This window comes from Haliotis rubra, unplaced genomic scaffold (genome assembly GCF_003918875.1).
Source record: "Haliotis rubra isolate DU_JTF1 unplaced genomic scaffold, ASM391887v1 Scf301, whole genome shotgun sequence".
Lineage (NCBI taxonomy): Eukaryota > Metazoa > Mollusca > Gastropoda > Lepetellida > Haliotidae > Haliotis > Haliotis rubra.
The window spans coordinates 827,081-954,904 of record NW_025766971.1 but is presented as its reverse complement, the minus strand read 5'-3'; the positions used below and the strand labels follow the sequence as shown (position 1 = coordinate 954,904).

The window sequence follows — 127,824 nt, the reverse complement described above, 5'->3', positions numbered from 1 at the left end:
ATGGCTGACTTCGTGTGCTGATGATTAGTGGGCTGGCTGACAGTTTGAGTTCAAATCCAGGATGGGGCTCAGCCTAACAAAAGTACAAGAATCTATACTTTACTGAAAAAGTGTAATCCCAAATATAACATATACTGCACAAAATATGTAAGGGATATTGGTATTTTTATGATTGATATTTTATCAGTGTGTCAGTGTATGAATAGATCAGTATTCATAATTTCAAAATTTACATATATCCCTAACTATTTTTTGTCCAGAATATGTTACATATAGGTTGGTTTAAAGAAACTTTATGATTCTGTACTCAGCTGTGACACGTTTACACACAACGTCAACATGGATGTAGGCATGCTCGCTTGTTATCATACTAAATCCATACGGGTTCGAATCCTTCATTGGCGCGCCAAGCATTGACATCGTTGTATTACTACTATAGCGCTCATTTACGTACTCGCTAAAAATGGGTGAGATTTTCAGTTTTGGGTTGACATGATTATCAGAGTGCATGTTTTGTGTCAACTTCTTTTATTTTGTCAAGACGTTTGAACCTACAGTGCTCTATGTGATTGGGTAGCCTAGTGGTTAAAGCGTTTGCTCGTCACGCCGAAGACCCGCGATCGATTCCCCAAATGGATACAATGAAGCTCATTTCTTGTGTCCCCCGCCCTGATATTGCTGGAATATTGCTAAAATCGGCATAAAACTACACACACTTACTACGCAGGACTCATCAAATGATGGAGCAAAAAATTGCTTGAAGCGTCGCGACAAGAAATAGAATAAAAAGTGGCATGTATGCGTGTTCTTTCAATTACGTTTATAAAGCGTAAATCTGATTTGACAGAGGGACACTGCATGCCTTAAGACACAGCCATAGAAATCAGTAGTCTATATTCTATTATTTGATAACCTCTATAATGCACACACCTGACTCAAAATAAATTGTATCCCTACTTCCGTTTCGTACCCATATCAAAATATTACCCAAACGCATTACGCCCCACACAGCACCACCCCAACACGTGAAACCCCCAGACAAATACAGTTCTATCCGTTGAGTAATTTTTAGAATACAAATTTAGTCAATATAAACTGATATACATGCATCATGTAAAATGACAGTGAATGGGTACTCACATTTAAAATGGTTCGTTCAGTGACAAGTCACATTAAAACCATCAATCAATCAGTTTATTGCATGAAGGACGTAGGCCCATATACAAAATACATATGCACAACATATATATATGTACAACATATACACCATACGACACACAAGGTACACAATCTCTTCTCAATACAAGCGCATGATAGATAAATAGAGCTACCTTATATTGTAATAGGGATGTTTTACAGGAAAGTATTGAATACAGTTTTGTAGCATTAATATTTGATTGCAGCCATTGTGGAAAATACATTTGCCTTAAATCATTATATACAGGACAAAGAAATAAAAACAATGTATTTCATTCTCTACAGTATTAGAAATGACCACCATTCAAGACACGAAAATCTTCAGATCACGAAAGAAGTCATTCGTCTGATGACGTCACGTCTGATAAATCGTCTTTCATTTTGGAGCACCTGGATCCAGTTCTTGTCGGTTGGCTGAACTACGCGGTCGATGTCGAACACGACAACCCTTGACATTCCATAGGTGTTATATGGGGTGCATGTCTGGAAAGCCTGCACTTCACTGCAACGCGCTGCGAGGAACTTGTGTACAATTCTGGCAGTATGGAGTCTGGCGTTGTCATGCTGGGATAGTGGCGATGTGGGAGCTTACTGATTAAAGCATTCACCCGTCACGCCCAAAAAAACCCGGGTTCGTGACATTGCTGGAATATTGCGAAAAGCTGAAACTTAATTCGCTCACTCACAGATGCTGATACAGAACACCAAGTAGGAGCTTATAGAGACATGGTATGACAATAGCAGGAGGAGTGTAACCCATGTCATGTGAGTTATCAAATTTCCTTAACGTTGCCATGTCATATTTCCGTTAACGATGTCCAGTGTTGACATCGCCTGTCCACACATTTCCGTCCCCTACACTTTAACACACCTCCATCATACGACAGGACCTCCTGAACGAAACATCCAGCCGTTTGTACTCTCCTCCCATCAGCTCTGAACAGAAAAAACCGGCTTTCATCAGTGAAGACGGCCTTCTGCCAGACACGTCGCTGCCAACGACATACAGTTCGGGCCCATCTTTATCTCTGACAACAACGTTGTGCTGTCAGTAACTTTCCTGTTAGGTCTGGAATTCCTACATCCATGAGCCCTGACCTCCCTGGCCATTGTCAGTCTGCTAATGTTATGCACGAAGGCATTCTCCAAACTCAATTCCGGAGATGCAAAGTATGCAATTACCGATCTTCATTGGGCGTAGGTACCCTGGGTCTACCTGTTATTGTCTGTCTGTTGTCTGTCCGTTCTGTCTGCAACGTTGCATCAGGTTAGCTACAGCAACAATAGACTCCCATCTGTATCATACCCAAGCCCGTTTGAGTTGTTCGCACGTTGTCAGGCAAGCCAGAAACCTATGACTGTGGGTTCGGATCCCGGTTCGACACAACAAAGTGTCTGGGTCTGCCAGTGCTATACGCGTGCTCATGGTACAAAGTGGTGCACGTCTTTCACCTGCATATTCCCACCTGGAATGCTAGGATACAACTAGAATATTGTCTAGAACGGAGACACACCCGACTCACTCACTCACTCACTCAAAGACATTTTAGTGGGATAAGGAGGGTATATTCTTTTAATATGAGATATTTGTTGATGTCGGACTGACTGAATGTCATGTGGTGTATGCTGATGTCGGACTGACTGGATGTCATGTGGTGTATGCTGATGTCGGACTGACTGGATGTCATGTGGTGTATGCTGATGTCAGACTGACTGAATGTCATGAGATATTTGTTCATGTCGGACTGACTGAATGTCATGAGATATTTGTTCATGTCGGACTGACTGAATGTCATGAGATATTTCTTGATGTCGGACTGACTGAATGTCATGTGGTTTATGCTGATGTCGGACTGACTGAATGTCATGAGATATTTGTTGATGACGGACTGACTGAATGTCATGAGATGTTTGCTGATGTCGGACTGACTGAATGTTATGAGATATTTGTTCATGTCGGACTGACTGAATGTCATGAGATGTTTGCTGATGTCGGACTGACTGAATGTCATGAGATATTTGTTCATGTCGGACTGACTGAATGTCATGTGGTGTTTGCTGATGTCGGACTGACTGAATGTCATGAGATGTTTGCTGATGTCGGACTGACTGAATGTCATGGGATATTTGTTCATGTCGGACTGACTGAATGTCATGTTGTGTATGCTGATGTCGGACTGACTGCATACCACGGGATATGTGTTCGGGTCTCACCTACAAAATCAAGACATGATGTCAATAAGGCTCGACACAGACATTTCCAAGTGTCAAGAAAATAACACGTGGCAGACGTCAATATCCGCGCACACAGACACTGCAAGTCTGACGTCATTACTATGATAACGGTTAGATAGGTTTTTATAATTTATTGCTCAGTTTCCATTCATATTTTAAACCATTTATTACGTTTAGACACACCTTAACCTTAAAAGCAGATAAAGATAAAGATAAAAAAGACTTTTTTTACTTGATTTCTCAGAGTTTACAACAATCAAGAGGTTAACTAAAACTGCGTCACATTGAGCTTACTCCAACATTAGTTTTTACGCCGCTTTTAGCAATATTCCAGCAATATCACGGGGCACACCATACATGGGCTACACATACATATTGTGCCTACGTAGGGATTCGAACCCGTGTCTTCGGCTTTACGAGCGAACGCTAGCACCATTAGGCTACCCCACCACCCCTACTCCAACATTAAGTTGAATTGTCGATGCACCGTTACGTTCAGAGATATGCAATAGTGGAGTTAGTTTGTCTAGGAAATGTATGGTTTCAAGAGAAACATATACTTGACGGGTACCAACGATGGGGAAGGATGCGTCCACAGTTTAGTAAACACCAGGTATCATCGCTAGTTGAGTGATTAATAAACACCATAAACTGTTTATTAAGTCAGAATAGCACATTTGATTCTGCTTTTAGCTATGATTTAGCAAAGCGTCGACATTTTATCCTGGTTAACACAAACTGCCTGTGAGGCGCTCGAACCTTAACAGTCATATGACCATCTTATCCCACCGGGTACCCATTCACTGCTGGGTGAACAGAATTTTGCCTATGATGAGACCACATCTGTCACATGTGCTTCGTTTAGAAACTTTAGTTTTAGAAAATCTCAGAAGTCAAGCTGCCAAACACTGTCACTTAACCAAGGACTCTCCATGATTTCAACTGATTTGTGACCTGGGCTCTATGCATAAGACCGATATGGAAAAAGTGATGTTGCCTTTATTTATGATAATATTCATGTGGCCACATGTACCAGCTTATCAAAGTATACTCACGACAAACGTCCTTGACTCACGAACACAGGTATGGAGCTTTCAAACCAAGGTCGAATTCTTATATTCGCTTCAATTTGATTCAATAAAAAAAGAAGAAGACGAACAAAAAAAAGGGTTCGAATCCTGGGTTCGAACCTACGCTCCACATTATAGATACACGACACGGAACAGAGACGTAGGAACTGATATAAAACAGAAATAAATACACCGTAAAGGTTGGTTAAGAGGTCACACGTCAGATTCGGCACGCTGGTAAAAGAGTTGATGAGATTAACGTCGCATTTAAAAAATCACGTCTTGTCAGTTTGAAGTAGTAGCCTAAGCCCGGTCTTAAACATTTATTGTTTTTGTCAAACCACGAACACGGGTATAGTGGTCACAAAACTAGAAAAACTGTAAATGTTGTTTCGGATCCAAATCACGGGTAAGGGACGCAACTCTGCAAATCGAACACTTAGACGACTGACACAAGAAACACTCATTATTAACTACCCTATCTCAGAACACACGCGCACGAAATGACTCATTAAAGCACACAGTGATGCACGCAGTTACGTGCGCGGATGTTCTGAGACACTTTTAACAGAAACATGAATAAAATTAGACTTCAAATAAACAATACACGCATGAAAGAAATACGAAAAAAGAGTGAAAACAGAGTATGTTATCTATATAGTGAGTGAGTGAGTTTAGTTTTACGTCGCTTTTAGCAAAATTCCAGCAATGTCGCGACGGGGGACACCAGAAATGAGCTTCACCCATTGTACCCTTGGAGGGACAATGGGTGACGAGCGAACGCTTTAACCACTAGGCCACCCCACTGTCCCCATAACGGTTACAGGCGACAATACTTAGACAACAGCATACGGGTTTGTTTAGACAAAAGGAAGTAGAACACCTCTTTACCATGCCAAAGAAACAAAGTGTTTGGTGTAAAAGGGAGATGGGTGACATTATGGATAAAAGAGAGAGAGTTAGTTTTACTGCAATACTCTGATCGGTGTGCCGAGGGATCCATAATCCTTCCACTCTATGATCGACCAGAGGAGGCCCAATGGAATGGACAGAGATGGCTTGTGTCAGGTGGTCTATTTCCAATATTGCGCGTCAGGAGCTGGCAGGCGCTTCCCAGTCGGTATCATTGATCTAGATGAATTGAGAATTGGCGTTTTTTCCCTATACCTCATCTCTGGTGAAGTATTGTCCCACGAAGTCATTAAAATCCCAGACTAGTTTTTTTAAAATGTTGCGACTGACAAAATTGAGATTCCCATCACAGACGAACGACATCTCCTGGTGAATGTTGTTTGAACTTTATGGAATTTGGAATTTACGAGTTTGTTATGTAAAGAAATAGCAAGTATTCCTTTCAGAACTGGTATTCATAAACGTTAACTATTAAGGCACTGAGATTCCAATGCGTTCCACGATAGAATCACGTTTCGGTATTATGACAAATATATTAATGAATGGATATATTCGAAATGGATAAAATTACACAAACAACATATAAGTTGTTTATACGATATCATAACACACAAAAAGCACAAGTAAATCAGACACATCCACTAACGCGCGCACTCACTCACTCACACCCTCACACACTCTATATATTTGGAGTCATTTCCATGGCATTTAGATGTGACCGACATGCAGTGGGCATAATATATATATCGATGTCAACTTCTTAAATATGATGAACATGATGTTTCACATCCGAGGAGTAAGAATACACTCCGAAACATATTAGAGAAGTCGACATCGATCTATCCCCCATTTATGTGTGGCACTTCTAATTGCCATTGAAATGGCTCCAAATATGGATTCCGTTTGACACATAAACACATTGCTAAACACGTTTAGACATAAACATGCCGTTGTGTGAGTGTACGCGTGCGGGTTCATGTGTGTTTGCATTTTAACAAACACAGTTCATTCCCTGACCAGTGATCCATTTACAAGAATAACTCCATATGAAAACGCTGAAATCGTAGAGATCTGTAAGTAAATTAAGAAACCTTATATACTACCTGACATTCCTTGAGGAAAGCATGATATTATTCAGTAGTATATTCTGTTCAGACACAACAAATTAAAACTCATCTTCAAGTTAATGTAAATCACATACATATGAAAACTCGTACCTACTATAGTCATATTTATTAATTTCCATTTAATTTTATTTGAAATTGTTATGGGTCAACAGATAAAACATACATAAAAAACGATTTATCACTTCGCATTAAGCTAGTAGTGTTCGTGATTGATGTATTATGTCCATAACACAATTGACGTGCCTATCAGATTCCTAGCGTTACCTCGAAAATGTTATTTCGGAGAGGTCCTTGGGTCCTTTCATGTGTCTATGATGTATTACTGAGGTATATGGTAACGTATTGCAGGTTAGCGTTTCAAGAAATACAGGAAGATGCATAACTATGACTCACTCATATTCTGGCGAAGGCCTCGGCACAGTATTTGGCTCAGAAATGTCAAGTTATGATTGCGAGCAAACAAATGGCCCTAAGATTATAAACATTATAAACATGGCCCTAAGAATCACTATCAAATGGTTATATTGCCAAGCCTTTATGAAAACAAAGCGCGCATACTACTGCGCTTGTTGCAGCCCTCACGAACACATGTAAAGGTAAATAAGGGCAATAGTTGTGTCGCTTATATGTGATAATATACAATCTCTATGGCCATATATTACTTTCATTTTCACATCCACAAGACATTTCTGTCAAAGAGCAGGGCAACTGTACAGCTTATGTTTGGACTTATTGTTCGATCGGATTTCTAGAGTGAGTGAGTGAGTTTGGTTTTACGCCGCTTTTAGCAATATTCCAGCAATATCACGGCTGGGACACCAGAAATGGGCTTCACACATTGCATCCATATGTGGAATCGAACCCGGGTCTTCGGCGTGACGAGCGGATGCTTTAACTATTAGGCTACCCCACCGCCCCGGCATATTAGAACTTGGCGAGTCAATAATACAGCATACAATGTATAACATCGTTTCCTGCTCCACGGAGGTTCCCGTCATAAACACATGCACAGGCTGAATGAAAGTACTACATGAAGGTAGAAATTCGCCACGACTTCTGATTGTCTTCTCGATGGCACTGAATCACAGGAGGCTCTAGGCCTTGTCGTATGTCATGCTATCCAAGATAATTCATTTGAATTTCATTTTTGGGCATGTTCGCTGTATTCTGAATAATATAATGGCACTCGTCTTTAACACATGTCCACATGGGCAAAATGTGTGAAGCCCATTTCTGGTGTCCCCCGCAGTGATATTGCTGGAATATTGGCAAAAGCGGCGTAAAAGCAAACTCACTCACTCACTCACTCACTTTAATACATGTAAAGGCTAGTCAAACATAAGCCTGAGATGAAAGCAGATTCAGTAGTTTGCCACGACAGCACGATTTCTTCTCGATGGCACTCACAATGTGACAGTACGGCATTAGGCCTATCCTAGATAATGCACCTGGCGGTTTTCATTGTTGGGCATGCTCGTTGTATTTTCAATAGGATGTCATTTTGCTTTAGATGCCCAGTGTGTTATCGACGATGACACCGAGCTTGTCCACGCGTTACATTGAGTTGCTTCTTATGACCAGGATGGTGTAGTATGTAGCATTTCAAACGATCTGGAGTAGAACCCGTCTTCGGCAACCAGGCCTGTCCTTAGTAAGACTGCTTGTCGTAAGAGGTGACTAACGGGATCGGGAAGTCGAGCAAGCGGACATTGCTGACACATGACCCTGTATCGCAATTGCACAGGCTGATTTAAACATATCTGTTTCCAATGAAAGGAACCGGATTGGTAAACACCGCACAAGCTTTTGTGAATACCGATACTGGATACAGTAGAAGAGTAAACCTGTCGTGATGAATGTTCAATGTGAATGATATATAAAAGTTACAATGACGCCAATCATTGTTAAACATTTTATTTCATATAAACAAATTCATTTTCAATTAAATCTGCCTGTTAAATTTACAAACGTATGAACTGAAATTAAAAGTTCTTTGTTTACAAATGAAGAACAGTTTCGATTTCCAAACAAAAATGTTTTTAGGTCAAACCCTTCTGTACGAAAATAAATAATTTGACGTATATCGCAGTGAAGAGTACACGAAAAGAAATAATAGACAGAGTCTTCATAGTTATGGCCACAAGAGCAAGATGATGTTGGAGATATAAATCATATTTGTGTGCATTAAGGTCACTATATTCAAGTCGGAGACGAGAATGTATGACTTGACAAACTCTGCTACCGACATTTAAGTCAAAATGGCTGTAGATATTAGAAACGTTTTAAATTACATTTTTGAATCTCGATAGGGATGGCAATTCTTTATGTTCGGCTGGTATTAATTCCATAATTTAACAGTATCTGGAAGAAAGGACCTCGAATTATTTACAGTTTTACGGTGTATAGTCTGAAAATGTTAATCATAGCACAGATTATAGCCAATGACATCTAATAATCTAGTCGGTGCAAGGTTACAAAGATAAATTGGCGTATTGTTATTGGCCATTTCGTAAAACATAGTCATTTTATGAACATATCTTCTACGACACAACGGGTGACAATTAGTTTCTGTGTATATTTCATGATTGCTGGTACCACGAACAGCACCACACGCGGTTCTTAGAGTATCAAGTATATCTGCTTGCTGTTTAGTACAATTGTCCGATATAATCAAAAACTGGTAACAAGAACTGTTTGTACGTGGTTTCTTATGTTGTTTGGTTTGAACGATATTTGAGAATTCTTAGGCAATTCACCATTGGTGTAACGTTTTTACCAAAGCGGTTAATGTGTGAGAAATCATGCTGAAGTATAAGACCTTAATGTTTATGGCTTTGAACGGAATTAATGACATTACCATTCAAGATTAGATTCGGCACTGGAGCTGGTTGCATTTTACGAGTAAAGCGTATTGGCTCTGTCTTGTTGAGTTTACAAGTTACTTGCCAGTTTTCTGCCCATTCAGCAATTCGAAGTAAATCATCGTTCATATCAATAGCACTTACCCCAGGATCATCAATGATCGCATATAAAGAAGTATCATCCGTTAAAAGACGTATATTACTATAAAGACCTTCAACTATATCATTTATTTATACTATAAACGGGGCGTTGGGGTAGCCTTGTGGTTAAAGCGTTGGCTCGTCACGCCGAAGACCCGGGTTCGAATCCCCACATGGGCACAATGTGTGAAGCCCATTTCTGGTGTCCCCGCCGTGATGTTGATCGAATATTACTAAAAGCAGCGTAAAACCAAACTCAGTCAGTCAGTCAGTCAGTCATGATGTTCTTTTAGATTCTCTTCGTAAGGTTGGGTTAGATGGGAGGTTTTTAAGTAATATTATGATCTCTTGTATGTATAATTCACTGTGTGTCTGTGTTAGAACCCCTGAGGGACTTTCTTGTAATGTGGCTACCCGTCAAGGATGCATTTTAAGCCCTCACCTATTTATAATATTTATAAATCATGTATGTACAATTGTGCAACATGAAGGTGGTAAGATAATATTTATTTCTGCAGTTTTTAAAAATGTGTATGCCCTTGTGTTTACATATGTTGTTTCGGCTCTTTCAGACACATGTATTCAACTACAGAAAAAGATAAATGCCCTCGAACTATTTTGTAAAGAAACAGGAATGAAAGTAACTGAAGGGCCTCTTAGATCTTATGTAAAGTGGTGATTTAATGGGGAACAAATAGAAACTGTATCTTATTATAAATATTTTAACATTATGTTGTAAACAAATTTTGTTTGTTCCAGAGCACAATTATGTTTAGCAATTCAAGCCAGAAAGGTAATTTTATTAGTCAATCATTTTCAAAAGAAATTTGGAAATATTAATTGTATTGATACAAAACAATTTATTCACTGAACACGCCGATTTTACGTTATGATTTACAAATTTGGGGAACTTCTTATTGTAAAAGTATTAAATCGGTACAGTTTGATATTTGTGAAAAGTATCTTAAAAATAAAAAGGTCACCTTGTAATTATATGGCTGTGGGTGAATGTGACAGATTTCCCGGCAGCTAAATCATATGACCTGTGTAATCACATATTGGTGTAAAGTAATACAACTTCCTCACGACAGATTACCCTTTCAAAGTTACCTTATGCTTAAGTCATTAGATGATAGTGGAAGAACAACATGGGCATCAAAAGCTAAAAGTATTCTTTTGAATTTGAGGTTTGGATATGTTTGGTTGAGCCAAGATGTTGGTGATGTAAAAATGTTTAAAAGCTAATTTAAACAAAGATTGTCAATTTTGGTACTCTTCCTTGAGTAATTCATCCAAATGCAGCTATTATCAGTATTTTAAGTCAGTATTAAGTGTTGGATGTTTTTTATCGGGTAACCTTTCTACCCATTTGAGAGCTGCTTTAACACAATTTAGGTATAGTAATTTTAAGATAGTTCTAGAAACAGGGCGTTATATCAACACTGACTGTAATCAAAGCTTCTGTACATCATGTCAAGCCTATATTGAAGATGAATTCCATGTATTGTTCATTCGTGAATCCTATTCATAACGAGAGGTATATTACGAAATTTGTTAAAAAGCCTAACACTTTATATTTTTTAGTTAATCTTTTCCAGAGTACTTACTTAGATACTGTAAAATATGTTGCTTTATGTCTATTTAATGTTAAAAGGATTATTATAAACACGCTTGAAAGATCATTGTGCCCCCGAAGACACTGAAATTTTGATGTATTATGGAGCTATGGCCTTTACTGGAAAGACACTGTGACTCTGACTCTGGTCAGCGTCTCATCTTACCTAAACAATGCAGTAGCAGCAATGTACACTCAATATCAACTTCACTGACCTAAACTCAACCACTCTATCTTCACACTATCATCCAGTCTTGGGGGCGGTGGGGTAGCCTAGTGGTTGAAGGGTTCGCTCGGGTTCGATTCCCCAAATAGGTACATTGTGTGAAGCCCATTTCTGGTGTCCCTCGCCGTGATATTACTGGAATATTGCTAAAAGCGGCGTAAAACTAAAGTCACTCACCCAGTCATCCAGTCTTGGCAAAAGTCAAAAATCTAAATTTCAACCAAAACTAAAAATGTAACTATCACGCCCCTCCAAGGCTTCTCTCTTGATCACCAACTCATGTTATTCCGGGACAAGCCGAATAGCGACTCGTGCCCCTATTGAAGGTTTTCATATTGACGCATTGACATCAAAACTGCTTTAAACAAGAACGATAACTCTAGTCCTGTTTGATTCTACTGGCACATAATATCACCGAAGCACTCGTACATTGTATTGCTGTTTGGGTTTTTACTTATTCATTTTAAACAATTAAACCTCTTTGATACAACTAAAGAAGGAGAAAAGACATATTTGTAAAAGACATATTGTAATGTAATTATTACCAGCTGTTCACTTTATATTTCCAATTATATTTCTAAATAGGGTTAAATAGTCACAAATGGGATTTGTTTTATTGAATATGCAAATGAGAGTTTTTTAAATTTTGTTAAATTAAATCCCAAAGCAGATACTCCGAAATGACTTTTAAATATTTCTCACACTGAACATTCGTGTAATCTTGCTGTCATACCCCAAATGACATTGTACATGGATTCGCTGAAAATATATAAATGACCTAAAAAGAAGTCAGACTAAAATATTCCAAGAGATGTGAAATATATGCCCAATGTTAAAGATTAAAGTTGATTAATAACATACAGACTAAAAACTCGTAGCGATTTATATATATATATATAGTGTTAATCCTAAATGTTTATGACTTTTGACTTCTTTTATGATTGTTCCGGTCATGAATAGGTTCGGTTTTAGAGACGGTTTCGTTTTACGTGAGAACTGAGTAGTTTCGGTTTTATTTGGATGAAATGTAACCTGCCACTTACGGGCCCATTGTGAAATTCTATCTTGATCTTTGTTAAGACAGGTAGCAGCAACTGATGGATCGTCTATGATAACATATAATGAGGTGTCATCCGCAAACAGACGAATGTTACTGTCAACATCACATACAATATCATTGATGTATATCAGAAAAAGAAGTGGTCCAAGGACAGAGCCCTGAGGTACTCCAGCTAGTACAGCTTTCTTGTCAGATTTATAGCCGTTAATTGCGACCCGTTGTACTCTATTTTCTAAATAACTTTCAAACCATTGTAATAGTTCGCCTTGGATACCATAGGTTTTCAGTTTATAAATAATTCCTCTATGCCAGACCTTATGAAAGGTTTTACTTATGTCGCAGAAGACTGCTCTAACCTCTTTACCTTCGTCAAGAGCTTTGGCTATAAAGTTGTACAAAAAGGTTAATTGATTTGTTGTGGAGTCTCCTGGCATGAATCCTGATTGTAAATTTGTCATTAAGTCGTTATCTCTTAAGAAATTGAATACATATTTAAATACACATTTCTCAAAGACTTTCGATAAACAAGATGTGAGTGCGACAGGGCGGTAGTTTGAACAGTCATGTACGCTATCTTTCTTGTGAATAGGTATTACCGATGCTTCTTTCCATGGACTGGGAAAAATTGACAGGCTAAGGGACAAATTGAATAACTTCGTAAGTATGGATGTTAGACTATTTGCGGTATATCTAAGTACTTTATTTCCTATCCCATCCGGACAGGTCGCTTTTGATGTGTCCAGTGACATTAAAATATCTCTGACGTCATCGCGGGTTAGAGTGATGTTAGTTAATTTTGGGCTGCAAGGAAACTAGGTATCGGGCAAATCTCGATGTGGATCAGCAATAGTCGACTGAGCGATAAAGTAATTGTTGAAGACATTTGCGATTTCTTCAGGGTCATTATAGATTGTATCGTTAAAGATAATTGTCCCAAATTGATTGTCATTGTTACGTGATTTTATGAACCCTTTCGTCAGACGCCACCACGTTTTCGTACCGATCAAGGTATTAACAGAGTCTTCAATTTTTTAAACGAAAATTTGTTTAGCAGTTCTAATAGCGGAAGTAACTCAATTTCTTGCTGATCTGAAGTTAGCCCACTTCGTTGGATGGTTACGTTTCTTTGCAATTTTATGTAGGCGATTACGTTTCCGAATCAAAGAACGTATCTGACTCGTCATCCAGAGCGGATCTGCAGGTCTAATAGTGACAGTCTTATTTGGTATATGTTGATCGCAGATTTTCATTATTGTGGATGTTAAATCGGTTGCAATCTTAACTAAATTATTGGAAGAAAATAAAATATACCCATCAGTATCATCGACACTCTTGTTCATGCTTACAGTATCAACTAACGAATAGTAATAAACTTTCCTCTTATAATTTATAAGGAGGGGAATTGGTTGTTTGATGGTCACTGCAGATAGGGTCAAGGACACCCGAGTTATTTACAGCTTTAATACTCGAAACAAAAATCAGATCTATCAGGGTACATGCATGTGGTGTAATTCTAGTTGGTTCCGATATAATCTGTTTAAGGTCATACATCGATTGAAGGTTATCTATTTTAGTTCGATTTTCCCGAAGGACGTCTATATAAAGTCACCGACAACGATAGTATACATGTTCAGGTCGACGGCGTTACCGACAGATTCCTCAATCAGATCCCAGTACCCCGCGCTCTTATCTGCTCGATAGACGGATCCGATTAGGTAACAACGGTGTTTACACTTTCTCTGTACCCACACCGCCTCAAGCCCGGGGGTGTCAAGGTTGTCCATATGCTTGGCGTGTAAGTTGATTTTGACATAGATCGCGACACCGCCTCCACGCGTTTTCCTATCTTTCCTGAATGGTAGGTGATATCCAGGTATTACTATATCAACACTGCGAATGTCTGCATGCAACCAGGTTTCAGTAAGACATATAACGTCATAAGATCGAAATTCTGCGCCAAATAAGTCAGTTTTGTCTTTAAACTGCGTACGTTCAAATGTATTATTCTAAGGTCTCTGAAATATTTCGGCCCAGGATTCGGATGGATATCGCCACAGCAGAGAAGGATGAGAGAGGCAATTACAGATACTTGGGTGCTGTAGAGACACAAGAACTTAAAACTGTGTATGGATTTCATAAATCGGACAGCAGATTTTGACTGTAGTTTTGCAGCAAAGGAACCCACTGCCTGTCTGTACTGCTCAATATCAGCCATAATCAAATATCATACATATAGTCGTATCAGGTAGGACAGTGGGTTCCAGTGGGTGATTACATGGAGGGAGACACACACAAACTGAACTAAAGTAACTAATACATGTACATACGTTTGTTGTAATTTGATGTAGGTATAGGTCAACTGACACTGTGTAACATGATTTTGAGTGAAACAATGAAAAGAAAATAGAAAGGAAAATAAGGTAAGCCAAAACCATGATATGGCTTAATAAAAGAAACAAGAAGGCAAGATGCGCCTTTATGGGAGGAACAATCCAAAACTAGGGACAACGGAGAATCTGCAGGTAAGCAATTACAAGCTGGTTAACTAAATATCTACACGATCTATACATTCACTTCCAAACGTATAGGTTCGCAGTTGTATACATAAATGCTTTCATCAAACCATACACAATTGTCCATTTACATGCATACACACACAGATACATGTATTTACAAGTTCGCATTTGCATAGGCTTATTTATAAGGTAATATGAATTATTCATACACATGCAACTTACATGTATCTTCTGCACACATAATACACACATTACAAGAATGTATGCTACACACATACTACACCTATTACAAGAATATGCTGCACATGAACTACACACATTACAGTGAATCTGTGCTATGCTACACACACCACATAATGCTTATGTGCTGTGTTACAAACACATCACACATGTACCACATACTACACACGTACAATACTTATATGCTATGCTGCACAGATCGTATACAATTTATTACTTATTGTGTTGGTATGGGTGGAGTACTGTCGTGATGTTTTGTAGGAAAATATCAAGGTGGGTCAACTGTAACCTACAATAGAAAGTGGCTTGTTTGCACATATACTATCCATCAAAGTTTAGACTCACTAGTGAAAATTAAGTAAATTAATAAAGGCATGCTAACTTCACGAGATAAGTATTGAAATTCCCGTTATTTCCTGATTAGATTTAGAAATGATCATAGGTACTTAAAACAAGACATAAAGGTCGAAAATTCACTGTCATAAGTTTACACAACGAATAAACAAAATGCCTTTTTGTTTACTTTAACCAAAAAAGTTCACTTCAAATGGTAGTGTAGCATTGTTGCAGAATTACGGAAACGACCTTGTTTTCTGAAAGCTTGACCCATATCGAATTCATGTAAGTTGGCTGTGTAATGATATCTTGCAGGGGTTTGTAAATAATTAATCTTTGCCCCAGGTACCATTAACCTATACGTTTACATAATTTTCACTAGTGAGTTTTAGCTTTTGATGGGTAGTATATCATAGATTGAAAAATTGCGATCCGCTGGAGTGTAGCGCCAATACACAACTTTGAGCGAGATGACCAACTTTCGACCCCACGTTAACGTGGACGGTTGCGTTTGGGTGAATATTTTTAATTTCAGTAACTGACATTCCAATCTGCGTGACTCACCAGGCTAAACCTTCCATTCATATTCACATATATTTGTACTTCTTTTCAAACCAATTGATTTAAACAATATGTTATTTCCAAAGAAGCTATATGTACAAGGTTTGAACATTGATATTACATATAAAAGGAAATAAAATCAGCAAACAGGCTAAATACAGACTGCTACATTTCTACCTTGGAATTCTGATGGAATATAACGTAAGAAGTGATACATGCTTAAAAGTTAGACTAACAACTAGTCTCTGAAATGAACATATTTTACTGAAAAAAGTTCATAGTAAAAAAAAATATTATTAATAATATAATGAAAAGGAGCCCTGAGACTTTCTTCATTTTGAGAAGCTAGACTTGCCACATTTTCTAGACTTGCGTAGGCTTTCTTGAATATATTTGCTTCAGGGTCTGTACGACGGACTAGCTTACAAGTGTTAACAAATAATATGTACTAGTTAATGAACATATTATTTATGGTACTAAACACCTTTTGAAAGTGGTTAGAATCAGCTATGAATTTATAGACATGAGCAACATTCCACCCATTTCAAATTTAATAGCAATATCCTATTCAAATTTGCTTGCTTGGTTCCTATTCATAACATTTCAATACACATTCCAGTCAGCATGATTAAACTCGTCAGTAAAGATATCATGGAATAGGTTCAAAGGACAGCTTCTGAAAGCTCCTTGGGTATGTAGGAGCGCTCGCTGAAAAATGCATTGTTCTCGCCTGGAATGCTATTATAATTGTTCTCCTATTGTCTGCCCGGAACTGATTACTTATATGCTACTGTTGTCCTGCTGGAAAATCAAACAATTTCCATAGAACACCTGAGTAGATGTAAGTAAATGTCCCTCGAGAATATCTGTGTACCGCTCACTGTTCATATTCCCTTCAAATACACAGAGGGGCGTTGATACACAGATATGCGCGCCACCCCACACGTTAAATTTCGGACTGTACTTTGGGCGCAGATAGAAAGGTTTTTCAGTTTGTTTGGTCCAGAATTTCAGCGTATTAGGAAACAGCCACACAGAACCTTCACCTGAGAAAATCACATTGTCCCAGTTAAAAAGTCTATGCTGTAAGCACCAGTTCAACCTTCGCTTCTTTTGTTCAGGTTTCATGATCGGTGATGGAATTCCTCAACTTTTCTGCCAACCCATTGCATGCAGCTCAGTTCTAATTGTCTCCTTACAGACAGCCACAGTTCCTCTATCAATCATATCCAGCCTTAAGTTTTCTAAACTCCTTCGTTTGTTTTTAGAAACAAGAATACCAAGCCGCCTCCTGTCACCGACAGTCAATTTTCTGGGCCTACCTGCGCCGCCCTGATGCTCAACGCCATATCCATTTGCAATATTTTTCAAAACATGATAAACAGTGGACAAATGGATGCCTGTTCTACTTGGAATCACTTTAGCTGATCTGATGTCCTTGTAATAAACCTCTAAAATCAACTTCCTCTTCTCTAGCAATATTCTTGTTACATGGCGGCGGCCTGTAAATAATCGAGTCTGGACCAGACAATCCAGTGATTGACATCATGGCTGAGCAACTGGGATACGATGACATGTGTCAGCCAATCAGCGAACCCTCCTGCTATTAGCCACGTTGTTTCATCAAAATCATATTATTCTATTTCATTGAAGCGCATCTATTGTGAACTGAATGGGCGTCCGTGAATATTTGGGGATCATTTCGAAGAGTCAAACGACTTGTTTCATGAGGGGTACAACATATGACAGACATGTGGAGGACATTATTTGTTATCTACTACCTGTTGTTGCTAATTCGCGGCCCATTAGTGAGTGAGTGAGTAATTGAGTACACCGGGGGACACCAGAAATGGGCTTCACACATTTTACCCATGTGAGGAATCGAACCCGGGACTTCGGCGTGACGAACAAACGCTTTAACCACTAGGCTACCCCACCGCCCCCGTCCAGGTTATAGACCCAGTTCAAGTCCAATTTTATAATTAGCGTACTCTGTGAAATTTAGACAAAGTTGCCTTGTTAAAGGTTATTATAAAAAAAGTAAATCGAGACACTTAATGCTTAATGAGAATGCGGTAAAATTGGACTTAAATTAACTCTGCTAGATAAATTACCGCTTCATCGTCAAAACTTGAAGACTTTGAACGATAAATAGAATCTCACTCTTGATATCAAATATCTGAGCATCAATTGGTAAACTTTCAACCCCCATCAGCTCCAAACTCTGAATTATGGAATTAGACAAGAAGGTCTACTATCAAACTGTTTGAAAGCTGTACTGAGGTATTCATCACCACTTGCCCCTTTCCGTAACTCGCTTTTCGGCTTGTCTCGGAATAACAAGAGTTGGTCACTAATGGTACTGAGGCTTTATTGTTGTTACCTCGAGGGAACAACTTACCATGTTCATTATTCTGTTATACAGACCCTGAAACAGATATACCCAATGCAGCCCCTTCAAGTCTAGAATGTCTGGCAAGTCTAGATTAAGAGTTTCTGAAAATGAAGAAAGTCTCTGGGAGCCATTTTATTATATTTTATTAAAGGTCACATGCAACGTAAAACACAACTTTGCAGATTCTGATACCTTTCGGTATGGACATACCGAAACAAAGCGTCAAAAATGCTAATTCAACTTATAAAGTTGAAAAATAACGCGATGAAAAAAAACGCGCGAAATCGGAGTTCAAACGATTCACTAATTTTCCCCAGACTTTTCTGGGGAAAACGGGTTTCAACAGCTGGGCTGCGCTCATAGCACGTGCGCAAGTAAATAGGTTCGCGCAGCTTGGAAGCGGGTTGTCGGGTGAATACTCGGTGAAGACTTTGCTGTGAACTATTTTCCTAATGTTTTGTTGATATCTCACAGGCGCGAGCTTTTTATATGTTATGACAGTAAATTAACTGTTTATATAATTTCATTTGTCTATTTCACCACACGTTCTTCTTACCGAGACACTTTCTCAGTTCGATACTTAAAAGCAATGTCATTATTTAGCGTTGACAGAATTTCTAACTGTGATATAGATATGTCGTTGTCACAGACAAAACTCAATGTCTTGTTTTATTGACACCTGTGTGTCTGCCTGCCTGTTTGCTAATGACAATATTCAATACACAACTGCTATCACTGACCACATGCAATTTGAACTTAACACCAATCAGGCTATACACCATAAACAAAACGCATTGATTTATGGCCCGAGTTCGGTCTCTGTCACATTATGTAATTACACAGACAGGCAGGTGTGATACTTGAACACATGACATGTTAAGATGTCTGTTGATTGCAAAATGTTATACACATAAAATGAGCATGTATTTACAAAACCCAACATCTATATATATACACACACAATGAGCCGGGATAGGCGGCATCTGCTAATGAACCAGCCGTTACACTTGAGTGCACACCCACCCGCTCTGACTGGGCTCGGTATCCCGGCTGCTTCGTTTCGAGGGAGGTAAACCCAAGTACAAAATATTGCACTTTTGATTTGCGATTATACGCTTATAATTTTGTTTATTTGATTTTTCATAATCAGCAATGCATATTATATGTCATGAAGAAGTGATAATTGTGTTTTAATTATGTTTGATTTTTTGGTTGCATGTGACCTTTTTAACGTAATTTAGGAACCGTTTTTTAATACATGATCATTTGAGAGACTAGATGTTGGTCTAAAAGTACTGTAAAATCTGCTAAAAAAGCATACGCATTTGTAATTCAAAAGATGTTCAAATTAGAAAATTGCTGCAATATTGTTCGACAAATGGAAAGTAAACTATTGTAAAGTTGAAGAAAAACCATGTTGTATGGATAGTCAACTTCTTTATTGCAATGAGTGCGACGTTTCAGTGTTGGTACCGAAGTTGATATCATTCACCTTGCCATACAGTCTGATTGATTGAAACATATGTTATTCAATTAAAAAACAGATTGGGCACAAGTTATCCAACTTAAATAAGCCCTCTCCACATAGTTAGAAGTGTATATTACAAAAAAAGTTCAACAAGAGGCAGACAAAAGGGTACAGAAATGTACGGACAGAGATATTTGATATTTACGATCACTGAATGTTTATGCACAGATGTAAATATGAAAAAGATGTAGAGTTTCCATTGGTCTCTGTTATTTTTTGTTCAGGTGGGTAAATCAGTGGAAAGAAACTTACCATTGGCCCATTATACAATCAGAACATCGATGTGCCCAAACCTTTTTTACCTTCATGTGTTTTTGCATGTCCAAGCAGTAAACTGTTGAGAGGGATGTTAGTTGCAGCGTCCCACCAGGTATGAGTGTTGAGAGCTTCCTACATTCATGTGAGCTCTGCGGCATGTTCTACGGCAGCACCTACAACTACGACTGTCGTAACGACCTCACGTTCAGAACATTCCATGGATGTCAACTTGCTGTAAACTCCTAACTCCATAGTCAGTACGGGGACACCACGAACATCAAGTCTAATGAGGACTGACAGAAATGTGTTCGTTTTCTGAGTATGTCTTTGATAATACACCTGTACCAGTGGCGAGGACACGCTGTAGAACGGTGACATGGCGGTGATGTGATAAGATTGTATGATACTGATTGTACTGATGTAAATACTTGAATTCTAAAACAGCTTGTAAAGGAAGTAATTGGAGAATTATATCTAATGATAATGTAATCATTTGAAAAAGATACTTCAAGATTTACACACGATGTTTGTCGACGAAGAACTCCTGCCGCCATGTATTACTACTCACTTGGAACAAAATAGCATGCTTAACCTTGACCTTTTCATTGGCGGACGCTGATCCGAAATGTGTATATAGACTAGTGAGAAAAGTTCATGGCTTGACAGTGAGTGAGTGAGTGAGTGTGTTGGGTTTTACGCCGCTTCTAGCAATATTCTAGCAATATCACGGCGGTGGACACCAGAAATGGGCTTCACACATTGTACACATGTGGAGAATAGAACCCGGGTCTTCGGCGTGACGAGCGAACGCTTTAACCACTAGGCTTCCCCAGGGTGAATGTTAGCATGTTAGAAGAATCGGATGTTCCTTAATTCTTTTGAGTAGTATATATGTTTGCAGACATGTAAAAATGCACAGGTGTGCAGTAGTGTTCTTGATATGTGTCACTATGCAGCAATACACGTGTAAGTGTGTAGTATGACGGGTGTTTTATCAAGTTATCGTCTTTGATAATTTTCTTCAAGCTGAACATGTTTGAAGAAATGTTTCCTTCTGTCATCGTTGTTAAGATCAATCTAGTTCGCGTTTTCGTATGTTTCATTCATTTTGATACTGGAGGCATTATGTTTCGTAATATTTAAGATTTTATGCAAATGAAGGTGTCACGTTTGAACGTTTGACACGTAATCATGACATTACGAGAGAGCGATGAGGTTATTTCAGTTTTATCACGTGTCAGTCTGATGGGGGGTTATGTAGTGGAGAAGGTTGTTGACTTCTAGCGCCTCTGTGAAATCCACAAACGTGGATATGGTGCTATCAAACCCACATACCCGTGAAGATCCAGGTTAGAATTGGTCTTCAGTAACCCATGTTAAGAGATACTGATCTTGGATTATGTCCGATGCTCGTTATATGTGTGACCCGTGAAGATCCAGGTAAGAATTGGTCTTCAGTAACCCATGTTTGTCGTAAGAGGCGACTAACGGGATCAGGCTCGCTGACTTGGTTGACACATCACATCGTATCCCAATTGCGAAGATCGATACTCATGCTGTTGATCACAGGATTGTCTGGTCCAAACTGGATTATTTACAGACCGCCGCCATGTAGCTGGGATATTGCTGAGTGAGGCGTTAAACAACAAACCTACGATCACGAACGGCCGCTTTGAGCATAATATTTCACCAACATGAGGCAGGGGACACCAGACATGGGATTTACACATTGTACCAATATCGGGAAAGGAACCTGACGGGCGAACGTGGTATCCATTGAGCTACCCTACTGCCCATTAAATTGTAATGATACCAGCTGGTTGGCCAAAGAGTGACAAACATGTTCGTTATTAGCGTGAGTGAGTGGGTTTGGTTTTACGCCGCTGTTAGCAATATTTCAGCAATATCACGGAGGAGGGGAGGGGGGCACCAGAAATGGGCTTCACACATTATACCCATATGGAGAATCGAACCCGGGTCTTCGGCGTGACGAGCGAACGCCGTAACCACTAGACTACTCAATCGCCCCTCCCATATGAAATACGTGTTTTGTAAGGCTATGTGCAAGGGGGAGTGATTGAGCTGGGTTGTAACAAAACATTAATAAAATAGTCCAGTTATATCAAGGCGTCTCACCTGATCGAATAAAAAATCAATGATCAAAATCAGAGAGAATATGTGGTTCATTACCAATGACCATCCGAGTGTAGCGAACTAAGGGAGGCAACTCTGTACAGCAAATCGCGGCATTCTTGGTTAGCCAGAAATTAGATTACATTGCAGTAGGTTTTACAACACATGCTTGTCAAGTCTGTCTCACACTCGGGGAAAAACTTTATTTTCCCTACTGCTCAGCCTTCCCTGCAGTGTTAAAGCCCTAAATGAAGCAAGTCCAGATTTTCCCAAGTTCCAAACTATTCGTCACCACTCGCCCCTTTCCGTAACCCGCTAAGCTCGTCCAGAATAACAGAGTTGGTCACGATTTTCCCAGGTTCCAAACTCCACTGGAGCTCCTTTTCAATTTAAATGAGTTTGTTGGCTACTATCAAAACTATATACAGTGTATATTCAAGGATTAGAGTTAGTCTAATGCTTTCCTTAAGAAGCGACTGACGGGATCGGGTGGTCAGGCTCGCTGACTTGGTTGACACATGTCATCGTATCCCTGTTTCATAGATTGATCCTCATGCTATTGATCACTGGTTTGTCTGGTCCAGACTCGATTATTTACAGACTGCTGGAATAATGCTGAGACTGGCGTTAAAAACAAACAATATATCACAGATTTTGATTGGTTGAAATAACCAGCAAGGCATCTAAATCTACTCTGAAACAGAATTACAATGCTATTGTCACAAAGGAAATATTGCAATTGCAGTGTGGATACAGGCTCCAACGGCGCTGAGCCGAGGTTGTAACCTTTGAAATACGTTTTACGTGGCAGAATTCGTGACCAACTCGTGGTATTCCGGGACAAGCCGTCTTCTTGGAGGTTACGGAAAGGGGCGAGTGGTGACGAATGACATGGCAGAGAACGGGTAAATGTATAGTGTTTCTTCGTGTAGAATTTGCAATGATGGAACTTTATTTCAGTTTGTGACTTGGATCAGATTCATGTGTCAACAGAGAGAGTGGGTGAGTTTAGTTTTACGCCGCACCCAGCAATATTCCAGCTATATGACGGCGGTCTATAAATAATCGAGTCTGGACCAGACATTCCAGTGATCAACAGCATGAGCATCGATTTGCGCAATTGAGAACCGATGACATGACAGTGTCAACCAAGTCAGCGAACCTGACCACCCGATCCCGTTAGTCGCCTCTTACGACAAGCATGGGTTACTGAAGGCAGATTCTAACCCGGACCTTGTAGCGCCCTGTATACTGTGACTTGGGCATGTCAAGTTAAGGGACCGTTCATAATTTATGATTTTAAGGGGGGGTCACCCATTTTGTTCTGGGGAGCAGGGGGGTCAGCAATTTTGTACACATGTACTGGGGGGTCAGCAATTTTGTACACACGTACTAGTGGGGGTTGTACATACAAATATGTTTAAAATTATGCTTAGAAATTATGGGAAGGGAGGGGGGTCATTGATTTTGTACATGACATACAGTGGGGGTCACTTATTTTGTACATACATTTTAGGGGGGGGGTCATCACATTGTACATGCTTCTCTATAAAAATCATCATCACTCCCCTAGCCATAAATTATGAACGGTCCCTAAGTGTAAAGTGTTTCTGAAATCTCTGGTAACGCCAGTGATTTTCTCAGGGCAAAGAATCCGGTCCCTCTTGCTCACTAAGTCGCAATGCAGAGCCGAGGCACGCAAGCGTGGCATAAGCCAAGGATTTTATGACCGCTTCAAATGTGAAGCCGTTGGCGTGAATAGCTGTTCTTTCCCCCAAAAAAGACAATAACAAGGAAGCCACAAAACAATCCACCAAAAGAAATGAAAACCCCTTAAAAACAAACAAAATAAAAAATAAAAAGACAAAAGAAACAAAAAATAGAGGAATATAACTCCAACAAAACACACACACACACACACACACACACACATACATACATGAATAGATGAGAGTGAGAGTTTTTAGATCAGCATCCACTTCTTTGCAATGATAATGACTGCCTTTCATTAACTCATTTCCAGACGCACAGGTAGACCAGGCTGAAAGCACAGCAAGCGGTAAAATTCTGACTATGTACGAGGGGCTATCAAAGGTTTTGAGCCTAAAATACGTTTGATGTGTGCATGATAAAAATAACAGTTACTACATGACAACTAAATCTCGAGGACCAAAACCTTTATGACTGCTCTGTACTCAAGCTTATCCATTTCTGCCGTTTCAATAGGGGTACATGTGATTAGATGTCACGTGACCGGAAAACAAGCGACATGTGCATGTCAGTATTACGTTTATGTGAATGATATAACATTCACATATCAGAAGTATTTTAGGCTCAAAACCTTTTGATAGCCCATCGAACCATTGAGTTTTTGCATCACTGTCAAACAGCGATATTGGGTGTTTGTGGAAAGTCATAGATTACAGACGTCACAACTAACATTGGATTTCATTAATTTATTACAAACATAATGTATAACAGTTTATATGCACATGACGAGTGTTAAATATCATCTGAATGGCATTTTGGTATTAATAAGCATGAAATTCAATACATTTACAATTAACTGAGAAATGCTAAAACCTTTATCTGCACCGTTTCTACATTCTGACTATCGAGCACCCACTGGTTGGATTAGCGCCATATAAACTTTAAGTGCTACTATTCTACAGTGTATGTGTATCAGAGCTATATAGGACTATTCTTTCGTTGATAAACTTGGTGTGAATGAAAATGGCTTTACCCCGCTTCAAGCGGTATTTCAGCAATATCGTCCTTGGGAATCAGACATAGGCTTTACACATTCTGTGTGGAACTGAACACGTCTTCAGTCTGACAAGCGACCGCGTTACCACTAGACTACCCCAATGCCTCGACTTAGTCGGAGACGTCAGTCTCAGGTACAACACTACATGGTTAACGACTTTTATTACAGCGTAGCTATGACGGTGACCTTTCCCCCAAATCTGTACGTTGTTAAAGACAGCCAGGAGAGTACTAATGGTCAGGTGTTATTCACAACAAATGGCTGAAATTGTCCATGTTCAAAGACAGGCATTATTATATAAACGAAACGTTTAAACAAAAAGAAACCGCATCACTGCATAAAAAAACTGATACTTGACTGGTCATTCATCCATACATCCCCTTCTCTGTTGCCATGGATAATGTCATCATTAAAGAACATCATACCGATAACAGTAATGGGACCCTAACGTACCTAAATTCGTTATAGCAGAATCTACAACGATTTCGCATCAGATTCATTAGTTTTTAGTTTGTCTGTACTGGCCTCAGACACTGTACTGGCTACAGCTATATGCCTGTTAGTGGAGCAGTACAGTACTGTACCAAGACAGAGACTCGCCATACAATACAACGATTTACAACTCTTGGATCACAATACATACATACATGCTTGTTGATGTAAAATCGTGAATAATCACAAATTGTTCAAGAATACATGTTCGCCAGTACTTGATTGGCTCTAAATAGTGCCGCCCAGCTCACATGTTTCTTCTCGTCTTATCATATTTTCGCTGCTTGAAATTTAGATACAAATGAATCAAGGTTGTGATTCAACTGCAAAATGGGACAGAATATGAATTTATCAAATGAAAGTGCAATGAAATGAAATCGTATCGCGCCCATATTACCGAGATACGTTTCGAATCGCCGCCTGATCGTATCGTTAATCACCTAAAGACTATTTGCATGCATCAAACTACTGCACTAAACTCTTTCACCGAGTCATTACATCGTCTAAGTTTTGTATACTCTCCATTCCTCATCACCCGTAAATACCTATATCCACAACGATAGCTGCTATTTTTAACCAACCAATCAAGAAACAGCCTGCTTTCCACGAGAGGGAAAATGGCGAATTCTCAGACCAAGGAGCGCTCAGATTACATGCGCCTGAATAACCATAAGTAAATTAAGTTGTTCAAAACAAAATCTTGAGCGTTGGTAATGTGAGGAATGTCAAGAACATTTTGTATTCTATGTATACAAATCCTTGAAAGTACTGATTGTGACTCTGTTGAAGAACACTGTTTTGAAAGTGATGCTGATTCATCGATGAACTATCTTCATGGCACGTTCGGACAATGTTGGTTGAGCTGTTGTTACTATAAGTGACCTCTACATCGTCATCGTGACTGACCTTCAGTACTGGTTTTATGTCATGTCAGCTATACTATATATTTCAGTTATCTATACATATACGTGTTATATATTCAAACAAAATCTAATCGATTCACTTTTTTAAAGACTCGAGATTAACATTATATGAATCAAGTGGAACCCTGGTAGAACACACACCGTCAATTCCGACCGTTAATCTTGACCCCCTAACCTGGACCATTTTCCACGGTTGCTCATAATGACGTCCACACACTACTCGGTGTGCTGGAAAAGGATAACTCATTGCGTGTTCATATGGAATTGTCCTGTTCGAATTATCGGGGTTATACTGTATGAAGTATGTGTAACAACGCCCCACCCCCCCACCCCCACCCCCACCCCACCTATGGGCAGTAGAAGCTCGATTCCACATTAACCATATGTATTGGAGTATTTCCACACGGAGCACAAATGGCTGAGCAGAAATCGCAAAATGTTACATACATCCAACATAGTTCAGCTGTTACAGAAAGGGGTTACGTAGCTCCGACATAGTTCTCCCGTAACGTACGCGTCATATGGCTCCATCAAACCTCACCTGTAACGTACGTGTTACATAGCTCCATCAAACCTCACCTGTAACGTACGTGTTACATGGCTCCACCATAGTTCACCCGTAACGTACGTTACATGGCTCCAACCTAGTTCTTCCGTAAGGTACGCGTCATATGGCTCCACCATAGTTCACTAATAAAGTACATGTCACACGGCTCCACCATAGTTCACTAATGACGTACATATCACATGGCTCCAACATAATTCATCCGTTACCTACGTGTTACATGGCTCCATTAAAGCCCACCCGTAGCGTACATGTCACTATAGGCTCCACCATAGTTCACCCACAACGTACGCGTCACATGGCTCCACCAAAGCTCACCCGTAACATACATGTCACGTGGCTTCACCATAGTTCCCCCATAACCACAATGTAACTTTACTCCACTAAAGCTCCCTGTAACCTACATGTAAAGTGGCTCCGCCGTACGATCCACCCGTAACCTATAGATACGGCTTCGCTAAAGCTTCCTGTAACACAACATTCTACACGACTCCATCAATGCCCCACCGTATCCTGAGTATTACGTCCAGGGTGCCGTTCCACTAACCGATCTTAGCCCTACACCAGTCGTAAACCCCTAAAATCCCAATCTTAGCGTGACGTTAAGATCGGCATACCGTTCCACTAACCAATCTTACCCAAGTCAATCGTAAAGTTAAGATCCAAAGTCTAAGTTGCTCATGACCAACTTAGGATAGCTAAAATCAATCGGAGAGAAACCAAAATGGTGGCTTTCCTATTCTATGTGAAAAATAAGAGCGAGCATTTCTCCATGAGCGTCCCCTAAAATCCCCCATGAAATGAATTTGTATATTTCTGTGATCAAGTCAAAACATTGATTACACAACAGTCTCGTTTCCTGCTGACTGGGTTCCGTCCTGTTGCGCACCTTAGTACAATAACCAGTCCAGAATTTTTAGACCAATTCATTCAGCTGATACATCTTAGCACTTGTATATTGCAACACTACGCTCCTTCTAATCCTTGCAAACACGTCGTGCAGCGTGCTCTGTCGTACAGCGTGCACTGACAAACGGAAATCTGGAAATCGTGGACATCTCAAAACGAGGCTCTGACGCTAGAAAAATTGTGCGTTACAAAACTACATTGAATAAGCGCAAAGAATACATAACCGGTGTAACCAGTAAGCCAGGTGAATTGTGAATCATTTTACGACTTCATCAAACAGGGGCAGTCTGTGACGCCTTAGTTAAGGTCATGCTGCCTCAACCTCACCATGAAATATAGAAATACGATGTTATTAAAGTTTAAAGTAAAATTAACTTGTAAATACCATTTTCTTACGAAACAAGGAATTCGAATTCAGTGTAACCACAGTTGTTTGTGGTGTCTCTTTTGACTTTCACTTGAGAAAATTCGGATCGACTGAAAAGTAGGTCATTGTCTGAATAGGTGAATGAGACTCATGTTTCTGTTTGGTAAACAAACACTGCACAGAAGCCTTACAAATGTCAGGCCAGTCTGACCACTGTCGTCATTGGAACACAACCGAGCGAGTCGGTGTAACACATTTGTACAACAATATTGCAATGTCATAGTTAAGAATAGGGACAGCAGTGAAGTGAACAATCTTCTGAAACAAAAAGATACAAATATGTTTGATTTCACGTGCGCTTATTTGGTGGGGGATTCTAAAGGCAGGACGCGTGTTATTCAAGACCACTGACAGATTCTAGATACATTATAGAGGATGCCTCGTCACGCCTTGTTTATTCTGATTGACAAGGTTCAGGCACATAATAAAAGCTCTGACACAATTGACATTTTTTAAGTCTAGACTTAAAACCTGTTAATTATCTGTACATAGCGCTTTGAGCATGCCCCAGGATGTGGAATAGGCGCACTATAAATATGTATATATTATTATTATATTATGCCTGATACCCAGCGTTCACACACACTTGCAGTTGAAACCAAGGTGCTCACTACCCTAATATTTTGCTCTAGTTTTTTTCTCCACGTTTACACTTGGTTGGAAAATTCCCACGAAGGCCCGGATTAGAATATTGAACTTCAATAACCCATGCTTGTCGTAAGAGGCCACTAACGGGATTGGGTGGTCAGGCTCGCTGACTTGGTTGACACATGTCATCGGTTCCCAACTGTTGATCCTCATGCTGTTGATCACTGGATTGTCTGGTCCAGACTCGATTATTTATAGCTAAGATACACAGCGTTCACTAACATGAACGCTCATGTTAGGGAACGCTATGCATCTTAATTAGCTAGATTATTTACAGACCGCCGCGATATAGCTCTACTATTGTTGAGTGGGGCGTAAATCTAAACTCACTCACTCACTCACTCAGTTGGTTCGTAAACTACTTCCATCATTTGCTAGACTATGCAAAGGGAAATAACTCGTGCCTCGCATTCCTCTATCTCTCTAACGAAAGAGTCTCCATCTAAGCTTGGATCGGATCGTAAGATCGGGACCGGCTACGATCGGCCTAAGATCGGTTAGTGGAACGGGTGTAGCTTTTAGCTAAGACGATTGTAAAATTGGCATAACTTTCTAAGATTTATCTTAGTTAAGATCAGTTAGTGGAACGGCACCCAGCACGTGATTATTCCACCAATACATGAAAAGTAAATATACAAAAGCATTTTTAATGCACATATAAGGTAGCTTATATACATGAGAGAACCTACAATAAAGTACAGTCGAGCACCGTTGTGTCGAACTCTGATAACTCGATATCTCGGCTGTTTCGATATAACGTCTCGGTCTCGGCAAAATCCTTCATTATTTATCATTATTCAACCTCTTTAACTCGATACCTTCCATGGGCAAGTATCCCTCTGAACTGAGGTTGTTTCCTCACGTTTACACACGGTGCGTCACGAATCAAAGAGATGCGGTAGTGTAAACTATTTAGGGCTAATTGAGTTGAAGGTGCATTGTCACTTGTTTGTTATTTAATAAGGATTAGTTAAGAAGGATTTAATTAGGAAGTACTCACTGTTACGGCTAAACACTACTGATAACGGATTATAGTTTCGAATCAAGACATACTGAGAAGCGTTTTGTTTTCTTTCATTGTGATGTGATGATATGCCCAGATCGGATGTCTCGAAGTTCGGATAACTCGACATTTGTTCTTGGGCCCATGAATATCGAGACAACGGTGCACGACTGTATATACATGATAAACATTAGCTCGTTAAAGAATAAGATTTACCGTGATTTATTTGAGAATAACCAATATTTCTAGAAGTTGGTAGTATAGAGATAACAAAACTTTTGGTTTGGTATAGATTCTTATACAGTTGGATGCTTGACAATGGTATTAGAATGTTATCCATTCCCCTGATGGGGGACATCGGAAATGGGCTTCACACATTGTACCCATGTGGAGAATCTCAGGTTTCAACATTCAAGGCCTCGGTAAAACATTCCAAAAGTTGTATGGCAGACATAAGGCGGACATTTCAAAATGTTATGTGCAATGCAATTCCTTAGTTTGACTTGTACCACACGTTCTCAAATGTTTTCAGATGAACAATTGAATGATCGTACTTACAGACCGTACTCATGATATTGTCAGAACTGTACAATCTACTCAGCTTTTAGATTTTTTACGGATATGGAAAGGGTTTTATTGTCTATCCCCATAACATCTGTCGCTTTTTGTTGTTGTTGTTGTTGTTGTTGTTGTTGGCAGGGAATACTAAAGTTAAGCATAACGGTTGACACCAACTTGGATTCGAACCACTAATTTGCAGATCCAAGGTGACCTACAGCACAAACTTTGCGGTCACTCCGACGACTGGGCCATGTGTCTGTTCCCTAAATGATTGATGAGGCGTTATAATGCATTTAATGTGCTTTATTCATTCATCATTGCGAATCCATGATTCTACAGCAATCGAGTGCCAACTTGCCAATTTGCCAACTTACAATAGGTGCCAACTTGTTCCTGTACACATCGTTGTACACAAGGACATAGATAGATGGTGACAGCGAATTCGTTAGCGAACGATATTACTAGACTAAGTGTGTATTTAGTAGCTGTGATATAATATGTAGGTTCTCCGCTCATCATTACAGTTCAAAATGAAATGTCATTTTTCTTGTCTACAGTTCATTTTACAAATAACACAAACTCTCACTTCACTTTTCCTGAATCAGTTCTCTTACGATGGAAACTGCATCTAAACACAACTCAAAACGCATGATTCTTTGTATATACTGACGCTTTTACGTATAAGTACTCATAAAATCAATTTAACACACACCAGTTATTGTGCCAATGTGTTAAAATGTGACAGCGGTTTCAGTTTTGGTTCACCAATATAGTTTTGATTTCAATTCCAACAAATAGTTCAGAAGCATCTGTACTTTCATGGAATTTACACCAATTCCAAAATGAGTCCCGTCCATGCTCATCACACCGGAAGTTAGATTATATGTGTCGAATATGGGTATATGATATTTCCCTAACGCCGCAGACATGCGTTTGTTAAAGGCTGCTACATGGCTGTTTTCTTGTTTTGGCATCTTTGGAGATTTCATGATACCAAATTTGTGTGTGGCAAACCAGATCAGCTTGGGCCATGAAGCCTTCCTCTTTCTGATCATATCTATAACGGGATATATATATTCATTAAATACTAAGTCAAAGTTAAAATGATCGTGGATTCCAATGCCAACTAGAATCACTGTGTTTTTTCGATGAAGAAATAAACGAAACTTCTCATGGAACTGTTTCGCCTCTGAGGCACGAGGTATTGCAGATAATTCCACATTCAACGTACCATTACAGAGGGTTGCTGTTCTCAAGATAAGCCTTGATTGACATGCTTTGCCCGAGAATGCGTATATTCCGTCGCAAGAGATATCTGAAACTGAATCAGAGCAATATTGTTTCACGTGACTCACTTGGCATATATAAGACCCCCTCTGTGGTGAAGTGGTCAGAGGGTCCGCCCGGAGAGCGGAAGGTCGCGGGTTCGATATGGTACTTGTTGGTCCCTGCCTGGCGCTTGGCATTAATGGGTACATCAAGGTTTGGTCGGCTCGGAGTCAGTATAAAGTGTCTGAGTGGTGTATTCATGCTTCACTGCGGCATGGTATCTCAGTGGGCTAGCACTATAAAACCAGCTTAAGTCTGGGCTAGTACAAGCAGCCGCACATACACATACACACGCATGCACGTCAATACTACATGCTACTATAACACTCACGATCTCTCTCGTCATCTCACGTCTCGATAACTGTAAATGCCTCTTGATTAATGCTTTCACATTTCTGATCAACAGATTTCAGTATGTTCAAAACACAGCCGCACGAATTGCATCTCCAGCTCCCAGGCAGGCACGTGGCACACATCACTCCACTACTTAAATCTCATTCATCTCTTCAAACCAATGACCATGGCAGAGTTCAGATGGACAAACATCTTAAACAAGGGAATTGGCCAGCTTCTCCAGGCTAGGTTAGGTTAAATGGGGTTTCGCGCCGTACTTAGGAATATTTCGCTCATATGACGACGTGCATGCGTGTGTATGTGTGGCTGCTTGTACTAGCCCAGACTTAAGCTGGTTTTATAGTGTTAGCCAAGTGAGATACCATGCTGCAGTGAGGCATGTTTATCCCACTCAGACACATTGTACTGACACCGAGCCGACCAGTCCTTGTTGTACCCATTATGGCCGAGCGCCAGGCAGGGACCAACGTATACCATATTTTAACGTCTTTTGGTATGACACGGCCGGAGATCGAACCCGCGACCTTCCGCTCTCCGGGCAGACACTCTAACCACTACACCACGGAGACGGCTTCTCCAGACGAAGGGTCGAAATTATTCACAACATGTTGTAAATGTCTTAAAAGTTGGCATTTAGTGAAACATTTACAATCAGTATGGTACACATATACATACCTCCTGGTTTACCAGCTCTGAAGACCCTTTTACTGTCATAGTTGTTCAGCAGTAGCAGGAGAGCTGTGTACAGGTGGCGCATGAATGAATTCCCAGTAGCAGATATTGTCAGACCCTGTAGAAGATCACATGCCTGCTGAGCCGTGAAGTTCTTCACCTGACATCGGGAATCTTGAGGCTCCCATGTTGAATACTCTGCATGAATCTCGTTCCGAAGGTCGTAACAGTTCGGACATTTACAGCCATTCGGGCTCTTGTTTCTACACCTATTGACATAGCAACATGGCGTCGCACCTTCTGGGTTACACAGTGCACGAATGTAGTAAACATTTTCATAGGCCACGTTTCCACATTTTCCGTCGCGTCTCTGCATTGGCTTTGGCACGCGATATCTGACTGACTTCAGAAATGTGTCAATGTTTACTCTTTCTTGTGCAGTCAGAGTTCGCTTCCTCCATCTTCCTCTCATCATACCTGTATTTACATCCGGGCATCCAGGGCTCTCAGCTGACTCGCTAAAAGTCTACTTGTTTTTGCTGGTACAATGAAATCATTCGTGTCCAATTGAGAATAATAGTTTGAAGCCACGTATTCCACTACAGTCCAGACCATGAGTGTTGAGACTATAGCAATGCTATACCCTTTGTTTTTTTCCATGATTCTGCTGAAATAACAAACAAATATACATGTAGTACACTTCAGAAGTTTTCAGTGCAAAGTGTGTAAGTTGCTTTTGGTTCTACCTGTCAGTTAGTATTTGCCCTTTTCTGTAAGCACCTGGTGTCATCATTTGGGTGTATTTGCCACCATATAACTGTCACCAATGTTTGGCCTTTACTGTAGCGATATGTGTCCTTTAACTTTTTTCAACATTTGTGCTCTTCATCAATATCTCTATCTCTTGACTTTCTCAAGGCCAAAGTCACACTGAAACAAGTCCCTCATGACATGATTTGTAGATAGATTCATTCTAGAAGTACAGCTACCTAAGAAAGTTGTAAATTTATAAATGAGTAAAAACAAATTTAGATACCATATTTACCTGTTTGCAAAGGACAGTAAAATAACTAGAATTTCAGAGTTATATATGTAAAACTAGTATGAAAATCTAAAATCTTAACTATGAAAGACAAGACCATATATATATATATGGGTCAGTTGCCGAAGTCCAATGAGTAGATCGCCAATAACTGAAGGTAGATCACCATACTAGGGATCATGGGGACTTTACAGTACATTTGCTTCCTGCATAGACCCTAGCTGGATTTACACCATCCCTTCAACTGTTAGCAGTTAGGCAAATCTAGCCATACATGCAAAGAACACATATTCTACGATTAAAAATGTGGTAAGTTTAAATTTCTATTTACAAACTATTTATCAGATTTTTTATCGAATAATTCTAATTTCTTTTACAAATTCAATAATTAAAATATTAATTAACATTATAAAGATCCTTCGCTGTTTTGACATTGAAATATTTTTCCTTGTGATGGAAAAATCAATACAGTCAGGCAGGACATGCTTGGTCGTGATTCTTTCATCACAAAGGGATACACAAAGGAGGATCCTCACCTTTTAATAGGGATTCATGACTATATATACAAGCTGCGGTATGGCCAATACGACATCGTCGCATGATGACCTCTTCAAATTTGTTGAGTGCTGCTTCAGTAGCAAGATCGGCCATTGTGTTACCAGAGATTCCAACAGGGCTAGGTAACCAACAGAGGACGAGGTCACATTGGCCAGTAGCAAGATCATTATATAACTTAATAATTTCTATTAAAAGTGGGAGTTTACAACATAATATTATGTTTTTAATCGCCTGAAGGCAATAAAAAGAGTCAGAAAAGATTGTATATTGTTTATCTATAGGGTGTCTTTGAATATATTTAAGAGCCGTTAATATGGTGTTTGCTTCTGCTGTACAAATAGAACTGTTATCCAGTATCCTAGAAGATATTCTTCTGGATCCAGTGACAGTGGCACAAGCAGCTGCGACACCATCCTTGAACACGTATGTAATTAAGGATTTGTATGTATTATATTTACTTTTTTAATTGATTATATTCTTGTTTATATTGTAATTCAATAGTTTCTGATTTTTTAGACTTAGTCAGTGTTAGTTTATCTTGTGGTCTCACTAATTGCCAAAGAGGAGAAGTGAGAAGACGGGGAAGGTGATATATTTTCCAGTTCAATGCCGGCAGCAGAAATGAATGGTTTAATTCTTAGCGCAAGAGGCTAAACAAGAGAAGGCGTTTTGTTGTACAAAGTTAAATGCAGGGTAAGAATCGTTAGAATATAGTTTTGTAATATATTGTAAATATAAATTTATACGTCGTTGGGTAAGAGAAGGCTCATCTTCCTCGACGTAGAGACTATCAACAGGTGAAGTTCTAAAAGACCGAAGACAAAGTCTTAGACCATAGTGGTGGACAGATTCAAGAATTTTAAAGCAGGCTCCACCATATACGATGGAGCTGTAATCAAGCTTCGAACGGACCAATGAACGATATAGGTGTAGGAGGGTAGCTTGATCCCCTCCCCACTTAGAATTTGAAACGACTTTCAACAAGTCAAGTGCCTTCAGGCATTTATTTTTTAGATATTTGATATGCGGAACAAAAGTTAAATCGGAGTCGAAAAGTAGGCCCTAGAACTTGGCCTACTTGACAACTTTGATGGGAGTGTGTTTTAAAAATAGTTCTGGGTTCTTATGCGTGATATATTTTCTACAGAAGTGTATACAAGTAGAAAATGGATACCATTTTTTATTAGTGTGTGATTATTATAATGACTTAAGCATTAGATATAGTGCAGAAAAGTTTTACAAGTATCCATCTTTACAGAAGTTCAAAATGTTAATGTCATTATGTCAAGTTATTAGAAATACTGCTATGTATATTTACTAGCAAATGTAAAACGTTCCGCACCCTCCTGATTGTACCCTGGTTATCTGTTGTACATCCCCCAAGATAAAGCCTGTAACGATTGTTGTAATAATGGGCCTATGGCCTACATTACAGTTACAGTAAGACAAAAAGACATTGTGATAGTTTTTTACTTAGAAAATGTAAAGCCATTTTCAAGACACCATTTATGTATTTTGTTTAAAACACAACTGCAGTTTCCGTTCAATAGTATGGATATGTTTACCGCGACAAGAAATATTAAAATCATCCACCAAAAGTGATAAATCGATTGAATTATTTAAAACCTTTGATAAACTGTTGATCGTGACACTAAACGGTGTGACAAACACAATACAATGAAACTCGTGAATATTATTGGTATCTTATTCACTCGTTTTATAAATATGGTATTACACGGGACATAGTTTAGTATTCTCTATATTCACTCCTTCACTAAACGGCGTAAACTTTACTCACTAGGCGTCTTTAAACCGTACCCCCTCAATTACACTCCAATGTCGCCCTGACGACGACCTTCGCAACACGGGTATATCATAAATCAGACGGTGAGACAATGCTATAGCCACCACGCTACCCAACTGCCCTCAAAACCTACGAACTCAACACCTACTTGCTCTGTCAGACCTCTCTACAAGCAGTGCGTGTGTCGTTCGACATAGCGTCTAGACACGGGGAAAATAGCAGTATTAAAGGATGTTTAATGTTTTCGTGTTATTGGCCGTTTCAACACTCGAAGTCTTTTCAATTCACCATTGAAAGGTCCTAGCAAGTGTGTCTCTATTGTGTGTGGTTTAAAAGCGGTTTTGAGAACAGACCAAGTAGGTGTCCTCCCATTTGTGAGAACTCCCAGTTGTGAGACACATTAATTAATGGTTCAGTGCACATAGGTGGTGTTTCCACATCCCTACAATGAAAGTGGGATCAGCCCAGCCCAGTACCCACAGGAGGCATAGTTCATTGATGAGTTGATTAATGAAATAGATTATCAAAGAATTATATTTACACAGAAGAAATAGTTCATTGAATATTATATTTATTCAGAAGAATATGTTATGATAACACATTTTTATTGACTATTATGAAGTTTGAAAGTCATTTTGGTTTAAACATATTTTATTATTTATGAAAATGAATTGGGATTGGTGAAGTATTACTGCTTATGTTAACACCGCTCCCATGCAACATAAAGTATGAAATGGAAGATGTGACGTCATCGATATTGACTATTGCATAATATATATTTTAAGTACATATAAATATATACAGATTACATCAAATGCAACTATTCTCTAAGTAGTCATAATTAGAGACTTACCGTTGTGTGTGTCTAACAAGCTATTGTAGGAATATAAATCAATCAGGAGAAGGTTGTTGAGTTAATTTCAGTATTTCCCTGTGAAAATTTGAAGGTTGTGTCTTGATGAACTAATCGTGGACGGATTCAACTATTTTCTGGTTTACACAAGGAGTAAATTCTTTGTTTCCGTTAAAAAAATTATCCACAAGAGCAACATGGACTGTCTATTAAATGTCTGTTATACTTATCGGCGTTTGGGTAGCTAGATTCGAGCCTGAGGCGGCAGTGAACGATTTGACAAAAACAAGAGCCATAATTAAGATCAACATAAATCTTGTTCTCGGTTTTTGTAATTAGGTTTTAAAATTATTTGAGACTGCATGACTCAAATGGTAGGGCATTCCATAAAGTTATTGTGTCGGGTAGAAAGGGTTTGGCATAAGGGGCATTTCGACTGTAAATTTCAAAGTTATTTCTTAAACTATAGCTTGTAGTTTCGGCGGAGTAAATCTGAGTAGGTAAATTAATTTCTCTTTGATCACGAAGTTACCTACACAAAGTGTTTAATTATTAAAGACATTTACCTGAGTATGTTAGTCAATTTATCTTATAAAGTTTCATTAAGTTACCTCCACAAGATTCAGTTACATAGCAAATCAGTAATTAGCTAGGGTGAATCCATTTTATCAGACAGGGGAGTATGGTGTGTTTTCGTTGTTAATAACCTACTCCACTGTCTCATAACTGGGAGTCTCACAAATGGGAGTAGACCGATGACTTAATATACTCATTCACTATATTATCCAACCCACAAGCTTTGTTGCTTTTCAGACAATGGACAGCAGAAAGAATTTCCTTATCTGTAATCACCGAATCTAAAATGTCGTTATGTAACACACCTTCATGAGAACAAATATCACAATCAACCTTGCAGGCTTGTCCTGCGTTCAAATCTTTGAAATGATTAAATAGCTCTTGCTTGTCAATACTTAATGCTTTTTCAGTGCGATTATCAAATAACTTTAAAATTTTCCAGAAAGATTTTTGGTCGTAATTCTGTGAATTACGTAATTTTTCGGCACAGTCACGTTTATAGTTATTAAATGAAGTTTTCAAAAAAATTCTGTAATTTTTATCAGCTTTCAAGAATTTTGAACGATTTGATTTGTTCTTATTTAATCCAAACACAAGTTTCGAAGCGTGGTAATTACGCCTTAAAGCTCGACACTCACTATTAAACCAAGGTTTATGTGTTTTACAATTTTTGGGTGATTTAACCTTAGTGGTACCAAACGTATTCTGAGTAGCGCTAAGAAACATATTTGACAAATCATTACAAACAGAATTTACACATGATGCAACATCATCATCATTAGCATTTTCCATGTATGTACACAAAGTGTTTACAACAGATAAATCAATATTATTTACAAAGTCATCTCGAAGATTATTATCAAACTTAATTACATTAATACAGGGTATATTTTCTCGTTGTTTCGTCTCATTCCCAGTGCTCATATGTTTGCAGGTAAAAGAGAATGTCACACCGCAATGTACATCTGAGTACACTGGATCAAACTCTTCCCTCTTCCACTGTTAGAGTCTCGATGTGGGACAATACGGTGGCAGAAGCAATACAGTAATCAACAGTACTGGCGTCCTTACACGTTAACTTCCCACAGTCCTTGCCATCACCCACGCGACCGTTAGCAATGAACAACAGAGCTCCAGATAAGATTTAGCTCATGTGGGTACTGTACCCACAGTATATTTTTGGAGTGGGTATTATGAATGTTGAGTGGGTATTTCATTTTCCGTTACCCACTGCTTTCAAATATGTGCGTATTTCAGTCATTTTACTCACCCAAGTATTATGTCATCGAGTAAGTTTACTAAGCAGGTATGTTCTACTTTATGTCATACCTAATCAAACCAACTTAAATATAATGGAAATGATTTCATAAAAAATCCCTCATCCTATACTGACAGTACAACACTTGTCCTATACTAACAGCACAACTTGATAGCAATCCATGTCTTTTTCATTACGCAAGCGATTTTTATAAATATATTCCGTACGCATTTGTTTTAAACATTTTGCGTATCTAACATTTTAAATGCGTAATTGGTACGCAACAATTATTTTTCAATGCGTAATTGGTAATTTCCTATGCGTATTTTATCACAGATACGCAGCTTATCTGGGCCTCTGTGAACTATCCATTTTTTTACACAACTCAATCAACTTCTTACCTTGTTGTGCACGACCAAGCGGAATGTCTACTACTACTGTTACATAACGACCAAGCGGAATGTCTACTACTACTGTTATATAACGACCAAACGGAATGTCTACTACTACTGTTACATAACGACAGGCACAGATTTTACATTAATCCTTGTTCTGGGGTCAGGGGTCAGGGGTCAGGGGTGAGTGGTTTGTGGTGGATTTTCGTAAACTGGCTTATATTAAGATTTTATGAGGTGTGGATCCCAAACGAATCTGATGATACAGGTTTTTTTAGATTCAATTAATTTTGTTTGCTTGCACTATCGGAGACAAATTTGTCTATATTTAATGTTGACATGACGTGAAGCGACTGCTATTTTTGGTCGCAATGACGAATCAGGGCTCAAGATATCTCGGCTGTTTGGCGTTATGGCTACGCTCACCAAAGTAACAGGTTTAGAGTCAAACACTTACGAACAAATAAATTAGTGAGATATCGCATGTTTTGAAAAGCATACATGAGTCAACAGTTATTTATGTGTTCATTGATGGATATAAATCAGTTAAAACACTAACATAACAAATCTGTACTAAACTACATTAATTATCACTTATAACAATAAAAATGATATGCTCGTTATATAACTCAACCAAATTCGATGACAATCAAAAATGCAACATACGTATGGAAAATCTGTCAGTTTGTCTGTATAAAGTAAATAGGTAGGGAACACATCCTTGTCCTATATCTCACAACAGAGACGGTATAATGTATCTATCAGGACGAGCATGTTCGCCATGTTTAACAACTTCGCCCAAGTGAACTACAGTCGTGTATATTTGAGACAATGACGGAAAGCGACGTCTCGCTGGTAAGATAATACATAAAGGTTCATCACGGAAATACGGCGACATGATCGAAAACCGGACAATTACGCACACATCAATCAATATATCCTATTTTAAAGGCCTCACCGGGATCAAAAGCTTTTGTCCATATTTCCTATGTGTGTAGGAGGCATATACACGTGCTCTCCGTGGGGGTGCATTTGTTGGAGGTTTTTTAATTGCCAAAGACCGAGTTGCTGTGCCGGAAGTATACCAAACTAGCTCGACTTCACTACCTCCGGCGATCTGATTGGCTAACACATTACACTGAATGAATGTGTTTCTTTAAAAAATATTTGTACTCGTTTTTAAAATTATTCTTACCAAGATAAAACATCAGAAAGTGACATCTTGGATGATAGACGTTTGAGTTTCCCTCTCATTTTAGCACGTGCATTTGTTGTCATTTTATTAACCAATTTGATTGCGCTGACGACCTAGTTTTGTACACTTCCGGCACAGCAACTCGGTCTTTGGCAATTAAAAAACCTCCAACAAATGCACCCCCACGGAGAGCACGTGTATATGCCTCCTACACACATAGGAAATATGGACAAAAGCTTTTGATCCCGGTGAGGCCTTTAAAATAGGATATATTGATTGATGTGTGCGTAATTGTCCGGTTTTCGATCATGTCGCCGTATTTCCGTGATGAACCTTTATGTATTATATAGTAGGGGGTGTTGATACTAAACCGGGGCCTAGTTTATCGATTTTCTGACCCGCAGTGGGGGCCTGTGCGCTGAGCGGGTTTTGTACAAATTATATGTCAGCCCGACGGTGAGTGTTCGCGATATACGAAATGTTAATGACAAATTATTAGTTTTCGTTTGAACTATCAACTTGTTTAAAAGTCTCGACAAGTTTAGCTTACCTGGATAATCAAGTCTAGCTTAGATCCAGTGAGAGCGACTGGGAGGCTGTGTCTTCCGCCAATTCGCTTGAGGGACGAGGGTCGTGTGCAAAATATTGAGCATTGTCAGCGTGTGAAGTGGTGACGTAGGGGCCGTGACGTAGACCAAAGCAGCAACCTGCTATCATATCTTTAGGGAGTCTTCCTCGCTGCACTGCACATTCAAGTACCTCCCTCCATTGTACACCCGTTCACGCTTCATCGCTTTCCATTCAAATTGGGAGGTAACTGGTATTGTTGTCATGATTTCGTACTTTTTCCTCTACTAGGGCCAACACCTTCTACTGGGACGGCACCTTCGGAATAAGCCCTAGTATTTACTACTGTACACGATCCATGTCATGGTCAACAACAAGATGTTTCATCTGATTTATGGACTGCTTCCAGACACGAAACAGGCCACCTACCATAGATTGTATACTTTACAAAATAAGTACTATATATTACGTTACTCTATGGGAAAATAAAAGTTTTAACTTTGTGTCACAGGTTTATACTGATAAGGTGCCCTAGTAATCCCTCTGTGTTGCTATTTGACATGCCTGCTTGCTTCAGTAATTATGAACAATAAGAGCCTGCACTATGAGGACACCCCTAATTTTGATAGTAACAAACAAGCCCATTTAAATTTAAAAGGAGCCCCGGGGAGACCAGAGATAACCTGAGGAAATTTAGACTTGCTTTATTTAGGACTTAAAGGGCCACTGATGCAGAGCGATTAAAGTTTCCAGCCAACAGTCTAATTACAAAACCTAGCTGCAAATTGGTCAGCCCCTGCTCCCTCGACCGTGACGGACTGGGCTGCTGTCCACTGTGGCAGAATTTCTTCAACCTAATCCGTGGGACATTAGGAAGGTGTCTTCTCGTTCACCCAGCAGCTTAGGTGATTAATAGTTATGCTAAAAAAGAAAAGGTGCTGGGTAAGTGAGAATGACCCCCTATGATAATAAGGGTGGATGCCCATAAGATGCCGTTATTTGAAAATATCCCCTACAGTTCTTGTCTGATTGTAATAAAGTATCCCAGGCAGTGTAGGCTTTTTCAGATTTTCAAATGTTTGGATGGTATAGTGACTGATCCAATTTGATCCTTTTTCTGTGTTTTTACCTCGATATTTAATCATGTAAGAATATGATGTCTATTACGTATGCTTTGATATCAAAAACACACATTTGATACATTTGAATCCATAAACTAAACAACCCCACTTTGCCAATGCTAAATAAAATCTGAAATTTTACTTAGATACTTTGATATATACAGTTTTTAACGGCATTTGTTGGCATTTTGTAACATCACACATTGATATTTAGGTAGATATAATACCAATCTATGGATTCAAACACAAATCAGAATACATGTCTGGGGTTTAAGGTGTTTTTGAGAGCCCGGGCCAAGGCGTACCGAACGCTTGTGATACTGTTTGTTGAGAATATGTAGAAAAGATAGCTTCACTTTCAGCAAGGTGTTTGCTTCAAATACTACGCTTTGAGACTCTGTGAAGTGATATGTAGGTAGATATAATACTAATCTATGGATTTAAACACATTTCAAGATACATGTGTGAGGTTTAAGTTGTTTTTGACAGCACGGGCCAAGTCGGGCTGAACAGAGACAAACCACTTTTGATTGAGGCTATGTTGAAAAATGAGAGACAAGGGCTTCACTTTAACGGAGCAGTTATCTTTACATGTGGCATTTTGTAACATCACACATTGATATTTAGGTATATATAAAACCAATCTATGGATTTAAACACAAATCAGAATACATGTCTGGGGTTGAACTGGTTTTTGAGAGCCCGGGCCAAGGCGTACCGAACGCTTGTGATACTGTTTGTTGAGAATATGTAAGTAGTGTACAGTGGTACCCTGGCGTCTTTTTCAAAATGGCGTCACATCCGGTCCAGACAGGATTATTGACAGACCGCCGCCATATAGCTGGATGATTGCTGAAGGCAGTGTTTAACAAACAAACAAACAAACAAACCAACACAGGATGTTTATTTCCAGTAGATAGAAGACAAGTGATAGAAGTCAAGAATATTTGTGTGAACAAGTCTTCCGTTGTTTCATAGCAAAGCAGCAGAAGCCATCAGGAGAAACATAGTCGATGTGAGCGCTGATTCGCTGATAATAAATAGCGACTACCCCTAAAGTGACCATATGTTTGTTTCTCAACGCGGAACACAGTCACATTCCGGTTATATGACTACGGTCTGTATATAATCAAGTCTGGACCACACAATCCAGTGACTGGGATATGCATCGACCAAGTCAGCGAGCCTGACCACCCGATCAAGCCACTCATCCTCTTACGACAAGCATGGGTTGCTGAAGACCAATTCTAATCCAGGTTGCGACTCATGTTAAGGATACAGACCAATGAGGTATTGACACTGGTAAGATGTCGTAAAAACACCTACAACTACGACTGTCGTAACGACCTCACGTTCAGAACATTCCATGGATGTCAACTTGCTTTTAACTCCTAACTCCATTGTCAGTACGGGGACACCACGAACATCAAGTCTAATGAGGATTGACAGAAATGCGTACGTTTTCTGAGTATGTCTTTGATAATACATTTGTACCAGTGGCGAGGACACGTGCAGAACGGTGACATGGCCGTGATATGATAAGATTGTATGATACTGGCTGTATGCAAATACTTGAATTCTAAAACAGCTTGTAAAGGAAGTAATTGGAGAATTATATCTAATGATAATGTAATCATTTGAAAAAGATACTTCAAGATTTACACACGAGTTTGTCGACGAAGAACTCCTGCCGCCATGTATTACTTCTTACTTGGAATAAAATATCATGCTTAACTATGACCTTTTATTGGCGGACGCTGATCCGAAATGTGCACATAGACTAGTGAGAAAAGTTCATGGCTTGACAGTGAGTGAGTGAGTGTTTTGGGTTTTACCCCGCTTCTAGCAATATTCTAGCAATATCACGGCGGGGGACACCAGAAATGGGCTTCACACATATGGAGAATAGAACCCGGGTCTTCGGCGTGACGAGCGAACGCTTTAACCACTAGGCTTCCCCTGGGTGAATGTTAGCATGTTAGAAGAATCGGATGTTCCTTAATTCTTTTGAGTAGTATATATGTGTGCAGACATGTAAATATGCACAGGTGTGCAGTAGTGCTGTTGATATGTGTCACTATGCAGCAATACACGTGTAAGTGTGTAGTATGACGGGTGTTTTATCAAGTTATCGTCTTTGATAATTTTCTTCAAGCTGAACATGTTTGAAGAAATGTTTCCTTCTGTCATCGTTGTCACGATCAATCTAGTTCGCGTTTTCGTATGTTTCATTCATTTTGATACTGGAGGCATTATGTTTCGTAATATTTAAGATTTTATGCAAATGAAGGTGTCACGTTTAAACGTTTGACACGTTATCATGACATTACGAGAGAGCGATGAGGTTATTTCAGTTTTATCGGTTGTACCACGTGTCAGTCTGATCAAGGGTTATGTTGTGGAGAAGGTTGTTGACGTCTAGCACCTCTGTGAAGCCCATAAACGTGGATATGGTGCTATCAAACCCACATACCCGTGAAGATCCGGGTTAGAATTGGTCTTCAGTAACCCATGATTGTTGTAAGAGGCGACTAACGGGATCGGGTGGTCAGGCTCGCTGACTTGGTTGACACATGACATCGTATCCCAATTGCGAAGATCGATGCTCATGCTGTTGATCACAGGATTGTTTGGTCCAAACTGGATTATTTACAGACCGCCGCCATGTAGCTGGGATATTGCTGAGTGAGGCTTTAAACAACAAACCTACGATCACGAACGACAACCCTGCACGTCAAACGGAAGCACCTTAGACCACTTGGCCATGCGTGTTCCCAACTATGTTAGTGAGTGAGTGATTATGGTTTTAGCCCACTTTGAGCATAATATTTCACCAACATGAGGCAGGGGACACCAGACATGGGATTTACACATTGTACCAATATCGGAAAAGGAACCTGACGGGCGAACGTTGTATCCATTGAGCTACCCTACTGCCCATTAAATTGTAATGATACCAGCTGGTTGGCCAAAGAGTGTCAAACATGTTCGTTATTAGCGTGAGTGAGTGGGTTTGGTTTTACGCCGCTTTTAGCAATATTTCAGCAATATCACGTGGGAGGACACCAGAAATGGGCTTCACACATTGTATATGGAGAATCGAACCCGTGTCTTCAGCGTGACGAGCGAACGCCGTAACACTAGACTACTCAATCGGCCCTCTCATTATAAGAAATACGTGGGTTGTAAGGCTTGTACAACCCCAGTATGTAAAATCAAGACAATATGTAAATACTAACGCAATTCGTAAAAGCTTAACGCAAAACGTAAAACGTGGTATTTTGGGTAATATTCATTATGTCTTATTCAAGAAGGTTTGACCTTTTTGGGTTTGACTCCTTCAAACTGTCCATTCCGTTGTTGATAACCTGTGATTACCGAATTGGGTTTTTGAAGAAAACCACTTATTGATCCTTCTTAATCGGTCTGAAATAACATAGTAATGTTGTAGTAATATTTCCAGTTTTAACTCATTGTGTATGGGGGTTTGAATTAATTGCAATTGGTACTTGGCATCAAGATGGTAGCTCTGACCATTGGACTTCGGCAACTGACCCAACAACTGATCTAGGAGAGATAGCCAATAGTTATGAATTGACTATGTATATGAAACCACGATGGGCGGCTTAAGGGAATACTGGAATGGTTCCTAAATGCGTGCATCTCCTCAACTTTGCGCTACATGCGCGATTTAGGAATATGACATAATGAACACACACACACACACACACACACACACACCAAAGGCACTTTGTTTTTTCCCTCGATCACTGGATGTCAATCTCAACGGCACGTTGTATTATCAATCTCAACTCCCTGGGGTCCATATGACCATTTATGAAGAATAACACGATTTCCTTGGATAGTGTAGAATATAGGTTATGATATCACGTATCACACAATTATCGGCAACTTTGATGTTAAATGACCCAAAAGACCAGAATTTAATTAAGTTAGAAATGAGGTTAATTTTGACAGAAATACTGTAACTTTTAAAAACAATAAATTTAAGCCAAGGCTTATAAACAATAATAAAGCTGTATTTTACAGATTCCGTTAATGTTTTACAACTTGCGGTTAAAATTGTTTTTACATTTTGCGTTAGGTGTTTACGTATTGCGTTAAAGACATTTTTTTACATTTAGCGTTCATTTTTAACATATTTCGTTATTTCTTACGCTTTGCGTTAAGTTTTCACATATTGCGTTAGTTTTTACATATTGTCTTGATTTTACATTTTGGGGTTGTACAAGGCTATGTGCAAGGGGGAGTGATTGAGCTGGGTTTAACAAAACATTAATAAAATAGTCCAGTTATATCAGGGCGTCTCGCCTGATCGAATAAAAAATCAATGATCAAAATCAGAGAGAATACATGTATGTGGTTCATTACCAATGACCATCTGAGTGTTGCGAACTAAGGGAGGCAACTCTGTACAGCAAATCGCGGCATTCTTGGTAAGCCAGAAATTAGATTACAGGGCAGTAGGTTTTACGACCCATGCTTGTCAAGTCTGTCTCACACTCGGGGAAAAACTTTATGTTCCCTACTGCTCACCCTTCCCTGAAGTGCTAAAGCCCTAAATGAAGCAAGTCTAGATTTTCCCAGGTACCAAAGTCCACTGGAGCTTTTCAATTTAAATGAGTGTGTTGGCTACTATCAAAACTATATACAGTGTATATTCAAGGGGGACGGTGGGGTAGTCTAGTGGTTAAAGCGTTGGCTCGTCACGCCGAAGACCCGGGTTCGAATCCCCACATCGGTACAATGAGTGAAGCCCATTTCTGGTGTCCCCCGCAGTGATATTGCTGGAATATTGCTAAAAGCGGCGTAAAACCAAACTCAGTCAGTCTTAAGAAGCGACTGACGGGATCGGGTGGTCAGGCGCGCTGACTTGGTTGACACATGTCATCGTATGCCAATTTTATAGATTGATGCTCATGCTATTGATCACTGGTTTGTCTGGTCCAGACTCGATTATTTACAGACTGCTGGAATATTGCTGAGACTGGCGTGAAAAAACAAACAATATATCACAGATTTTGATTGGTTGAAATAACCAGCAAGGCTTCTAAATCTACTCTGAAACAGAATTACAATGCTGTTGTCACAAAGTAAATATTGCAGAGTGGATACAGGCTCCAACGGCGCTGAGCCGAGGCTGTAACCTGTGAAATATATTAGTTTTACGTGGCTGCATTCGTGACCAACTCATGGTATTCCGGGACAAGCCGTCTTCTTGGAGGTTACAGAAAGGGGTGAGTGGTGACGAATGACTTGGCAGAGAACGGGTAAATGTATAGTACTTCTTCGTGTAGAATTTGCAGTGATGGAACTTTATTTCAGTTTGTGACTTGGATCAGATTCATGTGTCAACAGTGAGTGAGTTTAGTTTTACGCCGCACCCAGCAATATTCCAGCTATATGACGGCGGTCTATAAATAATCGAGTCTGGACCAGACATTCCAGTGATCAACAGCATGAGCATCGATCTGCGCAATTGAGAACAGATGACATGACAGTGTCAACCAAATCCGCGAACCTGACCACCCGATCCCGTTAGTCGCCTCTTACGACAAGCATGGGTTACTGAAGGCAGATTCTAACCCGGACCTTGTAGCGCCCTGTATACTGTGACTTGGGCAAGATCTTAAGAAGGGGGCACCCATTCTGTTCAGGGGGAGCAAGTGGGGTCATCAATGTTGTACACACGTACTAGTGGGGAGGGGTTTGTACATAAAAATATGTTTAAAATTATGCTTAGAAATTATGGGAAGGGGAGGGGGTCATTGATTTTGTACATGACATACAGTGGGGTCGCTTATTTTGTACATAAATTGGGGGCATTCACATTGTACATGCTTCTATATAAAAATCATCATCACTCCCCTAGCCATAAATTATGAACGATCCCTAAGTGTAAAGTGCTTCTGAAATCTCCGGTAACGCCAGTGATTTTTCCCAGGGCAAAGAATCCGGTTCCTCATGCTCACTAAGTCGCAATGCAGAGCCGAGCCGCAAGCGTGGCATTAGCCAATAGTTTTATGACCGCTTCAAATGTGAAGCCGTTGGCGTGACTAGCTGTTCTTTCCCCCAAAAAGACAATAACAGGCAGCCACAAAACAATCCACCAAAAGAAATGAAAACCCCTAGAGAGAGAGAGAGAGAGACATACATACATGAATAGATGAGAGTGAGAGTTTTTTAGATCAGCATCCACTTCTCTGCAGTGATAATGACTGCCTTTCATTAACCCATTTCCAGACGCACAGGCAGACCAGGCTGAAAGCACAGCAAGCGGTAAAATTCTGACTATGTACGAGGGGCTATCAAAAGTTTTGAGCCTAAAATACTTTTGATATGTGCATGATAAAAATAATAGTTACTACATGATAACTAAATCTCGAGGACCAAAACCTTTATGACTGCTCTGTACTCAAGCTTATCCATTTCTGCCGTTTCAATAGGGGTACATGTGATTAGATGTCATGTGACCGGAAAACAAGCGACATGTGCATGTCAGTATTACGTTTATGTGAATGATATAAACCATTCTACAATATCACACAGTTATTTATAGCATGCACATATCAGAAGTATTGGAGGCTCAAAACCTTTTGATAGCCCATCGAACCATTTGAGTTTTTGTATCACTGTCAAACAGCGATATTGGGTGTTTTGTAGATTACACACGTCACAACTAACATTGTATTTCATTAATTTATTACAAACATAATGTATAACAGTTTATATGCAAATAACGAGTATTAAGAATCATCTGAATGACATTTTGTTATCAATATGCATGAAATGCAATACATTTACAATTAACTGAGAAATGCTAAAACGTTTATCTACACTGTTTCTACATTCTGACTATCGAGCACCCACTTAGTGGTTGGATTTAGCGCTATATAAACTTTCAGTGCTACTATTCTACAGTGTATGTGTATCAGAGCTATATAGGACTATTCGTTCGTTGATAAACTGAGCGGGAATGAAAATGGCTTTACGCCGCTTCAAGCGGTATTTCAGCAATATCGCCCTTGGGACATCAGACATGGGCTTTACACATTCTGTGTGGAACTGAACACGTCTTCAGTCTGACAAGCGACCGCGTTACCACTAGACTACCCCGAAACCTCGACTTAGTCGGAGACGTCAGTCTCAGGTACAACACTACATGGTTAACGACTTTATTACAGCGTAGCTATGACGGTGACCTTTCCCCCAAATCTGTACGTTGTTAAAGACAGCCAGGAGAGTACTAATGGTCAGGTGTTATTCACAACAAATGGCTGAAATTGTCCATGTTCAAAGACAGGCATTATTATATAAACGAAACGTTTAAACAAAAAGAAACCGCATCACTGCATAAAAAAACTGATACTTGACTGGTCATTCATCCATACACCCCTCTTCTCTGTTGCCATGGATAATGTCATCATTAAAGAACATCATACCGATAACAGTAATGGGACCCTAACGTACCTAAATTCGTTATAGCAGAATCTACAACGATTTCGCATCAGATTCATTAGTTTTTAGTTTGTCTGTACTGGCCTCAGACACTGTACTGGCTACAGCTATAGGCCTGTTAGTGGAGCTGTACAGTACTGTACCAAGACAGAGGCTCGCCATACAATACAACGATTTACAACTCTTGGATCACAATACATACATACATGCTTGTTGATGTAAAATCGTGAATAATCACAAATTGTTCAAGAATACATGTTCACCAGTACTTGATTGGCTCTAAATAGTGCCGCCCAGCTCACATGTTTCTTCTCGTCTTATCATATTTTCGCTGCTTGAAATTTAGATACAAATGAATCAAGGTTGTGATTCAACTGCAAAATGGGAGAGAATATGAATTTATCAAATGAAAGTGCAATGAAATGAAATCGTATCGCGCCCATATTACCGAGATACGTTTCGAATCGCCGCCTGATCGTATCGTTAATCACCTAAAGACTATTTGCATGCATCAAACTACTGCACTAAACTCTTACACCGAGTCATTACATCGTCTAAGTTTTGTATACTCTCCATTCCTCCATCACCCGTAAATACCTATATCCACAACGATAGCTGCTATTTTTAACCAACCAATCAAGAAACAGCCTGCATTCCGCGAGAGGGAAAATGGCGCCTTATCAGACCAATGAGCGCTCAGATTACAATCACCTCAATTACCATAAGCAAATTAAGAGCTTGGTAAATCTTGAGCGTTGGTAATGTGAGGAATGTCAAGAACATTTTTTATTCTATGTATACAAATCCTTGAAAGTACTGATCGTGACTCTGTTGAAGAACACTAATTTGAAAGTGATGCTGATTCATCGATGAACTATCTTCATGGCACGTTCGGACAATGTTGGTTAAGCTGTTGTTACTATAAGTGACCTCTACATCGTCATCGTGACTGACCTTTAGTACTGGTTTTATGTCACGCCAGCTATACTATATCTTTCAGTTATTTATACATATCCGTGTTATATATTCAAACAAAATCTAATTAATTCACTTTTTTTAAGGACACGAGATTAACATTATATGAATCAAGTGGAACCCTGGTAGAACACACACCGTCGATTCCGACCGTTAATCTGGCCCCCCTAATCTGGACCATTTTCCACGGTTGCTCATAATGACGTCCACACACTACTCGGTGTGCTGGAAAAGGATAAATCATTGCGTGTTCATATGGAACTGTTCAGTTCGAATTATCGGGGTTATACTGTATGAAGTATGTGTAACAACGCCTCCCTCCTATGGGCAGTAGAAGCACAATTCCACATTAACCATATATTGGAGTATTTCCACACGGAACACAAATGGCTGAGCAGAAATCGCAAAAATGTTACATACATCGAACACAGATCACCAGTTACAGAAAGGGGTTACGTAGCTCCGACATAGTTCACCCGTAACGTACGCGTCATATGGCTCCATCAAACCTCACCTGTAACGTACGTGTTACATAGTTCCATCATAGTTCACCCGTAACGTACGTGTTACATAGCTCCATCATAGTTCACTCGTAACGTACGCGTTACATGGCTCCACCATAGGTCACGTAACGTACGTTACATGGCTCCAACCTAGTTCTTCCGTAAGGTACGTGTCATATGGCTCCACCATAGTTCACTAATAAAGTACATGTCACATGGCTCCACCATAATTCATCCGTTACCTACGTGTTACATGGCTCCATTAAAGCCCATCCGTAGCCTACATGTCACTATAGGCTCCACCAGAGTACACCCACAAAGTACGCGTCACATGGATCCACCAAAGCTCACCCACAACCTACATGTCATATGGCTCCACCATAGTTGACACACAACGTACGCGTCACATGGCTCCACCAAAGCTCACCCGTAACCTACATGTCACGTGGCTTCACCATAGTTCCCCCATAACCACAATGTAACTTTACTCCACTAAAGCTCTCTGTAACCTACATGTAAAGTGGCTCCACCGTACGGTTCACCCGTAACCTATAGATACGGCTTCGCTAAAGCTTCCTGTAACACAACATTCTACACGACTCCATCAATGCCCCTCCGTATCCTGAGTATTACGTCCAGGTTGCCGTTCCACTAACCGATCTTAGCCCTACACCAATCGTAAACCCCTAAAATCCCAATCTTAGCGTGACCTTAAGATCGGCATACCGTTCCACTAACCAATCTTACCCAAGTCAATCGTAAAGTTAAGATCCAAAGTCTAAGTTACTCATGACCAACTTCGGATGGCTAAAATCAATCGTAGAGAAACCAAAATGGTGGTTTTCCTATTCTAGACAGACAGACAGATATTTTATTTCAGTCTCACCTCACATACAATACATATATAAATATATATTTAAAAAATAGCATATAAGTTAGCCACCCTTTAAGGGTTATGAGAGACTAATGTATTAAAACATTATAAATACTAAATAATAAATAATTATATAGGTACATACAGTGTAGAATCTATCCGTATAAAATATGTTTTCTTCTTTGCAAGATATAAAAGCAGGTTTTGGCACTGAAATATACATGGTGTTTAAAAAGTAAAACTAACTTATCATCATCACAAAGATCTTAGAAGACATTTTCATATAAACGTTCACGCAAATCATCATACATAGGGCAATACAACAGAACGTGTCTTTCATCCTCAACACTCTCACTGCACTGAAAACATACCCTCTCATTCACATTCACATTTGTACATCTGCCGGTTTCCAAATGCAGAGGAGCAGTACCTGATCTGAATTTGGAGAAGGCAGAGCGGTAAGAACGGGGCGTACTCATACTCACATAACTTTCACAGCCATACACATCCTTAAACTTTCGATACGTTCGTAATTTATTACCTCCCGTTCTACCGCTTGGCTTGTGTAATAAATCATACCAATCATTCACATACTTCTGCATACAAATATCTCGCACCATCTCGCATACCCGTTTAACACTAACATCAGCTTCCACACTAAGGCCCCATTCATTTAACCTTGCTTTTACTCGGAAATTCCAATTTCTCACACATCCACTCGCACAACTCTCCGACCATATAAATACATACTTATTTATTCTAAAAGACATTTTTCTAAAACGACAGTATTGTCTAACAATACATATCCATTGTCTGACAATTGGAGGGATCCATCCCATGTCTCCATTTCCATATCCAATGTGAAAAATAAGAGCGAGCATTTCACCGTGAGCGTCCCCTAAAATCCCCATGAAATGAATTTGTATATTTCTGTGATACAAACACCACTGAAGCCTTACAAATGTCAGGCCAGTCTGACCACTGTCGTCATGGGAACACAACCGAGCGAGTCGGTGTAACACATTTGTACAACAATATTGCAACGTCATAGTTAAGAATAGGGACAGCCGTGAAGTGAACAATCTTCTGAAACAAAAAGATACAAATATGTTTGATTTCACGTGCGCTTATTTGGTGGGGGGTTCTAAAGGCAGGCCGCGTGTTATTCAAGACCACTGACAGATTCTAGATACATTATAGAGGATGCCTCGTCACGCCTTGTTTATTCTGATTGACAGGGTTCAGGCACATAATAAAAGCTCTGACACAATTGACATTATTTAAGCCCAGACTTAAAACCTGTTTTCAGTATATTACTTATAATCTCGGCTGTAAATACTCTCGTGTAAATTATCTGTACATAGCGCTTTGAGCATGCCCCAGGATGTGGAATAGGCGCACTATAAATATGTATATATTATTATTATATTATGCCTGATACCCAGCGTTCACACACACTTGCACCTGAAACCAAGGTGCTCACTACCCTAATATTTTGTTCTAGATTTTTTCTCCACGTTTACACTTGGTTGGAAAAATACCCATGAAGGTCTGGATTAGAATATTGAACTTCAATAACCCATGCTTGTCGTAAGAGGCCACTAACGGGATTGGGTGGTCAGGCTCGCTGTCTTGGTTGACACATGTCATCGGTTCCCAACTGTTGATCCTCATGCTGTTGATCACTGGATTGTCTGGTCCAGACTCGATTATTTATAGCTAAGATACATAGCGTTCACTAACATGAACGCTCATATTAGTGAACGGCTATGCATCTTAATTAGCTAGATTATTTACAGACCGCCGCGATATAGCTCTACTATTGCTGAGTGCTGCGTAAATCTAAACTCACTCACTCACTCACTCAGTTGGTTCGTAAACTACTTCCATCATTTGCTAGACTATGCAAAGGGAAATAACTCGTGCCTTGCATACCTCTATCTCTCTAACGAAAGAGTCTCCATCTAACCTTGGATCGGATCGTAAGATCGGGACCGGCTACGATCGGCCTAAGATCGGTTAGTGGAACGGGTGTAACTTTTAGCTAAGACGATTGTAAAATTGGGGTAACTTTCTAAGATTGATCTTAGTAAAGATCGGTTAGTGGAACGGCACCCAGCACGTGATGATTCCACCAATACATGAAAAGTAAAATTACAAAAGCATTTTTAATGCACATATAAGGTAGCTTACATACATGAGAGAACCTACAATATAGTACAGTCGAGCACCGTTGTGTCGAACTCTGATAACTCGATATCTCGGTTGTCTCGATATAACGTCTCGGTCTCGGCAAAATCCTTCATTATTTATCATTATTCAAGCTCTTTTAACTCGATACCTTTCATGGGCAAGTATCCCTCTGAACTGAGGTTGTTTCGACACGTTTACACACGGTGCGTCATGAATCAAAGAGATGCGGTAGTGTAAACTATTTAGGGCTAATTGAGTTGAAGGTGCATTGTCACTTGTTTGTTGTTTAATAAGGATTAGTTAAGAAGGATTTAATTAGGAAGTACTCACTGTTACGGCTAAACACTACTGATAACGGATTATAGTTTCGAATCAAGACATACTGAGAAGCGTTTTGTTTTCTTTCATAGTGATGTGATGATATGCCCAGATCGGATGTCTCGAAGTTCGGATAACTCGACATTTGTTCTTGGGCCCATGAATATCGAGACAACGGTGCATGACTGTATATACATGATAAACATTAGCTCGTTAAAGAATATGATTTACCGTGATTTATTTGAGAATAACCAATATTTCTAGAAGTTGGTAGTATAGAGATAACAAAACTTTTGGTTTGGTATAGATTCTTATACAGTTGGATGCTTGACAATGGTATTAGAATGTTATCCATTCCCCTGATGGGGGACATCAGAAATGGGCTTCACACATTGTACCCATGTGGAGAATCTCAGGTTTCAACATTCAAGGCCTCGGTAAAACATTCCAAAAGTTGTATGGCAGACATAAGGCGGACATTTCAAAATGTTATGTGCAATGCAATTCCTTAGTTTGACTTGTACCACACGTTCTCAAATGTTTTCAGATGAACAATTGAATGATCGTACTTACAGACCGTACTAATCATATTGTCAGAACTGTACAATCTACTCAGCTTTTAGATTTTTTATGGATATGGAAAGGGTTCTATTGTCTATCCCCATAACATCTGTCGCTTTTTGTTGTTGTTGTTGTTGTTGTTGTTGTTGTTGTTGTTGTTGTTGTTGTTGGCAGGGAATACTAAAATGAAGCATAACGTTTCACACCAACTTGGATTCGAACCACTAATTTGCAGATCCAAGGTGAGCTACAGCACAAACCTTGCGGAGACACCGACGACTGGGCCACGTGTCTGTTCACTAAATTATTGATAAGACGTTATGATGCATTTAATGTACTTTATTCATTCATCATTGCGAATCCATGATTCTACAGCAATCGAGTGCCAACTTGCCAATTTGCCAACTTACAATAGGTGCCAACTTGTTCCTGTACACATCGTTGTACACAAGGACATAGATAGATGGTGACAGCGAATTCGTTAGCGGACGATATTACTAGACTAAGTGTGTATTAAGTAGCTGTGATATAATATGTAGGTTCTCGGCTCATCATTACAGTTCAAAATGAAATGTCATTTTTCTTGTCTACAGTTCATTTTACAAATAACACAAACTCTCACTTCTCTTTTCTTGAATCAGTTCTGTTACGATGGAAACAGCATCTAAACACAACTCAAAACGCATGATTCTTTGAATATACTGACGCTTTTACGTATAAATACTCATAAAATCAATTTAACACACACCAGTTATTGTGCAAATGTGTTAAAATGAAACAGCGGTTTCAATTTTGGTTCACCAATGTAGTTTTGATTTCAGTTCCAACAAATAGTTCAGAAGCAACTGTACTTTCATGGAATTTACACCAATTCCAAAATGAGCCCCATCCATGCTCATCACACCGGAAGTTAGATTATATGTGTCGAATATGGGTATATGATATTTCCCTAACGCCGCAGACATGCGTTTGTTAAAGGCTGCTACATGGCTGTTTTCTTGTTTTGGCATCTTTGGAGATTTCATGATACCAAATTTGTGAGTGGCAAACCAAATCAGCTTGGGCCATGAAGCTTTCCTCTTTCTGATCATATCTATAACGGGATATATATATTCATTAAACACTAAGTCAAAGTTAAAATGATCGTGGATTCCAATGCCAACTAGAATCACTGTGTTTTTTCGATGAAGAAACGAACGAAACTTCTCATGGAACTGTTTCGCCTCTGAGGCACGAGGTATTACAGATACTTCCACATTCAACGTACCATTACAGAGGGTTGCTGTTCTGATAAGCTTTGATTGACATGCTTTGCCCGAGAATGTGTACATTCCGTCGCAAGAGATATCTGAAACAGAATCAGAACAATATTGTTTCACGTGACTCACTTGGCATATATAAAACCCCTCCGTGGTGAAGTGGTTAGAGCGTCCGACCGGAGAGCGGAAGGTCGCGGGTTCGATCCCCGACCGCGTCATACCAAAAGACGTAAAAATATGGTACTTGTTGGTCCCTGCCTGGCGATCGGCATTAATGGGTACAACAAGGATTGGTCGGCTCGGAGTCAGTATAATGTGTCTGAGTGGGGTATTCATGCTTCACTGCAGCATGGTATCTCAGTGGGCTAGCACTATAAATCCAGCTTCAGTCTGGGCTAGTACAAGCAGCCGCACATACACATACACACGCATGCACGTCATCATATGAGCGAAATATTCTCAAGCACGACCGTAAACCCAATCACCTCACTCACCTCACCTCACCTCACCTCACCTCACCCTCAATTAGCATATGCTGATAGGTCATGTTGGGCGTCTTATAAAAACTTACTGTACGTTTTGTTTTATACCTCTTTTTCCTATCATAATACGGCGGGTAACATCAAGAAAAGGTTTATATATTGTATTGTGTGTCCACATTGACAATAAACTCGGATTTTTGACATGAGTAGCCAACGCTTTTATTACCTTTTATCATATCATGTTGTTGTTTGTTATTTAACACTGCACTATTCAAGCTTTGTGGCGGCGGTGTGGAAATAATCTGGACTAGACAGTCCAATGATCAATAGTATGAGCATCGGTAACTGGGATACGATGATATGTGTCAACCAAGTCAGCAAGCCTGACCACACGGTCCCGTTAGTCGCCTCTTACGACAAGTACAGGTTGCTGAACACCAATTCTAACCTGATATATCGTCTCAGAAAAGAAAACCTGATGTCTTCCCATGCGCCTGACCATTCTAAAAGCCTGCATTCACAGGACAGGGTACTGCATGTGTACTGCCAATCACCATAACACATGACGAAATGTTTTGGTACAACGACAGTCCTTAAAGAGAACATTGTTTCCTTAGGAAGGGGTACTTGACGTATGTGTTTAACAAAAAGAAAATCATAATATGGATTACAGTATGATTAGCATGGATGGGTACCTACAGTGACTGAGCATAAAACTATACACAAAACTAATATAAACGGTGCTATAACCGGACCTGTGAGTCGAACACAAAAAAACACAGCTTGACAGCATTACAGTTGGAACAACGCCGATTCCTCTTGCCAACTCAGCCAAAAACCTTGGAGTCAATTTGTCTCCCAACTAACTATGGAGGCCCACGTCAGCAATATCTCCAGAACTTGCTTTTTCATCCTAAGGAACATCAGTTGTATCAGAAAACACCTTACCACCAGTGCTACTATAACACTCACTATCTCTCTCGTCATCTCACGTCTCGATAACTGTAAATGCCTCTTGATTAATGCTTTCAAATTTCTGATCAACAGACTTCAGTATGTTCAAAACATTGCCGCACGAATTGCATCTCTAGGTCCGAGGCAGGCACACATCACTCCACTACTGAAATCTCTTCATTGGGTTCCAGTTCACTTCCATATCAAGTTCAAGCTCCTGTACCTTCACCTTCCAGTGTATCTCCGGACCAGCTCCAGTCTCCACAACCTTCTTCAGATATACCAGCCTGCTCGAACTCTCAGATCCCAGACTAAGTCTCTCCTTGTTGTCCCCAATACAAACACTGTCCGCTACAGTCACAGATCATTTGCATATGCTGCAGTATATGGAATAATCTGCCCAGAGTGGAATAATTTGCCCCAAGAACTCAAAGACTCTCACACTTTGTCATCTTTCAAATCCCTACTAAAAACATTCCTCTTCCGTCAAGCTTTCCCTAACTTTTAATATTAAAACCATATTGTGCGCTTTGAACATCCTTATGTTTGGAAATAGCGCCATATAAATGCACTATAATAATGGCATGGAACTTTCAAAGGGATGCAGGTTATGATATCAAAGACCCTCATTTGATGGGTGTTGAAGGATCGGGGATTGGTTGGAAGTGGACTGTATCCATTTAAAAGTCTTGAAGATAAATAATAATACTTCAGGCTGTTGTAAGAAATAGATCTCGTTTTTCTGTGGTGAAAATATAATTATCTAAACGCACAGGCAAAATTAGACATTACATCAAACATCTGGTTTTACAGTGGCACAAAATCCCAATCCCCTTACAATGCATTGGTGAAACTAATGACCATGGCAGAGTTCAGATGGACAAACATCCTAAACAAGGAAATTGACCAGCTTCTCCAGGCTAGGTGAGGAACAAAATGGGGTTTCACGCCGTACTTAGGAATATTTCGCTCATATGACGACGTGCATGTGTGTGTATGTGTGGCTGCTTGTACTAGCCCAGACTGAAGCTGGTTTTGTAGTGCCAGCTCACTGAGATGCCGCAGTTTAGCATGAATACCCCACTCATACACATTATACTGACTCTGGGCCGACCAATCCTTGTTGTACCCATTAATGCTGAGCACCAGGCAGGGACCAACGTGTACCATATTTTAACGTCTTTTGGTATGACGCAGTCGGAGATCGAACCCGCAACCTTCCGCTCTCCGTGCTGACACTCTAACCACTACACCAAGGAGACGGCTTCTCCAGACGAAGGGTCGAAATTATTCACAACATGTTGTAAATGTCTTAAAAGTTGGCATTTAGTGAAACATTTACAATCAGTATGGTACACATATACATACCTCCTGGTTTACCAGCTCTGAAGACCCTTTTACTGTCATAGTTGTTCAGCAGTAGCAGGAGAGCTGTGTACAGGTGGCGCATGAATGAATTCCCAATAACAGCTATTTTCAGACCCTGTAGAAGATCACACGCCTGCTGAGCCGTGAAGTTCTTCACCTGACATCGGGAATCTTCAGGCTCCCATGTTGAATACTCTGCATGAATCTCGTTCCGAAGGTCGTAACAGTTCGGACATTTACAGTCATTCGGGCTCTTGTTTCTACACCTATTGACATAGCAACATGGCGTCGCACCTTCTGGGTTACACAGTGCACGAATGTAGTAAACATTTTCATAGGCCACGTTTCCACATTTTCCGTCGCGTCTCTGCATTGGCTTTGGCACGCGATATCTGACTGACTTCAGAAATGTGTCAATGTTTACTCTTTCTTGTGCAGTCAGAGTTCGCTTCCTCCATCTTCCTCTCATCATACCTGTATTTACATCCGGGCATCCAGGGCTCTCAGCTGACTCGCTAAAGTCTACTTGTTTTTTTGCTGGTACAATGAAATCATTCGTGTCCAATTGAGAATAATAGTTTGAAGCCACGTATTCCACTACAGTCCAGACCATGAGTGTTGAGACTATAGCAATGCTATACCCTTTGTTTTTTTCCATGATTCTGCTGAAATAACAAACAAATATACATGTAGTACACTTCAGAAGTTTTCAGTGCAAAGTGTGTAAGTTGCTTTTGGTTCTACCTGTCAGTTAGTCTTTGCCCTTTTCTGTAAGCACCTGGTGTCATCATTTGGGTGTATTTGCCACCATATAACTGTCACCAATGTTTGGCCTTTACTGTAGCGATATGTGTCCTTTAACTTTTTCAACATTTGTGCTCTTCATCAATATCTCTATCTCTTGACTTTCTCAAGGCCAAAGTCACACTGAAACAAGTCCCTCATGACATGATTTGTAGATAGATTCATTCTAGAAGTACAGCTACCTAAGAAAGTTGTAAATTTATAAATGAGTAAAAACAAATTTAGATACCATATTTACCTGTTTGCAAAGGACAGTAAAATAACTAGAATTTCAGAGTTATATATGTAAAACTAGTATGAAAATCTAAAAAATCTTAACTATGAAAGACAAGACCATATATATATATATGGGTCAGTTGCCGAAGTCCAATGAGTAGACCGCCAATAACTGAAGGTAGATCACCATACTAGGGATCATGGGGACTTACAGTACATTTGCTTCCTGCATAGACCCTAGCTGGATTTACACCATCCCTTCAACTGTTAGCAGTTAGGCAAATCTAGCCATACATGCAAAGAACACATATTCTACGATTAAAAATGTGGTAAGTTTAAATTTCTATTTACAAACTATTTATCAGATTTTATCGAATAATTCTAATTTCTTTTACAAATTCAATAATTAAAATATTAATTAACATTATAAAGATCCTTCGCTGTTTTGACATTGAAATATTTTTCCCTTGTGATGGAAAAATCAATACAGTCAGGCAGGACATGCTTGGTCGTGATTCTTTCATCACAAGGGATACACAAAGGAGGATCCTCACCTTTTAATAGGGATTCATGACTATATATACAAGCTGCGGTATGGCCAATACGACATCGTCGCATGATGACCTCTTCAAATTTGTTGAGTGCTGCTTCAGTAGCAAGATCGGCCATTGTGTTACCAGAGATTCCAACAGGGCTGGGTAACCAACAGAGGACGAGGTCACATTGGCCAGTAGCAAGATCATTATATAACTTAATAATTTCTATTAAAAGTGGGAGTTTACAACATAATATTATGTTTTTAATCGCCTGAAGGCAAGAAAAAGAGTCAGAAAAGATTGTATATTGTTTATCTATAGGGTGTCTTTGAATATATTTAAGAGCCGTTAATATGGTGTTTGCTTCTGCTGTACAAATAGAACTGTTATCCGGTATCCTAGAAGATATTCTTCTGGATCCAGTGACAGTGGCACAAGCAGCTGCGACACCATCCTTGAACACATATGTAATTAAGGATTTGTATGTATTATATTTACTTTTTTAATTGATTATATTCTTGTTTATATTGTAATTCAATAGTTTCTGATTTTTTAGACTTAGTCAGTGTTAGTTTATCTTGTGGTCTCACTAATTGCCAAAGAGGAGAAGTGAGAAGACGGGAAGGTGATATATTTTCCAGTTCAATGCCGGCAGCAGAAATGAATGGTTTAATTCTTAGCGCAAGAGGCTAAACAAGAGAAGGCGTTTTGTTGTACAAAGTTAAATGCAGGGTAAGAATCGTTAGAATATAGTTTTGTAATATATTGTAAATATAAATTTATACGTCGTTGGGTAAGAGAAGGCTCATCTTCCTCGACGTAGAGACTATCAACAGGTGAAGTTCTAAAAGACCGAAGACAAAGTCTTAGACCATAGTGGTGGACAGATTCAAGAATTTTAAAGCAGGCTCCACCATATACGATGGAGCTTTAATCAAGCTTCGAACGGACCAATGAACGATATAGGTGTAGGAGGGTAGCTTGATCCCCTCCCCACTTAGAATTTGAAACGACTTTCAACAAGTCAAGTGCCTTCAGGCATTTATTTTTTAGATATTTGATATGCGGAACAAAAGTTAAATGGGAGTCGAAAAGTAGGCCCTAGAACTTGGCCTACTTGACAACTTTGATGGGAGTGTGATTTAGAAATAGTTCTGGGTTCTTATGCGTCATATATTTTCTACAGAAGTGTATACAAGTAGAAAATGGATACCATTTTTTATTAGTGTGTGATTATTATAATGACTTAAGCATTAGATATAGTGCAGAAAAGTTTTACAAGTATCCATCTTTACAGAAGTTCAAAATGTTAATGTCATTATGTCAAGTTATTAGAAATACTGCTATGTATATTTACTAGCAAATGTAAAACGTTCCGCACCCTCATGATTGTACCCTGGTTATCTGTTGTACATCCCCCAAGATAAAGCCTGTAACGATTGTTGTAATAATGGGCCTATGGCCTACATTACAGTTACAGTAAGACAAAAAGACATTGTGATAGTTTTTACTTAGAAAATGTAAAGCCATTTTCAAGACACCATTTATGTATTTTGTTTAAAACACAACTGCAGTTTCCGTTCAATAGTATGGATATGTTTACCGCGACAAGAAATATTAAAATCATCCACCAAAAGTGATAAATCGATTGAATTATTTAAAACCTTTGATAAACTGTTGATCGTGACACTAAACGGTGTGACAAACACAATACAATGAAACTCGTGAATATTATTGGTATCTTATTCACTCGTTTTATAAATATGGTATTACACGGGACATAGTTTAGTATTCTCTATATTCACTCCTTCACTAAACGGCGTAAACTTTACTCACTAGGCGTCTTTAAACCGTACCCCCTCAATTACACTCCAATGTCGCCCTGACGACGACCTTCGCAACACGGGTATATCATATATCAGACGGTGAGACAATGCTATAGCCACCACGCTACCCAACTGCCCTCAAAACCTACGAACTCAACACCTACTTGCTCTGTCAGACCTCTCTACAAGCAGTGCGTGTGTCGTTCGACATAGCGTCTAGACACGGGGAAAATAGCAGTATTAAAGGATATTTAATGTTTTCGTGTTATTGGCCGTTTCCAACACTCGAAGTCTTTTCAATTCACCATTGAAAGGTCCTAGCAAGTGTCTCTATTGTGTGTGGTTTAAAAGCGGTTTTTGAGAACAGACCAAGTAGGTGTCCTCCCATTTGTGAGAACTCCCAGTTGTGAGACACATTAATTAATGGTTCAGTGCACATAGGTGGTGTTTCCACATCCCTACAATGAAAGTGGGATCAGCCCAGCCCAGTACCCACAGGAGGCATAGTTCATTGATGAGTTGATTAATGAAATAGATTATCAAAGATTATATTTACACAGAAGAAATAGTTCATTGAATATTATATTTATTCAGAAGAATGTGTTATGATAACACATTTTTATTGACTATTATGAAGTTTGAAAGTCATTTTGGTTTAAACATATTTTATTATTTATGAAAATGAATTGGGATTGGTGAAGTATTACTGCTTATGTTAACACCGCTCCCATGCAACATAAAGTATGAAATGGAAGATGTGACGTCATCGATATTGACTATTGCATAATATATATTTTAAGTACATATAAATATATACAGATTACATCAAATGCAACTATTCTCTAAGTAGTCATAATTAGAGACTTACCGTTGTGTGTGTCTAACAAGCTATTGTAGGAATATAAATCAATCAGGAGAAGGTTGTTGAGTTAATTTCAGTATTTCCCTGTGAAAATTTGAAGGTTGTGTCTTGATGAACTAATCGTGGACGGATTCAACTATTTTCTGGTTTACACAAGGAGTAAATTCTTTGTTTCCGTTAAAAAAATTATCCACAAGAGCAACATGGACTGTCTATTAAATGTCTGTTATACTTATCGGCGTTTGGGTAGCTAGATTCGAGCCTGAGGCGGCAGTGAACGATTTGACAAAAACAAGAGCCATAATTAAGATCAACATAAATCTTGTTCTCGGTTTTTGTAATTAGGTTTTAAAATTATTTGAGACTGCATGACTCAAATGGTAGGAACACGTCACAATTTAATTCTGGACTCACAAAAGTCCAGAAACTCTCCGCACTGTGGGCACTTTCTGACAAGGGATTTGACCAAATTAAACATGCAGTTGTTATGAATATATGCCAAGGATGAAAAAATGAAAAAGATTTTTTTCGAAAACTTTCAATTTAAACTCGCTCGCCCATGGGCAGGCCCATGGGCGATGGGTGGCCCATGGGCGTGAATGTTTAATTTCGACCAGAATTCATGTTTTCGAGGTTGTAAATGAATGAGTGTATGTTTGTAAGCATCATGACACAAATTTCAACTCATTTTGACTTAATTCGACTAATTTAGACCGATATTAAAAAATCTCGCCCATGGGCGAAAAACATTTTGGCCCATGGGCGAGAATATTTACTTTTACTCAAAATATATGTTTTCCATGTTTTGGAGGTTGTAAATGAATGAGTGTATGTTTATAAGTATCATGAAACAAAATTCAACTCACATTGACTTAATTCGACTAACTTAGAGCGATATTAAAAATCTCGCCCATGGGCGAAAGATAGGTTGGCCCATGGGCGAGAATATTTACTTTTACTCAAAATACATGATTTTCCATGTTTTGGAGGTTGTAAATGAATGAGTGTATGTTTATAAGTATCATGACACAAAATTCAACTCACATTGACTTAATTCGACTAATTTAGAGCGATATTAAAAATCTCGCCCATGGGCGAAAAACATTTTGGCCCATGGACGAGAATATCATTGACTTTTACTCAAAATATATGTTTTTCCATGTTTTGGAGGTTGTAAATGAATGAGTGTATGTTTATAAGTATCATTGAAACAAAATTCAACTCACATTGACTTAATTCGACTTAAGAGCGATATTAAAAATTAGCATTTTGGCCCATGGACGAGAATAACCTACATTTTGGCCCATGGACCTTTTACTCAAAATATATGTTTTCGGTGGTTTATCCCTATTATTATAAACATATTAATTATTACTTTAGCTCCCACCTACCCTGTCGGTGTTAGCCACAGCCAGAAGCCGACGTTAAACTCATAATCATCATCATATGTAGTCACTAGGCACTTAAAACATTAGAAGTAATGCCATGAAATGTGGCTCGTCAATGGTATGCGTGTACGAACAGATAATATCAAAACATACACGTCAGAACAGTCAAAATTAAGAAATTGTTGAATATGAAATATTACTGTTAATTTGTAATTCTTGTAACATAAACAGTGTTGTGAGAGCTTAAAAATGTAACTGCATTGAAATATGTCTTGTCAATCCTATTGACATTTGCCAATAACCACTTCCAAATAAAATAAATAGTCCATGCTGCTTCAGAACAAATAAAGGTCAATTAGGGAGCCCCAACTGGGTAATTAAGGAGAGAAGTCAATACACTGTCACTTCCTGCCCAGGACGTCACACGTCACCACTCGGGAGCGAAGGGCCTTGTCAAACCTCCTCACAAAGGAAAAAAAAGCATCAAAACTGTGTTTTTATTCTACGTGACACTCGGTATGTCGTCAAAGTATTCATTGTTGAATAACTTCTATCGTGGGCAACCCCACACTTGCGAGGTGTACCTACCCAGGTTCGCACGTTTCGTTTTAATATTTTGTGATCAATTATTTTGTAATTCCCGTCTGCCCGTCACGGCTATTCTTCGCCCGAGGTTTAAGGGAGTGAGTCTATTATAATAATTGTATTTTTATTGTGTCGTTTAACGAGCTGGACATGGAGTGCTGTTATCATGAATGTTATCATATATTAGTGGGATGCATTGATAGTAATGAAAACTTATAAGAAGATAGTGTACCTCAACATACAAACCTATCCCGATAGCTCTCATCGTCACTCTCATGTCAATCCATTGTGACTGTTGCAGTCCTCCTGTACATCCTGTATATATAAGCAAGTTGGGTTTTTAATTTAGGATTTATTATTGCTAAACACACATTTAACCGAGATGAAGAAGGGTGTCTCAAATTCCACGTATGCTTTTGCTCTCATAAGTTAGACATCCCATTTACCAGACACGCCAATTATCAGACAACTTTGGATCAATCAGGCGTGACTGTGATTACAAACCTGGTTTTTCCCAGTGGCGTAATAGACCTGTCCCATAGACTAACGAGATGTTTTCATATTAGTGGTTAGTGGTATATTTTAACACTAATTATGAGTTTGTTACTTTTGTGCAGAAATACTTTGATCAGAATACTAATGTTTATTGACTTCGGCTTCTCACAGTTTGTGTTCATAATGTTCACTTTGATCAAAACAGGATTATAGATTTCCCCTGTAACTAATTGAGTTACTCCCAGCGGTACAATGGTGGATACGACGGGCTGTTGGGCTTCCTCTGCTCCCCCCTATGAATAACTGACAAGAAACTTGAAACCAAGATGGAGTAAACAGTTAAAACATAAACTCAATGAAGCTGCAGGTTTGCACCTTAACAATTAAAAAAATCAAAACAACACAAATATTTAATAAGAATAAATAACCATCACTAAGCTATCGATAGTCACACATTCTATTTATGGATCGATAATTTTTCATTTCCACCATCGATTAATTGCTTTCGGAATAATTGCAATTCATCGATAGTTTTATGCATCATTACAGCCCTATTAATTATATGGCTTAATATATTCTTAAGCACATAACTTTGGATCAATCCATTACCCAATAAAGGTAACAGTGCAGTGTACCTGCGTGCAACCAACCATAACTTATGTTGATTTGACGTGTCTTGGACGTCTATCTGATCGGAGGACACCAGAGAGTAAGTTGCATGCAATATTTTTAATATTGCCCTTGTGGATTGCCATTATGATTTGCACACATTATGTTTTGCAGACAGTGTACATCACTATCTATGTAATTGTATTATTGTTATGGAGCGGCATTGACACGCATGTTTATGTTTGTTTGCCAATCCCGTCATGATTACTTGAAGAAAACATGTTTAAACTATACATTGAACTATCCATAGTATTAATATGTAGTCTTTACATTAGGCAATGAGGAATACACAATATATTCAAGACTGAGTCTGATTTTACCTTTCTAAAAATTGTCAATATTTTTGCAACAGCCGAAAAGATTTACCTTGACCTCGTTATGTACAGGTCCGTGAATGTGGTGTCTCGGTATTTTAGAAACTATGTCGTTAAGACAGTTGAGAGTGTTGATCTGTATGCAGGGGGTTTTGTACAAAATATATGTCAGCCCGACGGTGAGTGTTCGCGATATACGAAATGTTAATGACAAATTATTAGTTTTCGTTTGAACTATCAACTTGTTTAAAAGTCTCGACAAGTTTAGCTTACCTGGATAATCAAGTCTAGCTTAGATCCAATGAGAGCGACTGGGAGGCTGTGTCTTCCGCCAATTCGCTTGAGGGACGAGGGTCGTGTGCAAAATATTGAGCATTGTCAGGGGATGACCTAAAAGTCGGGCCAAGAAAAGTCGGGCCGGGCCGGGCCACCGGGTAATACTAAAAATGGTTTGCAGAATATTAAAACGAAACCTGCACATTTGGGTCGATACACTTCCTGCCTTCACAAATGCATAGTTTGAAAATGTATAGTTAATGGTGAAAAAACCCACACAACAACAATGACTACATACCGAGATTCCCGTAGAAAAGACACCGTCTTGTTGTTATGTGTTTTCCTTGATATGTCTATGGGGGTTAGGTCTACTAATGCCTACAGTGAATAATGCCTACAGGGAATAATAGCTACAACGTTTGCAGTGACAGCGATACGCTTACCTGCACACAAGTAGATTGTTCCACTTAGTGTGCACTATTGCCTACAAAGGGATTAGGGGAGGCCAGCAAGGAGAGTAAAGAGTAAGATCAAGAGTATTAAATCGTTAGCTAGCTTATGTTTTGATAATTCCATACGCATTTAGTTCTCACACGAGAAGGAAATTGAAGAGTAAAGTAATTAATAGAGAGATTATTAAAGGGAGAAGGAAATGTATTGCTTTAAAATGCTTGTGATACAAATCTTCATTGCAAATCATGGCAAATCCCAAGAAAGTCGAATACTTCACATCACAGAAAGGAGGACAGCAGAATTCATCACTGCAGCAATACTCATGCAAAATCCAACAGCCAAAAAATTACACAACATTGCACGCAGAAACAAAATATACCACAAGAGTCTAGCCAGTCTCATCATAGCAGTTAAATCCCTTTCATAAACAACCCACCACTAAGCTACCCTAGCACTTAAAACCCTCCATTCAAAATTTCTGCCCCATCCATGGCTTATTATAATATCTTAGTCCAAATTACCGCAGCCATGGCTCTGATACAATGGAATTGCAACGGCCTCCGAGCAAACGGGCATGAGCTTAAGGCACTCATCGCCCAAAACAAAATCTCGCCCCAAATAATCTTCTTACAAGAGACAAAACTTTCACCAAAATTCGCCTTCAAAATCCCAGGCTACTATTATATCAGGAAAGATAGACCCCGGCCAATAAATTTCCCAGGTCCGCCAGCTGGGGGACTGGGAATATTCATTTCAAACAAACTCAATTATTCAGAAATTGACATTCCAACCTCTAACTTAGAAGTCCTGGCTATCAAAACTACAATAAATAATAAATTATTAACATTCATAAACATCTACAGAAGACCCTCTATTAAACTTATACCCCAAGATTTAGACAATATCGCAAAATTCTTAACGCCCAACACCTTTATCCTCGGGGACCTAAACTCTCACCATCCATTATGGGGCACAAAACCCTATACTGACAATAACGGCATTCTTCTATCTAACTGGCTAGACGACCACAACCTCATCACACTTAACGATAATCAACCCACCAGATACCCTCTTTCCCACGCCCAATCTCCAACTGCAATAGACCTTACAATCACCACCCCTACATACTCAAAAGCTTGCCTATGGGAGGTACATGCAGACACCTGGGGCAGTGACCACTGCCCCATCAAAACCACCATATCTACACTACTTACACCAGAGTCACAAACAAACCTCCATACTACCCCCACTTCTAGCGCCGAAATCAAATACAATGTACACAAAGCAGACTGGATTAAATTCACCAAACTCTGCAATCAAATCGACCCATCCAACATTATAAACACCGACACAGAAACCTTTAATTCACAGCTTACCAACACCATCATCGATATAACAAATACATGCATACCCACTTTTCGGACCACTCAAGCACAAAAAACAGTCCCATGGTGGAGCCAAGACATAATTAATGCCAGAAAGGCAAGAAAAAAGGCCCTCAATAAATCAAAGAGGGACCGTTCAAAACTACATTTAGCTAAAAAACTCAGAAATAACACAAAACAACTAATCCGGGCAGCAAAAAAGGAACATTGGAGAAAATTTTGCTCGACCCTGAGGCTAAATCAACATAACTCTAGAAAAATGTGGAAAAAATTTAAAGCCATACAGGGAAATTCCAAATCTATAATTCAACCTAACCTTCCGAACCTCCCCACAAATAAAGATAAAGCTAATGCTGTTGCTGCCCACTTCTCGGACACTAGTAGCTCCACCAACTACACAGCAAACTTTCAAAATACCATTAAAAATCACCCACCCTACTCACCTGAACCACCCCACTCACATCTACCTATAAACAAAAACATAAACATTCACGAACTTAAGGCAGCTTTAAAACATAAAAAAAACAGCCTCAGCCCCTGGTCCAGATAACATTACATACACCATACTCAACAAACTTCCACCAAACATCCTAAACTTAACACTCACTCTATTCAACCATATCTGGACCACAGGAAACATACCATCTTCATGGAAAACAGCCAAGGTGGTGCAAATCCTAAAGCCAGGGAAACCCATTAACTCCCCAGATTCATTTCGACCCATTTCCCTTACCTCACATTTATGTAAAACACTAGAGTCTATAGTAAACAATAGACTAAAACACCAAATTCAAACCCATAACCTAATTAAGCAGGACCAGAGTGGCTTCACTCCAAATAGGCAAACTTTGGATCACATTTTACATTTGGAACAAGATATAAAGGTAGCCCAAGCACAAAAACAACACACGCTGGCCATTTTTATAGACTTCAGCAAAGCTTTCGACATGATCTGGCACAACGGCCTAATCCAAAAACTACAAGAAAAAGACATACACGGGCGGATTCTAAATTTCATTCAAGCATTTCTTAATAACAGACAAATAATAGTCAAATCTCACAACACTGTCTCGGACCCCTTTCCACTAGAAAATGGAACCCCCCAAGGGAGCATAATCTCCCCAACACTATTCAATTTTATGATTAATGACATTTTTCCGGACAAGTGGCCAGAAATTTCTACTGCAAAATTTGCTGATGACATCTCATTTTGGACATCATCTACCTCAGGAAACCAAGCCACAATCAAAACTCAAAGAATGCTAAACCACATCCAAAACTGGGCCCAAAAATGGGGGTTCCACATTAACGTTAAAAAACCCGTGGGCATCCTATTCAAAAAACAAAGAATGCAAAATTATACACCCAAACTTCATCTCAACAACCAAGAAATCAAGTTCGAAAAAGAGGCAAAATTCCTAGGTGTAACTTTCGACCAACACATGACATGGACACCCCACATTAATAACCTGGTCAATTCATGCCAAAAGATCTAAATCTCATGCGAGCCATCAGCGGCACAAACTGGGAGCCGACAAACAAACACTTATTAGTATATACAAAACTCTGATACAGTCTAGACTGGACTATGCTGCTCCGGTCCTCCACTCTATCTCCCCAACCAACCTCCAAAACTCAATTCAATACAGTATAAAGCCCTTAAACAAGCCCTAGGCACTAGGACTGGTACCTCCCACAACACTCTCCTCCTACTCACAGGCATCCCTTCAATCAAAACACGAATAAATCAAACTGCACTTCAATTACTGGGCTGGGGCCCAACACAACCCAATCTACAAACTTATCACAACTAAATACACAAACATTAAAAATCCACTATCAAAAAATTTAAAACAACCCAAACAAAGCCCCCTACTCACTCACCTCAACAGTCTGCTTCACTCACACCACCTAAACACCATCCAACACACACCTCCCATAACAAGCTACATTCATGACAAACCCCCACCCCCTACAGATACCACCCTAGTAGAAACACTCCAAAATCTCCCTAAATCCACAGACACTCAAACCAAAACAAACCTCATCCAAACCCACATCAACCTAAATTATCCCAACCATACCCAGATATATACAGACGCCTCAATCGGCACAAACAAACGCATAGGCATAGGCATCCATGTAAACCAAACACCCCCACTAACAACAAACCTCCACTATACAAACCACACAAACATTAACACAGCAGAACTCACAGCAATTCTAACAGCGCTTCACCTCATCCCCACTATGCCCCACACCAACATCTTATTACTTACAGACTCTCTCAGCGCCGTCAAACAACTTCAACACAAGCACTCAAAAGCACGTAACGACTTAATACACAACATAATTATACAAACCGAGTCACTCCAACAACTAAATAAAAACATAACACTAATGTGGATTCCAGCTCATACACACAACCAAGGAAATAACACAGCAGACATAGCAGCCAAACTAGCCACCACACAAAACTCCCCACCCATTCAATTTCACACATCCAAAACCGAAATAAAACAACTCATCAAACACCACATAATCAACCAAAACTACCAACACAACCTTAACACAAATAAATCCACCTGGGTCAAAGCAATCATAACTAAACCTATCACCAAAACACTCACCTACTCAAGCAACAAACACATGGACACACTCATCACAAGATTAATCACTGGCATCACAAACCTAAACCATCCATTATTCAAACAAAACAGACACCCAGATGGATTATGTACTCATTGCAATCAACCTGAAACCATTGAACACATATTCACACACTGCCACCTCCAACAAACAAACATCACACAACTACACACCAGCATTCCAAGTAAATATCACAACAACATACAGCTACTTTTAAATCCTTTTAACCCGTCAAATATATTTCATGCCATAGCCACCTTTATCCAAAACTCAAATTTAATAAATAAAATTTAGAACCTCCCAAACAATCCTCATCATACTACCTCTCAATAGCCTATATATTTAGACCAGGCACCCAAATTTCACTTCTCTATACTTAAACTCTATCACCAACATAAGCCTGCTCATTTAGACCTGGGAAACCAAATCATCTATTTACAGTTGTCTTATTTCTGCTAAAAGGTCCGCGCCTCTCCCAGCCAATCAGCAACCACTAATACGTAAACAAACCTAGCTCCAGCCCTCGTGTACAAAGGTCACGACCCTCAATCCAAGCCAGCTCGCCAACAGACCCATTACCACCCACACGGCCTTTGCCTTATCGTCTCCTCACCCCCCACCCCCACCCCCACCCGTTACAACCCTTTTTCTTTCTTTACTAGGTCCCATTTTATTAAAATAAGTACAGCCTAACTGTACCACCATAACATATCCCCAACATGCTATACACTTATTTTATACTCACCTCCCCCCACCCCCAACCCTCACCCCTCACCCCTCACCCATTTTAACTATCCTATATTTATTCCAACTCCTCTTATTATTAACAACTGCTTTATTTTTCTCTCTCTCTTTATAATTTCGGCTTTTTATTTTATTTATATTATATTTTTAACTACTTTTATTCTAAAATTACCTAAGTTTAATCTCCCATAATTTACATTTTTTTGGGTATGGTGGTTTATCCCTATTACTACATTATTAATTAATTTATATATCAACCCCACCTACCCCGTCGGCGACATTGGCCACGCTAAAAGCCGACGTAAAACCTCAAATTTCGTTCGTTGGCAAATCCCAAGAAAGTCGAATACTTCACATCACAGAAAGGAGGACAGCAGGTACTCTTGGAGGGATACCGCTACAGACTCAACAACAGGCGACAGACGTGTGTACACTGGAAGTGTGTTCAAGGTGGCTGCTTTGGCAAGTGTACGACAGTCGGACAGTTTGTTCGGAATCAGACCCCACACAACCACCCACAAGAAGACCAGGTAGCCCTGAAGATTGCCAGTTCCCTGAGGCAGCGGGCACAGACTGAGACGAAGCCAGTTCAGGTGATCTACGATGAGGAGATTTCCCGACTTGACCGAGGTGAAGCAGCAACAGTCAAGTCGTTCCATTCTATGAAGAGTGGACTCTACAAGCAGAGACGGAAGATGATGCCGCCACTTCCCCAGACGCTCAGCGAGGTGAATCTACCCGACTTCTTCAAGGAGACTACAGATGGACTGCCCTTCCTCTGCATTGATGACGGTGATGATGACAAGATTCTCTGCTTCGCCACAAGTGACCGCCTGACCCTCCTGCAAGAAGTGGACACCCTCTACATGGACGGCACCTTCTACTCCTGTCCTCCTCTCTGGGATCAGCTGTACGTCATCCATGGCCTAGTCGGAGGGAAGATGACCCAGTTGGTCTTCTTTCTACTGCCGAATCGTCAACGCCGCACCTATGAACGCCTGCTACGTCTCCTGAACGACAAGATCCAGCAGACAACGGGATCGCCCCTTCAACCTGATGTCATCCAGACGGATTTCGAAATCGCTGCCATCAACGCTGTTGAGACCGTCTTCCCCAACTGCGACGTCCGTGGATGCTATTTCCACTACAGCCAGGCTCTCTGGAGGAAAGTACAGAACCTCGGCTTCAGCGAAGCCTACCAGCAGGATCTTGAGGTCCACAGATGGGTCCGACGAGCAGCAGCACTCCCCCTCCTCCCAGTGGCCATGGTACAAAATGCCTGGATAGAGGTCATGGACGACGCCCCTGCCATTGGACAGAAGGATGAGTTCCAGGACTACATCACCAGCACCTGGGTAGACGACCATGCACGGTTCCGAGCCGGACTATGGAATCACCACGACACCAGCGGCCCAAGGACGAACAATCATCTCGAGGGTTGGCATTCGCATCTCAACAAGACCGTCCAGAGAGCCCACCCGAACATTTTCGCTCTTGTGAAGGTTCTGCAGAAGCTGGAGAAAGCGGAGAGAAATAAGCTGGTGCAGATGGCTCATGGCGCCCGTCCCCCACCCCGCAAGAGGACGTACACAGAAATTGACCAGAGACTCACTCGTCTGAAGGCCCAGCTGACATCTGGTATCAAGACACCCTGGAATTCCTGACTGCTGCAGGATATTTGATCAAGCTAGCTTGAAAACCAAATGACTATGTTGATGAATGTGTGAAACTGTGTGTATACATGTAAATTACTTTTGGTTACCACAATGACTTTATTAATGAATGTGGTAGTTGACTGTGTGAAAGATGTATATATGTATATATAATCATGAATCAAATTAAGTTTTAATTACATTTTAATCCAAATAAATGATTATGTTTATTTATGTAAATTTATTTATCTCAAAACAAACTACTATGTGAAAGATATGAATAAAGTTTAAGAAAATTAAGAAAAATATGACAACAATGTGAAAGATATGTATATGAATGTACATATGTATATGAATGACCAAATAAAATGTCTCTCAACATAGAAAGTTACTGTTTTCTATATACTGTAGGCATTAGTGCACTTTGAAATAGGACCATGCCACTTTATTGAAAGGTTGAAGGCAGGTGCAATCAGCAGCAGTGGTGCGTAAAGTTGTTTATTTAACACTGTAGGCATTAGTAGACTCCACTGTCTATGGGGGAAGGTTGCTTACTTCTCTTAGCGTGTGACATCCGGGGGTCCTGGGCAGGAAGTGACAGTGTTTTGACTGCTTTTCTTTCCTTAATTAAGATATTGGGGTTCCCTAATTAACCTTTATCGTCTCAGGCTGAATCAGCACAGGATGTTTATGTTAAAAAGACGTGGATATCGGCGAGTGTCAATGGGCAAATATGACATGATTATGTATATTAAAAGAAGTATTTGAAATCACAAACACAAAAATTCTTATGTGTTTTCATTGTAAACAATACCGGCGTGTATGCATATGCTTATTTTTACTAATACACATGAAACACAATGGTATTATATCTACCTAAATACCACTTCATAAAGTAAAGTAAAAGTGAAGCCCCTTTCTCTCTCTCCATTCCCAACGATTTAGGAAAATAAAGTCCTCGGCAAACAAAATCCGCAATCAAAAGTGTTTAGTCGCTGTTCGGCCCGACTTCGTCCGAGCTGTCAAAAACAACCTACACCTCACACATGTATCTTGAAATGTGTTAATATCTATAGATTAGTATTATATCTACCTACATATCACTTCACAGAGTCTCAAAGCGTAGTATTTGAAGCAAAAACGTTGCTGAAAGTGAAGCTCTCTTTTCTACATATTCTCAACAAAGACACAGTATCACAAGCGTTCGGTCCGGCTTGGCCCGGGATCTCAAAAACAACTTAAACCCCACACATATGTCCTGATTTGTGTTTAATTCCATAGATTAGTATTATATCTACCTAAATATCAATGTGTGATGTTACAAAATGCCACATGTAAAGAAAACTGCTCCGTTAAAGTGAAGCCCTTTTCCTCTCTCCATTCACAACATAGCCTCAATCAAAAGTGTTTAGTCTCTGTTCAGCCCGACTTCGTCCGTGCTGTCAAAAACAACCTAAACCTCACACATGTAACTTGAAATGTGTTAATATCCATAGATTAGTATTATATCTACGTACATATTACCTCAAAGAGTCTCAAAGCGTAGTATTTGAAGCAAAAACGTTGCTCAAAGTGAAGCCCTATTTTCTATACATTCTCAATAAAGACATTGTATCACAGGCGTTCGGTCCGGCTTGGCCCGGGGGCTCAAACGCACCTTATACCTCACAGATGTATCTTGAAATGAGACTAAACAGAGACTAAACACTTTTGATTGAGGCTATGTTGAAAAATGAGAGACAAGGGCTTCACTCTAACGGAGCAGTTATCTTTACATGTTGCATTTTATAACATTACAAAGCGATATTTAGGTAGATATAATACCAGTCTATGGAATTAAACACAATTCAAGATACGTGTGTTACGTTTAAGTTGCTTTTGACGGCTCGAGCCAAGCCGGGCGGAAAATTGTGGCCGAGATAATGTTGAGAGTGTGGGGGAGAGATCGTATCATTTAAATGTGGGCATGCTTTTAACACGATGAATAGTGAATTTATGGGGTGGTATGTAATTGGATATAGATGTAAAAACATTTTCGGGCCAACGGAAATGTGTATGGGAATTGGCTGAAATATTTATACGTTTTAAATCCCGTTTCGTTTAACGATTCCACTTTTAGACGTAACCTCGGTCAGCCAGTTCACAGGCCTCTCGTCTTCCTGGATTTTAGCCGATTTACTCGTAATAAAGTTATTATGGTACGCGTTTGTGGCTTCCGATTGATCATTATTATCATGAGTGTATGTTGCATTGATTAATTGTAGGCATGGTTGTCGTTAATGGGTTTATTAGCAAATAATAGATTTGGCCCGCCTTGGCCCGGCCCGGTCCGAATTTTAGGCCACCCCCATTGTCAGCGTGTGAAGTGGTGACGTAGACCAAAGCAGCAACCTGCTATCATATCTTTAGGGAGTCTTCCTCGCTACACTGCACATTCAAGTACCTCCCTCCATTGTACACCCGTTCACGCTTCATCGCTTTCCATACAAATTGGGAGGTAACTGGTATTGTTGTCATGATTTCGTACTTTTTCCTCTACTAGGGCCAACACCTTCTACTGTGACTGCACCTTCGGAATAAGCCCTAGTATTTACTACTGTACACGATCCATGTCATGGTCAACAACAAGATGTTTCATCTGATTTATGGACTGCTTCCAGACACGAAACAGGCCACCTACCATAGATTGTATACTTTACAAAATAAGTACTATATATTACGTTACTCTATGGGAAAATAAAAGTTTTAACTTTGTGTCACAGGTTTATACTGATAAGGTGCCCTAGTAATCCCTCTGTGTTGCTATTTGACATGCCTGCTTGCTTCAGTAATTATGAACAATAAGAGCCTGCACTATGAGGACACCCCTAATTTTGATAGTAACAAACAAGCCCATTTAAATTGAAAAGGAGCCCCAGGGAGACCAGAGATAACCTGAGGAAATTTAGACTTGCTTTATTTAGGACTTAAAGGGCCACTGATGCACAGCGATTAAAGTTTCCAGCCAACAGTCTAATTACAAAACCTAGCTGCAAATTGGTCAGCCCCTGCTCCCTCGACCGTGACGGACTGGGCTGCTGTCCACTGTGGCAGAATTTCTTCAACCTAATCAGTGGGACATTAGGAAGGTGTCTTCTCGTTCACCCAGCAGCTTAGGTGATTAATAGTTATGCTAAAAAAGAAAAGGTGCTGGGTAAGTGAGAATGACCCCCTATGATAATAAGGGTGGATGCCCATAAGATGCCGTTATTTGAAAATATCCCCTACAGTTCTTGTCTGATTGTAATAAAGTATCCCAGGCAGTGTAGGCTTTTTTCAGATTTTCAAATGTTTGGATGGTATAGTGACTGATCCAATTTGATCCTTTTTCTGTGTTTTTACTTCGATATTTAATCATGTAAGAATATGATGTCTATTACGTATGCTTTGATATCAAAAACACACATTTGATACATTTGAATCCATAAACTAAACAACCCCACTTTGCCGTTGCTAAATAAAATCTGCTTTTAACACGATGAATAGTGAATTTATGGGGTGGTATGTAATTGGATATAGATGTAAAAACATTTTCGGGCCAACGGAAATGTGTATGGGAATTGGCTGAAATATTTATACGTTTTAAATCCCGTTTCGTTTAACGATTCCACTTTTAGACGTAACCTCGGTCAGCCAGTTCACAGGCCTCTCGTCTTCCTGGATTTTAGCCGATTTACTCGTAATAAAGTTATTATGGTACGCGTTTGTGGCTTCCGATTGATCATTATTATCATGAGTGTATGTTGCATTGATTAATTGTAGGCATGGTTGTCGTTAATGGGTTTATTAGCAAATAATAGATTTGGCCCGCCTTGGCCCGGCCAGTCCGAATTACAGGCCACCCCTTTGTCAGCGTGTGAAGTGGTGACGTAGACCAAAGCAGCAACCTGCTATCATATCTTTAGGGAGTCTTCCTCGCTACACTGCACATTCAAGTACCTCCTCCATTGTACACCCGTTCACGCTTCATCGCTTTCCATACAAATTGGGAGGTAACTGGTATTGTTGTCATGATTTCGTACTTTTTCCTCTACTAGGGCCAACACCTTCTACTGTGACTGCACCTTCGGAATAAGCCCTAGTATTTACTACTGTACACGATCCATGTCATGGTCAACAACAAGATGTTTCATCTGATTTATGGACTGCTTCCAGACACGAAACAGGCCACCTACCATAGATTGTATACTTTACAAAATAAGTACTATATATTACGTTACTCTATGGGAAAATAAAAGTTTTAACTTTGTGTCACAGGTTCATACTGATAAGGTGCCCTAGTAATCCCTCTGTGTTGCTATTTGACATGCCTGCTTGCTTCAGTAATTATGAACAATAAGAGCCTGCACTATGAGGACACCCCTAATTTTGATAGTAACAAACAAGCCCATTTAAATTGAAAAGGAGCCCCGGGGAGACCAGAGATAACCTGAGGAAATTTAGACTTGCTTTATTTAGGACTTAAAGGGCCACTGATGCACAGCGATTAAAGTTTCCAGCCAACAGTCTAATTACAAAACCTAGCTGCAAATTGGTCAGCCCCTGCTCCCTCGACCGTGACGGACTGGGCTGCTGTCCACTGTGGCAGAATTTCTTCAACCTAATCAGTGGGACATTAGGAAGGTGTCTTCTCGTTCACCCAGCAGCTTAGGTGATTAATAGTTATGCTAAAAAAGAAAAGGTGCTGGGTAAGTGAGAATGACCCCCTATGATAATAAGGGTGGATGCCCATAAGATGCCGTTATTTGAAAATATCCCCTACAGTTCTTGTCTGATTGTAATAAAGTATCCCAGGCAGTGTAGGCTTTTTTCAGATTTTCAAATGTTTGGATGGTATAGTGACTGATCCAATTTGATCCTTTTTCTGTGTTTTTACTTCGATATTTAATCATGTAAGAATATGATGTCTATTACGTATGCTTTGATATCAAAAACACACATTTGATACATTTGAATCCATAAACTAAACAACCCCACTTTGCCGTTGCTAAATAAAATCTGAAAATTGCAGTTTTTAAGGGCATTTGTTGGCATTTTGTAACATCACACATTGATATTTAGGTAGATATAATACCAATCTATGGATTCAAACACAAATCAGAATACATGTCTGGGGTTTAAGGTGTTTTTGAGAGCCCGGGCCAAGGCGTACCGAACGCTTGTGACACTGTTTGTTGAGAATATGTAGAAAAGATAGCTTCACTTTCAGCAAGGTGTTTGCTTCAAATACTACGCTTTGAGACTCTGTGAAGTGATATGTAGGTAGATATATCACTAATCTATGGATATAAATTCATTTCAAGGTACATATGTGAGGTATAAGGTGCGTTTGAGAGCCCGGGCCAAGTCGGGCTGAACAGAGACTAAACACTTTTGATTGAGGCTATGTTGAGAATGGAGAGATAAAGGGCTAACTTTAACGAACCAGTTATCTTTACATGTTGTATTTGATAACATTACAAAGTGATATTTAGGTAGATATAATACAAGTCTATGGATTTAAACACATTTCAAGATACATCTGTGAGGTATAAGGTGCGTTTGAGCGCCCGGGCCAAGCCGGACCGACAGCTTGTGGTTCTGTGTCTTTGTTGAGAATGTGTAGAAAAGATAGTTTCACTTTCAGCAAGGTGTTTGCTTCAAATACTACGCTTTGAGACTCTGTGAAGTGATATGTAGGTAGATATAATACTAATCTATGGATTTAAACACATTTCAAGATACATGTGTGAGGTTTAAGTTGTTTTTGACAGCACGGGCCAAGTCGGGCTGAACAGAGACAAACCACTTTTGATTGAGGCTATGTTGAAAAATGAGAGACAAGGGCTTCACTTTAACGGAGCAGTTATCTTTACATGTGGCATTTTGTAACATCACACATTGATATTTAGGTATATATAAAACCAATCTATGGATTTAAACACAAATCAGAATACATGTCTGGGGTTGAACTGGTTTTTGAGATCCCGGGCCAAGGCGTACCGAACGCTTGTGATACTGTTTGTTGAGAATATGTAAGTAGTGTACAGTGGTACCCTGGCGTCTTTTTCAAAATGGCGGCACATCTGGTCCATCGCGATGACGTCACGTCCGGTTCCGGTGGGTGCGCGCGCATGACGATGACGTCATCTCCGGGCCAAGATGGCGGACGCGTTTCAAGATGGCGTCCCATCCGGTGGGATCGCGTGAGATCTCGTGGGATCTCGTGGATTCTCGCGGGATCTCGCGAGCGTAGACGCCTTTCAAGATGGCGGAACGGACGAGCGGCGGACGGGACGGAGAGGGAAGGGAAGGAGAGGGGAAGGAGAGAGAGAGAAAGAGGGAGGGAGGGAGAGGAGAGTGGCGTGGACGATGGCGTGGCTAGAGAAGTGTGTGTGTGGGTGGTTAAAAAGCTTTGGATGTAGCATTCTTTCGAGCGAGGTGGGTGGCCCTGAAAAGGGCCGTTGGTATGGGTGGGTGAGAGATCACCGAGGTATCTATTGTGGTGATGGTGGTGCACTGGAGGCAGTGCTGCTGGAATCGTCCATGGGTTCGACAAACTCCAAGATGCGTTGAAGTACAGAGTGCATGGTGTCTATGCGGTCTTGAACGAGGAGGACCTTGTCATGGAGTAGAGCCAGTAGACGATTGCTTTCAAGTTTACTCACTTTCTTTGGCGGTTCACTTGGTTGGTTGATGGGGGGAGCCGGACGTTTCTGGGCCTTGTTAGAGCAGTTCATACTCTTATGGTCCTCTTTACCACAGTGACGGCAGGGATGTGGACAGTCGTAACTGAGATGACCTTCGTTTTTTCCACAGTTGTAACAGGTGTTGTTGCCGTGCTTGTTGTTGTCCTTGGTCTTCTTGGGACATACGTAATGGCGATGGCCTTGAGCACCACACTCGGTACAGGTCACCTTGGGACAGTGTAGATAACTGTGGTCATCTGTTTCGCACAGGCGGCAACGGAAGGAGGCGGAGGCGGGAGACGTCTGCATGCTTCTAGTTTCAGTGAGCAACTGATGGGGAGAGCTGGAAAACCTCGAATTTATATAGCTGGGGTTGATGACGTCACTTTGACGCATCAGGTTCGAACCGGTTGCATCCGGTTCGCACCACTCCCATCCTGACTCATCAGGTCGATAGGCTAGTGTGACGTCATGGGGTATGGCATCATTCCTATAAATAACAAATGAGCTCATGGTGCGCACTGCCATGCTTAGGATGACCTATTGTGACGTCATAGGGTGACGTGACCTATATAAACCAGGCTCAGCGTGGGTCTTACCAGTTCTCACCATGTCGTCACCACGAATGAACGAAGATGATGAACTTCAAGAGGAGCCTGTGCCTTACCAGTTGGAGCGGACGACCCAAAGAACAACCAAGAAATTCCGGACTGGTACCCAGCGCTACAACCTGAAGTTCAATCCAACGTGGGAACTGTTTGCTCAACGTTTGGCGCCTTACCATCAGCTCAAAATCTACTCCCAAGATGTCATGAATCGGCTCCTGTACAAGAGTGAAGTGTCTCAACCCACCAAGATCCTTCACCTGTATCATCACCATCAGCATTACGATGTCATAACATCCATGCCAGCTTTTACAGGTTACAGTTACTATTGTGAAACTTGTGACCAAGGATACAGCACCCCTGAAAATCATCGCTGCACCCGAGAATTTCAATGCCACTGGTGCCAATGTCCTGGATACTGTGGCGACGTGGACAATGAAGGGCTCTCCTGTCTCCTATGTGGCGGGTGGTTCCGAAACCCTGCCTGCTTTCAACGCCATCGGACAGCCTCCGCCAAGCATCCCAGCACCTGCTCCACCATCCACACGTGTCATCGATGCATGGCCAAAGTCAACGTGAGAAAAATTCAGGGCATGACCAACCATCAGTGTGGCACGAATCGCGACTGTAAGATCTGCAAAGAACCCTTGAAACCCAACCACCAGTGCTACATGTCTGTCATCAAACCACCCACACAAGATGAAGATGGTGAAAACAAGGATGAAGACAAAGAACGACAACAGCGTCAGTTCATCTTCTACGACTTTGAATGTACTCAAGATCAAGGGACTCATGTTCCCAACTTGTGCGTGGTGCATCTGGGATGTGGAAAATGTATTTCCGAGGCTTCGGATCAACTGTGTGAAAAGTGCCCCTGGCGTAAAGAAGGAGAAGGCCCTAGCTGCATCAAAGTGTTTCGTGGATCTACGACCTTGAAGGACATGGGCGACTGGCTGATGGCCCTGGCAGAAAAGAAACAGAAGAAGAAGAAACGTAAGGCATCCCACCAGCAGTCGTCGGGCCGTGCCTCGAAACAACCCAAACTGTCATCACCAGAACCCGATGATGATGTAGAACAACAAGATGAGGAAGAGCAAGACGATGAAGATGACATTTCCCCTACCATTGATGATGACGACGTTTTGGTCATTGCTCACAACTACCGTGGGTATGATGGACACTTGCTCCAACAGTACTTCCATCAACATCTCGTGAAAGCACCCCAGGTCACACTTCGAAGGAATCACATCTTGCAGATGACCGTGGGATGCCTTGTTTTCAAGGATTCACTCAATTTCCTCACGATGGCTCTGAAGCAGTTTCCAAAAACGTTTGCGTTGACGGAACTCAAGAAAGGCTACTTCCCTCACTTCTTCAACACCGAAGCTCACCAAGACTATGTGGGTCCTTATCCTCCCGTGTCTACCTACGATCCTGACAGCATGTTTCCTGCCGAACGTAAAGCTTTCTTGGCCTGGTACGATGCACGGGTGGTTGAAGGGACTGTCTTTGATCTGGATGAAGAATTGTTGAACTACTGTCAGAGTGATGTGGACATTTTGCGTCGAGGCTGTGCTGCATTCTGCAACATATTCATCCAACAGAACAACGTGGACCCTTTCTACGAAGCGGTGACTCTACCCATGGCTTGCATGCTCACCTTCCGAAAACAGTTTTTGGAACCCCGCACCATTGCCATCATACCTACTCAAGGTTATCGCCCCCAGCATCGCTACTCTCTGCAGTGTCTCCACTGGCTCAATTGGGTCATGCATCAACACCCTGGGGTCCACATCCAACATGCTCGGAATGGTGGAGAAGTAGGCTTTGACTGTGCTGACGGTAGTCACTACATGGTGGATGGCTACGACGTCAAGACACGCACCGTGTATGAATACTTGGGCTGTTTCTTGCATGGATGTACTCGCTGTTACAAGACGGGCCGATGTGAACACCATGCTAGCTTGGGTACAACCCCTTGGGAACGATACCATCATACCATGTACCGACTGGGTGTGTTACGCCAACATCCCGACATTGACCAAGTGGTGACCCTCTGGGAATGTGATTTTCTGAAACAACAGAAATGGTGACCTGAGAGCCTTCCTGACCACCCTGTAAGGACCCCATGCCTACATGCCTGACCCGTTGGATCCCAGAGATGCTTTCTTTGGAGGACGTACCAACACCACCAAACTGTACTATGAAGCCAAAGAAGAAGAAGAAATCAAATATGTGGATGTTTGCTCGCTGTACCCTTACATCTGCAAGTATGGCACTTTTCCCGCGGGACATCCCGAGATCAAAGATCATCCTCCCGTGTCTGGCTTGTTTGAGCTCCACGGTCTGATCCAGTGTCGTGTCTTACCACCCACAGACCTCTATCATCCTGTTCTTCCTTACCGTGTCCAGGGTAAGTTGTTATTTCCTCTGTGCCGTACTTGTGCTGAAGAGCAGTTGGATGCTCCCTGCCCCCACGGGGATGAAGACCGGGCATGGATCGGTACCTACGTCAGCAAGGAGCTTCAGTATGCTGTTTGAAAGTGTGGCTATCAAGTGCTTCACATCTTTGAGGCTTGGCACTTTGACACGCTCGCCACCTACGACCCTGACACTCAAGAGGGAGGACTGTTTGCCAAGTATGTGAACAATTTCTTCAAGATCAAGCAAGAGGCCAGTGGATACCCCGAAGGTTGTCCAGACCCAGACGCCTACATCTACGAGATACAGCAAAAAGAAGGAGTCACCTTGGATCCTGCTCACATTCGCAAAAAAACAGGACTACGTGGCTTAGCAAAAGCCTGCCTGAACAATCACTGGGGCATGTTTGGTCAACGCGTTGGGTTTGCCAAGACGGAATGCATCAGTTCCCCTGAGAGGTACTTTGCCCTCCTCCGGGATGAACGCTGTGTGGTGAAAGACATTAACATCATCAATGAAGACCTCATCTGTGTCACTCACGAACCTCAGACAGAATTTCACGACCCCCATCCAGCCCACAATGTGGCCATTGCAGCCTGGGTGACAGCACAAGCCCGTCTCAAGTTGTATTCTTATTTGCAACCCTTGGATCGACGTGTCCTCTATTTTGATACGGACAGTATCATATACATTCACCGTCCACTAAGCTACAACCCTCCACTGGGAGATACCTTGGGGGAGCTGACTGATGAACTGGGAGGGGGCAACAGCATTCAAACCTTTGTCTCGGCAGGACCCAAGAATTATGGCTACAAGCTGCGTCATCCTCAATCTGACGGCAGTGTGGGCATCAGCAAGGTCCGAGGATTTACTTTAAATCACAGGGCGAGCCAACATGTCAACTTTGACAGCATGAAGAACCTCGTCTGTCAGAGGGATCAAGCCAACATCACTGTCCCGTACCCACACCGCATCATTCGCGGAGGACTTCGCCAGGGCAACGTGTTGCTGTCCAAGGACACCACCAAAAGCTATCGTTTGGTCTACACCAAACGACGAGTGCAGTACGACCCACAAGGCGTCCCCAGGGAAACTCTCCCCTATGGCTATAAAGAGTGAACACATCCCTCATGGACTTTTGTTGCAGACATGCTCTGTTCATGATCTATTGATGTTTAACCCATAAAATGTGATTGCCTTGTTCATCTGTTGCTCTATCATTCAATAAAATGTTATTGTATTGCACTCTTGTGTTGCGTCGTCTCTCTTCAGGGCCAGACCTGGTGGAGTCCATGGTCACCCTCATCCATTTTTTACCCTGTTAGATTCAGACCTGGTGGATGCCATGGTCACGTTTACCATGTATAGGTACTGTAACAAAAGGGAGGAGAAGGGAGAGCAGAGTGGCGCAGTGGAAGCGTGCTGGGCTCAAAACCCAGAGGCCCGTGGATCGAAACCACGCTCTGCTCTGTATTTCTTTTTTCTTTCTATGTTGCGAATACAACCCCTTGAAGTGGGGTTGACGTCACACACCCTATGACGTCATCACGACCCTGTGTATATATAAAGAGACGTTTCTGTCAGAGTCATTACAGATTCTGTTGTCTAAGAGAAGGATGGAACCCGTTCACCGCGATAGGCTTAGGGAGAATCGTTGTGGTCTCGTGGTTGCTATCAAGCAGGTCGAAGCCGTGGTCGACAAACTGATGGCGTTTAAAGTCCTGACCATCCTCATGAAGGCAGAGATTATCGAAAAACCTCGGACCTCCTTTGACCGTGTCAGAGAATTGTTAGATATGCTTCCCCGACGTGGACCCCAAGCTTACTCCCTCTTCTGCAAAGCTTTGGAGGAATGTGGAGAGACAGAAGCCATGACATTGCTGGGTCTCAAGACTCCAACTGACAAGGCACAGTCACAAGTGACAGTCCACTGGCTATTCTTCTATGGAATCAAGTCACCGTTCAGCAACTTTCATCCAGCTGTGTTTACCTTGGATGGTGTTACATTTAATTGTGTTGAACAGTGTTACATGTACTCTAAAGCAATGTACTTTGGAGATTTGGACAGTGCGACGCGTATTCTGCAAGAGGCTGTTCCAGCAAAGCAAAAACGTCTGGGGCGATGTGTGAAAGGCTTCACTCAAAAAGTGTGGGACACTGTCAGTCTTGATGTGATGACCAAGGTGATAACATCTAAATTTTCCCAGAACAATGACTTGAAACAGAGATTGATTCAATCCTACCCTAAGTCGTTAGCTGAAGCTAGCCCCTTTAATCAAAGATGGGGAATAGGAATGGGTGTATCTCATCTTGATATTGACAAACCCTGGAAATGGTCGGGAAAAAACAAGTTGGGAAAAGCGCTCATGCATCTTCGTGACACGTTGTTGTTGTGAGTGACGTCATCCATGGACAAACTCCAATGACGTCATCCATGGACAAACTCCAATGACGTCATCCATGCACGAGCCACGTGACGTCACCCTGTGTATCTATATAAAAAAGGTGTTTCTGGTCCAATCATTATTCGTCGCCATGCTGTTCACGCTGCTCTTTGTGCTTGCCACCTATCTAGAAGAGAGACACTTTATAGAACAGTTCAGAGAAGCGGTGCAAGACGCTGTTCAGAAACAGCACGATCGTGACGTCATTTGAAGTGACGTAATAGCTCGCGCTGCTGGTGCTGCCTATAAAAACGCAGGATCAGTCGAGCGGGTCATCAGTTGCACTAGCTCAGTCGTTGAAGATGGCATCTCCAGGCAACCTCCCTTCTTCCTTCGTCAACTTGGCTTCGCAGGCAAAGGACCTAGCTTCTGACATGACCCATCTCCACAACAACATGATGGCTCAAAGCCAGTTATACAAGACCAGCTACATGGATCTCCAGGACCGGCTGCGTGTGATGGAACAAAAGTTGCCGTTGATCATCCGCAAGCTGGCAGGTATTCATCCGAAAAGAGAAACACTGTATGGAATGATGGGTCGCTTCTGTGAGTTGACTGAGGAAGACTATTACTGGATGGCGTATCACCAAGACCACTTAGAGATATTCTCCGACAGTGCCAACAACTCTGTTTGCTTGATACTCATAGGTATCAACGATGCGTATGCCAAGGAAAATGCAGGGGAGACCTTCCTCAGCAAGTTGTTCCACATCGTGTTCAAGTTGAGGAATGGACGTCCTATGGCCTATGACCATGGTGTGCTGTACAGTAAGCTGCTGGACAAACTCCAGGTGAAACTCTGGCCTCACCCACCCAGCTATGATCTTCGATATGCCACCTGCACTCTACCTTTGTTCTCCAACGATCCAGAGGTCACCGACATGACGCCCAAGCCCGTCCCTCGAAAAAGAATACCTCCCAAGACCACTCCTGCCAAGACTTCTCCAAAGAAGAAGAAGAAGAAGAAGGAGGAGGAGACCCCCACCAAGGCCTCCACCCCACCCCTTCCCAAGGCACCCGCCAAGAAGACGTCACCTCCCAAGGTGACCCTGGCCACGGCTTCTCCAAAGAAACAGAAGAAGAAGCCAAACAAGGAGGCCCCCACCAAGACACCCACCAAGAAGGCACCCCCAAAGCCTAAGAGTCTCAAAGCACCCCAGACTCCCAAGAAACAGTTGGAGATTGCTGACTTGTGGGAGAACTATCAACAAACCAGCCGTGCTAGGGTTGAAGAGAGCGAGAAGGGTCAAGGGAGCAGTCCTGCTAGCCCCAAAGAGATCCCCCAGGCAGAGTTACCTCCAGATCTTCAAGACTTGTATGATCTACTCCCGATGGCTGTCACCATGGAAGCAGAGCAGACAGCTCCAGCGAGGGCTCCAGAGAGGGCTCCAGAGACGACTCCAGTGATGGCTCCAGAGACGACTCCAGAGACGGCTTCAGTGACGACTCCAGAGGAGCCAGAGGACATCATCGACATCCCCATGTTTAACGATGAAAATCATTTTCATCCAGGTCAAATGGACTTTTTACGGTGTTCTACTTGCAATCCCGATGATCACCTGAACTGGTGGTGATCTGTTGATGTACTGTTGTTGATCTGTTGATGCATCATTATTGTTAATCTGTTCGCCATGTTGTTGTTCCTCAATAAAATTGGAATTCCATTTCAAAGGGTTGTGTCTTCTATATCTTCAGGGATCTTAGCTCTTGGAGGTCATTTCCGGTGCAACCCGCAGGGTGGTAAGACGTGTGTCAGTATGTCAGGGACACTGTCAGGGACACTGTTAGACTCAGACCTCGTGGAGGCCATGGTCACCCCACTCACGTTACATCATCCCTTTACTATGTTGATTGCAGGCCCTACAGGGTCGGGTAAAACATCGTTTGTCAAAGCCTTCATGGAACATGTGTTTCAACCGGGGATCCTTGATCTTCCACCTCAGGGGATCGTGTGGGTGTACAGTGAATGGAAACCCATGCATGAGGACTTGGAAGTTCTTACCTCGAGGTTAGGGATACCCCTGACGTTTGTGCAAACCATGGGGGAAGCCAACACTCAGTTACCTGCAGGGTCTGGGGCTAAGACAGAGGAGGGTTTGCCTACGCCCCATTGGTTGATCATTGATGATTTGCTGGGCGACAATACCAAAGAGGAAGAAGCCAAGGTCCTGCGATGGTTTACCAAGAAAAGCCATCATCGCAACACGTCCGTGTTGTACTTGACGCAAAACCTCTTTGCTTCATCGCCTCATCATCGCACCATTAGTTTAAATGCCCACTACATGGTGCTGTTTAAAAACCCGAGGGACGCCTCGCAAATGGATCACTTGGCCAGACAAATCTTTCCAGGACAGACGGCCTTCCTTCGGGAAGCCTATGAGGATGTCACTTTGGCTCCTTATTCCTATTTGTTTCTGGACTTGAAACCGACCATGGCCAAAGAGCACCGTGTACGGTCCCATCTCTTTCGCAACCCCACCACCCTTTACATTCCCAAGTAGTGATAAATAGAGATGACCGTCTACCCTACGGTCAGTTGACCCAGAGCTGCCATGGGAGACAGATGGAAACAGACCCAGACCCGCAAACGTGCTGTTGCCACAGGGTTGTTTAAACCGATCCATAAAACACTCCTGACCACCTTGGGTCGTGATCCCACCGAACAACATCGGTCGGGTGTGCAACGGCTGTATGAAAGTCTAAGTGCTCCTCCTCCTCCCTCTGCTTCCTCCTCCTCCAAACAAAGGCGTTCCTTAAAGCAGTTGTACCCCACAGCACCCACCATGAACACGTTTGTCCGTGTCAGTACGCATCGTGCCTCTCCTGCCGCCTTCTCTCCCCCCTTCATTCCCATCGTCTCCCCTCTCTTCCACCATGATTCAACCCTTTCAACCCTTGACCCAACCTCGTACCACCAGCACCAAACGCACTGGCAACAAACGCACGGGTGCTAAACGCCCCAGCCCGGGCACCCCACGCAAAGGAAGCCACAGAAGCATGCCCGCCCGCAGAAAAGTCAAACCCATCATCGTGAAGAAACGACTGCCTTCGGCAGAGAGCGTGGCTGTCAAAGGACGTCATCGGCTGTTACAATGGTTTGTCATTGCCGTGAGAAATCTGCGAGCAGGACGTGTTCCTTTGAAGACGCAACACAAGACCTGGCTGTTGAGGCACCAGGACGTGTTGACCAAGATTGCGAATCCACGACTACCTATGGATGATCGCCTGAATTACCTGATGAAACGCAGTGGAAGTGGTACGTTGGCTGGTGTTTTGACCCGTATCTTGCTGAACTGGCAGTCCTACCTACAGGAAAAACAGCAGAAGCCCTCAGCACCTCGTCGCCGCCGTGCCCCAAAGAAACCCCAGGGACGTCGCAAGTCACCCACCCGACAAGAGAACAAGAAGAAGAAGAAAAGGGTCACTTCACCCTCAGCCCCAGGTGCAGCCTTGACCCGGATGGTGTTAAGAAGTCAAAAGAAGAAGAAGACAACAGTGGCATTACCACCACTCCCTCCAGCGACATTACCATAAATAGAGGCCTCCCACCCCCATCCTGGTCAGTTCAACGGTAGCAGCTGCAGGGACGACACCATCATGTCTGCACGTTTAAAACGTCACAAAGAAGCGCTCTGTCATGTGTGTAGTCCTTCTGCGACACCAGCCATGCAACAGGCTATTTTGAAACAGGCCCCATCGGAACTGATTCAAGCCATCTGTGAATGCGTGGTGAATTTGTATGGAGGCAACATTCCTATGACAACACAGCAACGTCAACGTTTATGAAAGCATGGGTCACTGATGCATACGTTGATGAAAAAGAAGGTGTCTGTGTCCAAGAAACGTCAACTTTTACAGCAAAAAAGGAAGAGGATTGGGTCTCTTGTCTGCCTTGGCATCGGTGGTGGGTCCCTTGGTGTCTGGCCTGTTGGGTAGATGATCCTCAAGGAAGATCCTCAAGAAAGATCCTCAAGGAAGATCATAAATAGACGACGCATCCTAGATTGGGGTTAGTTGCATCTGTACCGTCCTACCACCAAGATGAAACATGCACGGAAGATGGTAATGGTCCCAGAAGAGGTATGGCAAAGTCTGCAAGAAGAAAAACGTCAACGGCATTTGCTCAAGTCCAACCTGTTGGAACAGAAACGCGTGCACACGCTTCACGATATGGATACCCTCGTCCGTGATGACACGGTTCCCTTTAGGGACCGAGAGCAGCAGTATAACACCTTGTTGCAACACACCTTGGCGTTTCAAGACCAAGCCGCAGCCAATCCTTTAGAGGCAGCTGGCACCCCCAGGACGGGCACCCCCAGGACGGGCACCCCCAGGCTGGGAACTCACAGGACGGGCACCCCCAGGATGGGATCTCACAGGACGGACACCCCCAGGACTGGAACTCCTCACCGTAAGTACGGTTGACTTACTGAGTCACACTCGTGTTCCAGTGGCGTAGAGGTCGCATTCCTAAGAATGAGTCCACGAAGCACATGGTAGAGCAGTGGCTCATGTTTTTGTTCTTTTGTTTCAGAACCCGATGATGTCGAAGCCATTCTGCATGAAGTCGTGCAAACGGTTCCCAAAACGCTACAAGCCAAGGCCAAGCAGTTGATGGCCCGTATTCGTGCTCACCCCGACTTGGGTTGGAATGAGACGGGTCAATTCGTGGTGGAAGGGGAACCCATGCCTGGGACGCACATGGTGGATCTCATCAATGATCTTGTTCGACAACGTACCAAATCAGACCCTCCACGGGGTTGGAATATTCTGGGTCAGTATCTCGCTTCCAGCAACGTACCCCATGAACTGATTGGCAACCCTCTACGTTGGTCCTGGATGATGAAAACCAAAGGGTCATCCACCCAGCCTCCTGACACCCCCGTGAAACGTCAACACCATCCACCCGCTGACTTGTTTTTGACACCACCCGCATCCAACCTTCCTCTGGAACCCAAGAAGAAGAAAGCTGCAGAGACCTCCTCCTCCCCTCTCAACCGGGTTCGTCAGTGGATTCACTTTTAATAAAAGGGAGCAGAGGGTGATGTCAACGACAGTGTCACCATGAGACGTCCAAAGAGAAACAACAACAACATCAGCAAAGCATCATCGTCTCTGTCTCCTGCATGGACACGATGGCTCCACCACACCTATTACGATCCCAAACACCCAGCAGGCTATGGAGGGTGGCTTGCCTTGTGGCAAGCAGCAGGTCATCAAGCCAAAGCAGGACCCAGGAAGGGGGGAAGCAAAACGGGGTCAAGGCCCACCCAACACCAGGTTCGCTAATGGTTGAAAACCCAGGACACCTTGCACAAACCAGCCCGACGTTCGTTTCCCAGGGATCATTACCGTGTGGGTGGCGTGGATGAATTGTGGCAAGCCGATCTGAGCGATCTCCTTGCGTATCAGAAAGAGAACCAAGGCTACCGGTATTTGCTGTGTGTCATCGATGTCTTCTCCAAAATGGCTTGGGTGCAGCCCATGAAAGCCAAGACTGGTACCACTTTGATAGAGGCCTTTCAACGGATCCTGAAACAAGCCAAAGGACGTGTGCCGTCCCAGTTACAGACAGACAAAGGGACTGAATTTGTCAATGCACCTTTTCAAGCCTTCCTCAAGAAACGGGGTATTCATTTCTACACCAGTCAAAACCCAGAAACCAAAGCCTCTGTGGTGGAACGTTTTCAAAGGACGTTGGAAAACCGTATGTGGCGTTATTTCACCCGACAAGGAACACGCCACTACCTGAAGGCATTACCCCAACTGTTGCATTCCTACAATCATCGCGTCCATCGTACGATTGGACAACGACCCGTGGATGTACGTCCTAACGCTCCCTACGATGAAATTCGGGTGTTGGATCACATGGAACGACAGAAGAAGAAGAAGAAGCAGCGCCAACTCAAGACAAAGAAGAAGAAGCACCCTCTCTTGTTACCCGGGACCAGTGTCCATTTGAACAAGACCAAGGGCACGTTTGACAAAGGGTACCTTCCCAACTGGACCACCGAACTGTTCACCGTGGATCGGGTGGTGAAAGGGCGTGTTCCTCCTGTCTACCAAGTGAAAGATGATCATGGAGAAGTGCTGCAAGGCACCTTTTACCTGCAAGAACTGCAACCCATTCAGAAAACGGATGACGTGTACAAAGTGGATCAGGTCCTGAAACGACGACTTCGTCAAAAAAAGGATGAAGTGTTGGTGAGTTGGTCAGGATACCCTGCCAGCTTTGATTCATGGATCCCTGCTGCTCATCTGGTCTTTAAATAGCGTGGCCTCCAGTCTCCCACCGTCAGTGGAGCCTCCACCATCATGCAGAGTGAACCGATCTCGAGGTGCAAGGAGGGCGGCAAGCCATCCCAACGCTGGTGTTGCTTTGGCATGGACTTGCCACGAAGTGAAGTGGTGTTTTTCTCCCAAGTGTTTCTGATATATGGCGTGGTCATCATGAGCATGGTTCAGTTGGCATTGGACAACGGTGAGAAACAGTTGTGGACAGCCTTGTTGGCCAGTTGCTTGGGGTACTTGCTCCCACAACCCACGTTGGTGTCGTCGTCGTCATCATCCACGTTGCCACCTTCCTCGACTGCATCTCCAACCCCCTCTGTATCCAGCCTGGTTCCCTAAGAGAGAGAGAGAGATGTCGGTGTCTTTGTTTTCCAAGCGGGACTTTTACGTGACCTTACCCAGCGATGCGTCCATGGATATTCATCCCAACAACAGAGTGAATCATTACGAAGTCAAACTACCCTTTCCCGTTCAAGTGAATCGCCAGGAGTGGGAAGTCGGCGTCAGTGAACTTCATTTTCCCGTGACATGGTACAATGTGTCGTTCCTCTTCAACTGGTTTGTCCTTCATGTGAACTTGGAACGCATGACCCGGACTTACAGTTCATCAGCACGCGATGCGACCGTGACAGAAGAGAACCCAGGCATCATCAGAGCAGCCAGCGAAAAGGTCATTATTTCAGAAGGAGTGTATACCACTCGACAACTCATCCAGAGACTGAACATCCTGCTTCAACACACCTGTACACGACTGTTGGAAAAGCATCCAAGTGATGTTTGCCAAGCGAATGTCGGAGGACGTTTCACCGTCGCCGTGAACTACCCCAAAGAAAACCTCCGATTTGACATGCGTGGCAAAACGCATGTCAACTTTTATGCTCCCACCCCGAAAGACATGTGCAGAGCCATCACGGGTTCCTCCTGCAGAACCGCAAGACAACCTGACCACGATGTCAACAGGTCTGCCTACACCACCCGATTGGTGTTGCCTGCTCCTTTAGTACGTATGCTGGGATTCATACAGCTCCCCATGGTGGACGAAGCACAAGAAATAAGTCAGGTCTCTGCTCAGCCTGTCCAGGTGGGTGTGTTTGACCAACCTCGCGTCGTGGGTGAACATGAAGCGGATCATCTGGCTGGTTTTGATACCGTGTACGTCTACTCGGATGCGGTGGAAGATCAAATCGTCGGGGATACCATGGCTCCCTTACTGATGTATGTGACGTGTCCCGTCAGATGATGGAAGACGGCGTCGTGATCAAAACCCCTCAGCACCTACGCTACATGGGATTACGTCAGGAAACCACGGATGCCATTCGAATCTATTTAACGGATGACGTAGGACGTCTCGTGCCATTCCAGAGTGGGAAGACCATCGTGACACTTCATTACCATCCCCGTCGCCTGGGTACGTACTGAGAATCAGCATGGTAGGACACCAGTGTATCAGACTCCGCAGTGGCAGCGGCTTGGGTGGACAGCAGCGAGGAGGAGGCGGCTTCACAGTGTACCGAGGACGCATTCATCAACAAGGGAGAGGTTTCGGTAACATCTTGGGAAACTTGGGACGTTCAGCACTCTCCATCCTCAAGACGGTGGGAAAATCAGCTCTCAAAACAGGCGTCAAGATGTTGCCGGGATTGGTGCAAGATATCAGTTCAGGACACCGAAGTGTGGGGGACAGTTTGAAACATCATGGGAAACAACCCTTACTTGCCACCTTGCGACAGCACCCACCACCACCACCACCAGGATCACCCACTCGCAAACGAAAACGGAAACAGGCCGTGGGATTCACCAAGAAACGTAAACCCTTGTTTTGAGAGAAGGCGTCATTTGACTTCAAGTCGTCGGACAGTGTAGACATATCAGCATGACTGCATTCGATGTCCCCGATACGGAATGGGTGTCTCAAAAGATCAGGCACAAGAAGTTGTATGTGGATATATCCCCATGGAGACCCTCTGGGGATATTCCTTCTTCTCCTCTGTCATCATCCTCAGAGGATATTCCTTCTGCTCTGTCATCCTTGTGGACACAACCTGGATACAGCTTGAAGAATCCTACTCACCCCGAGTATGCCAAGTTTTATCAACGTGCGAGGTCGTTTCGAACATGGCCTATACAGATGGCCCAGTGTCCTTATGACTTGGCCATGGCTGGCTATTTCTATCATGGACGAGGTGATAGTGTGATCTGTTATTGTTGCGGACTGAAAATTCATTGATGGGAAGCCACAGACCAACCCTGGCGAGAACACCTGAAGCATGCCAAAGTCCCTTGTGAATACTTGTGCCTGTTTTGTCCTGAGGAAGAAATCAATGACAACTACAGACAACTGGTGGCCAAAGGAGAAGGAGAATGCAAGGGAAGAGCAACGTGCTTTGTACACGGTACACCACCAACCACCTGTAGTTGTTGGGGTCGAGATGTCCCTGATCAGGCAGCATAAAGGGCCGTCCAGATGAGAAAGGAGTTCAGTTCAACACCAGACACCGTACGGTCAAGACCTGTTGTGCAGACCTGTTGTCCAGATCAGCTGTCAAGATGATGCGCCGAGATGCCTGTGAATGCTCCAAGGCCCAACTGGATCTCTTTTCTGTGCCCCCCTGTGGTGACTTCCGTCCAAGAAGGTCAGTGGATTCGATACAGCCCTCTGGCACCCCCTTCGGTCGCGGGCCCCCTCCAATTTAACATTGCTAACCCTGTCAATGCCTACATCGATTTGAGCCAGTGTTACCTCCGCATCTGCCTCAAAATCAAGAATACAGATGGTACGGATGCAGTCCGTGATGGCGATGGGGCACTCGCCGTGTCCATGGTGAACAACATGATGCATTCCCTCTTTCGTGAAGTGCGTGTGCAAGTGGGACACAACCAGCTGGAAATTACTCCTTCCATGGGTACCTATCCCTACCGAGCCTATTTGGAAACGTTGCTGAGTTATGGGAAGGCAGCCAAAGGGACCCATCTCCAGTGTCCAGGATGGTACACCGATGAAGCTGGAAAAATGGATCACTTTAATGCTGTCGCCCAGAATGCCAACGCAGGACTTGTCGCACGACGAGGGGTCATTCTACCCACCCGAGACGTGGAACTGACAGGACGTCTCCACTGTGACCTGTTTCTCCAAGACCGGTACCTGGTGGATGGAGTCCCCATGAAACTAGAACTGATTCGCAGCCCGAGTGATTTCTACTTGATGAGTGCTGGAGATGCCGAGTGTCGATTTGAACTGACCAAAGCCGAGTTTTACGTGCGCCAAGTCAACATTGATCCTGCCATACGAGAACAACGCGTGAAACACATGTCACCAGGAGTGACGGCCAAATACCCTTTGACCCGAGTCCAAGTCACAGCCCACGACATTTCAGGAGGAGGACGCGATTTCCACAAAGATCAACTGATTGGAGGCCAACTGCCCAAACGAGTAGTGTTGGGATTCGTGGACAATGATGCTTTTGCTGGCAGCAAGGAAAATAACCCCTACCATTTCAAGCACAACAACGTGACCAGCCTTAAGCTGAAACTCAATGGGCAAGAAGTGCATGTCACCGAAATCAAAAGCGACTTTCAGAACAACAGTGCCTTGCTCAAACAGTTGTACATGAACCTGTTCCGCAACACGGGACACCTGTGGCAAGAACATCCCTGCAACCTCACCCTGGACGAATTCAGGAACGGATTCACTGTGTGGGTGGTGGATCTGACGGCAGATCTGGGCGCAGATGAAGGGTATAACTACCCACGACAGACGGGCAAGTTGGGACTTGAACTTCAGTTTGCAGAACCCCTACCACGTCCCGTCACGCTCGTCTGCTACGAGGAATACGAAAGCGTTTTGGAAATTGATCGGTTCTGCAACGCTCTGATGGTCTAAGGATGGACGACGACAGTGGCTTGACGACCAAACACTTGAATGCCTACGTACAACAGGATCCCCTGCTGCAAGCCCTCTACCAAGGTACCTTTGCCCGAGATCGTTTTGCCACTACTGTGCTGTGTGAACAGCAGGAGGGACATTATCCTAAAGCCTACATTGTCAACACGGACCCCAGCCATCTCCCAGGACAACACTGGGTGTGCGTGTATCGCCAAAGTACCAGGTGCCATTGACTTCTTTGACAGTTATGGACTCCATCCCTACCAACAGCATCCAGACTTTCGGAATGTCATGACCTTCGCCGGATGGCTCCAACAACAGTGGAATGGTCAATCACTTCAACCCTGGTTCAGTGCCTCTTGTGGGATGTACTGTTTGTATGTACTGGCTCATCGTGCCCGTGGATGGTCTTTTGACGAAGTGATGGAACAGTTTGATCCCTACGATACCCTCGTCAATGAAGAACGTGTAAGACGTTGGTTTCAACCCACACGCCTGACAGACAACAATGCTGGCCATGATCCACACCCCTGCCAAAGGACACAACCTTATCGTTCTGATGTTATGATGTTACAGTTATGATGTTACAGTTTGTAAACAAAAGATCAGGGACGCCCCTAATCCTGCCTCTTTTGTCAAAGTGTTCTTGTTAGCGGGGGAAATAAAACGTTTGAAAAATGTCAACCTAGTGTTGTTGTTATTGTTGGCATTGAAATGAACCTTTCTTTTGGGAGAGATGGATGGCCCTGAAAAGGGCCGTTTTTTTAGAGTGTACCTCACTCAAGGGACCAGAGTTGGCACCTACATTGGCAGGGATGAATGGCCATCTTTGTTTTTACTGGGCACTTGCTCCCATGAGTTAAACGCCTGATATAAGTGTCCTTTAACACTGTCTTGCAGTAGACGCATTGAAAGGTTCCGTGATAGTCATCAGTCCCATTGGCGTAGACAGGCAGGCAGACATGGCAATGGTGGCACTGCCATGCCGGTAAGGGTGGTGATGCTGTCTCCAAGGACATGAGTTCCAGATCCCAGTTTTCAGACATGATTGCTGGTTGTAACACTGCTTCGGTCATCCCTCTCATCATATATAGTGAGAGCTCAGCCAATCCAAGGCTATGGGAGCGCCACCACCTCACGATCATGACGTCATCGGTTCTACGTCATTACCCTCATGAATACCACGTCATCGACGACACGTCATCGCTGTCTCGTCGCCTGTATATAAACTCCAGCATGGGTCAGTGAGGGCTATCTTGATGCAACATGGATACAAGAAAAGTGGAAGTCATGCGACCGGCGCCTTACCGGAAAAATCGCGGTAGACGGCAATGCTTGCGGTGCAGCCCTACCTTACAAGGGAAGGCTAGCATCAAAATGGAAGAGGCAGCAACAACACCTACAGAACCGGTACCAACAACGGCAACAGAAGCAGCGGCAGCCCCACCACCACCTACGGCAGGAGACACGGTAGCGCCACCACCACCAACAATGGCAGTGAAAACATTACCAAAATGGTCATCAAAATGGCGGCTGATTATCTGTCCTACCTGTTTTAAAGCGTATCCCTCGAATCGCTTTGATGTCGTCCCAGGAGCTGACTTCTACATATGCCTCTACTGTGGGGAAGGCATCATCAAGAGAGGGCAACAGCAGCACGATGATGTGTGCCCCGGAAAATTTATTTTTCGGGGTCTCCATCTCCTCTGTGAATGTTAACCTGTCTTGTTCACATACCAACGGCAATTTTCAGGGCCACCCACCTCGCTCGAAAGAATGCTACATCCAAAGCTTTTTAACCACCCACACACACACTTCTCTAGCCACGCCATCGTCCACGCCACTCTCCTCTCCCTCCCTCCCTCCCTCTCTCTCTCTCTCTCTCTCCTTCCCCTCTCCTTCCCTTCCATCTCCGTCCCATCCGCCGCTCGTCCGTTCCGCCATCTTGAAAGGCGTCTACGCTCGCGAGATCCCGCGAGAATCCACGAGATCCCACGAGATCTCACGCGAGCCCACCGGATGGGACGCCATCTTGAAACGCGTCCGCCATCTTGGCCCGGAGATGACGTCATGATCGTCACGCGCGCGCACCCACCGGAACCGGACGTGACGTCATCGCGATGCGTACACACACACCGGAACCGGAACCCGAGTGATCTCCCCTGACCGGAAGTGACTGATCCAAAATGGCGGCGCCCACGGGGACCGGATGTGCCGCCATTTTGAAAAAGACGCCAGGGTACCACTGTACACTACTTATGTAGAAAAGATAGCTTCACTTTCAGCAACGTTTTTGCTTCAAATACTACGCTTTGAAACTCTTTGAAGTGATATGTAGGTAGATATAATACTAATCTATGGATATAAACACATTTCAAGATACATGTGTGAGGTTTAAGGTGTTTTTGAGAGCACGGGCCAAGTCGGCTGAACAGGGACTAAACACTTTTGATTGAGGCTATGTTGAAAAATGAGAGACAAGGGCTTCACTTTAACGGAGCAGTTTTCTTTACATGTGGCATTTTATAACATTGCAAAGCTATATTTAGATAGATATCATACCAGTCTATGGAATTAAACACATTTCAAGATACGTGTGTTACGTTTAAGTTGCTTTTCACGGCTCGAGCCAAGCCGGGTGGAAAATTGTGGCCGAGATGATGTTGAGAGTGTGGGGAAGAGATCGTATCATTTAAATGTGGGCATGCATTAAATACGATGAATAGTGAATTTATGGGGTGGTATGTGACTGGATATAGATTTAAAATCATTTTCGGGCCGACGGAAATGTGTAACAGAATTGGCTGAAATATTTATACGTTTTAAATCCCGTTTCGTTTAACGATTCCACTTTTAGACGTAACCTCGGTTAGCCAGTTCACAGGCTTCTCGTCTTCCTGGGTTTTAGCCGATTTACTCGTAATAAAGTTATTATGGTACGCGTTTGTGGCTTCCGATTGATCATTATTATCATGAGTGTATGTTGCATTGATTAATTGTAGGCATGGTTTTCGTTAATGGGTTTATTAGCCAACAATAGATCTGGCCCGCCTTGGCCTAGCCCGGCCCGACTTTTAGGCCATCCCGGTAACAATGGGTACCAAGGAAGGTATTGAATTGAGCGGAATGAATGGGAGTCAGAATGGGTGTTCGTCGTCTGCTGACTATTGATCGTGTGGTATGGGTTGGATACGAAAACGTTCGACTGCTTTAGGACTGTCGTCTGCTAGCGAAGCGAAGGGTTGATGAAACTGGTAACATGACTTGTCATGTTGATATTTCTAAACATACATAGAAGATACATATATAAAGAAGTCAGTCCACACAGCTAATCATTCATTGCACAGACTGCCTTCGACATCGCATCCATCCCTTAAATGTGAAGTCTTCGTGAGAAGGTCGGCAACATTGACTAAAATGACGAGTGAAAGAACGGTTTTTTACTCTTGGAAGTATGTACATCGTAATCCCGACAAGCTACAGGAAATCACAATACTTGAATCATCAGACTGGTTTCAAAATCGGAAAGAGACTGTGAAAGATGCTGTGGCCATGTATCAACCTGAAAATAACGAGTCAACTAGGAGAGTAATCATTAAGAAGATCAGAACATTCCCCTTGTGTGTTGACGAACTAGACGCAGACAACAGACGTAAGCATGCAGTGGAACTCTTGTCGCTCTGTTACTGCTTGGAAGTGACTAAACTCATTCGTCAACTTTCCCGAGAATTGTGTTTTGGTTGTATGTTTGAAGCAGATGGTGAACAACCCATATCTGTCGCTCGTCAGAAGAGGAACAAGTTGACAAATACTTTGCAATGACTATGAACGATCTCAAGGAGGTGTGTGTCATAGAGAGATGGATGAACATTTTAGTCGACGACCCATCGCTGAAAGATTCCTTTAATTTTGTACCCTACCAGTGTAAAGATTACCGCAACTCGCATTTCAAAACCCCAGAATGGTTTGAGCAATTGAAGCAACGCACTGTGAAAATGTTAATATTTGAAAAACGTTGGTCATAGTAGTTTAAAAACGAAATTCTGGACTTGTCTTAATACCGCTTCGTATTGAGTGGCTAAACCGATGTGCTTTACTCTATGTAATAAAGCATAATATTATTGTACATTTCATGTGTCTGTTATATTTGATACTGATATAAAAGAGGGAGAGTTAAAAAGGGAAAGCATCAAATCTAGCCCGAAAGGAATGTATTATCAACATTACAAACAATTACTTGCTTTTGAAAAATACCTACTTTTACCGAAATATGTTTCTGTGCCGATTTTAAAATTTAGAACTTTAAATGTAAACCTGCCAATTGAGACTGGAAGATGGCAAAGTATACCGAGGGTTGAAAGATATTGTACACTTTGTAATTTAAGTGTAATCGGTGATGAATTACACTCGGAGTTTCCTGCTACGTTAACATGCTATATTTAAACAACATTCTTACGTGTTTATCATACATGAATGAAATACTTACCAAATAAACACCAGCATGCCGAGAAGCTATTGAAAATAAAAGGATGTTGCGGTTAACTTCGCCAAAGTGAAACGACGAATTGACAACGGTCTTCTGCCTTTGCGCGCGCGATAATTGTGGGCATGTCCGGATATGATCAAACAAGGCGATTGAAAGGTCAATATCTGGCATGTGTTTGACAGCAAATTGTCGGGAATTATACGATTTTGACAGTTTTGTTGGAAAATATGAAATTTAATGCAGTTCGGATAGCTGATGACTTTATACCTAAAATCATTGATTTTTACATTTTCAATTACAATTTATGTAACATTTCCGTGCGTTGATCGATGCACAATCATACAATATATTAGATTATATGTGGGCCTAGGTCGATCTGAATCTTTTATCAAATTAATGTTCAGAAATGATAGTTGCTAAGTTGGATACCTCTTACCAAAAAATGTAACAAATGTACCCAGGAAACAATTACAGTTGAGCAAATTTTTAGAATATAGTTGCAGTTGATAATCCTTTTTGGAAAGGCGTATTTAAAGCATGGAAATTATATTGTATCAAAAATATCATAGATGCAGAGAACATTAATGAAATCTTATCCCAACCTTTATGGTCGAATAACAATTTCAAAAACTCAAATCACATCATTAGTCACTGGGCTAAAAGTGGAATGTTGACGATCAAAGATCTTTGTGATGAACATGGGTTTATATCCTTTGATCAATTGAAGCTTAAATTTGATATAAAAGGTACTCACTTAGATCTTGGATATGTTATATATATTTTACCTGAACCTTGGAAAAAGACTTTAAAGGAATATAGATATATAAACCTAAATGACCTCACAATAAATACACTCCAAAAGGATTTCATATCCCCAAGAAAAGGTTCAAGATTATTCTATGATAAATTGTTATCTGAAAATGTTAAACCTCACATGTGCCAAAAATGGGAAACGTTATTTGACTGTATTGATTTTGATTGGCATTTGATTTTTCATACTTGTAGAAAGAATTTAAGAGATGTGAAACTGTTAGATTTTCAATATAAATTTCTGCACGGAATTGTTTATACCAAAAAAGAACTTTTTAGAATGAATCTGGTGGACAATACAATATGTTTTTGTGTAATGATTCTGTTGAAACCTCATGCCATGTATATTGGGAACGTGATGAAACCCAAACTTTCTGGAAGAAACTTGAACAGTGGATTACGAAACGTATCCAACACGTAATTTGACAAAACCTTTGATCTGGTTTGGCATTTTAGGTAAGAACCTATTACTGAACCACATAATGTTATCTGCTAAGAGATATATTTACACTTGCTCTTTGACAAAACAATTCCAAAAGTTGATAATTACTTAAGGACATTGAAAGACATATTTACCACTGAATCATTCATCTCCAGAAGAAATAATAATGTTGAAAGCTTTTTAGCCAAATGGTTTCCTCTCATCCCTGAATTTAACCCTGAATGACTATTAAACAAAGAGCATATCACTAACATTGATATTCAATGTACTTAGTGTACTATATCGCTATTGAGCCCACTAGCTTGTATGTGCACATATTTCTCTATATGCTTGTACTCATCATGTTTTTGTACTCATGGCATTGGGAACAATAAAAAAAATAATTAACAAAATATAAACAACTTCATTTTTTAACCCTTAATATGTTTATCATTATTCACATAAGAAATGTTTTTAAACATGGGTTGGTTAAAAAAATACAATAACAATAACAATAACCACTTACTACACTACATCTATACTAAATTCCAAATCTCTATAACTCTTTACTTATTTCATATTTTTTACCTTTTTAATTCAGCCTTCCATTCAAATTTCCCGTAATACTCAGTCTTTTGGGTTTTTTTTGTTGTTTTTTGGGTAGTACACCACCACTCTTTCAAAATTTCTATTTTTTGTTCCCCCTCATTTCTTAATAAGTGTACTACCCCATCGCCCAAATACCTTAGTTGTGCGTGCGACGCTAAATAGAGCAAATAACAACAATAGCAGCAACTTTTACAACATATTTTATGGATAAAAACTTCTTTATTTCATAAATAGAGAAGTTGGAAAAAAATTGTTCTTTATTGTACGTCTCAACTTCTAAAATGCCACTCAAACAAGTTACTACTCAGTTGTTGTTTTGCTGGGTTTTTGTGTTGTTTCTTTTGTTTGTTTGTTTGTTTGTGTAGTAACACCACTCTTTCATTGAAAGGGAGATATGTCGTCAAATGTACGGGAGTGAGTGAATTAGGTTCAGCACCGGTTCAGTGACCAGGATTTCAGTCATAACACAGTGTTTGAACCTAGTGTTTGAGGAATGTATTCGACGTGTATCACTTCAGTAAGTTCGCGCTGTTGCACGAACCTAAACCCGTTTCATAGTGTTAGTCCACTGAGGTACCATGCCGCGGTTTCACATGGGTATCCCATTCAAACACGGTACACTAACCCAGTCGGCCCTTGCTTCATCCCCTTTTGTCAAACTTTCTGTCCACTGAACCGCGAGGTGGTTAACCTTTGTGAGATTAATGAACATGGTTACAACACTGACAGTTTGATATCCACTCAGACACAGCATACTGACCCAGTCGGCCCTTGGTCAATCCCCTTTTGTCAGACACTCTGTCCACTGACCCGAGAGGTGGTCAACCTTTGTGAGACTAATGAACACGGTTATACCACAAAGTGAGTGTCACCACTTTGTGAATCTGGGAAACGGAGACGCCCAAGGTTACATCGTCACCAGACAAGACGTCGAGGAGGGAAACTGTACATATCAGAGAATTTCGGTGTTTTTCGTAAAGTGATCTCAATATTTCAAACCCAAGAAACCTTGGGCATTAGTCATTCCACGCAATATTATTTCATTGATATAGGAGCAGAGGTGGTTCCATGGCAATTGACGTACCGCGTCGCCATTGGTTTGTCTAGATGGATACTAGATGCTATATACATGAATGATTATAAATTACCTAGCTCTGGGTGGTCTCTTGACCTAAACTGACTGACTGACTGAGTTTGGTTTTACGCCGCTTTTAGCAATATTCCAGCAACATCACGGCGGGGGACACCAGAAATGGGCTTCACATCTTGACTTAAAGGGGCGGTGGGGTAGCCTAGTGGTTAAAGCGTTGGCTCGTCACGCCGAAGGCCCGGGTTCGATTCCCCACATGGGTAAAATGTGTGAAGCCCATTTCTGGTGTCCCCCGCCGTGATATTGCTGGAATATTGCTAAAAGCGGCGTAAAACTAAACTCAGTCAGTCAGTCTTGACTTAAACCGGTTCTATAACAATGGGTAGCATTATAGCTAATCAGGCTCTGGGTAATCTCATGGCTTCAACGGTTATTCTCCTGTGGTTATAATGTAACCGAAAACAGCATTCGTCGCACACCACCACTTCCACACACAATTCCACTTGGGACATGACAGCAAGGTTACACGTATGTTCAGTTTGAGAAATATTTTGAAGACATTTTTTAGTTTCTGTTTTGGGATTTAATGTAGCTGGTTTTTTATAAATTTTATTTGCATATTCAATAAAATAAATCCCATTTGTGTTTATAAGGTGAACATCTGGTAATAAGTACGTCAGAATATGTCTTTAACAAATATGTTTTTCACCTTTTACTTGTGTCAAGGAGGTTATATTCTTTATACTAAATAAGCAAAAACAAAAGCAGCAATTCAATGTATGAGTACTTCGGTGATATTTAGTACCATTGGAATCGAACAGGAATAGAGTTATCGTTCCTGTTAGAAGTAGTTCTGATGTTCCTAGGCCAATATGAAATCCCTTCGTCCCCACTCGCCCCTTTCCGTAACCTCCAAGAAGTCGCTATTCGGCCATTCGTCACCACTCGCCCCTTTCCGTAACCTCCAAGAAGAATCGTCCCCCTATCGATGCTTGTTATGTGCGAACATACGACAAACCAATCAGAATGCGCGTAATGGATGCGGTGCTTTGATAAAAATATTCCCGACTACTTAAATCGTTTATGGCATTATGTTATTGTTATTGTTTATCATAAGAATCATGCGATAGACGGTGAGAGATTCAAATACACGCACGTGCCTTTGTTGACATAACAGCTCTCACTGGTCCAACTGAGTGTATTTCTGACGATCTTGCGGGCTTGTGGTTATTGTACGTGCGCTTCCAACAGTTAGGAAATGTAATTATATATCGCTACGAGTTTCAAAACAATACTATTATAACAGTGTTTCCGCTGGGTATTATTTTTACCGGCCACAGTGTCCGGCGATCATTTCATTTTCCGGTCCTGTACGCAATCTGGCGGTCACAATTTATATAAGAGTTATGCAATGATACTTTAATTCAATAAAGATAATAAAACCATACGTTTTAGAGTTTTCTGTTTTTTATTTCGGAAAATGACTCTTGCTTTTTCGATGTTCTTTTCTCCTGCGTGCATGTTTAATGTCATGAGAGTATTCAACCGATCCTGTGATAGTCGATTTCGTCGGGGATTGTGAACCAGATTTTGGAGGCTGAACCCCCCTCTCTGCAGCCACGCTGCTCACTGGAATTGCCAACACAGCAAAGTCAGGGTAAATGTCACCATATTCCATAATAATGGCACGACAATTTGTTTCCAGTGAAGTGGTGCCGAGACCACGGACAGTTGCTTTGTAATGGCTGAAGTCTTTCCTAGCACGGTCGCCATTGACAACGCCTGTGACATCATTTTCCTCTCGTCCAATCACAGGGCTGAACTGAGTTATCAACACGTCAAGGGAATCCCGAGCGTATGCGACAATGTCGTCTTGTGATTCAGGAAAACGAATGGGGTTCAGAACCTTATCAAGGCATGTCAAAACATGTAAACTCTCCTCTGGAAATCTAGCGTGTAGATTACTGCATAGTTCTTCAATAAATCCTTTTCTCATGTTTTGAAATGCACGAATAGAACCAGCATCTGCGTACTTGAGTTTCACGCCCCTGAAATATCCTTTCTGGAGATTTTCTGTGAAATACTTCTCACTTTCGCCTGGAGTTGTTATCAACTCCATCAGTGAAATGCAAGTCGAATTTACTATTGGCATAACCATGCCAATGTTGAGATTGTCTTTCTGAAATATCTTTATCAACTTGTCCATGTAGTAAGTGGCATCCGAGAGCATGTAAGTGGTGGCAATGAACGAATACGTTTGGATCTTCTTCTGAATATTAACAGCTGCACTGTTATTTCTGTTGGCGGCCTCCTCTTCAATTTCCATAACGAGGGCTGGCCAATTGTTTTTTGCACTTTTGACGGCGTTTCCCACAGACAACCATCTGACACTGCATGGTTGTTTTAAACTTGAAAAGTCTGAATCCTCCAAAACTTGCGATAATTCGCGTAATCGGTTATACCGAGTTGCTGAATATTCGTACAGTTTATAAATGTCATTCAGTGTCCGTCGATATTCTGCTACTGTTTTAGATACTTTTGCAGCGTCTGCAGACGCCAGTGCCACCCTATGTGCAATACAATGCACGTGGATCATGTAAGGGGAACCCCCTTCATTCATTCTAAGACCAACACCGCTTCTCTTCCCCGTCATAACGGCTGCACCGTCTGAACCCAGTCCAATAACCTTTTCAAGAGGAATATTCCATTCTGCAAGTACTTCGTGCACTATATTTGTCACACATTCTGCTGTACCACTGTGAACGGAGTAGTTTCCAATAAACAGTGTTTCTGGCAACCCATTTGAGTTCAAAATTTTCACAAATATTATAAGTTTTTTTTCAACTGTCACATTTACAGTCTCATCAATGATGATTCCCACGAACTCACTTTTAGAAATTTTGTCTTTCATTTCATTCACCGTACTTTTTAGCAACGCATCTTCCATTTCAACAATGCTATCGGAATGTGTGTAGACATCACCAGTCAAACTTGAACAGCCATTTTGTTTCTGTAACTCGATCCATCCAGAAAATTTAACAGTCGCCAAATTTTCTTGTGCCATGTATAATACAGTTCTCATCATAGCTGTTAACTTTGCATCAGATTTCTATGGTGTCCTATAATTGCCATCGCGTGTCGCGTAAAAAAAGAACTACGTCGTGGGCGACGTCGCTCACGACGTCGCATAAAAAAGACGACGTCGACCACGACGTCGTGTAAGACGTCGTCCACGACGTCGTGCAGAAATACACAAGAACGATCTACGACAAAAATACAAAATCGACGTCGTCCACGACGTCGAAGGCGACGTCGCCCACGACGTCGAGGCCGACGTCGTGTTTAGAAATTGTTTTATTGGAAAATCGGGGAATAACCTTTTGTGGTGCAGTTGTACTTCTATTGATCTCTAATCACTGATTTCATGTTCAACATTACTACTTATTTAAGTAAACCAATCGAGGGGTAAGCGCCAGAACACCTTAAGTAAAAAATTCTGTCAAATTTAGTTGATGCTTGATGTTGTGAAAACGGTGTTGTTTTAAAGGATCAAAACACTGGTTTTCTACAAAATGTAAAATGTCTCCACTCAGGAAACGAAATATGACTTTTGTACCAGCGGGTTGACATGTGAACCAGCGGGTTTAGTGAGTGAGTTTAGTTCACTCAGTTCATTAGTAATGAGTTATTCAATTTCTTACATAAACGTGCAAGCTATTAGAATGTTGGAATTGACAGTTTTCGTCATCATTTCCACAAATTCAGTTATGGAAAATGCACAATTGTAGCGACCAGAACTGGGATAAACAGACGACAATTTCGTAAAACCCTATTCACTGCAGTACTGCTCCCGGTTATCTCTAAAACTTAAGGCAATCTATGCGCGGAATATGATTTAGTTAATGTTTTTGTGAGGAGACAAAATTATCAGTTACATATTTCCATATTCCACTGCAAATATGTAGCTCACATTTAATTTTCCAATATAGGTTTGAAGCACCTTAAGAGTTTCTAATTATTTTTGTACTTGTCAGTTATTCAATCGTTTATATCGTGTGGCAATTCCCACTCAAACAAACCTCTCGTTTCATTTTCATTAACTGTGTTGTTTTATAATGCAAGCATCATGTTATTTACATCACGTAATAAATATCATATAATCGGCCACGTTAATGGAAATAGTTCAAACACCCCATTGTGTTCTGAAATAATTCTGATTTTTGTCGTAATTAGCTATGTAACTGTGAAAAATTTCCGTATTCAGGTGTATGTGACCGAATTTTGCTGCATTTATACATGATCCTTTACTTGCATGGGGTGTCACTTACTTTGTAAATAAATTGTAAGGGGAGTGGGTCATTCACGTTGCACATGTTTCTCCATAAAGATCAGCATCACACCCCATCAATTATGAACTATCCCTTAGATAAAAGTGTTGAAAACAAAATATTGTAATATCATTCAGGCTGAAAGGCAAGGGGTGGGGTGGGGGTGGGGTGTATGTGTCGGATATATAACTTCCATCACAGAGAATGAAAGGAGGGAAGGGCGTTTATCGGATATGTCATAGTGCTGTCATAGAGTAAACCATTTCACTAAGTTTCTGTAAAACTTCATATATTCAAACAACATAATTGTTTCCATATATATCCAAAGTGCACCGAAATTCTATCCACTTTGTCTGTGTAATGTATTCAGCAATCATTCGGTGTGGCCCTTTTATCATAAACCCCCCTCAGGGCAGGACCCTTAATCTTCAATGCCATCAGTAAATGTCAATTAACATCTCCCCACGTTGGCGGATCTTACGTATGTACATGTGCACAGGTCAGTGACCTTGCACAACGTGGCGTAATGTCCCTATGCATAAAACCGGACTCACATGGTCAGTCAGGGAGACCAAGCAGGGAGACCAGTCAGAGACGAGGCGAGGAAACGGGCCAGATCATCCACCGAAGCGGACGGACTGTGCGGCTAGTCGGGGCGTCGGCCAAGGCCGTCGCCTCACCAACGACTACGTCGACGATGAAGAATCACCGTCCGACTTCTGAATGTGTGTAAGTGACAGAGCGGGTCTCTCCACATCGGGGAACATTGGCCACTCGGTCCCGATGTGCGTTCTGTCACGTGATTTCCATCTTATGTACCATTTCTACCATTATTATCCAACCATAATAAACATGGCTGCTGCTGTCTTCAACTATACTGCTGTCTTATGTCTTCCGCCTCTTAAACTACCATCCGAGAGTACCACAACGAACGCTCTTGGACAGATATATTAATAGAAGAGGCCAAACCTTTTCCACGTTCATAAGTAATCTCTACTAAAAGCTGAGTCGAATGTACAATTCTGACTATATCATGAGCATGTATTTGTTTCAGCAGTATTACAGGTGTGCGACGTTGTTGGTAAACAGTCATTGATTGTCATCATACGACATCACACAGAATGAAAGTCGTGAAGGGTATATCGGATATATAACTTACACCTCACAGAATGAAAGTCGGGAAGGGTATATCGGATATATAACTTACACCATACAGAATAAAAGGCGGGAAGGGTATATCGGATATAAAACTAACCCCTACAGAATGAAAGACGGGAAGGGTATATCGGATAAATAACCTAAGCCACACAAAATGAAAGACGGGAAGGGTATATCGGATATAAAACTAACCCCCACTGAATGAAAGACGGGAAGGGTATATCGGATATAAAACTAACCCCCACAGAATGAAAGACGGGAAGGGTATATCGGATATAGAACTAACCCCCACAGAATGAAAGACGGGAAGGGTATATCGGATATATAACTTACACCATACAGAATAAAAGGCGGGAAGGGTATATCGGATATATAACTTACACCACACAGAATGAAAGACGGGAGAGGTTGTACACCGGCTATGTTCTATTCATTCAGACTGATGGTGAGGGAGGGTGTGCATAGCATGTTTAATGTATACTCATGCCAATAATGGTTGTCACCCCCCACACCCCCACACCCTCTCTGCAATAAAAAAAAATTGAAGGGGGTGACAACCATTATTGGCATGAGTATATTACAAGTCAGTGTGCGTACTGGTTTCCAAATTTTGTTACCCAGTCGGGCTACCTATGCCTGAAAGTTACTAGCCCACAAAATAATTCACTAGCCCGAAATTTGAATGTAGAAATGAGCAAAAGATTGCAAAAATGAGAATAAGATAATGTCGGCATGGCATGGGTTTCATCATTAATCTGCTAATATGATGAACATTTTTGTCAGTCCATAATCTCGCATGATTCAAAAGTTTATTATAACTTAACAAGTCGGAGAGAGTGAAATATTTACAAAATGACCCCGTGAATTGGGTGTGGGATGGGTGGGGCGGGGAAGGGAATGGTTTCTTTTGTTGTATTGGATATGCTGCATTATGCATGCAGATGCAAATCACATATATCTTCATAGCTGCTTAAAAACCTGTAACATTTATTGGTGTTTGACACAACCTACCTACTGTGTGTGTGAGTGCGTGCGTGCGTGCGTGCGTGCGTGCGTGCGTGCGTGCGTGTGTGTCGTTATAACTAACGGGCCGGGTGCTCTTTTTAATGTATCATACTATGTCTATACATTTTCGTACCACAGCATGTGACACTTTGAGAAAATAATTTCTTCTTCTTCTTCTGGAATAATATTGCTAAAAGTGGCATAAAACCATACTCATTCACTCGATCTGCTTCTTAAGTGCCTTAATCATAAGCGCAAGCTCACACACCATTTCACTTTAGACATATATACGTGCTGGTATTTCTATGACCGAACCCATTTATAGGCATTTTCTACTGTCTATTACTGAACATTCCTATGGTTGATGATTTGCACTGGATATAAGTTGGATATCTTGTACTCTTGGCCATGTGGCCATGTGAAGAAATCAGCTTTAGAATGGTATGCATTTAAAATATTGTATAGAATAAAAAAGAATGTTATTTCCACAGAAAACATCCAGAATGTTGCTTAATTGTTGTGATTGAGCACACAGTACATGACATTGTTGTTTATTTTAACAATGAAATACTACTCAAAAGTGTTTTGTTTTGGAAGCTGCATCATAGGTATGTCATACCATTAGCCATGAGGAAGTTAATGGTCATGATAGTCATGGCATATAAGAAACTTTAGACTTGTGCTGCAATCTAAGAGCTCAATACTTCAAGCATATTCCTATAACCTCTTAAGATTGTTAGATAGGTCAGGAAATGGCAAGCATTACTTTTCATAATTACCTTTCCCATCTTCAGTTATAACTGCACACTTATAACTACATGTATATTATTCATGATTTTTCTTCAATGCTTTGTTCTTGACAAACAAGTGATAAAACCCACATATATCTTATATATTTTAATTCATTTTATCAAATTTAACAACCAAAATCACTGGATGGCTGAACATGTCAGTCTATCAAACAAAACTTTTCAAGGTAAGAGCTTACTCCACAGTCCTTCTTAAATTTACTTGTCCAATAGTATACATATTAATCCAAATTCATATTTAATACCTTAATGGGTCACACTTTAACTTTCAACATATTGTATACATGGGTTAAAAATCAAGACAACATTATCTGTTTACATGCATTGCAAAATTAAGAAATTACCTAACCATATACATTCCCGTCCAAATTCATCTTCACAGATTTACAAATTATTTCACAAATATTATTATTTCTCCCACAAAATGTCCTATATGAAATAACCACCTTGCTCAAATAAACAGTAGGTTCTCACACCTTTCATAGAGTCAGTTCCTCCTTGGAATTCTTGTTTCAACAATCTGGTGAGCAGCAGCAGATCTGAACAGACAGCTACTCAGTAGCAATTAGGGAAGCATCTGGTGACATGTTTATGGCAAGTCTGCACAGTCAGTGCTAACTCAAGCTGGTCTCTATTCACTTGATTCAGCCATTAACAGACAGTTTTAACCAATTCCACTTTCACCAATTCAGTTCAAGCAAGTCTAGAAACAGACAAACACTCATATCCAAATATGATGGCAATTCATTGATTATAATCAACCTTTGATATACTAGTATAGTACATAATATCATCTGTCAAATACTGGAATTTGTTTTCTGCAATACATATTACAATGTTTGCAGCAAAAAGTGAAAAATACAACCCCGTTATGACACTGTATAATTGTATAACTGGACTCATTTGAAAACAATGAAATGTGACTGTTTCCTATAGTACATCTACATAACATAGCATTCATGTGTAAGGAAAGCATCTTCTTTTTTTTGGGAGGTAACATGTAAAAGGTGTGCATGTGTTTGGTGTAACAGATATACATTGTTATATACCAAAACTGTACTGTGCATGGTTGGCGGTATTAACATACTAGTAGGTAACATGTAATATATTCATCTCACCTTGATGTTATCAGAGACCATATAATATATTATATGGTCTCTGATGTTATGTAACAAAAACACTCTTAAATGTTTCTATTTCAAGATTATATTAACAAAGTATTAAAGTGATGTAAAAAGAATTCCACACATACACGACTTTAGTAGCTAATTAAACTCCTATATATACATGAGACACCTAAACCTAACTGATCACCCAATGGGAACAACATTTGTGTTTGCTCTTAATTCTGGCACAGTTACTGTCATGTCAAAAATGAATGTGTATTCCCAATTACCCAATCACAGCTGCTGTAAAATGCCACCAAATTAGGCTGTGAACTGTTTGCACCACTTCCTCCCTCAGATGCAAGACCCCACTCCCTCCTCTACCCATCCCAGTGTGTCAGTGTCAGTGTCTAACTGGTAACTAGTTGAGGGTTGTTGGAATTAATTAAGAGTGTAAGAACATTTGACCTCTGGGTTTATAACCAAAGGTTTCAGAATACCTTTATCAGATAGTACAATGTTTCCTTCATGAACAGTTGTCATAGTACAGGCACTGATATAGAAAGAACTTCAAAGAAGAAGAAAAAGAAGAATGGCCATCTTCACCTGAATGCTAACACAAATAGGTAAGTTAATATTTCATTTAAATTCTACCATATTTATGACCACTGACTGAACTGTTCTATAATATCAGCCTGCAATGATAAAAATACTGTAATTTACCATTTCTCGCATTGTTCCACACTGTTATACATTCCTTGTGAAGGAAGTCTTATTGGTATACTTATTATTATAATTCTATGTATCATTGTTGTTATTCGTAATTATATATATGGAGGGAATTTCAATGATATTTGTATGAGAAATTCTGTAAAGTCTATTTATCCTTGGCATTATCCAGTTAAAAAGGACAAAGGTGGGAAATGACGATCTATTGAAGGTTTGAGATTATGTCTTACAAATGTATACATATTTTCAAAAGGATGACCCCATGTGTTTTCAAGAATTTGATAATAGTAGTAACATGGGGCTTGAAATTTAGATTTTTGACCCCTCAACTGATTTAGGAAATTACCACACTGTATAAATATTCCAGAAGCTAAAATGAATTGGAATCTTATGACCTAAACTATGCTTGAAATTGAATTGAAACATTAAATGTTACACTTGAAATATAAAGAAAAACACATATAAATTTATCAAGGAATTATGTGTTCCCAAACCTGATATGAGTGATATGGAAAATGACCTTTCAGATACATTGATGATTTATTGAGCGGTTTTAAAGAAAACTCTCATTGAGCAAGAAATAATCATTACAGAATTTCAAAAAGTGTTAGAAAACTTTAGAAGTGTCAATGAGAGGCATGTTATCAAGTCTTTAAAAGTATATACTATTTCTTGGAGAAACAACACAGAAGATGAGATACACAGAAAACTGATATGACATAGAATGCAAATCAGTAGAATAGAGAAAAACAATATCCAAGGACATCTCACATCAAAGAAACTCAATTAGGAATGATACACTACACAATATTTAGAAGCAATCCTAAATGAAAACTAATAAGAGTTCCTGGGGTGAGAACAATATCAACGATTCATAAATTCTCTGAACATATCCTAAGAAACTGAAGTACAGTCCTCGACTTTACCCACCAGTCTAATAGCTAAGTCTGGTAAAATTTGTTCTTGTCAAGTAAGAGCACACAAACTTCCAGTCCATAAGGAGTGAGACAAAAATGCTGAAAATAATGCCAATTTTACATTTTCAGTCAAGCAAAGAAAGAGAGACTTTAGCACAGACTGCAAAATTACAGTAACCAAAGTTAAAGGGTGCCAGAAACAGATATATCACTCATCTAGCATAACATTTGAGGAGCTATTTTTCTGTGTACTGTAAGACTGAATAATATTTATCCTCATGACATGAAAAATATTCTATGTATATGGTGAAATTGAATCTACTAAAAGAAAATTTTGATTCAAGTACAGAAAATAGCAGCGTTCAACTTCAGAAACTATGCGAAGTTCCAAGAGCATTCTTTGAGAACAAGGTAAGTATGCTGGATGAATAACAATATAAGCTCTGTCAAAAGAAACACCACCCCTGTCCTCAGATATGAAATTCGTTTGAATGAGTTATTGCTTCCAAACTAAAATTTTATTCGAATGTATTGAAATTATACACGTAATTAATGAAGATTACCATCCAAACAACTGCATTTGTACGCATAAGTGTATTTTATTGCTTATTCCCGTCTGTGCATGAAATGACCCTCATGGTGACTTCGCACAAAAACACATGCAAATCATGAAAATGGCAGTTAATGTAGAGGTGTATAAAAGCCCATGTGCTTTCGTATTATATTCATTCATTTGTCGCCGAAAAGCTGTGTTAAAAATGCCACGATTGAGGTGCTGCCGACCGAAATATCGCCATTGGTCGTGTTCAGAAGCCGGAGAAAGTTTTGGAACTGTTGCACGGCACCTAAATGTTCACAAAACAACGATATCCCGACTTTGGAGCCGCTTACAACAACTTCAATTTGACCAACGATCGCCCGAGGGTGGAAGGCCAGAATCACGACCCCCTTCAAGATCGGTACATCCGGGTCCATCACCCTGCGTAATCGGCATGCCTACCAACCGTGACTGCCACACAAATACCAGGTTTGAGGAGAGTGTCAGCTCAAACGATTAGGAACCGTCTGAAAGAAGCGGGTTTACGTGCCTGTAGACCAGTTGTTGGACCTGTACTACGCCCCTACATCTCCGCCGACTGACTCAGGTGGTGCAATGGCAATATAAGAATATGGACTTTACAAAGCTGGAGGTACATCCGGGTTTCTGATGAATCCCGAATCCCGTTTTGCAGGCATCACGACGGAAAACGTATGGAGACGTCGCGCCATGAACGTTTTGCGCCCATCTGCGTCCGACAGGGGACGAGATTTAGCGGAGAAAGCGTTATAGTTTGAGGGATCCATCTCGCGCAACCAGAAATCCAGACTTGAGTGATCGTTGAAGAGAACCTGACAGCCTAACGTTACATCAACCCACGTATTACAGCCGCACCTTCTCCCGATTATTGTCTGGATACCCACAGATTTTCAAGCAGATAACGCCCGACCTCATACTGCACGTACAACAATGAACTTTCTGCAGAAATTCCAGCATTAATGTCTTTGCCATAGCCCTCTGATCACGGGCCTCTCTTCGGCCTGAACACCTGTAGGATAGGACTATAGATTGACGCTGTACGTCAACGTCAGCCGCCGCCACAGACTGCTTAGCAACTCTGCGTTGCACTGCAGGAGGTGGAGAGCCATTCCCCAGGAAAGAATCCGGCGTCTTATCCGAACTTGTCCGTAGGAAGTACCGTGCGATGATTGCCGGCTCGTGGTGCTACAGCGAGATACTGAGAAAAGACGCCCCCCTGTTGACAAACTGGTGTCTGTGAGATGACTTTTGAAATGACAATTTTAAACATGCCCATCTTGGTTATTATTCTGCCAAATTTCAGACTTCTGTCTTAAATAATAAAAATGCTGTGTCGTCTTAAAACTTCAGATCAAAATCTCTAAAATATAGGGGTTGCGTTTCTTTTTTGACAGAGTTTAGATATTGTTTACTGTTTAAGCATTATACAGTGTCATAATGTCACAAGTTTATAGGAGTTGTTTCTACACAGTGTTCACTGTTCTTTCTCTATGAGGTTAATCTTGTCATGTATCGACAGAACCTAATACAGGGAAACTTCTGGTAAGAAAATGTAACATGTCTAACCTGTTCCCATATCCTTGTTCCATGTGATTTCTGCATTGATGTGTAGTTATGTAACAGACTAAACCCAAGAAGTTCTCAACAGCCTAAAAGTTAAATGCACATTCATATAATTCACCTTTGGTATAGCTTACGTTAACATAACTAAATGAAACTGCCATTCCTATTTATTCTTAAAAATTGTCATGGTTTATAAGAAATTAGGTAATTAGTAAGTCAATGTTTCTTCAACCTCGCCTATGTATGTCTAGCAAAAAGTGTACTCTCCTTACAGTGGCGACGGAAATGGGTGCGGAGAGAGTCACACAATGTTTCTCCAGAGATATCTGTATCAGGAAGTAAAGGCAGGATTTGCATCCTGTTACATACATGTAAAGGTAACTGAATAGTTAATGATAAGATACAGTGCATGAGTGAAGATGTTAAGTTTAATGTTAGACTTTTTAAGTGTCCCAAATACCAGTTTGGTAAAATAAGTGTTTCATATGACTAAAATTCTCACTCCTCTCCAATCACTCTGCTCCGCTCCCATCAACTCACTCCACTCCACTCTCCCCTCCTCCCCACTCCACTTAAATCCAGTCATTCCCTCCACCAACTCCACCTATTACACTACTCTCACTACACCCTCTTCAGTCGCTCGACTCATTCCGCTCCAGTCACTCCGCCTACAACGCTACTCTCGCTACACCCTCTTCCCTCGCTCGACTCACTCCGCTCCACCCACTACACTACTCTCACTACACCCTCTTCCCTCGCTCGACTCACTCCGCTCCACCCACTACACTACTCTCACTACACCCTCTTCCCCCGTTCGACTCACTCCGCTCCACCCACTACACTACTCTCACTACACCCTCCCTCGCTCGACTCACTCCGCTCCACCCACTCCACCCACTACACTACTCTCACTACACCCTCTTCCCTCGCTCGACTCACTTCCGCTCCACCCACTACAGTACTCTCACTACACCCTTCCTCGCTCGCTCGACCCACTACAGCTCTCCGCTCCACCGACTCACTCCGCTCCACCCACTACAGTACTCTCACTCACACCCTCTTCCCCCCTCGCTCGAATCACTCCGCTCCAGTCACTCCATCCACTACGCTACTCTCACTACACCCTCTTCCCTTGCTCAACTCACTCCACTCCAGTCACTCCACCCACTACACTACTCTCACTACACACTCTTCCCTCGCTCGACTCACTCTGCTCCACCCACTCCACCCACTACAATACTCTCACTACACCCTCTTCCCTCGCTCGACTCACTCCGCTCCACTACACTACTCTCACTACACCCTCTTCCCTCGCTCGACTAACTCCGCTCCAGTCACTCCAACCACTACACTACTCTCACTAGACCCTCTTCCCTCACACCACCCCTCCTCTCGAGTCAACTCCACCCAACTTCTCTCACTCACTCACTCATTCCCCAACCCATCCACGCACTCTCTCATTTCACTTGCACCACCCACTTCTCTCCACTCCGCTCTTTTTCAATCCACTCACTTGGCAACTGCCATTCCAAGTTATTCAAAGTACTTTCCATGGTTTTTAAGTATGTTGGTGGCCATTTTCTTGAATGTTTTTGATGTAGTTAGTTAATGCAAAATGGAACATTGATTATGTCTTTCTGTTTTCTTCACAGTACAACACCACACCACACTTTGTACGAAGCAGTGAAAGAAGCATGTCATTTCTGATTGAGAAATTCGAGAACTTGAATTACAAGCATCTCAGCAATGAAAGTTCAGAAATGGAGTCCATCCCAAGTGTTTGTGACTGTATTGAGTTTTGATACAGAGGGGCAGAAGGGCAAGAAGGCTTATGTTAATTTCTAACTCTGTAACTGGAAAAGTGTAAATGGAGGAATGACTAAAAAAATGACTTTTAAAGCTTCGCAGATGCCATATCTTCATTATATTTCAAAGTTACCATGTGCAGATTTACATGTAAGAAATGGAAATACACTAAGCTGAAATTCTTAATTTTTAACAATCATTATTAATCACATGCATTTGACCAGAAATGGGATAATGCCTTTAAAACCTACAGTTTATGGAATTTCAAGAAGTTTTCTTGGCTGATGATAGCAAATAGCATTTCAAACCTACAAGTAAATTATTATTCTACTGGGTCAATAATTCAAATTTTCAGAGATTTTTAACTATCATTAGTTATCATATGCATTTGACCAGAAGTGGGATAATGCCTTTAAAACCTACAGTTTAAGGAATTTCAAGAAGTTATCTGGGGTGATGATAGTAAATAGCATTTCAAACCTACAAGTAAATTATTATTCTACTGGGTCAATAATTCAAATTTTCAGAGATTTTTAACTATCATTAGTTATCACATGCATTTGACCAGAAGTGGGATAATGCCTTTAAAACCTACAGTTTAAGGAATTTCAAGATGTTATCTGGGGTGATGATAGTAAATAGCATTTCAAACTTACAAGCAAATTGTGATTATACTGGGTCAATAGTTCAAACTTTCAGAGATTTTTAACTATTATTATTAATCACGTGCATTTGACAAGAAGTGGGATAATGCTTTTAAAACCTACAGTTTATGGAATTTCAAGAAGTTATCTTGGCTGATGATAGGAAATAGCATTCCAAACCTACAAGTAAATTATTAATGTACTGGGTCAATAATTCAAATTTTCAGAGATTTTTAACCATCATTATGAATCACGTGCATTTGAGCAGAAGTAGGATAATGTCTTTAAAACCTACAGTTTATACAATTTCAAAATGGTATCTGGGCTGATGATATTGAATAGTATTTCAAACCTGTGAGCAAATTATGAATGTACTGGGTCAATAGTTCTTATTTTCAGAGACTTTTAACTGTTATCATGAATGACATCCCCTTTGCCCGAAGTGGGATAAAGCCTTTAAAACTTACAGTTTATGGAATTTCAAGATTTCCTCTGAGCTTATAGTGGTAAATAACAATTCCAACTTGTCAGCAAATTCTGAATGAAATAATAGTATAGCATTAATAATGAAATAGTAATAATGATACTCACATGTCCTTAACCAAGAGTGGGAATATGCCTTAAAAATCTACAGTTGGATGTATTGTATGAGAAGGGTTGATTGTTAGCACACTATTAATGTATTAGTGATTTGCATGTAGTAACCTTTAGTATTTTGAGGGAAACAGTGATTGTGCAATGTTTGATTTGTGTCTAAACTGTGTGCTCTGCGTGATGCCCTTGAAGGGTGATAGTTATTTGACTCAAGCTGAATGGGTGTGAGTGTGTAAACTGTTAGGTTCATGTTATATCTATCTGGTAAAGTTATTATGGCGTTCTTATTCCTTGTTGTGACAATATCTGCTTGAGTAAAGTTGAAAATTACAGTTATCGAATCTAAAGATTCCTCATGGCTGTTGATAGTATTTAGTCATAAGTGAAACTTGTGAAACAGAGTCTACATGCAACAGGTCAATATTGCCAATGTTTAGAGATTTTAAAACTATTTTATACTATTCATATGCCCTTAATTAGATAAAGGAAAACAACTTTAAAATCTGATGATAGTAGATCATATTTCAGACATGTAGAAAGCAGACTATGAAAGCAAATAGGCCATTAATTAGTACAACTTTAAGAGAGTTAACTTGATTTAATCCTGTATGCCTTTGACCAGGAGAGGGATAATGTCTCCTAAGTCTAATACTAACAGAATAATCTGACATTTAAAAATTGTGGGCTGAATCTTGAACAGGACAATATCTCTTATTTTCAGAGAATCTGTACAATATTAGTATAATACATACAGATTCAACCAGAAGAGGGATAACACCATAAAATTACAATCAATGGAATCTTCTGATTTCATTTTGGCTGCTCATAGCAAATCACACTTCATATTTAAGAGCACACTGGGCTGATCTACAGTACTAATTTTAAGAGATTTATTTAATAGTATTACTTATATTCCCTCAACCAAACGTGTTTGAAGTGGAACAAGTTTAAAATCTATATTTTAATGGAATTTATTATTTTCTTTTGGGTTCTTATACTTCATACTTATGGGCAAAATCTAAAAGCAGTGGGGCAATATTGCATGTTTTAATTTCCTTGACTACATTTATCACACAAATTCCCTAATCCAAAGCTGGCATAAATTGTTTTGCTTGTTTGTTGTTTGTTGCTACACAATATTCTAGCTACATGATATCTGTAAATAACTGAGTTTGTACCAGACAATCCAGTTATTGAGATCATAAGCAGCCACACATGCAATCATTGAGACTTGATTCTAAACAATGACTAAGTCATTGAGCCTGACAACCATATCCACATCAGGTAGCATTGGTTTCTGGGGAAAATTACACACACAAAAAGTAAATATGAAGGCATCATTTACCTTGACAGTTTCATCTCAGTAACAATATGTCATCAAAGAAGCTTCAGCTGCTTGGCCTTCTAACACAATGAGCAGATGACCCTTTCAAGCAAATTGTGAAGGGGGACAACTCTAACCGCTAATTAGTTCAGCAAATATAATGTTATTGATGACAATGCATGGAATAACAAGTTCAAGCTGCTATGAAGGGGCTCAGTGAATTTCCCATTTATATCAAGCTGACCAGGAAGGGATTTTCAAAGGAACATTAAAGAAACATTTTTTGATAATTTCTACACCATCATTTTTCTTCAAAGTTATAACTATAGCCTTCTGAGATGGGGCACAAACTCTCCCACTTTTTTTCATTCTGAAGTAATTATGCCTTGCATGTCTGGTGTCTGTTACAAACAGCTTCCATGTACACAATAATGATGAAAGCTATAAATGATCATTACTGGCAAATCTTATATGCTAATAGCAGTAATATTAACACAACATTACTTGGAGGCTAAACATGTTATAAAAATAGGGAGCCACTAACTGCTTAGGGGCCATGTGAACATTTGGGGATGAGAACTTTAACTGGACCTTTCACTCAGCATTATCAGCATAGTATTATGTGTGATGGAGTGTTACTGAATACACCCTACCATTATAAATAATAGTTCACCACTCTTTTTACAGTGTCATGAATGTGTACATGAACCTGTATATTTTTCGAGTATTTCATAATAAATATTCTCTGAAAAGTATGACCAAGCAACATACCAATCTCTTATATACTCTCACAAATGGCATAACACAAATAACTTAAATTCCCAAAACAAACTTGAATTGTTATACATACATACCCATCAAGAATGGATGTAACATCATTAAAAAAATATGACATAATTTAATTTTCTTTTATTCCCCGATCTTTTTTTAAAAGAAACTATTTACTGTATTGTTACATAAAACGCTGTGCAAAAATGGCCAGGCTTGCCGATATTTAGATACAACTTACTATATTTTTACACATATTAGCATAATTATCAAACTATAAAATCAAAATCCAATACCATTCACATCATATCTTTTCTGGTTCTATTTGTGGGCATACACATATATTGTTAAAAGGAATAATTAGCTATATTTTAAAATATCATTAGATATTGCAAGAAAGTCATATTTCAAGTTGAGCAGTAACCATTTCTGGGAATGAATGAATCATTATGAATAAAAATGAATGAAAACACCTGACACCTAAATTCAGCATCCACAACCAGGAACATTAATTGGTCGCTCACTTATTTTTAAGCTAGTAGAGTAATTACAGTAAAGCGTATGAAAATGAATTCTATTTCGTTTCAGTTTCACGTTTCTACATTTTCTGCGCTGCTATATTTAGCTATTATGGCGGACATCGACTATGGAGCGCTGCCATTGGCATTTTTGCGATCAGTAGTTAAAATAAAGGACACGAGTTGTGCAGCTGATTTTGATCTTGATAATTGTTTGTCGATTAAATACATAGTTGACAGTAAGACGTATAATTCTCCATATTAGTTATCCCAGTTCTGGTCGCAACACACAATAGGTTTCTTTATACTTCTCGTGGTGGAACATACATATATGTAAATGGTTATATGTTTATTGTGAACAAGAAGAAAAGGGAAAATGGATCTCGTGGAGATGCATTCAGAACGACTGCATATCAGTCTTAACAGTGAACGACATAATTTCCCAAGTACCTGGAGACCACAACCACGGACCTGTACACAGCGAAGTCAAAGTGAATCTTTTCGACTGTACCAAAAATACTGACGGCCCCCGCACAAACAACAACCTCCGGGGTTGCAATTGGCATGGCCGTCTCATGAAGGTTGTGGTAAAACAACATCCCACCCTATTCGAGATGGCCAAGTTCCTGGAAGATGAACAAGGACTGAACGAGGCAAAGATGCTTCAGTACAATGCCGGCCAAAGACTGTCCCCAAATAGAAGTACAGAGATTTGGAGGAACGACTAGATACCTTGAAGTTCAGGCTTGCAAATAACCACCCGACATTGATGGAGTACCTGGACAATGACAGATAGACAGACAGACAGTCACACAGGCTTTATTCAGTAGTTAAGGCCCAGTGGCCCAGAGTACAATTGAAGTTACTCAATTACAACTATTGGTCACGTGACATTAAATTATGATTTTACATGTGATTTACGGATGGACATCAAATGTTTCATGAAAATGGCAACAGATTTAATAATATCAGCATTATTAGAATTAAGTACATTGAATATCGTTTGTGGGGCATCATTAGTACATTTTAAATACTTCTTTCGGCAGGCAGAGAAAGTCTTACAGACTAATAATAAGTGTCGTTCGTCTTCAGTTTTACCAGAAGAACAATAAGAACATGATAAATCTTCCAATATATTATTATCTTTTCTCAAACGTTGTATTTTTAAGGCATGAAGAGAGATTTTAAATTTGCAAAAAAAAATCTTAAAAGGGACTTATCATTAAGAACACTGACATATTTTGCAGGTCCGAACATCGATTTACATTGTGAATAATGACTAAAAAAAACTGGATGAATTGACTGATGCGTATCAACTCTGAATATATATCTTTTATTCGTTGTTTAAATGTTGACAAAACATTTTTATATCACCAACATTTTGCTTAAATCAAACATGAGAAAACTCGCTTGAAAATAACATATTTTCACATCTGAAGCCCATGAATACTTTCCACATTTATCCAGTGATAACAATATTTGACAGCTTTGATGGGGGTAGCGATAATCAGGCATTCTTATAAGTTTAATCCAGTATCTAATAACTCTCATTTGACTCTCAATATGCATGTTATAGCATCCTGTTTCGCCAAGTATGGCTTTATTGGAAGCAATATACCTTCTGTAAGAAATCTTTTAAAATAAGATGCATGGACATTTTCAATGGCTTCGAAATAATTTGCTCCCCATATTATATGGGAAATTATGACATGATTATATATGTTAAAAGAAATATACTAAATCACAACCTTTTGTAATATGTTATAAAGGATCAAAGAAAGTATACATTACACACACACACATTCTTATTCTAAACCGTAAACAACACCATCCCAAATCCGATAGCCAGCGCGTATGCATATGCTTAAATTTGCTAGTACACATGAAAGGCAAAATGGTATTATATCTACTAGTACCTAAATACTTCTTTATAGAGTCGCAAAGCGTAGTATTTTAAGCAAACACGTTGCTCGAAGTGAAGCCTTCTTTTCTATATATATTCTCAACAAACACACTGTGTCACAAGCGTTCGGTCCGGGTTGGCTCGAGTCGTCAAAGCACCTAACACCTCAAAGGTGTATCTTTAATTGTGCTTAAATCCATAGATTAGTATTATATCTACCTACATATCACATTGAAATGTTACAAAATGCCACATGTAAAGGTAACTGCTCCGTTAAAGTGAAGCCCTTGTTCCCACCCTCAAAATAGCCTCAATCAAAGTGTTCAGTCTGTTCGGCCCGACTTGGCCCGGGCTGTCAAAAGCAACTTAAACCTCACACATGTATCTTGAAATGTGTTTAAATCCATAGATCATTATTATATCTACCTAAATGCCACATTGTGATGTTACAAAGAAAACTGGGTCTATAAAGTGGTATTTAGATAGATATAACTATATTCATTGGATGTAAACAGAATCTAGGATTCATCTGTGAGACTTCAAGATACATGTGCGAGGTTTAAGTTGCTTTTGACAGCTCCGGCCAAGTGCGGCCAACAGAAACTTAACACTTTGATTGAGGCTATGTTGAAAATAGAGAGTGAGTGAGTGAGTGAGTTTAGTTTTACGCCGCACTCAGCAATATTCCAGCTATATGGCGGCGGTCTGTAAATAATCGAGTATGAACCAGACAATCCAGTGATCAACAGCATGAACATCGATCTGCGCATTTCGGAACCGATGACATATGTCAACCAAGTCAGCGAGTCTGACCACCCGCTCCCGTTACGACAAGCATGGGTTACTGAAGGCACTTTCTAATCCGGACCTTCACGGGTGAAAATGGAGAGAGGAAGGGGCTGGAAAAGTGATATATAGGTAGATGTAATACTAATCTGTGAATTAAAACGCAATTCAAGATACATGTGTGAGGTTTAAGCTGCTTTTGACGGCCCGAGGTATGCCGGACCGAACAATAGTGGCGGTGATTATGTTTAGAGTGTGGGGAAGAGATCGTTTCATTTGAAGATGGGTATGCCTTACATACAATGAACAGTGGCCTTCTAGGGTGGTATTTGATTGGATATAGGTGTAAAAACATTTTCGGGTGGACAGAAATGTTTATCGGGAGTGACTGAAGCATTTTTGCGTTTTAAATCCTGTTTCGTTTAACGATTCTTCTTTTAGACGTAACCTTGGTCAGCCACGTTCAGAGGCCGATAACCACTCGATATAGTCCGACGTCGCCCACGACGTCGCTCACGACGTCGCCCACGACGTCGCCCGTTATTTTTTGTAGCCAAAATATATTTTACAAAGCGCGACGTCGTCTTTTTTAAGCGACGTCGTGGGCGACGTCGCCCACGACGTAGTTCTTTTTTTACGCGCCACGAGATGGCAATTATAGGACACCATAGATTTCTCAGTTGCAGCGTTCAGATGCGTAGTCATTGCATTTTGATGAAAACTTGTTGTTACAGCATGATGATGGGAAGCACTGTCACGATGTTCTCTTAATGCAGACTTTTTTCAAATTTATACATCCTTTGGTGAATCCATTCACTTTTGCTGCATGTTCACATATTTTACAGAACATTAAAACACTTCCACTGTCATCCTCGTAACGAAGCCATTTGAACTCTGTCAGCCACTCAGAATTAAATTTGCGTATTTTAGTATTGCAAGTTTTAGCTTTAGAGTTCCCACTTGAACAGAGGCTTTCCCCTTTATTGAGTCGCCTACTGGTTTCTACATCTGTTCTCAGTTCATTCTGATCTTCTTCCGATTCACAAACCTTTCTTTTACCACCGAAGAAAGTGGAAAGCATCGTCTGCTTTTTACTGGCCATTTTCGCGTTTGACAGTCACCAGGTGCTTTTAACAATCTGATACGATCGTACATTTCCGCGACAATTCGTAAGCCTACATATTATTATAAGGGGACGAGATACAAAGACACACAAATTATTCAGAATAACTGACAAAACATTGACCAATCACATTTCGTACATTACGTCACGTGATTTGGTTTGTTTACGAGACGAAATCGTAAGTTCTCGAAACTATATTTAGATAGAAGTTATTCTTGAACGACTTCTCGTTGACATTGATATACATGGCATGACTTGTATTATGCATTTTATGATTTTATGTTTACCGGACACGAGGACCGGCAGCATTTGAATTTATCGGTCCTGGGCCATTGTTACCAGCAAAAAGCCGGCATATGCCGGAGAACGGAAACACTGAATTATTATATCTGTATGTATATAATCAACTTTAATATTGGGCATATATTTCACATCTCTGGGAATATTTTAGTTTGACTTTTTTTAAGTGATTCATATATTTTTCAGCGAATTCATTTAAAATTCCACTTGGGGTATGTTAGCAAGGTTACACGTATGTTCAGTTTGAGAAATATTTTAAAGTCATTTTTGAGTTTCTGCTCTGGGAATTAATGTAGCTGGGTTTTTTTATAAATTTTATTTGCATATTCAATAAAACAAATCCTATTTGTGATTATTAAACCCTTTTCAGAAATATAATTGGAAATATAAAATGAACATCTCGTAATACAGTACAACCAGAAATGATTGAGAATTTAAAGAATGTAAATTATTTTTTTTCACTCATTACTCACGTATTAAATGTGAATATTAGCAGAACAAAAAACTCCAGATTCAAAGACAGGTGAACAGTTAGTATTTTGTCAAGTCACCATGGGCAGCAATGCGGCGGGGCATACTACTGATCAAAGAAGTTAGAAAGTCGTGGTCCGTGCTGTCCCAATATCGGATCACCTCTTCTTTCATTTCAGCAATATTTGTCAGATTTTTCTTATTGACACTTTCCTTCATAAGTACCCAAACATTTTCTATTGGATTTAGGTCAGGGCTATAGCTTGGCCAATTGAATAATGTCATATTTTGGGTCCGAAACCAGGCCTGTGAATGCTTTGAACGATGTTTTGGGTCGTTGTCCTGCTGGAAAATCCAAAAACACGTGAGCAGATGGAAGTAAATGTCCCTCGAGAATATCTGTGTACCGCTCACTGTTCACATTCCCTTTAAATACACAGTGGGGCGTTGCCCCTGACACAGAGATGCCATCCCACATGTTAAATTTCGGACTGTACTTTGGGCGCTGATACAAAGGTTTTTCAGTTTGTTTGGTCCAGAATTTCAGTGTATTAGGAAACAGCCACACAGAACTTTCATCTGGGAAAATCACATTGTCCCAGTTAAAATTTCTATGCTGTAAGCACCAGTTCAACCTTCGCTCCTTTTGTTCAGGTTTTATGATCGGTGATGGAATTCCTCGACTTTTCTGCCAACCCATTGCATGCAGCTCAGTTCTAATTGTCTCCTTACAGACAGCCACAGTTCCTCTTTCAATCATACCCAGCCTTAAATTTTCTAAACTCCTTCGTTTGTTTTTAGAAACAAGAATACCAAGCCGCCTCCTGTCACCGACAGTCAATTTTCTGGGCCTACCTGCGCCTCCCTGCTGCTCAATGCCATATCCATTTGCAATATTTTTTAAACACGATAAACAGTGGACAAAGGGATGCCTGTTCTACTTGAAATCATTTTAGCTGATCTGATGTCCTTGTTATAATACTCTAAAATCAACTTCCTCTTCTCTAAATCATCCATACTGAGGATCACTGAAAATGTCGTCTGCTAGCAAGTAAACAAAGGGGGGTAACTCTTCACCAACTAAGGAAAAAGGATTAACGGACTTGTCTCTCTTGAATGAAACCAAGCACTTGATAGCTGGTCAAGGTTGTTTATATTAGAAATCCAATTAAACATATTCCTAAAATTCTCAATACTTTCTGGTCATACTATAGTATGAGACCAAGCCTTAGTCAATTACTTTGTCAAATGTTCTCGCGAAGACTTTTCAGTCTCATGTTCCTAACAGTTTACTATATATAATTAATATCTGGATGTTCTTCCTTCACCAGTCTAGATGTACCTATTATATTAGTACAGCATCTGTTGATGTTTTACA

General features: G+C 40.9%; 2 protein-coding genes, 3 long non-coding RNA genes and 1 other non-coding gene across 10 annotated transcripts; 3 read left to right on the top strand and 3 right to left on the bottom strand.

The window, feature by feature from the left end:
- Nucleotides 1-30,994: 30,994 nt before the first annotated feature.
- On the bottom strand, nucleotides 30,995-33,578 carry LOC124282730. 2 transcript variants are annotated; one of them, XM_046718751.1, is made up of 2 exons: nucleotides 33,065-33,578; nucleotides 30,995-32,027 (listed from the first exon to the last, which is right to left on the bottom strand). In XM_046718751.1, the coding sequence occupies exons 1-2, from the start codon at nucleotides 33,534-33,536 to the stop codon at nucleotides 31,468-31,470; spliced, it is 1,032 nt and encodes a 343-aa protein (XP_046574707.1). In that variant the 5' UTR covers nucleotides 33,537-33,578; the 3' UTR covers nucleotides 30,995-31,467. The 2 variants fall into 2 exon arrangements, with proteins under 2 accessions (XP_046574707.1, XP_046574708.1); XM_046718752.1 differs by having other exon boundaries at nucleotides 30,995-32,021.
- Nucleotides 33,579-33,594: 16 nt separating this feature from the next.
- Nucleotides 33,595-41,415, bottom strand: LOC124282729. The gene is made up of 2 exons (XR_006900231.1): nucleotides 41,293-41,415; nucleotides 33,595-33,728 (listed from the first exon to the last, which is right to left on the bottom strand). It is a non-coding gene; the product is annotated as an uncharacterized LOC124282729 (long non-coding RNA).
- Nucleotides 41,416-55,657: 14,242 nt separating this feature from the next.
- Nucleotides 55,658-67,467, bottom strand: LOC124282728. 4 transcript variants are annotated; one of them, XM_046718750.1, is made up of 4 exons: nucleotides 67,365-67,467; nucleotides 59,397-60,061; nucleotides 56,601-56,681; nucleotides 55,658-56,426 (listed from the first exon to the last, which is right to left on the bottom strand). In XM_046718750.1, the coding sequence occupies exons 2-4, from the start codon at nucleotides 60,052-60,054 to the stop codon at nucleotides 56,131-56,133; spliced, it is 1,035 nt and encodes a 344-aa protein (XP_046574706.1). In that variant the 5' UTR covers nucleotides 60,055-60,061; nucleotides 67,365-67,467; the 3' UTR covers nucleotides 55,658-56,130. The 4 variants fall into 4 exon arrangements, with proteins under 4 accessions (XP_046574706.1, XP_046574703.1, XP_046574705.1 ...); XM_046718747.1 differs by having other exon boundaries at nucleotides 55,658-56,681; XM_046718749.1 differs by having other exon boundaries at nucleotides 55,658-56,681; nucleotides 59,397-60,058.
- A 9,870-nt stretch (nucleotides 67,468-77,337) lies between these two features.
- Nucleotides 77,338-77,555, top strand: LOC124282702. The gene is made up of 2 exons (XR_006900225.1): nucleotides 77,338-77,378; nucleotides 77,475-77,555. It is a non-coding gene; the product is annotated as an uncharacterized LOC124282702 (long non-coding RNA).
- A 1,316-nt stretch (nucleotides 77,556-78,871) lies between these two features.
- Nucleotides 78,872-79,089, top strand: LOC124282703. Its single transcript, XR_006900226.1, has 2 exons — nucleotides 78,872-78,912; nucleotides 79,009-79,089. It is a non-coding gene; the product is annotated as an uncharacterized LOC124282703 (long non-coding RNA).
- A 6,291-nt stretch (nucleotides 79,090-85,380) lies between these two features.
- On the top strand, nucleotides 85,381-85,452 carry Trnal-caa. The gene has a single exon. It is a non-coding gene; the product is annotated as a tRNA-Leu (tRNA).
- Nucleotides 85,453-127,824: the final 42,372 nt, after the last annotated feature.

What these genes read in the sequence shown, in the direction of transcription:
- LOC124282728 (XM_046718747.1), bottom strand. Translation starts at nt 60,054, where the DNA reads ATGGAAAAAAACAAAGGGTATAGCATTGCTATAGTCTCAACACTCATG. An exon ending in CAGAGCTGGTAAACCAGGAG is followed by an intron (nt 56,682 to 59,396) that starts GTATGTATATGT and finishes ATTCTGTTTCAG; the next exon opens with ATATCTCTTGCGACGGAATG.
- LOC124282730 (XM_046718751.1), bottom strand. Translation starts at nt 33,536, where the DNA reads ATGATGAGAGGAAGATGGAGGAAGCGAACTCTGACTGCACAAGAAAGA. An exon ending in CAGAGCTGGTAAACCAGGAG is followed by an intron (nt 32,028 to 33,064) that starts GTATGTATATGT and finishes GCTCTGATTCAG; the next exon opens with TTTCAGATATCTCTTGCGAC.